General features: G+C 40.6%; 1 protein-coding gene and 1 long non-coding RNA gene across 2 annotated transcripts; both read left to right on the forward strand.

Moving 5' to 3' along the window:
• The first annotated feature begins 26,435 nt into the window (after positions 1 to 26,435).
• LOC138739181 (uncharacterized) lies at positions 26,436 to 30,270 on the forward strand. Its single transcript, XM_069890738.1, has 2 exons — positions 26,436 to 26,514; positions 26,639 to 30,270. Exon 2 carries the CDS (start codon positions 26,977 to 26,979, stop codon positions 29,725 to 29,727), a length of 2,751 nt encoding a protein of 916 aa, XP_069746839.1. The 5' UTR covers positions 26,436 to 26,514; positions 26,639 to 26,976; the 3' UTR covers positions 29,728 to 30,270.
• A 14,372-nt stretch (positions 30,271 to 44,642) lies between these two features.
• On the forward strand, positions 44,643 to 80,110 carry LOC138739951 (uncharacterized). The gene is made up of 3 exons (XR_011342602.1): positions 44,643 to 45,041; positions 71,631 to 71,708; positions 79,624 to 80,110. It is a non-coding gene; the product is annotated as an uncharacterized lncRNA (long non-coding RNA).
• Positions 80,111 to 144,179: the final 64,069 nt, after the last annotated feature.

A 144,179-nucleotide genomic window follows, 5' to 3' on the forward strand; every position in this document is an offset into this window, starting at 1 on the left:
AGTACTTCCTCTGTTATATTTAGCAGCTGTCTCTGCAGATTCTTCAACATCTCTGATTGCTTTCATCTCATTGACATCTCTGTTCACTGGAAACATCTTTTGCAACCAATTGAAAAGAAAAAAAAAGGTTGCAGATGCTGGAACTCTGGAATACAAACAAGAAGCCAGTATTTCCATCATTTTCTGTTTTTGTTTCATATTTGTCCTGTTGTTCACTCAGAAGCCTGGCACTTTTCCTGTTCTGTTTTTACCTGCACAAGATAAAGAGGCAACAGCAAAATATCAGCCTCTCATGAGTGCTCCATCATCTTCAAAGGCATGGGTGATCTTTACACTGGCATCCCTTTCATGTGTTCATCCCATACCCAGTAACACTTTAAAGTAAAAAAAAATCTATTAATCTCCATCTTGGATGTAGAACTATAGAACACCACAGCATGGAAGCAGACCCTTCAGCCAATCTATTATTATTCTATTATTCCTTTGACCGTCCCTTTGACTGGCACCCCGATCATATACACTCCATACTCGAACCATTTGTGTACCTATCTAAATTTTTCTCAAACGTGAAAATTGAGACGGCATTTACTAATTCAGTGGGTAGCGTGTTCCATGCTCATGCTACTCTCTGCGAGAACTATTACCCTCTAATATTCCCTTTAAACATTTCACCTTTCACTCTGAACCCACGTACTCAGTGATTGAATCGCCTCTTGTGTAGAAAATTCCAAAGATTCATTGCACTTTGGAATTTCTTCTCCACTCATGAAATTTCAGGGGTCTAAAGCTCAATTTGCTTTATCACTGGTAATAGATCAACCCACTACCCTATGAATTCATTTGATGAAACTTGCATTTCATCTCTTGCAGATCTATCCTTATTTAAGTAGAGAGACATTCCAGATAAGATGTCAGAACTCTCTATAATTGGAGCAAGATATATTTACTCTTTTTCTCAACATTCTTTCAATTAAGGCTAACATATATATTGCCTTCACAATTGCAGCACAATCTGCATATCAACATCTGGTGGTTTATATACAAGGACACTGAGATCCTTCCAAACACTAACATCTATCAATCATTCAACATTTAAAAATGATTTCCATTTTTTTATAATTTTCTCCACTAAATTGAATGATATCTCATATTTCCATATTATCTCCCATCTGAGAATGTCCATTGCCATTCAGTTTTCCTATTTAAACCACCCATCCCCAACTCCTGAAGCCTCCACTCAATCCACATTGGCATTCACATTTGTATTGTTTGTGTCTTATATGTATCTTACCTATACATTTCATAAAGATCATGAGTACTCAAGCTCCAGTACTAATCCTATTAGTGCAGCTAATCCAGGATACATCTAATCCAGTGGTTTCCCTTTATTTATTTTGCGAGTTATAACTTCAGAATTCAATGCAGATGTGCCTGATTTTGTTTAATCAATGTTGCCTCTGTCTAACCCTGTTATCTCTTTCAAATGCTGTAACCATTTCCTAATGAATAGATGCTAGAAATTTCCCAACAGCAGAGGTCAGGCTGACTAATCTTTAATTCTGTTATGTATCTCTCTCTCTCTCCTTTCTTTTAAAAAAAATGAAGCTATATTTCTCACTTAATATTTGTTGGAATTTAGGAAGGTCGCAACTAATACGACTCTTCTCTGCATTGTCAGCACCTTCAAAACCTTGGGATGCCATTGCTTATTGTCTTTTACTCCTATTTATTTCTTAATCCATTTATTTCTGGAAGAATTTCTGTAACTACTTCCATGAGGAACACCAGAAAATATGCATTTTGTATATTCAAAAGGAACATTCCAAAGACTCTTAAATAGGCTCATGGATGTAAGAAAAATAGAGGGTTATAGCTATGAGGCAAGGAAGGATTGATCAGATTTCAAATTTATTGTCTGAGTACGCACATGACATCACATAGAACCCTGAGATTCTTTTTTTTTCAGGTGGGTGAGGCAGAATTACCATTTATTTGTAGTGGGAAAAAAATGCTGTATGCAATATATACATGCAAACAAATTTAGAAATGTAAACAAACTGAATGTGCAATGGAGAGAGGAAAAAAACAACAATAAAGTGCAAAAGTAAATGTCCTTAAATGAGTTCCTGATTGAATTTATTGTTGAGGTGTCTGATGATGGAGGGGTAGCAGCTGTTGTCTAAATTTTTGCAGGCCTTTCTGCTAAGGGGTCCTAGCATCCCCATACTCAACCGTGATGCAGCCAGTCAAAACATATTCGACCACACATCTGTAGAAATTAGCCAAGGTTTCCAATGTCATACAAAACCTCTACAAACGCCAAGGCTGTGGAATAGGTTTACATAGGTTGTCACATGCTGGTGGTAAAGGGGGCAGAAAAGAACTGGATGGTGATTAACTAAAGTCAAACCATCAACTAGTTCATCCTATTGGATGCCTACCCCCACCCTAATTGATCATGAGATCACAAATTACAGGGTCTTCGACCATAGATCTCAAGTCAGCATACAATCAAATCCCTCACTGCCGAAAGGACCAGCCCTTCACAGCATTTGTGGCTAACAATTAACTATACTAATTCTTATGGGTACAGTTCGGCCTCACGAACGGGGTGTCGGTGTTCCAAAGAGAAATAGAGCACATGGTGAATAACAATGGGTTAAAAGCCATTTACCCATACTTGGATAATGTCACCATATGTGTCTACAACCAGAGAAAAAAAGATGACAACCTGCAGAAGTTCCTGGCCACTGTAAAAGCCCTCAAACTATCATACAACCAGAAGAAGTGTGTGTTCAGCACAGAGTGGATGGCGATGCTGGGGTACATGGTGGAGTATGATGTGATTGCCCCCAACCATGAGTGCATGTGCCTCCTCCTGGAATTACCTCTACCACAGAACCCCAAGGCTTTAGAAAAAGTGCCAGGGCTCTTTTTGTATTATGCACAATGGGTCCCCAACTATGCCGACAAGCCCCAACCCCTGGTGAAAACCACAACCCTTTCCCCAATCCGCGGGGACCCGTAAGGCTTTCGAGTGCATCAGGGACAAGATCGTCAAGGTAGGAATGCACGCCATTGACGAGTCAGTCCCGTTCCAAGTAGAGAGTGATGCTTCTGGCTTGGCCCTGGCCGCCACACTGAACCAATCAGGAAGGCCAGTGGCATTTTATAGGTACTCTGTAGGGCCCTGAATGCAGACCCTCTGCTGTGGAGAAGGAGTCAAAGACCATAGTGGAGGCAGTGCACCACTGGAGGCACTACTTGGCTGGCAGGACATTCACTCTGCTGTTGGACCAGAAACCCATCACCTTTATGTTTAATAACAAACAGTGGGGGGGAATTAAGAATGACAAGATCATGCAGTGGAGAATTAAGCTGTCCACCTACAATTACAAGATCTTTTACCAGCCAGGCAAGCTCAACAAACCCCCTGAAGCACTGTCCAGGGGAACATGCACCAGAGTGCAAGTAGATCGCCTACATGCCCTCCACAATAGTCTCTGCAGTCCTGGGGTCACAAGACTCTACCACTTTGTGATGGCCCATAAACTTCCCTACAGTGGAGGAGCTCAGAGAGCTGACATGCAATTGCCCAGTCTGTGCAGAATGCAAGCCACAGTTTTGCGGGCCAGAAAGAGCCCACCTCATCAAGGCCACTTGCCCCTTCGAATGTCTTAGCATAGACTTCAAGGGGTCCCTCTCATCCACAAATAAGAACAGCTATTTCCTGAACATAGTGGACGAATACTCACGTTTCCCATTCATCATTCCCTGCCTAGATATGACCACAGCCACGGTCATTAAAGCATTCCGCACCATATTCACTCTGTTTGGGTACCCTGCACGTGTGCATAGCGACTGGGGTTCAGAGTTCATGAATGAGGAGCTACGCGGTTACTTCCTCTCCAGGGGCATAGCGATGAGTTGAACCACCAGCTACAACCTCCGAGGGAATGGCCAGATAGAGAGGGAAAACGGCATGATTTGGAGGGCAGTCCTGTTGGCCCTAAAGGCAAAAGGGATGACTGTGTCTCAGTGGCAAGAGGTACTCCTGGAAGCGCTGCATGCCACCAGGTCCCTACTCTGTACTATGAATGCAACACCCCATGAAAGGTTGTTCTCCTTTCCTAGGAGTTTGGCATCAGGAACCATGCTGCTGGACTGGCTGACAGCCCCTGGGCCGGTGCTCCTCTGGAAGCACATTAGGACACACAAGGCAGACCCACTGGTGGAGGAAGTGCACCTCCTGCATGCGAACATCCAGTATACGCTTGTAAGGAACCCAGACAAACGGGAAAACACAATGTCCATCCGGGACCTGGCACAAGCAGGAATCCCAGCACAGGAGGTGCACCCAATAATCTTGGGCAGCGACCAGTGGCCCCAAGGACCACCCAGGTTGTGGACTTAGAAATACCACCCCCAGCACGGTTCCCTGAATGTTTCCCTCCACTGGAGGTGTCCCCTCCTTGGTTACTAACTAACTGCCCCACTCCCATGAACCTGAGAGACACCAACACAGTTCAGCCCTCCATCAGCCAGCCCAGTGATTGAGCCCTAATAAGACCCCTAATAAAGGCCGAGAGCCCTAGTCTCCTTCTTCATACCTGCCCTTGGACTTGAGCCAGCAGCATGCTGAGGCATGCTTGGATCTTTAGATCAATAAAGCCTTTGGCCCTTACTTTGTGTCTGTGAGTGGCCATTGATCACTCTACAGGCCTTACCAGTACCTTGTACAGTTGCAGCATGACCTCCCTGCTCTTAAATTCCATCCCTCTAGCAATGAAGGCTAAAATTCCATTTGCTTTCCTGATAGCCTGCTGCACCTGCAAACTAATCTTTTGTGCTTCATGCACAGGCACTCCCAAGTCCTTCTGCATGGCAGCATGCTGCAATTGCTTGCCATTCTGATCTTCCATTTTTCCTTCCAAAGTGGATAACTTCACATTTGCTAAGATTGTTCTCCATCTCTCAGACCCTTGCCCACTCACTAAACCTATCTATATCTCTCTGCAGACTCTCTGTATACTCTACACAATTTGCTTTTCCTCTCAATTTAGTGTCATCAGCAAAGTTAGATACACTACATTCTGTTCCCTTTTCTGTATGTATATTATGTATATCATGTTAAATGCCCAGCACCGACCCATGTGGCCCACTATTCACCACTGAATGCCAACAAGAAAAACACCCCTATACCCTATCTCTCTGCTTTTATTTATTAACAAATCCTCTTTCCTTGCTATTACATCAACACCAACTCTATGCATCCTTTAGGGTGGCATTGTTAGTGTAGCCATTAGCCCAACAATGTTACAGCACCAGCGATAGGGTCAAGGATTTGAATCCTACTATGTCTATATGAAGTTTGCTCGTTCTCCCTGTATCTACTTGGGTTTTCCCTGGGAACTCCAGTTTGCTCCCACCATTCAGATTGCACCAGGGGTTGCAGGTTAATTGGGCAGCAAGGCCCTGTGGGCCGAAAGGGCCTGTTGCCATGCTGTATATCTAAATTTAAATTTTAAAAATAATTTTAATTCAAAAATTTTAAATTTATTTTCTGTACGAGTCTTTTTTGAGTCACCTTATATACCCTTTATCTACCATGCTCATTATCTTCTCAAAGAACTCTAGTAAATTTGTCAAACAGGACCTGACTTTGATGAATCCATGTTGCGTCTGCCTGATGGATCCATTTAACTCCTGATGCTTTGCTATTTCTTCTTTAATGATTGCTTCAAGCATGTTCCCAATGACAGATGTATTATTACCTGCCCTTTGCCTACATCCTTTTTTAAAACATTCGCTGTCTTCCAGTCTACCAGGACCTGCCCAGAGTCCAGAGAATTTTGTTAAATTATTGCCAAAGCCTCAACTATAACTTTTGCCATTTCTTTCAGTACCAGGAACAACACTTCATTTCCATCTGGACACCCTCCAACTGGATAACATTAAAATTTACATCTACGGCTTTTGCTAACCTGCTCTCCATTCTCCCTCCCTTCCATACCCTTTTGTCTTCGCTCCCCCAGCTCTCCACCCGTCTCCATTCACAGAGCCATTCCTCCTCCCCCTGCTTGTTGGTGTGCTAACACTGGCTTCATTTGGGCCTCCATTTGTTGCACTATTTAAATACTGCTCTAACACCACAGAAGGACTGCTGCTTGTTTTGTCCAAGGATAACTGTGAATACCATATGTAGTTAAGTTTTTGGAGCAATTTTTCAGGTCAAATTTGAGACAAATGAATTTTATACAGGTCATACTGTTGACCATGGCAAGTGCCTGTATATATGTAATTGTGTGTGTGTGTGTGTGTGTGTGTGTGTGTTGTGTGTGTGTGTGTGTGTGTGTGTGTGTGTGTGTGTGTGTGTGTGTGTGTGTGTGTGTGTGTGTACATACATATATACATGTATATATACATACACATATACATGCAGACACATAAATATAAAGCTTCAAACACTATAAATTTGTTCCCCCCTCCACTGCAATGGATGAAACAAAAACATCAGAAATATTATATAAAAAAAAGAAAAAACTAGCAAATAAACAGCTGAGCCACTTATCCTGAGGGTTACATATATTTTGTAGCTTTTGGTTCCTACCGTGAATCAAAGCACAAAAGTAAGACTATATCTCATATGGCAGAGTAAATACATCTAATCACATCAAAAACATTTACATCAAATGAAAATAAGACATAAAAGGTCACCATGTATCTTCAAATTTCACAAATGAATTAAATGCATGATATCTAACTTTTTTGAAACTTAAACAGAACATAATATGAGTGAACTATTGAAATACTGTTGAAGGTCTAGAATCTTTCCATTTGAATAGGATGGCTCGTCTAGCCAACAATGTAGAAAAGGCCACAATCCATTGAACTGGTATAGAAAAATGCCCTACATCTGGGTCAATAACCCCCCAAAAAAGTAGGATTGAGTCATAGATCCACCTGGAGTATAGTTGAAAAGATATTAATCTTTCCAATAGATTTCTAAGGATGAACAAGCCAATTATGTATATATCATGGTAGTATATCATATTTACATTGGTCACAAAGAGGGTTAATATTAGAAAAAATACTAGCCAATTTCTCTTTGGGCAAGTGAACACAGTGCACCACTTTGAATTGAATAAATGAATGTCGAGCACATATTGAAGATGTATTTACCAGTTTAAAAATCTTATCCCATAGATCCTCAGATAAGGGTCATGCATGGTCCAGTTCCCAAGTTTTTAAAATCTTATCATGAAGTACTGGATATAATTGCAATAATCTATGACATATAATTCCAATTAATCCTTTCTAAGAGGGATTCAATTAAAAATATTATTCCATAAATATGGAATCTAAGAAGTTGCTAATCTGTAAATTTCTAACAAATGAGTATTTGGTAAGTCATATTTACTTGCAAGCTGTTCAAAATACAGTAAAAAAAAACCTTCCTTAAATAAATGTTCAAAATAAACAATACCTTTGATTTTCCATATAGAGAAAGATCGATCAATTATCAATGGTCAAAAAAAATAGCTCTAGATAATACAAAGTTTTTTTTAATTTAAAAAAATCCTAAATTGTAACCAAATTTGCATTTTATGTTTAAGTATTGGATTAGACATATTCCTATTAATCTTGGAAAAAAAATGGAAGAGACGTACCCAATAAAAAGGCCACTAAATTCTGCTGTATAGATCTCAAATCTAAAACTGTCCATAATGGATGATCCAATTTATCAGAATAAAAAATACAAAAGTTAAATACCAAATATTAGCATCCCAGTAATAAAATCTAAAATTATTCAAGGCCATACCTCCATCTTTTTTTCAATTCTAGGCTTTTTGTTCTTCCAAATAAAGGAAGAAAATTCGAGTCAATATTATTTTTTAAAAAATTCATGATGAAACTGGAATTGCTTGAAATAAATATAAAAACAGGTAATATAATTGCATGAACACAACCTATTAAAAATATGATAAAGGAGACCATCTAGAAAAAGACAATCTCACATAGCTGAATAGGGGAAGAAAACTGAGTTTATATAAATCTTTAAATATTTAAAATTTGTTAACCCTTAACTATGTGAAATTATCCCGAACAATCTTTAATGAAACTTGAATGTTTAACAGCATATTTAACTAAAAGCTGGTTTTCCCTTTCACCTCACGTAACATTTATACTGTTTATTGTTTTTATATAGTTGGTAGGAGGGTACCGAAACCCTAACGTCGAAGTACTCGAGATGGCAGAGGTCGACAGCATCGAGTCCACGCTGCTGAAGATCCAGCTGCGCTGGATGGGTCACGTCTCCAGAATGGAGGACCATCGCCTTCCCAAGATCGTGTTATATGGCGAGCTCTCCACTGGCCACCGTGACAGAGGTGCATCAAAGAAAAGGTACAAGGACTGCCTAAAGAAATCTCTTGGTGCCTGCCACATTGACCACCGCCAGTGGGCTGATAACGCCTCAAACCGTGCATCTTGGCGCCTCACAGTTTGGCGGGCAGCAACCTCCTTTGAAGAAGACCGCAGAGCCCACCTCACTGACAAAAGGCAAAGGAGGAAAAACCCAACACCCAACCCCAACCAACCAATTTTCCCCTGCAGCCGCTGCAACCGTGTCTGCCTGTCCCGCATCGGACTTGTCAGCCACAAACGAGCCTGCAGCTGACGTGGACTTTTACCCCCTCCATAAATCTTCGTCCGCGAAGCCAAGCCAAAGAAAGACAGAAGAAACCAAAACTTGACTGCTTAACAAGGAAGGGGGACCATAAACAGCGTGTAGAGTTATGAAAGGGGCCATGGCCAAAAAGGGTTGAAGATGGCTGATCTAAAGCAAAAAGCAAACTGCTGGTGGAAAAGCCAATCAGGCAGCACCGATGGAGGGAAATGGACAGTTGATGTTTAAACTGTCTATCCTCCCTCTCCATCTGTCCAGGGTCAAAGATTTGACCTAAAACATTGAGTGTCCACTCCAATCCAATCCAATGTCTGACACATTGAGTTTCTTGACTGTGTTTTACGCACACACATACAGATATAGAAATATATATATGTAAGACTCAGATCAAATAACCTGCTGAATTTGAGCAGATGATTAAGCAGAGGAACAGGGAAAATGAAGTACAAGGCTTCCTTTAGTGATGGTCAGGCCATGCTGGAAAATCACTTAATCTGAACCAGATGAGACACTTTTCCAACATCAACAATAATTGCTCCTGCAATTAACTCCAGTGAGCCGACATTGTTTTTTTTTGCTGCCGTCATCCAATTAGTGCATTAACAATGTTCATCATGAAATTCATAACAAACTTTTGTGGTAGACATAAAAAATTCTGGCAGGGTATCCTTGTTAAAATCAAGCTTTCAAAAAGAAAAGTCTTTGCTTTGACTGTGAGTAAATATTACCCACATGGCTGAAGTTAATGAAAAATTTTATCTTTCATGCCAACTAGTTTGAGTTGTGATAAATGACTAAAAAAAAAATAAAAGATTAAGAGATAATTAATTTGGGGATTTGCATTTATAAACTGTGACAAGTAAATTATTTAAAACTCCAGAATCAGAATATTTTGTCATGTACATGTCAGAAAGTTCATTGTTTGGCAGCAGCATTACAGTTCAAATATTGCATTAAATTACATTTGAATAATAAATAAAAATAGTATAAAGTAAGGTAGTGTCTGTGGTTCATTTTCCATTCAGAAATCTGATGACGGGGGCAGAAAAACAATCCTTCTGGCTGTTCAGATTCCTGCACCTAATCACAGCAGTGTGAAGAAGGAATGGCCTAGGTGGTTGGAGTCCTTGAGGATACAGGCTGCTTTCTAAAGTCCCCCTCTTGTAGATGCCCTCAGTGGACTGAAGACTGATCCCCATGATATTGCAGGCCGAGTTAATATCTCTGGAGTTTTTACCTGTCTTGTGCATTGTCACCTCCATACCACACGATGACACAACCAGAGAGTATGCTCTCTATGAAACAGCTGTAGACATTTTTGAGAGTTTTTAGTGACATACCAAATCTCCTCAAACTCCTCATGAAGTACCGCCACTGACAAGCCTTCTTTGTGATTGCATTGACATAGAGACACCAGGACAGATCCTCAGATATCAACACCCAGGAATTTTAAATTCTTGACCCCCTCCACTGCTGACCCCTTGATAAGGATAGGTTTGTGTTCCCCTGATTTCCTCTTGAAGTCCACAGTCAGCTACTCATCTATCTGATCTATCTCACTCTTGTCTGCTTCTTCGTTACCTCTGTGATTTTGCTGACAACATTGGTGTCATCAGCAAACATGTCGATGAAATTTGAATTGTGCCTGGCCACACATTCATAAACGTACAGTGAGTAGGGCAGTGTGCGAAGTTCACACCCTTGTAGTCACCTGTGTTCATAGTCATTGAGGAGGAGATGTTGCTTCCAATTCATCCTGATTGAACTATTCAACTGACTGAAACTTTTGTTGGAATATAACTTCCTGAGAAAACTTTAAAGGAAATATAAGAACAAAGTTCAGGGTTTTAAGCTTCCTTTATGGATATAGGATTTTCTATATGGATGGACAACAGAAGCCACTGTCTCATCTAAATGGATCTTGTCTATACCAGGTAAACATCCAAGCTCCTAAACTACATCATGAGTGTTTTGTGCTCATGTTCAGTGATTGAAGCTGCTATGAAAACTCTTTTCTCCAGGTTGACTTCTGCACATGCACTCGGACCTAATACTGACTGCACTCGTTTTTCTACGATCAGCAGCTGTGACTTTAGATGCCACTCTTTGTGTTTGAAGATCACCATACACCCCCCCTTTTACTGGAATGTTCTCTCCAGTGTAGCCTGTCACTTTTAATTTCACAGGATAAATCTTGCTCTTTGCGGTGAGGGTCTTGTAATTGTTCATAGATAACAGATTCACCTGGGATCCAGTGTTGACCTTAAATGGAATTACTGTTTCATTCTTAGACTGTTGCCAGCAACAGTCTTTAGTAAATCCACAAAAATTTCCTCCATTTCTTCGACCACTCTAAACTTTTCTCTTGGTATCCCCTGCTTTGCATCACTTTTCAAAATGATTCTTCATCCCATGTTTATAGCAGGACTTTCCATAGGCAGTACACATCTTTGGAATATTTCTACATCCGCATTTCCTGCATTTACTGTTTGAGCTTATTACTTTGGCTTGTTGTTGCTTTGGGAAACTCCTGGTGCTTTGCTTATCTGTTTTCATTACATGCACTGCTGTGTCTATCCTGCGCAGCTCCTTAACTGTTGTATCTATCTTTTGCAACTCCTTCTTATGCTCGTGTGGTCTCTACTGCTCTACACAAATTTGAAACCTTTTCCAGAGTCACACAACAGTCTTTATTCAAGTTCACTATTTAGGATTCTGCAAACTATTCTGTCTTTAATGAGTGAGTTTTTCAAATCTCCAAATTCATACGACTTTCTCCGTGTGTGAAGCTTGGCTAGTATTGGTTAAAGCTCATACCTTGTTTCTGGTCACAGGACAAACAAAAATGAATCTCTCAAGCATGGTATTTTTACTTGGAATAAAATTTTGTCATCAGAGTGTCCAATGTGAGAGCTGTCTCATCAATTTAAAAACTGTTATAGATGTCCAAGGCATCTTCACCCATCACTTTACATTTTCCATCAGTCTCTCCCATTCCACCAGCTTTTAAATAAATGTTGAATTGCTGTTTGATGCATTTCCAATTATCAGCTAGATTGCCAGTAAACTGCATCAGTGTGGGAGGACTTAACTTATTCATGCTTACAAACTATTGTCTTCTCTTACTCACTCAGGCACGTCTGACACCATGTTATGCTTGTTCTTTCAAGAAGAATGACATTACGTGGGTTTAATACTTAACCAACTTTATTTTCTTTGAGCTGCTTCAACCAACCTCCAATGACAACAGCCACAACGCCCACCATCTATCACTTCCAGTTTCCTTCCAACCATTCATGTTGCATGCTGGGAAATGTAGTTCTTATTTACACACATAATAACACATCTGCTAAGAAACATGACAGCTAATTAGTGTAAAGCAATCCCTCACATACATAAGATAATCATGACCATGTAATCAGTTTGCGAAATGTTATTAAGAGGGATAAAATTGTTGCATTTCAGTAGTGGTGATGGTTTTTATGTTCATCAGGAAGAACAGGTGAAGATCTGTTTTAACTTTTTATCCACAAGGTGGCATGTCCAAGAAGTGTCAGACAAGATTATAATGTTCAAGATGACAGAGTGGCTTGATCCTATGATTCATGAGCAAGTTTGCCTCAGGTAATATTTTTATATATGTGTTCTTTAAACCCTATGGCAATGGATTCAGTGCTGAGAGGTAACAGCCTCCCCCCAAAAAAGTTTCCACTGGTGACAAAGAGCCAAGGATGCGCAGATATACTGTATCCACCTCTAAATTTTGCATTAGAGTGAATATTGTGTATTAAATCCTGGGGAAAGATTAAAAGCCCGAGTTAGGGACAACCATGCAATTCATATTGAAAAGCACAAATCATGTAAACAAGGTGAGGTGTTTGGAGAGGGTGAAAGTCTGCAAATGCTGTGATTGTAGTTAAAACTCCACCAGCGTTGTCTCCGCTCCATCCTCAACATCCATTGGAGCGCTTTCATCCCTAACGTCGAAGTACTCGAGATGGCAGAGGTCGACAGCATCGAGTCCACGCTGCTGAAGATCCAGCTGCGCTGGGTGGGTCACGTCTCCAGAATGGAGGACCATCGCCTTCCCAAGATCGTGTTATATGGCGAGCTCTCCACTGGCCACCGTGACAGAGGTGCACCAAAGAAAAGGGTCAAGGACTGCCTAAAGAAATCTCTTGGTGCCTGCCACATTGACCACCGCCAGTGGGCTGATATCGCCTCAAACCGTGCATCTTGGCGCCTCACAGTTTGGCGGGCAGCAACCTCCTTTGAAGAAGACCGCAGAGCCCACCTCACTGACAAAAGGCAAAGGAGGAAAAACCCAACACCCAACCCCAACCAACCAATTTTCCCCTGCAGCCGCTGCAACCGTGTCTGCCTGTCCCGCATCGGACTTGTCAGCCACAAACGAGCCTGCAGCTGACGTGGACTTTTACCCCCTCCATAAATCTTCGTCCGCGAAGCCAAGCCAAAGAAAGAGAAAAGAAGAGTTAAAACGCACCAGAATGCTGTGTGGAGATGTCAGCTGTCAGAGAGATGAATGCGAACGAGAGGAGAAGGAAATAAAGAGACAATAAGGTGTAGTGTTTGTGGAACCGTGACATAAACAAAGAGATCAGAGTGTTTAAAGCAGTGGTACTGCAGGTATTCATGATGTGAGAGAAGCTATATTGAGAAGGATGATAAATTTGTCACCTTAATTCATTGATTCCTTAAGTTTTCTGCACTTATATCCTAGGAGTAAACTTCCAGCAATGAATTTGAAATATTTTTTTTCTCCCCATAGCAGAGAAGTTTCTGAAGGCTTCCTATTGCATGGGAAAAAGTTGTCACTTCGATTGTGAATTTTATCAATAAGTATCTCCAAATTTGTACCTAAAGGCTTGTTGCACCTTTTCCAATGATTTTTATCTTCGAAAATAGTTTCCTCCCCTAAATGGGCAGAATACATTTCTTTGTTCCAGTTTCCTCAGTAGCATCAGTTATACCAATTTTTCATATTACTTCCAAACATGTTTATAACCATAAGTAATGGTTCTTAATGGCTGCATGCCTGACTCATGATAATAAGCTGGCAGTACCACCCATTGTGGGAGTGCTTTTGGTTATGATTGAATTTCTTGACATATGGTTCACAAATGCAATTAGTTTAGCAGTCTAAATTTATTTCTGAATTAATATGATGCAAATCTTAAAGACCCAAAGCACACAATCCAACAGAACAATCAAATTTTACTGATACCAATCACAAAATTGCCCTGGGGGTACGATGTGAGTAACAAATATGCACAGCAGGACTTTTTCTTGCAAGATGGATTAATACAGATTGAACAGTTAGCACTCCATGTGTAACCGACTTGTACATTCTGTCCAAACATTACTTACCAAAACATTGCTGTTTGTTCCAAGTAGGAAAGTAAAACATAAAAGATTCTTCAATAAAATATAAATTATTGTTTGTGGAAGTATAAAATCCAATAAAAGACCATTGGGTAACGTGCTGTTGCCATGTATTGATAAATTGACCTTCAGACATATATTAATGAAGTGAACTGTAATCAAATTTTGACTAATTATAAGCACTCTTTATTTTGTCAAGTGTCTGTGGGATTATTATGCTTTGGATCACTGATCTAAGTAACATTTGATTCAAGATTCTGATTATGAAGATTTTTGTTTATCTCAGCTTTTCAAAGATAAAAGCATGAGGTGAATATTCATGAAATTGCCTAAAAAGTAAAGGCATTCATTTCAAGAATTAATTTCTCTGATTGATTTTCAGTACCTCCAATGCCGTACTTTTAACCATCTTTGGACTTCAGTTCTGGCCTTTTGTGCCAGCACATTCTTCATTGCTTCATCAAACCACAGTGCACAGCTTTGTAGGTCAATTTGTTGCAATAAGCTCCCCCTAACGTGCAGGTGAGTGATTAAATCTGGGGAAGGTGGAGTGAGTTGATGAAAGAATAAACAAATAAACCAAATGGTGAGTAGTGAGGATATGGTGGCCTGAAGGACCTGTTTAAATATGGAATAATTTATGTTTTTTTTTAGATAGAATTTGTATGATTTTACCAGTCTGAGGAATGTCAAAGGTCTCAGCATTGGTTGTTCGCACATGAATGACCATAACTCAAAATTTCCATTTCCTTACAGGCACTTAGACTGCAGTAATTAAAGAGGTGGAACTTGCTATTCATTAGCCCATTGTTCATGGAATGCCTGCAGTTAAGTTTAGACTGCAGACATTCAAGGAAATTTACTAGGGATCGAGGAAGTAAAATATTGGAATGGGAATGACTCCTTATTCCCATTCTGATCTTTTCACATAGACTGCATTCTTGGGAAATTTGGAATAATTTCCTGGAATGCAGAGGCTGAGTAAAGCCACATTGTGGGTCCATGGGCTGGTACTGTGCTGTAATGTTCTAAGTTTTATGTTCTAAACAGCATTGAAACAGGCTATTTAGCGTAACATCCACACTGACCTGTGGGCATTGATCTGTACTGACCTCAATGTTCAACACTTGGTCCATAGAACTCTCTGCCTGAGATTCAAACATTCATCATGGAACATAGAATGCAGAACAATACAGCACAGAAACAGTCCTTTGACGCACAACGTCTGCAGCAAGTATCATACCAACTTAAATGACAATGCTTGCACTGGATACACATCCCACCACCTCCTGCATATTGATATGTCTGCAATAAGCATTCCTATCATATCTGCTTCCACCACTACCCTGTTAGTCCTTACCAGGAACAACACTCTATGCATAAATTAAAATTATTCCACACATAAAATTTCTGCCCTCAGCTTTCCTTTTTCTTTGGCTTGGCTTCGCGGACAAAGATTTATGGAGGGGGTAAATGTCCACGTCAGCTGCAGGCTCGTTTGTGGCTGACAAGTCCGATGCGGGACAGGCAGACACGGTTGCAGGGGAAAATTGGTTGGTTGGGGTTGGGTGTTGGGTTTTTCCTCCTTTGTCTTTTGTCAGTGAGGTGGGCTCTGCGGTCTTCTTCAAAGGAGGTTGCTGCCCGCCGAACTGTGAGGCGCCAAGATGCACGCATCTTTAATGCATTGATAACTCACCCATCCTGGGTCAGCACTTTAGCAACATGAATCGCAGCACCTCAAGGGCTTGTTCCTTCATATGGATGCCTTCATATGACAGTACATAGAAGGTAAACTTTGCAAATTATGTTGCAACTTTACAAAATATTGTTCAGATTTAAACCTTAAAATGCTTTGCATCTCCACAAGCTTTCCTATGGACATTTATTTGTTGTATTCATCATCCAAGGCTTCCAGGGAAGTTTTAATCTGTTCACATTCCAAATAGCAAGTTGATCAAATGTCTTTCCTTTGACGTTTTGCTGACCGCAGCTCAATATTACTTGGTGTTTCTTCTCGTTAACATATCTCTTCACTTTGAAGTCTTTCTTAAAGAAAAAGCAGCTCTTCAAACTTGTTTTCTTCTCTCAGAATCCCAGCATCTGTGATGGTGCCTCAGTATGACAAGGACATTTCTATACAATGCTCCTCTTCCTCCACTTTTACCTCTGCCTCTTCCGTCCCATTTTCCTCATCCCATTCCTTGCTCTTGTGTGTTTTTTGTTGGTCTTGAGTGGGAATGGGAGCAGATGTAAGATTGCTGCATCAAGGATGCCTTCACTGAATCTGCAGTATTGAAGACGCAATCAGATATCATGGTAATGTTATATGATCCTGACTCTTTTGTGAAAATGGCCAGCATATGGTCACTCAGTGTCTCTGAGGGGACGCTCTTTTGCTTCTCTTTCTCTAACTGTAGGGGGTGCCAGGCAATGCTAATGGTGAAGCTTTGTCTTTCTTAAGGCAGATTAAAGGCAATTTTGTGAAATTTTGCAATTCTGTTTTATTTCAATGTGGTGAACTGCTGAACTGGTTTATTTCCGATTACCTGATTCTGCCCCATCCTGTGACTGTACCTGTGGCCCCTCCCTCTTTTAACCTTGCGTAAAGCCTCTAACACCTTGTCCCTTCCTCGGAAAACCTGGGTCACAGCACAGGATGAAGTCTTTGTCCATTGTGAATAAAAGCTTGTAGATCAGCGACCCAGTCTCGGCCTCTCGAGTAACTTCCTGCACATTATACATGACAATAAATAGTATTTGATCGGATCGTAGGTATTTTTGATATCATTGCATAACATAAATCTCACTCGGGGAAAAATGATGACAGCATTTAAGGAATTTGTATGCATGAGGATTTCTGCCTCTACTGCACATTCTAAAGTGTCTGTCTCATTTCCCAGCCAAGTCAGTCTCTGAACCAAAAATATAATTACTCCTATTTTGTGAGCATTCAGCCAATTCCTAAAAAGTTTTGCTGAAAGGCAAAGAGAAGGCAATTTTTCAAATTTCTCTGAAGGTGTGATTCTCTTATTTGAACTATTTGCTCTTGTCTCTGAATATGGGAGAATGGAGGAGAGGAGGTGGACCTGTCACTGTGGGTTGGGCACAGAAGGCTCTTGTCTGGGTATGGCCATTGAAGTCAATACATTTAGTGGCAGTTCAAGCTTGCTCGACTACATGAAAATATGGTATGTGACATTGGTCCACACTGGAGTTCTTACTATTCCTTGTAATTTCTTCCAGTTTCCCTTGACTTAGGTTTAAGGAGTACTCCTGCTTCCTTTGCCATAAAGCACCATCCTCCTATTATGGATCATGTTCAACAGTTTAATAAACAAAGGACAAAGAGGGTTTCCTTCACATTGCTGACTCTTTGTCCATTGTTCAGCCAACCTAGTCACGCACAATGCTGGTGTGATTTGTGGCAAGAAGCTGGAGCCCTGACCTGCTTATGGGTACTGTTCTAACACAATTCAAACGGTGCTGCAGTGCTTCTCTTTTGTGAGAAGTCATGCGTACTGTTAAATGTAGATTGTGATCTAAAAATCTGCAATATCTTTAATAAAAGCATGAATTGCCATAAATAGTGGCCTCCATAGATCCTTCTATTTCTATTAACCTCCATACATCTTCCTGAAAACTCTTACTGCCCACAATTTGTGATTGAAGAAGGAATGCCACACAGACAGTAGCTTATCCAGTGCGAATGATGAACTGGAACAAAGAAGTCTAAGATTTGCTCTTCATTGGTGAGGCAGAATGTGACTTGATTTCCTTCCTCAGTTACTGTAAAAACATTATGAAAACCTCAATTGTTCAAGTACGGCTTTTGCACCAAGCTAGTGTCTGTGATCTGTGATGATATTCAAGGTGAATGTGTGGCTAAATGATTGCTATTCAATATGACACTCTGTCTGAGATGATAGACATAAATTGTGTTTGGGAATAGAACTGCTGGTCTCCTGTATTGTGAGAACATACTTTTGGAGGTGTTCAACAGAACAGTATCAAGCATTCAACTGGAATGATGCCCATTGGTTAAATAACAGAGAAAGTTAATGATTTGAATTTCTCAATACTCCTAGAGTTGGAACTTAGTACAAAAGGAAATGAGTGGTGATGAGACTGAATTGCTTATGGGAATTTTTAACTGATCAGATTGGTTGAATTATTATGGAACGAGAGGAAATTAAATGACATTTGTAATATGCAAAGTTAAATACCCTGCTTTTTTAAGGACAAAAAAGCAATGGTGAATACGAGTGAATAAGTTAATAGAGAAACTACAACATAGAAACAGACAGTTTAACACAATCTATTTTAATGAAGTCAGAAATTTTAAGAGCACTTAACACATTGAACAGCAGCTATGGAGAAGCAATGTGAACATTTCAGATCCATATAATACTTTATCAGCTCTGAGAATGGTCAACGAAAGATTATTGAATGAATTGTTCATTCTATTATATTTCTCTTTTCACAGATGCTCCCTGTCTGGCTGCTTATTTCCTGGATTTTCTGGGGGCGTTTTCAACTTCAGATTTGTAGCATTTGCAGGTTTTTATTTGCTCCTAGAATACGATTTTGATGCTTCTTTTCCAGGCAAAAAAAATCCAATCTCATGTTACCAATTCTTTTTGTACATGTAGCTGTCCTCACCTTTAATCATCAAATCAAAACCTCCCTAAAGCTTGGACAGAATGTTTCTCCAACTTGCTGTTTAAAAGCCTTTACCTTGTGCAGTATATCTTTGAATTTTCAATTTAGATTCAAGAAAGGCCTAATCAAATAACCACCAGAAGCAAATGTAATGATCTCAATGCACAATTAACTCATCCCCATTGATTTAAAAGAAGCAGCATGTTTTCTGCTTATAGTGTGTGTTTACTTGTATATTCAACATTTATTGTTCTGTTCATTTGCTACAGACATCAACAGGGGATATGACATTGTGAATTCTGAACATTACTTAAAGTTAACTTGCACCTCTTAAAGATGAGGCAACTGGATTAGGTCCTGCCAATTTTTGTGTGTGAATATAATTGGAAATATTAGAAAATGCCACAAGGTGAAAGAGCACAGATCCTAGCTTTATAGATTCTGAATTGAAGATTTTGGTGAATGAAGTGGAAAACAGATAACATATGCATTATGAAAGCTCAGAAGGCTGAAGGAACGTACATAGATCAAGGAGCAATCCCTCAGGAAGATCAAATATCTCTAATGTGTGATTAGTGGATTCTTCTTCAAATGCCATACACTACCATTGCTTCAGAGATCTTGCAATTCACAACAAGCTCAGAAGCAAACTCTTATCAGGACAAATTTCTGCTCTACCACTCTTGTATATTTAATACCACTATGAGACTCATAACTACATCTCACAGCTTGCATGTACTGCTGGTTATTCAATCATGACTGCTGTATTACATGAAAAAAATTACACAAATACTCTGATATCTTTCCCTCTCTTATATGGCAGGACAGATCACAACAAGAGCTGTAGAGACTAACTGTGTGAGAGCATGCAAATTTGTGCTCGTATGCCACAGATAAGAGTAGCAAGTCCTAAGCTCATTGACAATGAAACGTGTCATCGTTAAAAATGAACCTTCATATGTTCCAATTTTTTCTGAGAAATGTTCTGGACAATGGTAATGTCAGGGCATGGGATGATGGCATCAATAATAATAATAAGGAAATAGACATTCTGGTTGGAGGAGGGGAGGGGACCCTTGAATTTAATGCTGAGGTGCTCAAAGGGACACATTGCCTTGATGAGTTATGCCTAGTTTGGCTGGTAGAACTGTGGTTTGCATTCGGCACAGACATGGCAGTTTCTAGTCATTGTCTGAATCTCCTCGGCAGAATAAGGTAGATTCTAAGATTTGACAAAATTGAAAAACCTGGTAACTCCGGGATGACAGAGGTTATTGTGAAGATTGTGCATTTGAAGACTAGCACAGGTTCCATGGGGTAGGGCATCAGAGGGCTCATTAAGTTTATCAGGTCTGTAGATGATATCATAGTTGAAAGTAGACAGTTGATTCTCCACCTGAGGATTTTATCATTTCTCGATAAAGGAGTGGCACATCTCAAGGCCTTGGAGGGTACATGAGAAAAAGGTGACAGACCTGCCCACCTGGTCACCAGGGCAAAGCCTTTTGGGCTTCTTTTGTCAGAGGAAACATTGTGGCTTTGACCAGTGGCTGAATCTTGTCCGCATAGTTGGGGACCCATTGAACATAGTAAGAGAAGAGCCCAAAGCATCTCTTCATGGCTTTTAGGGTATGTGGGAGGTGCAGCTCCATCAACAGATGCATGCAGTCAGATTCGGGGCCAATGAGGTATTCTCATCAACACAGCCAAGGATGGTCTGTCGTGGTGTCTATAAGACACATTTGTCCTTGTTATAAGTCAGGTTCATGCATTTCGCTGCTCAAAGGAACTTGATGGGATTAGCATCATGGACCTGCAGATTGTGGGTGCAAATGGTAACATTATCGAGGAAGGGAAAAGTGGCCTGTAGATTGTAGCAGTCCACCTTGTGGTCCATTTCCGATTTGAAAACAGAGACCCTATTTGTGATGTCGAAAGGGACCTGAAGGAAGTGATAGAGACAGCCATCTGCCTCAAATGCCATACATTGGGGGTCCTCTGGGCAGATCAGGAGTTGGTGGTAGGCTGACTTCAGGTCAATTGTGTAAAACACTCGATATTGTGTAATCTGGTTGACCATATCGGATTAGCGGGAAAGGGGTATGCCGGTTGATAGTTTGGCTGTAGTCAATGACCATCCTATTCTTTTCCCCATTCTTGACCTTAACAACCTGGGCTTTCCAAGAACTATTACTGGCCTCGATAATGCCCTCACTCCATAACCGCTGGACTTCCAACTTGATAAACGATCTATCAACAGCACTTCTACGCTTGGTGGCTACCGGCTTGCAATTGGGAGTGAGGTTGGCAAATAGTGGGAGCAGTTGACCTAACCCTAATGAGAGGCCAAATGTCGCCTGTGGGGGGCCATCTGAGGTATGTTCATCACAGACGGTAAAGGGACAAAAAGGCCTGTCAAATTGCAATGTGACCTTCTGCAGTTGACACTGGAAGTCCATCCCCCAGTAACAAGGGGGAACAGAGCCAAGGCATGATGAGAAATCTGAAGTGTTCATACACTACACCTCCAACAGTCAAGGTCACTACACAGGACCCATGGATGGCTACAGAGTATAACTCGGATGCAAAAGGTATCCTGTGTTTGGCAGGCCGTACTTTAAGGGACAGACTTTTAGCAGTATTGGGATGGATAAAATTTTCTGTACTCCCACTATCGAATAAACATTTGATAATGTGTCCGTTTACCTGGACATCCATCGAGGACCTGGTGAATTTGTGCAATGCCTCCTGATTCAGTGTGATGGATGCCAGCATGGATTCAGTGTCCCAAGTGTATTGGGTACCCCTGCTTCTGAAATGGCTCCCCTCAGCCCCTCATGACATTGCATGCCAGGGAAGATGGTGTTTGGTGCTCAGTCCAAAATGGAGTCTCCCATGATTCGCAGATGGTGTCACTGGAGTGCAGTAAAGATAGTGCCAATTGTAATGGTCAGGGAAGTGAAAAGCTGCACGTGGTTCTACAGCATCTTGCAGATTATTTAAATTGCCAAACTTTGGCATAATGCCCCATTTTCCAGCACCAGGAGGATTGTGCATCCTTGGCAGGGTATTATTTCCACAGATGCATGCCCTGCCTGCAAAAGTAACAACTGCAGAGATTGCCCACAACAATTGCCAAGGTCAAGTCATTAGAGTAGTATATGGGATCAGTCACTCATGGGGTGGGATGATGCCCGTCCCAGGATGGCAACACCCATGGTGACCAAGCAGCTGAGTAGTCATTGTAGTTCTGGAGGGCCACCTCCAGTATCTCAGTAAGCTCAACTGCTCTCATCAAATTGAGTAAATTTTGCTCCAGTAATCGCTGGCATACATACCCAGAGCAGAGGCCAGCAATGTAGTAGCCTCTAATGAGATCCTCACTACTCTGGGCTGTGGACATGGGCTTACAGTTGCAGGATCTTCCCAGGATATGAAGGGCCTGCAAGAACTCAGCACTAGTTCTCATCACACCATTTTTTTTTCTGGTGGCCAGGAGATGAATGGCATAAACCTCATTAACCTTCTGGTGATACTGAGCCTTGAGGTTCTCCATTGCTGACTGATATGAGTTGGTATCACTGATCATGGGGAAATCCCACAAGAGGAGTAGTCTCAGCTGATTTGTATCTGTGGTGATGGCATCTGTGGCTGCCGCCAAGAAGTTTCCGAAGCAAAATGGTGTTTGGGGCGACTGGCGACCAGGTTTTTCTGGTTTTCGATACTGTTCCATACTCCTTTGAAAGCTTTACCTATTAAAATTGATGTATCATCAATAATTCACGAAAGGGTGATTGGAGAATCAATCAGGATTTTAGTAGCTAAAGATTGGAACACTATCAAACAACCATCCACCTCCTTGACTGATTGGAGTAAAAGTAAAAGGATGCTATGTGCAAGGGGCTATGGGTAGGATCGCTCTCGGGAGGCGTATCCAGTTAGTAGCAGCCAATCACAATATAACAGTGGTTTATCAGGATTTCATTCTGACATCTGGCATTTTTGGGACTGACCCCATGTGTACTTCAGAGGATGGGTTATGAGTCTCATGTGCATCTGCAGAGGATGTAGATAAATGTATTGAAAGGGGCAGGCTACAGAGGTTGCCTGAAGTGACACAATTAAATGTTTGATGCAGAACATGGAGAGTTTGTGACCAATCTTAGTTCAGGCATTTGTGTGGAGGTTAAAGCCCATCTTCCTCAGCATGGAAAAGGAGGCCAACTTGTAAAAAAAAAACCATGTAGACCAAACTGCATTACTTTGCATAATGAATATTTAGTTTCATTGAAGCACAAGCCATTTTTTGGCAGACCTTGAGTGGAAAATTGTTCCAATTGCAGCATTGGGAACTAAAGTTCATCATAGCATCCAACAAAGTACTAGGATTGATGAGATACAGAACTATGGGAATAACAGTGTCTCCATGGAGCATCAGTCTGCTGCCTTTGTTCAGCATCACATTATACATAATCCATCCTTGTCACTCTGCCAGACTCCTTCCTATCAGCTCACCAGCCAGCTGAGATCTGCCAGCCTTGTTGAGATCTGAATCTAGGTATTTACCTGTTCATCTGCTGCCTTCCTCAGTGAAAGCCTTCAGCCTTCTTCCATCTTTCCTCCAGCTATTAAAGTTGGACTGGGTTTAGTGGGGTGGGGAGCTGCACAAGATACTGGGGCAGGGTAAGACATACAGAAAGGTATGTACCCAAGAAGTATGTACATTGGTTACTAGTTTAATGTTGTTTCAGTATGGCAGGATTTCATCTATAAATATGACTTTATATATTTATAATTTATTTATAGCAACACCAAAAATATGGGGCAGTCATGCCAGGGTATGTATGATACCTCGTGAATGGTAGATTATGGTTCCAGGTACTGTTGTCTCACTTAAATTAACTCTTCACTTTCGGATTTGCAGAATGGGGCTACATACTGCTTTACTTCTTCCATTCCTTTCTCTCTTTTACTCCCAATCCTCCTGATCATAAGAGTTTTTTCCATAGTTTGTTTCCATCCTCTCTGGCCTATTCCTTTGTGAATTTTAATCATACATATCAAAGTATCTCAGTCCATTTTGCGTGAAAGAAAACAGTTGCAACGTTTCAACTCTTGTTTTACATGTTTTTTTTAAACCAGGTTGTTGCAATCATACCAAACTATTCTCCTCAAGTGGTATCAATAGCAACACACAGTATTTCACTGTTATAAAGATTTTGTATGATAACATTTCTATTCTTTTCAATTCCTGTGATGAAAACAAGTATTTCATTCATATCATTATGAACTCCACCTGTGAGGTACTGTTTTGTTTTGTATAGATAATAACCCCCACCCCCCACCCCAGAATTAAATTCAGCCTACACTTTTACTGTCATTCTAACCTGTCATATCAATATTTTACTGTAGCTTTCTTTTCGCCGCCAGAAGTGTTATAATGTTGCCGGATTATATTCAGAACTTTATTAAGCAACTTTACCTTGTATGTAAAAGAAACCTTACCTTTATGCAAGCTAGATTTTCCAATGTTCTAACAATGGCTTCACAGATTCTGTGCCAATGGTTACAATTTTACAAGGTACAAATTTAAAAATTGCTGTCCCTCTTGTTCTGCCTGAAATGCATATTGAACATTATGACTACTTCCAAACACTGAGAAAGATTCATTCTTCTTGGGAGAAACTTCATTCCTTCCTAAACATTTCTAATAGTTTGCATTAACATTCTAAGTTTATACCTTAATGTTAACTGAATGGTTTCTTTTTTTTTATTTTAAAATATTCTTGCACCATATCAATAACCACGTTCACAAATGATCATCACTAATGTATACATAGTGACATTTAATTTTTTCCCCCTTTCCCCCTTTCAACCCTACCCTCCTCCCCACTCCTCTTCAAAAACCAATAAATAATAAAACACATAAAACAAAGAAATAACAAAAAGCAAAGAAGTCGTATTGTCCACTTTCACATATTTAAATCTTATTGTGCTCATAATCATGTCATTTTAAGAGATGGAGGTCTGTGGTTGGCATTCTCTAACATATTTTATGTATGGTTCCCAAATTTGTTCGAATAATATATATTTGTCTTTCAGATTGTATGGTTTTTTTTTCAAATGGAATATACTTGTTCATTTCTGTATACTACTGCTTTATTTTAAGGGTTACTTCCATTTTCCAAGTTGTCATAATAGATTATTTTGCTACTGCTAATGCTATCATAATAAATCTTATTTGGGCTCTGTCTAATTTTTGTCCTAATTTTTTGACTCTTATATTATTTAAATATAACAGATTTTTTTCTGGATCTTTTGGTATATTCTATTTTGTGATTTGTTTAATATTAGGTTTAGATCTTCCCAGAAAGTTTTCACTTCTGAACATGTCCAAATTGCATGTAATGTTGTTCCATTATCTTGTTTACAGCTAAAGCATCGATCCGATGCTGTTGGGTACCACTCTTTACATTTCTGAGGAGTAACATATTATCTATGTAGCCAGGTGTATTGTTTCATACATAATCTAGTATTTATCATGTTCCTCATTGTTCCTATACATATCTCCTCCCGTGTTTTGTTCTTTATCTCTATGTTTAAATCTTTTTCCCAACTTTGTTTCGGTTTATACTTTGTTTCATCCTCTTCCTTATATTTTAATTTGATGTACATGTAGGTAATAATTTTTTTAACTATAATTTTGTCTGTGATTAAATATTCACAGCTGCTACTTTCTGTCAAGCTATTATCTAGTTTATCTTTTAAATAAGTTTTCAACTGTTAATATGCAAATATTGTACCTTGTGTTATTCCATATTTATCTTTTAATTGCTCAAATGTTAATAAATTATTTTGCAAAAAGCAATCTTCTATTTTCTTGATTCCTTTTCTATCCCATTCCTTGAAAAATAAATTATCTATTGTCATGGGGATTAATGGGTTTTGTGTCAATAACATTTTTGTTATTTGATCATTTATCTTTTTTTTTCTTCCAGGTGTATTCTTTTCCATAATTTAAGTATGTGATGTAGTACTGATGAATTGTTGTATTGCACCAATTATTCATCCCATTTATATTTTCTCCCAATTTGTCTAATTCTATCTTAGTCAAGTCTGGTTTATATCCTCTCTGATAAAAATCTGATAAATAAAAGAGAAAGAATATAAAATCAGCCTATTTGCAGATGCATCATGGTATATCTAACAGAGCCAGATAGATCAATAAAAAAAAACTATATCAAAACTGAAAGAGTATAGAAAAGTGAAGTGATGTCAATGAACATAGTTGGTTATTGTAAGGTAAAACATCATGAGATGGGAATGTGTAGGGAGTTACCCTGTACAGGGCAGTAACAAGAAGGGGAGGTGTCCTTGTACTCCTGTTAGGTAAAACATCATGAGATGGGACCGGAGAAGGAGTCACCCAGTACTAAGGAGTAACAGAATGCATCCTTGTACTTACAAGATAAGAGAGACATTGATGGATTGAGAGGCAGGAAGCTAGCAGGGAAAGGATAGCAACAGTTTTAGTCATTGGACAAGTAATGATATGATGATGTTCTAAGCATGTATCCAAGGGTATAAAAAATCACCATTTTGCTGATAACGGCAGAATGCATTCTCCGACTAACTTGGTTGGTCGCAAGTGTTACAATCCGGTAATAAAGAACAAAGAACCCTGATTTCGACTCAGCCTGGTGTTTGTCTCACTCATTCATGAACAAAGCAGACCTAACAATTTGGTGACCCCGACGTGATGGGTGAGTGAACACTGGACGACGGTTTCTGTTTTTTCTGACAATCATCTCAGCCGGCTGATAAAAAGGTCCAGAGAAGCCTGTTTTAACAAAATTCTCTTTTTTTTTAAATCTTTATGATTGTCAGTAAGAACTGGAGATCGGACAAATTAGACGACCACAATTGCAGGTCGCATGCCAGGATTGTAACACGTAAGTGATTACAGACAAGATAAAAGTCCTTAAGGTGTTTGAATGACATTTATTAAGTGCTTCGCAAGAAACTACTAGAGTTTAAAAGTCTTTATTGTGTCGTTGCAAAGTCCAATAGAGTGAGAAGGTGGTCTATAAACAATTGAGGACCTGAGTTTTCTGCCCTAAACTGGTTATTAAGAGGAGAAATCTCCCACGTGAAGGTTGGGCTTTGAAAGAAAACAAAGGTTCAGGCTTATTGGCCTCAATTGTATCTGAGAGACTGACTTATAAATGTCCGGTAGGTATGATAATGTCTGTACACTTGAGAAGTTAAGAATTTATTTCCCCAATTCGCCGTGGTGGAATACCACAGCAGACACTAGAGACCTTGAGACAACAAAAAAAGTACTCAGGGACGCCTGCCTGGTGAACAAGAACGACGACAGAAGGCTGCGACAGCTGTGTCCGGATCAGGTAGGAGATATTAATGAAAAAGTTGACAAACTCCTAAGAGACACCCGGTTTATTCGAAACACTTTTGATAAGTTAAATGAGGGTATTCCCAACATCACCAAGGAGATAAAGTTACGTAAATTCATAGATTGGTACAGGGAAACAGGACAAAAGTATAGCCCAAATATTTGGTTTTCTAGTTGTAATTTAACTTTCAGACCCCTTTGGGAAAACAGAGAGTGGAAAACGAGCAATCAGAGTATACAGGACAGTCTGAAGTCAATTGGAGGACAAGACTTAGAGACTGTTCTTTTTAAAGATATTAGTCATCCAGCTTGCAAGGAGACATTTTTAAAAGCAATTTTCGTTGACATAGATCCCCTAAACGGACAAGAACCTAAATTAAAACAGGCATTAGAAAGCGGTCCCGCAGCTATGGCTGTACAGTTGCCTGCTAAGACTTTTGACCAAGTTATTAAGGAAATTAATCAGGAATTAGAGGAGCGAAATACCAGTAATGCGGCATTGGAAAAACAAAAAATGCTCCGAAAATGTGTAGACCGCTGGAGGAAGAGGGGTTGGTTACCCGGGGGCACTGAGATGTTCCTGACAGGTGAGGGAAACAAAATTTTAAAACGTAGAGTCTTAGACAAGCTGGAAGAAACAAAACGGGACACAGAAAACAAAATCTTTAATCGCGAGTCAGCAAAAAAGAGGGTGAGAGACAAGGAGATGCAGTACCGTGATGTCCTAGCTATATTCGAAGAATTTGGTCTCCCTGATAACCCACCTATTATGGCCCCTGTAGAAATAGCTTGTAGACCCCCGCCCTATGCATATGTGGAGTCACAAGGTGCCCCTAGCACCCCAGATGGGATCCTGGAGTCACGTCCCTTATATCCAGATATTGAGACACTGGGGTGTGACAAGAACCTCGGGAATAGGGACACATCAGACGAGGTACAGGCCCCTTTAATAAAAATAGAAGGGGGAGTAATAGATGTAGAGACCCCTCTGGAGTCTAAGAAAATAGAGAAGGAGTTAGAGATACAGAAATGGAACATGAAAAAGGTTCAGGATAACATTAAAAACTTAAACAGAGATATTAATGTGCTGGGGCAGATCAGTGAGGATCAAAAAGAATTAATGGTAGGTGTATTTAAGGAAGTGGAAAAGATAACTACAACACTGTCAGGAGAAATTAAAGCTGAAGGAATGGTAATAGGAGTAAAGGACGAAAAGTGTAGTACAGATGAGGAAACGAGATACGATCCACCATGGGAGGAAAGTAAAAGGAAAAGACTTGGGAGGGAGAAAAATAGACATGCCTACCTGGACATAATTAGAACAAAAGAGAAAGATGTGAAACAACTAAACTATGGCCGAAAAGATTATCTTAGAGATGAACGTGACCAATATACCTTTGACCCTGAGACATTGGAAACTGATAGGGACAGTGACAGTGACAAAGAAGAGTCAGAACAAGGTGGGATAAATAAATGCATGCCAAGAGTAAAGAAGGAGCAGAAATCCCCAAAATTGAGATATCAATGCCCATTACTGATCACGGGACGGGGAACTCAAAAATATGTACCCTGGTCACGAATGGACTTAGAGAGTTTAATGAAAAAACTACCTCCGTTGAGTAATGGGGCTAGTCCATGGATTTCTTGTTTTGAGCGAGAAACCTGCCAAGAACAATTAGCACTCGCAGATGTCAGAACTATCATGATAAAATTAAAGGCAGAAGGGGCCCTGAAGCAAATAGAGAAAATTGTAAGAAGCAGTAAATTGGGGGATGAAATAGAATTTAACCCACTTCGGAATAAATTTTGGGAAGCACTTAGAGAAACATTTCCTACACCCTATAGTTTGGATGCCTTGGTAACCCTTCAACTAAAGGAAGGAGAGACTGCACACGAGTATTTCACTCGAGCATGGGACTTATGGGAAACAGGGACTGGAGAAAGACCCGACCACAGCCCCTTAGGAAGGGCTCACTTTCGTAATGGGATAATAAACGGACTACCTGCTACGGTTCAAGCAAAATTAAGGGACATTGTGGGATTAGAGACAATGTCAGATGATTTGTGGAAAAGACACCTGACACATGCAATCAAACGACATCGTCAATCAGAGCATGCTAAGTCAGAAAGTGCGTCCCAGAAGGAGGTGGACAAAACAACCGATAAATTGGTGAGAGCCATAGAACATATAGGGGTTAAATTAGCGGCCCAACAGATAGTCCCACAGGTCATGGGGCCAGTGATAAATCCGGGACCCCAAGTAAGAAATGGTTGGGAAAGACAGCTAGGTACAGTGTATAGAGGGGAACATGCAGTATGCTGGTACTGCCAAAATCCTGGACACTACCAGCGGAACTGTCCGGAGGCTGGGAGAGCAAGGGGAAAAAGATTACCCTCTATTAGAGGCTATCGGGGAAGAGGAGGAAACTTAAGAGGACAAGCAAGGGGTAGGGGTGGACACATTGATGGGCCCCAGAGAATCGGGGGGTGGCAGAGTGATCAACAAGTCCAGGCACCTCAGTGTAATGACTATATTGAGGAAGGTGCTGAATTTGATTATTGACGGTGCCCAGGAGAATCAAAAATCACGCCTCCCTGGGAGCCACCAAAAATTTGGGGGACGGTAAATGGAGAAAAAATTGAATTTATGGTTGACACAGGGGCAGCAGTTTCGACAGTGATTAAAAAACCCCCAGGGAGCACATTTTCGGGCAAAACATTATCTACAATAGGATTCTCCGGGATAAGGGAAACACAGCCCTATACAGATAACATCGACATGACATTTGGACGACAAAGGGTTAAGACGCCTGTCCTGGTTGTGCCAAGTTGCCCCATTAATTTATTAGCAAGGGACATTCTTACCAAACTAGGAATAACCATACAATGTTCTGAGAAGGGCCTTCGGTTAACATACCCAGGGGATACAATAAGAAGGGAAGGACAGTTTTTAGTAATGACCCCATCTAACGCTTCAGAAGACTCTGTGGAGGTTAGTATTTTCTGGAGTCGGCTACTGTATGATGAACCAGGCCCAGGGCTGATTAAACAGTTTTTTGAGTGGAGGGCCAGTATTCCTCGGTATGGGGATTACCTTTATCCACTAGATCCTATGCATGTTACATTAAACTACACCATCCACCCGGACCAGGAATATGAGGAGAGGTGGGACTCTCTAAAAGAAGGGAAGACAGAAACGATACATTGTCCATTTATCTTTGTAGGTAAGGAGGGAATAGCTGCTATGGTTGTCATGACAGAAGAACAAATGGAGTGGTTCTGCTTAGGAGTAGAAAGTGTGCCTCATGTGACCTTGGGTATTGCCAAAGATCATCACGCTCGACAGCTGGGTCCAATGGTAAAGGAAGCGATAGGGTGTGAATACAGGCAGACAGAAATCCCGGGATATTCCACCTCGGAGGGAGGAAAATTTGTCAGACTGAATATTGAAGCATGGGACCAGGTTGTGAATGAGAAAGTAGAAAGAGACCGAGCCATAGAAGGAGAAAATATTGATCACAGAGACTCAGACAAATATCTTTCTAATCTGAGTCCACATATATGGACAACGGGGCCCTATGATGTGGGAGTAATAAAAGGAGAGGTATTTCTAGAATTGGCCAACCCCGGGCAGAAACCAATATGGAGAAAACAATACCGCTTGTCGCCCAGTCAGGAGGAGGGTATTAAAGGAACGATAGAAGGGTTAATGGAGTCAGGGGTTTTAAGGGCGGCACCTGACAGTATGTGGAACACGCCCATCATGCCTGTTCCCAAACAGGGTAGAAAAGACTGGAGGATGGTACACGACCTCCGGGAGATTAACTTGGCTACCAAGACCATCGGGAGACCAGTCCCAGACCCATATGTAGCACTTAGGGCTCTGAGTCCGGAGCACGAATACTATACTGTCATTGATCTGGCAAACGCATTCTTCTGCTTGAATTTAGCTGAGGAATGGCAAGACTGGTTAACTTTCACTTACCAAGCACATCGGTACACATACACTAGATTACCTCAGGGTTATAAGGACAGTCCAGGACTGTTCAATCAGGCCCTTAGCGAAATCCTAATGAAATTAAAGCTCTCGGAAGATGTTACACTGATTCAGTATGTAGACGACCTACTATTAGCAGGGAAAACGCCACATGGGTGCCTGACAGGGCAGCCAAACAGGTTACTGGTTATCATGAACATATACAGGGGATGATTTTGAGGTCCCATAACAAAAAAAGTGAATCTGAAACTAAGGAGACTTGTAGCAGATTGAATGACTACACAGATGAGAAGGGAGAGGGACCCCCACCGAATATTGAGCACCTAATAGAAATACAGGAAAAAGCTAGCCCTAGTGAGAAAGATGAATGGATGAAACGCGGTGCCACTCGACAGGAGATCAGCTATGAAAATCAGACAGTACATGTTTGGCGCTCCCCTATAGGTACGATAGTTGCCCCTCGTCAATTACTCCCACTATTATTTGAAGAAGCACATGGGCCGACTCACATTAGCGCCACCAAAACTTATAATACGCTTAAACAACATTGGTGGAATCCCCACTTACGCGAGCACATTGACAACTTTAGAGCTGAATGTACTATCTGCAACGGGCATAACCAAAGGATCACCTTACCCCACCCGCTTTTACGATTTCCAGTACCGACAGCCCCGTGGAAAGAGATCTATATTGACTATACAGATATGGGTACTGACCTTAGGACAAAGGAGGGTTACCGATATCTTTTAGTGGCAGTAGATAGGTTCTCACGATGGGTGGAGGCTATTCCAACAAAGAAAGAAGATGCGGATAGTGTAATAGGCTGGCTAACGCGAGAGTTAATACCCCGCTATGGAGTCCCCAGCAGGATATGCTCTGATAATGGGTCTCATTTTAAGAATGAGCTGATCCGACAGGTTGAAGAATACCTAGGGATCAAACATCGTTTTGGTAGTGTCTATAGGCCTGAGAGCCAGGGGTTAGTAGAAAGGGCAAACAGAACGATAAAATCTAAATTAGGGAAAGTTTTAGGGGGGACCAGGTTGAATTGGGTTGAGGCATTGCCATTAGTACTGATGTCTATGCGACAAGAGAAGGCCAAAGATACCTTCCTGTCACCGCATGAGATTCTAACGGGTCGACCCATGCCCGGTCCAAAGACTGATCCAGCATGGGTTAAGTTGTGGGAAGAAAGGGAAGTGGAACTGGATCATTATATGCAGATGCTGGGTAATATGGTTGCTTTAGTTTCACAACAGGTGGCGAATGCTAGTAAGGAGAACCCGGACACCGAAGGAGTTCCAGTAAAGGAGGGAGACCTGGTGTATATCCGTAAACCAGGTAAAGTACATTGGACTGAATTTAGGTGGTCTGGACCATACACTGTTACCGCCGTAACAGATAGGTCGGTAAGAATTGACAAACCAGGGGATCATAATTGGCATCATTTTGCCTACTGTTCCAAGGCAAAACAGCACGTAGCCAGCCTTGATAGAATTGATGAGACTCATGCAGACGATACCGGGGGCCCTATGGGCAGTACTACTAATGGGATGCCGGATAAGTCAGCAGAATAGCTCGGATTCTTGCGGGGCCAAAGTTATTCTAAAGGTAGACAAAGACAGGGATAACACCTTCCAGTTCGATCTATGCAGTATAATAGCGTGCGGTAAGAATGAGGCGTCCTGGAGAGGATATGATATTTACATGTGTGCCTTTAAAATAGGATATCCTAAATGGGGTCTACATGTCTGTCCGTCTTGGGGTGAGGTTTGGTGGTGGACAGGACCCGACACTAGATGGATAAGAAAACCCCTTAACAAAGGGTCCAGCAAACCTTATTATAATTTTTTCACTAAAATCTCCCTGATACGTGGTGCTGTGACCTATTCAATGAAGGGAGAGAATCCCCTAATTTTGACAGTAAAGGCGGGGCTGCGCAACCCGTGGAATATGAAGGGATGGAGCTCTAAGACATGCGAGGGGGGCACAGGGAGAGAACATGGTGTCGGAGACCTCTTCTATCTAATGATTGGAGTGTCCATTAGTGGAAAAGATCCTTGGGGAGTGGTGAGGTTCGACTTACAAACATACACAAAGGACATAATTAAACCCACTTCGAAAGAGGGGGAAGTGAGAAAATTCGACAGTACGAAGATGACCAGGGGAGAGAAGATAGCAATTGAGACAGGTATTGATGAGTCAAACTCCTGGATAGATCAGATGGGTAAATATGCGGAACAAGCAGGCTATGGGAACTGCTGGGTCTGTGCCCGAGGAAGACCATTATTACGGATGAGCAGATCAATTTTTGAGGAGACAGATGCTATGGACTGCGCCTTGAACCTAATGTCAGAATCCAACCCACTGAATAGGTGTCTGATATGGGAACAGACGTTTCCCATAGCTCCGGCTAATGTAGCTCCCCCTGTCTTTAGATCCACAGGCATAACTAATGTTACTTGTTTTGCCAACAACAACACAGCAGCGCACGTTTTCCATGTGGGTTGGTTGCCCAGCGACTCGTGCAGGACTCATGTTGATCTCTCACATAGCAGTAGTGCAACCCGCTTGACCCAGGCTAGGGCGGATATTTGGTGGTTTTGTGGAGGAAGAGTGCTGTACAACTGGCTCCCCGCTAACTGGGATGGTCGGTGTGCTCTAGTAACCCTTAATGCGCCAGTGCTGATTGTCAAAAGGCAGGAGGGAGACGAGGGTTCCCTAGAATTGCGCCACACAGAGAGTTGGCTGTGGAGAAAAAGGAGGAGTGTTGGACTCTTGGGGCCGGGAGGAAGGAACGCTGATGGGGTATGGATTGATGCCATTGGCCAAGCCCGGAATATTCCGGACAAATTTAAATTAGCCGATGAGATTGCAGCTGGGTTTGAAAGTTTTCCTGTTTTTAGTGCAATTTTTCCCATCACTGTAAATAAGAATGTTAATAGGATCAACCTTATTCACTATAATGTCCAGCGCCTTGCAAATTTGACCAGGGACGTTGTTGAGGCAATACATCAACAACTGTCAGAAACTTCCCTTATGACACTTCAGAATAGGATAGCGATTGATATGGTCCTGGCAGAGAAAGGTGGAGTGTGTGCTATGTTTGGAGATCTATGCTGCACTTCTATCTCTAATAACACAGGGCCAGATGGATCACTCACTAAGGGGTTAACGAAACTTAGGGCATTGGCGAAAGAATTAAAAGCCCAGTCTGGAGTCTCCAATCCTGTTTTATCCTGGTTACAGGGAGTGTTTGGGAGATGGAGCACATTGTTAGGACAACTTTTGCTGGGTTTGTTCATTTCTGTATCAATTTTTATCACTTGTGGCTGTTGTTGTATTCCATGCATTCGAACGCTGGTCACGAGGACCATAGAGAAAGCCTTTGCTGACCGTGATGAACTGCCTCCGAAATATCAAGCTGTGCAGGCTGTGGAGCAAGACTATCTCACATTACAGGAAGCGGAGAAAGTTGCTGAGATCGTACTGGAGTCTGAAGGGGAATGTGATGGGAAGGAGGGATTGTGAATTAGATTGTTACACATATAATTTTAACCTTGCTTGTAACCCAAATATTATAACATTGATTGTAACACAAACATTATTAATCAGATTGTAGAACAAGTATTATGAATTAGATTGTAGACCATATGTTAACTTGGGAATTTACTAATGTACGGGGGTTAGCTAGTTTTTTGCTTGGGGGCAAATGGGATGAAACTTGTAAACGGGCAATGGGATCGGGGTGACGGATGGGGGGTGTACGCAAAGGAGGGTTGGGGGAGCCCTCGCCCACCAGCCGAACTACCCTGTGAACAGAACCCGTATAGAGCTTGGCAATAATAGGCGAAATAATGTAACGCGGTGGTAGCATAGTCAGGGCGAGATTGTCCTCTAAAGAGGACAAAGGAGGGATTGTAAGGTAAAACATCATGAGATGGGAATGTGTAGGGAGTTACCCTGTACAGGGCAGTAACAAGAAGGGGAGGTGTCCTTGTACTCCTGTTAGGTAAAACATCATGAGATGGGACCGGAGAAGGAGTCACCCAGTACTAAGGAGTAACAGAATGCATCCTTGTACTTACAAGATAAGAGAGACATTGATGGATTGAGAGGCAGGAAGCTAGCAGGGAAAGGATAGCAACAGTTTTAGTCATTGGACAAGTAATGATATGATGATGTTCTAAGCATGTATCCAAGGGTATAAAAAATCACCATTTTGCTGATAACGGCAGAATGCATTCTCCGACTAACTTGGTTGGTCGCAAGTGTTACAATCCGGTAATAAAGAACAAAGAACCCTGATTTCGACTCAGCCTGGTGTTTGTCTCACTCATTCATGAACAAAGCAGACCTAACATTATTCAGAATTTAAAAAATAAACCTCTTTTAAATGGTCATCATATGTGATACGTTACCTTGGTATCAGAATAGATAATATCCTAAAACATTTATAAAATTTAAACTATGAAGCATTAATAAAAAATACAGGAAGATTTAGAGAATTGGAAAGAGCTACCATTTACTTTAATAGGGAAAGTAAACTGTATTAAGATGAATATGTTCCCATGAGAGCAATATCTATTCAAAACATTACCAATTCCTCTGACAGAATTTTTTTTTTACAAAACTGAAGAAAATAGTAAGGACATTTTTATGGAAGGGTAACAAATCAAGAATAGCGCTAGAAAAAAATAACATGGAAATTCAAACAAGAGGGGCTGCAGCTACCAAACTTCAAAAATTACTACAGGGCATCTGAATGGTTTCTTGAATGTACCTTATCAAAGTCTTTCCTAATGGATGTACTGTAGTAAATGTAAACTCTATCCAATTTATGATTCCATCTTATCCATCTGTCTTTTGTGATGCTCCATCTTTTGGGAAATCTTTAATTATTTTTATCAATCGAATATTTAATTATTTTAGTTTTTATTCTTCTGAACATTGCTATTAAAACAACAATTTTAGATCACAATGTGACAGAACCTTAAAAGTGACAGTATACTGGGAAGTGCAGTAGATATAAATGTGTGGCAAGTGATAATCATGAGACAGAAAAAAAATGTTAAAATAAATATCTTTTTCCAACATAAATTCCCCATTCAGATGAGAAAAGAGAAAATGTCTGAGCCAACCGTGAAAAAGAGGGACGGAAATAAAAATTGTTCATGCCAAAAGGCAGCTTTGAAAACACTGAAATCAAAACCATAGTGAGCTTTTTTTTTCTCCTTATAACTTCATGTGTTTCCTCCATATACACTGATTTCCTCCCACGTCTTAATATCATGCAGGTTAGTAGGTGAATTTGTCACTATAAATTGCCCCTAGTGTGAAAGTGTATGAATAGCCTGAGGGGAATTTGAGGGTGATGTGTTGGAAATTAACTTGAATCAGTGAAGGACTGGTATAAATGGGAACTTGGTGATTGACATAAGCTCAGTTAGCCTAAGAGTGTGTTTCTGAGCAGGGTGACTCAGTGACTGTGCACTAGAACACCTCTACAGAGAATGGAGGGAAACACAGAAGTTTTCGAGCTCAGGCCCAAAACGCTGGCAGTATATCTTTTATTTTATGGACGCTGAAAGACTGGCTGAGTTCCCCCAAAATTTCAGTGTGTGTTTCTCTACACAGATTGGATTCAGCCAAACGGATCCAGAGAGAAAGAGGAAGCAGAATATGGTGGACTGCTGAACTGTATTGTATTCCTGATTTCCTGGCTCCATCCCATTCTGTGAGAGTACCTGCGAATGATCCCTCTTTTGACCTTGAATAAAGCTTCCAACTCTCTGACTCTTCGCCAGAAAGCACAGGTCATGTCACAGGATGAGCTCCTTGTCCATTGTGAATAAAAGCCTGTCGATCAGTGTCTCAGTCTCAGTGTCTCAAGTTATTTACTGTCTTCTTCTTTCTTTCTTCTTTGGCTTGGCTTCACGGACGAAGATTTATGGAGGGGTATGTCCACGTCTGCTGCAGGCTCGCTGGTGACTGACAAGTCTGACGCGGGACAGGCAGGCACGATTGCAGCAGTTGCAAGGGACAATTGGTTGGTTAGGGTTGGGTGTTGGATTTTTCCTCATTTGTCTTTTGTTAGTGAGGTGGGCTCTGCGGTCTTCTTCAAAGGAGGTTGCTGCCCGCCAAACTGTGAGGCCCCAAGATGCACGGTTTGAGGCGATATCAGCCCACTGGCAGTGGTCAATGTGGCAGGCACCAAGAGATTTCTTTAAACAGTCCTTGTAACTCTTCTTTGTCTCGGTGGCCAGTGGAGGGCTCGGGAAGGCGATGGTCCTCCATGCTAGAGACGTGACCCACCCAGCGCAGTTGGGTCTTCAGCAGCGTGGATTCAATGCTTGCAGACTCTGGCAGCTCGAGTACTTCGATGTTGGTGATGAAGTCACTCCAATGAATGTTGAGGATGGAGCGGAGACAGCGCTGATGGAAGCGTTCTAGGAGCCGTAGGTGATGCCGGTAGAGGACCTATGATTCGGAGCCGAACAGGAGCGTGGGTATGACAACGGCTCTGTACACACTGATTTTTGTGTGTTTCTTCAGGTGGTTGTTTTTCCAGACTCTTTTCTGTAGTCTTCCAAAGGCACTATTTGCCTTGGCGAGTCTGTTGTCTATCTCGTTGTCGATCCTTGCATCAGATGAAATGGTGCAGATGGTTACTGTACGTCACAAATATAGGCTGATGTGGGCACATTCAAAATTCAAAACTAAAGATGAGATAACAAACACAAGCATCATAATATGGCATCATTTATTTTACAAGATGTAAAGTAGGAAAGAAACTTAACCTTGTAACTCTATTGATCATCCAAGCTGAGAGCATTATGTGTAATTGTGGTACAAATAGCATATAGTGTACTGGACTATAAAATCAAAGGTATAGGACACAAATCTCAGTAAGTGATCCTGAGTTTGTACAAAGCATACCCAATCCCTACCTGCAGTACTTTGGTAATTGTCATCACTCAATTAAGGCAAAGACTTGCCAGGAACTGGAGAAATGCAGTTCAAGGCCATTAAAATGATAAATTAGACCAGGTATTTGATTTTTATGGCAGAGGTTGCAGAAGAGAGGAGTTTTTCATCAAACTAACGACACAGAAGTGATCTTGTTGAAACTCTTCAGTTTCTAAGGAATGAAGACAACATGAATACAAAAAAAAAATGAGTAAAGTCCTGCAATGCGAAAAATGAATCAAATCAATTGCCTTTATTCAGAAAGCAATTGCTCAACACTTAATTTTGCTGTCTAGTCTCTACTTTAAGTATCCTCTTCTCAAATTTGAATGCCTCACCAATGCTCTTCCATTCACTACTTGCTTCTAGCCCACTTTGAAAATACATTTTACCTCTGACTCTATTCTCCAGGGAAAATGTTGGCATGGAGATTTATTTTAATGCAAGGCCTATACGGACATGCATGACTCCTTGAGCCTCATGTACACCAGATAATCAAAGGTTGTACACCTTGCAAAAGTATAGCCGAACCATATGATGCTGAGTTAGGTTGGATTCTCATATGTAATACAATTCTTTTTCAGTGGATATGCACAGTCTATAAAAATAGAGATCAGTCTTAGAAGGAGGGATGTGTACTTTTGTCATATTGATTTCAGAGATAGAAGCAACAATACTCAAAACAGCAACCTAATTATCCCCCACCCCCATTTCAATCCAAGATTCGAGATTCAATTTATTTTTATGTAATAAGGACAATGCAATATTACACAAAATTTGTTTTTTTGCCATCTGAAGAAATTCCCTGAAGCACCTTTAACAGTCAGAGAAAGAGAAGCAAGGTAAATTCCCTCCGAGTTATCAAGTGTCTGTGGATTCGCCTCCAGTGTTCCCGCACCCTCTGCAGCCACACAGAGCCCAGTCCAAACCATCAATAGCACAAGCTTCAGATCTGCACCTCCAACATGATCAGGATCACTTCAGTGCCCTTAGCACCCTCTCGCATCCTGGTTCTGATACCAGCTAACGCTTCAGCCATTTTTTACCCAGTCTCCAGCTGTCCGCTGCTTAGTGTGAATCCCTCAACTGCAGTTACCAGCACCCCACAGGCTGCATGGGTTGCTTGGCTTGACTTGCCAACAGCCTGTGTGTTCTCCAGCTTCAAAGCCCCTCACTGGTCCACCGCCATGGTGACCATGCTGTGGGTTATCTCCTCTGCTTCTGCTTCTCAAATTGGGGGGTGGTATCCTCATTTTCTGGTGTCTTGAGCCAGTCCTCTGCTTTCCCAGAGTCTGTTACTCCTCATGGCTGTTGCCAATTAGAGGCACCACCATGTTGGACACAGACCCCACGGTTGCAGTATTTTTAAATCAAAGCACCGTCGGCTCCATTTACAAGCTGTTTAAAGCCTGCATGGAGCTGATGGCAGTCGAACTGGGTGAATGGACTTGTGGGAGTGCTGTGACTCTGCTCTCTCCAGGTCCACACCAGTGGCAGCTCTGCCTTTACAGCAGCTCTGGCAATGCCACCATTTTTCCAATTATCAAATGGCAATGCCATTTATCAAAAGATCCAGACCAATATTTATATTAAAGAATGTCCATATAGCCAGTTCGACATTGTTGTTTGATCTCATTTTAATTTCTTTTTAATTCAGGGCTGTGCTTGTGTGGAGAGATTGGATAAGCTGGGTTTGTTCTCCTGGAATGCAGAGGTCAAAGGGTAACCTTGCTGATATTGTAAAATTCTGAGGTACCAAAATAGAATAGATAGTCTCTTTCTTCTAGGGTATGGAGGTATCTCAATCATGTACTTACATGAGTCAATTGTAGAGCCAGATGCCGCTAGTGACATCTCTGGGGTGATGCATGAGAAAAGTAATGTGCATGCATGGGTCAGAGCAAGGTGCAAGAAGAAGGGTGTGTGTGTATAAACTGTGATGGACCGCGAGCATGTGCAGGGTCACAGGTGGAGGAAATTAGGGGTGTCGCACCACCCGTGTGGAGGGGAAGGGCAATGAAAAGGGCAGGGGGGCTTTAATGAGTGGTGTTTTATGGTAAGATGAAGATTTGTAACTGGAAAGAAGAATAAAGAAGATCGACACCACTTTCATACCGAAGAACAAGTAGTGTGTTCTTTTAATTCAGTGTATATTGTATAGCGTAGTTCCTACATGGGGTCTAGAACTTCAGAGCACAAATTTAAGGTGAGAAATTTAAGATATCTAAGGGATATATTTTTCATACTGAGGGTGATGGTTAGTTGGAATAAGCTACCAGGGGAGGTGATAGAGAGATACAATTACATTTCTAAGCATTTGGAAAGAAAACGTCAAGAGGGATAAAGGCGTAATGTTGGCATGGATGAACAGAATGGTTGGCTTGGACAAGGTGAGGAAAGGAGGCTGGGGTTCAAAATTGTTGTTTCTGCATGTACAATATTCGATGATTCAATATAAAGGAAAGCATACACCATCTTATACTCTGCCCAAAGAGAACCCGTTTCTCCCAAAACGTTTTGTAAACATTGTTAAAATAATGTAGCAGGATGAAAATGTGGGTTGATAATCGAAAGAGGAGGATTTTCATTTGGATGGTAGATCATAAGGTGCTCAATATCACACTTAAAGGTAAATGAGATTTATACGAAGAAAGCTTCACCTGAACTTTTTTGTGTCCTGACTTAGTGTACTAAACTCGTTTAAACACTGATAATTCAGTTATAATTTCCTGCATATAATGAGTTCTACTGTGCCCCAAATGGACTTTGATATTTTGAGATGAACTAAGAGTTTGGCAGTACTTCAATATTATGCTGTGTTCATGCTAATCAATGAACTACAACTAGATCTTTATAATCCGAATTGATTTATAAAGGAATGACCCAGAAGTCAAATGAAATATTTCCAGAGGACTTGATTTGCTTTCTTTGCACTGGCAACTTGATTGAGTAGGTCCTGGATTAATTTTATATCAGCATCTTCACACCCATCAGTGAAAAGTGGTTTTGATTTAAACAATCCAGTTTAATTCAATGTTACAGAGGGTTAAGGGAAATGTAATCCAACACCCGGCACTTTTCACTTCACTTATATGAACAGTTCAATTGCTAACCACTAACAAAACCATTGTGACAAAATAATTAAAATGTACTTTTAATATAAAGTCTGGTATACAGCATCACAACTGAGATACCTCCCTCTCTCTGATACATTTGGCATGGCAATAGCCACAGATTTAATGTTTCCATTCAACAAACAACAGATAAAATCAGTGAAATTATCCCACATCCAAACATTAGTCCCAAATATTTACAATGGAATGGAAAATCAAGTTGTCAGTTTATTGTCATCTGATTGTACAAGTACAACATGGCCCACCACGCACAAAGCCACGTTGATTATCCCTAATCAGGCCATGGCTATCTAAATAATTGTATATCTGATCTATGAGAACACCTTCCAATAATTTATCTACTACTGATGTCAGGCTCACTGGCCTATAATTTCCAGGGTTACTTTTAGAGCCTTCTTTTAAGCAACCGAACAAAGTGAGCTACCCTCCAATCCTTTGGCACCACACTGGTGACTAAGAATAATTGAAATATTTCTGCCAGAGCTCCTGCAATTTCTACACTAGCCTCCATCAAGGTCCAAGGGAATATCTTGTCAGGTCTTGGAGATTTATCCACCCTTATTTGCTTTAAAACAGCAATCACTTCCTCCTCTTTCATTTGTATAGGTTCCATGACCTCACTGCTTGTTTTCCTTACTTCCCATTATTCTATGCCCTTTTCCTGAGTGAACACTGATGAAAAAAAAAGCATTTAAGACCACTCAAAACTCTAATGGCTCCAAGCAAAGCTGACCACTTCTGACCTTCAAGGGGACCAATTTTGTCCCTTTCTGTCCTTTTGTTCTTATTATACTTGAAGAAACCCTAAGGATTTTCCTTCACATTGTTTGCTAAAGTAACCCCGTCTTCTGTTTTAGTCTTCCTGATATATTTCATGCAGTTTTTCGTGAATTTTATATACTCCTCAAGTACATTATTTATTGCATGTTACCTCTCTCTTCTTCTGAACCATATTCCCAATATCCCTCAAAAAACAAAGTTCCCTATGCCTGGTAACCATGCCTTTGAACCTGACAGGAACATTTAAACTCTGTGCTCTCAAAATTTCACATTTGAAGGTCTTCCACTTGATCCTTGCCCAAAAACAACTTATCCCATTCCATGCATTCTACATTCTTCCTCATTTCCTCAAAATGGGCCTTTCTCCAATTTAGAATTTCAAGCCGAGACCTAGACCTTCCTTTTCCTTAATTATCTTGAAATTAATGGCATTATGATCACTTGTCCCAAAATGTTACCCTACACATACTTCTGTCACCTGTTCTATCTCATTCTCGAATAGGAGATCCAGTATTTCACTCTCTCTAATTGGTGCCTCTATCTATTGATTTAGAAAACTTTCCTGAACACATCTGACAAACTCCAAGTCATCCAGCCCTTTTACAGTATGGGAATCTCAGTCAATGTGTGGAAAGTTAAAATTACATACTATCACAACATTCTGCTTATATCTGTCTGCCATCTCCCTAAGATTTGCTCCTCCAATCCTCCCTGGATATTGGGCAGACTATAATACAACCATTCCTCAGTTCCACCCATATAGCCTCAGTAGACGAGCCCTCTGGTCTGTCCTCCCAGAGTACAGCTGTGATATTTTCCCTGATGAGTAGTCAAATATGTGTGGAGCCTATTGCAAAGGGGAAGATCTTAAATAGTTTTTATTTTGCATCAGTATTTACTCAGTAAATTGGCATAGTTTACTATGCTTTATTTATATTACTATAAATTGGCAAAGGAAGGAAGGGGAAAAAAAACAGATAGAGATTAAGGAGGAAGAGGTGTTTGCTGTCTTACAGTGAATAAAGATAGATAAATCACCTGGTCCAGATGATATTCCCTTGGACCTTGAGGGACACTAGTGTAGAAATTTCAGGAGGCCTGTCTGATAGATTCAAAATGGGTGAGGTGCCAGAAGATTGGAAGGTAGTTCATGTTATCCCATTGTTTAATAAGTGCTCCAAAATAAATCAGGTAATTATAGGCCAGTGAGCCTGACATCAATAGTGGGTAAATTATTGGAAGACATTTTCAGAGACAGGATATATAGGCATTTGAACAGTCATGGGCTGATTAAGAATAGTCAGCATGGGTTTGTGCATGGTAGGTTATGTTTAACAAACCTTGTAGAGTTTTTCGAGGAGGTTACTAAGAAGATAGATGAAGGAAAAGCTGTGAATGTTGTCTACATGGACGTTAGTAAAACCTTTGACAAGGTCCTATATGGGAGATTGTTCAAAAGGTTATGACATGAGATATTCAAGGAGAGGTGGTAAACTGGATTTGAAATTGATTGTTAGGGAGAAAACAGAGGCTGGTAGTGAATTGTTGCTTCTCAGATTGAAGGCCTATGAATAGTGGTTTTCCTCAGGGATCTGTTGTTTATTGTATATATCAATGATCTGGATGATAATGTGGTGAATTGGATCAGCAAGTTTGGTAATGACACAAAGATAGGTGTTTGGGGTAGCAAGGAATATTTTCAAAGCTTGCAGAGGGATCTCCCAGCGAGGAGAATAGGCCAAAAAAATAGCACATAGAGTTTAATGCAGACTAGTGTGAGGTAATGCATTTTCGAAGGGCAAACCAAGGTAGGAGATATACAGTAAATGATAGGGTGCTGAGGAATGCAGAGGAGCTGAGAGATCTGGGAATACAAATACAGTAAAACCTCATTAGATCACAGTAGTTGGGGTTCAAGATTTCATACCATGTTACAGCCAGTTGTGGAACAGATGAATATATGTCAGAGTTCCCATGGATAATCAAACCCAAATATTACCAGTTTTCGAAGGATCCGCTATCTATAACTAACAATTTCAATGAAAGAAAGCAAGCACATTATTTTAATATTGACATCCTGAATTTTAATCAACGTATTTGGAAAGTTTGTGGTTCATAGACACCTGCGCTATAAACTATTCTGCAGATTAACGAATCATGTTCTAATGAGGTTTCAGTGCACATTATTCCCTGAAGATAGCACCGCATATGGACATGGTTGTAAAGAAAGTTTTTGGTAGCTTTGCCTTTATAAATCAAAGAATTTAATATAGGAGTTGGGATGTAATGTTGAAGTTTGGCGAGGCCAAATTTGGAATATTGTGTGCAGTTCTAGGCTCCTAACTACAGGAAGGATATCCATAAGATTGAAAGAGTGCAGGGAAGATTTGCTATGATGTTGCAGGGACTTGATGAGATGAATTGCAGGGTAAGATTAATGAGGGTGTAGCACCTCACCAGAGGCTTAATCGAACTGGCTTGGGAAATTCCAAGTGACATCATGATGTCACAATGTAATGACGTCATTTGGAATGTGTGGCATTTTAAAAAAACTGTGTGTGACCGTTTAAGTAAATGACTTTTACTGAATTTGACTACATCTAATCATTTCCTCATTCTTAATTTCGTACTGCAACACAGTTGCTATATTGTGATCCCAATTGGCCCAAACAGATTCAGGACCCAACATGGAAAATGTAGTGATTTTGCTCAAATTGCCTATCTTTTGGACAACTCAGCCTGAAGTTTGGTTTGGGCAGGCTGAGGCACAGTTCCACATTCGCAAGGTTGAAGTAGATGCCACTAAGTACTATCATGTGGTAAGCATCCTCCACCAGGACCCAGCCAGTTGAGTAGTGGATTTCCTTCAGGACCCACCAGCTCTTGACAAGTATGAAGCCAAAAGAGCCCTCCTTCTCTCGATTTACAGTATTTCATGGTCCAAGTGAGCTTCATGGTTCCAGGGTTAACTGTAAACACTGCCAAGCACAAATGCAGGTAATCCTCTATCAAGTTCTTGGGACATTAGATCAGTAGCCGGGGTGTTGTTCCATTGCCTAATCAATAGCCTGGTGGACCATACCCTTTGGAGTTAATAAATGACACGTGGCACTGGGAGATGGCCATAGGCCTCACTTGTTCCTTGGCAATTGTTCTTAGAGAAGACATCCACCTCATGTTGGCTGATGAGGACATTGATAACCCTTGAACAGTGGTCGCCCATGCAGACATTCTGTGGTGCACAAAGCAGCAAGGTGCAAGGCCCACAGAAATTAGTGCTACATCACACCCAAAGACCCAGGCTCCATGAGTACCAGCGACGAGAGTGCACGTTCACCTGGACAAGCATGACTCCGTGACAACCACCTGATATATTTATCATCAACGTTGGGGTTCTGGAGCTTGCTGCTGCCAATACCTTTGCACTTTTACGGGAAACACCATGGCCAGTCTTTCCTAACGGCTGGCCACCATAACAGTATACTCTATGTCTGGGATGAGCACAAATTTCTAGTTGATACGGGTGCAGAGTTTACTATCCTTTCCCCCTTTGGGCTGTGACACCTGTACCAGGAGCCTGGGTCCGTCACTCAGTGCAGTGAATAACAGTTTGATTTGAATGTACTATATCCCTGAAATTCGGCGACAATAAGTTCACAGGGAAGTTCATTCTTGCTGCTGTGTCCCAGCCGTGCTGGGTGCCAACTTCCTCAGAGCCCACTCACTGAGGGTGAATTTAAAAGGGTGCCGGACTTTCCACCTTGGAAAAGTCAAACTACTTACCCTGCACCTAGACGACATGAAGTACTCGAACAACAAATTCGCCAAACTTCTTGCATTGTTTCCAGACATTGTCACTCCCTAGTTCTCCACTGCCACACCCAAACAGTATCACACGACACATCCTTACCTAAGGACCTCCTCTACACACCCAAGCCTGATGCCTGACAAGTTGTGGCTTGCAAAACAAGAGTTCTATGGTGGAACTTGGAATCATATGCATGTCTGATAGCCCATGGGCTTCCCTACTATATATGTTGCCCAAAGGTACGAGAGGCTGGAGACCTTGCAGGGATTACAGGCATCTTAATGACGTTACCATTGCAGACCACTTCCTTGTGCCCCATATACAGGATTTTACAGCTTATTTTCATTGGGCCAGGATATTATTTTTAAAATTGACTTGGTGCGTGGGTACCTCTGAATACCTGTAAGCCTGGAGGATGTGCCCAAGACTGCCATCAAAACAGCATTCAGCCTCCAAAATTTTGAGAATGCCTTTTGGACTGAAAAATGCTGCACAAACATTGCAATGACTGATGGATGCAATGGGCCATGGCATGGACTTCCTCTTCATATACTTGGACAGCCACTCCCACAAAGCAAACCTGCAGCATCTATGTTAACTCATCCATGGCCTGCAGGAGTTTGGGTTAACTGTAAACACTCCCAAGCACAAATGCAGGTAATCCTCTATCAAGTTCTTGGGACATTAGATCAGTAGCCGGGGTGTTGTTCCATTGCCTAGCAAGGTGGAAGCCATCCACAAATTGGTGAGGCCCATTATGATCAAAGGACTCCAGGAATTTGTGGGGATGGTCTATTTCTATTGTCACTTTCTACCCTCTGCAGCTCATATCATGAAATCCCTCTTTAACCTCATGTACAGCAATGCCAAGGAACTCAAATGGACAAAAGAGATGACGGTAGCATTCCAGTAGACTAAAAAAGCTATAGTGAAGGAAATGGATGCATCAACCGCCTTGACTATAGACGTCCATCACAGCAGTAGGAGGGGTCTTGGAACAGTACACCAATGGATAATGGAAGCCTCTAGCATTTTTTACTAGGCACTTCTGCCCTCTGGAAATTAAATACAGCACATTTGATAGGGACCTGCTGGCACTGTACTTAGCGGTCAGACACTTCCACTATTTTTTGGAAGGCAGGGACTTCATGTTTTTTACTGACCATAAACTGCTAATATTCAGCTTCACAAAGGCATCAGATCCTTGACTAGCCTGTCAGAAATTCCACCTATCTTACATATTTGAGTTTTCAACTGGGATTAAGCATATCTCCAGTAAGAGTAATGTGGTGGCTGTTGGCTTGTCCCACTCCTCTGTTCAAGTAGTATGTGCCCTCCCTCTGGGTATAGACTACATGTCATTTACCAAACCTCAGCACCAGGACAACAAACTTCCAGCTTATAGAACTGCTGTCTCGAGTCTGCAACTCAAGGATGTAGCCTTTGGGCCACTTTTCCACTGGTCAACTTTACCCTATTGCCCCTGTTGCATGGAGATGTTGCATTTTTGATGCCATTTACAGTCTGTCCCACCCTCCATTCGAGCGAGAGTTGGCCTGATATCCAACAAGTTTGTATGGCATAGATTCAAAAATCAGGTTGCATACTGGGCAAGGACTTGCACGGACTGCCTATCTGAAAAAGTGCAAAGGCACAAGAAGGCACCGCTTCAGCCTTTCCAGCCACCACAGTGCATAGTTGACCATGTGCATGACAGCATTGTTGTCCCACTTCCGGTATTACAAGCGTCTAGGTACTTATTAACGGTCATTAACAGATTCACTAGGTGGCTGGAGATGGTTCTTGTGATGGATTCATCAATTGATTTATGTGCCAGAGCTTTTATTTCTGTCTGGGTATCTTGGTTCAGCCTACCCTCACACGTCACCTCTGACAGAGGCCTACAGTTAATCTCTGCAGTCTGGGACGTTTTGTTGCGACAGCATGGAATGCAGCTTCACCACACAATAGCTTACCACCCGCAGTCAGATGGCTTGGTTCCATAAGCACATGAAGGCTGCCCTGATGGCCCACATCCATGGAACTGATTGGGCAGATGAGCTGCCATGGATCCTCCTGGAAATAAAAACTGCATCCCAAGGAGGATCTTAACTCCTCATCAGCCAAGCTAGTTTACAGACCACTGTTCATTGTACCTGGGGAGTTCATGCCCGCAGCACATGGACGGGAGGTGCCACTGACTCAAGTCTTAAGCAGACTGTGGGAGCAACTTGGAAAATTGGTCCAAGTTCCCACGTTAAGGCATGGAACAATGACACCCTTCATCCCAAATGAACTCCTGGACTGTGAGTTTGTGTTTGTGCAAAGAGGTGCACATGAGCTACCCTTACAGAGGCCGTATGAGGGCCACTTCAGACTGCTATGAAACAATTGTACAACTTGTGTATTGGACATTGTGGAGGTATCTCGAGATATGTACGCTTGATAACTAAAGCCCACTCATCTTGACTTTGATCGGCCCTTGCCACAACCTCTGATGTGAAGGCACGGACAACCATCCAAAAACGGTGGACAGTAATAACACCAAGGGTTTATCCTCACATCGCCAGTTCTGCGGGGGTGGGGGGGGGGCTTGTAGCAGCTCACCAGAGGCTTAATAGAACCAGCTCGATTCTGAGTGACACCATGACATTACAATAAGATGACATTGTTTGGAATGCTTGGGGTTTAAAAGCTGTGTGTGACTGAGAAAATTACTTTTACTGGACTCGACTAAGTCTGATCATTTTCTCGTTCTTCATTTTGCACTGCATCACAGGCTACAAGGGGATATTTGATAGAGATTTACAAGATCTAGAGAGGTCGAGACAGGGTGGATGCGAGTAGGCTTTTTTTTCACAGTTTGGGGGAGATAAATATTAAAGATCATAGTTTTAAGCTGCTCGGGGAAAAGTTTGGGGGAACATTAGGGTGGGAGTGTAGAACTGAGCTGCAATCTGATGTGGTAAAAATATTGAGGAGGAGGAATTCCTTGAATGTTTACGGGATGGTTATCTAGACCAATATGTCGAGGAACCAACTCGGGAGCAGGCCATTTTAGATTGGGTATTATGCAATGATAAGGGGCTAATCTACAATCTTGTTGTACGAGGCACTTTGGGTAGGAGCGATCACAATATGATCGAATTCTCACTCGACATGGAGAGCGATGAAATTAAAACTGAGACTAAGGTCCTGAATTTAAATAAAGGGAATTATGATGATATGAGACGGGAGTTAAGTAAGATTGATTGGGTGGTGTTTATGGGGGAGTTGACTGTGGATAGACAATGGAAAGCATTCACAGATCTAATGGAGAAATTGCAAAAATCGTTTATACTGGTTTGGCATAAAAATAAACCAAAAAAGGTGACTCAACCGTGGATAACAAGGGAAATTAGAGACAGCATTAGGACCAAAGAGAGAGCATATCAATTGGCCAGAAAAAGTACCAAAACCGAAGACTGGGAGCAGTTCAAGATGCACCAAAGGAGGACAAAGGGATTAATCAAGAGAGCAAAAATAAATTACGAAAGTAAGCTTGCGGCAAATATAAAATCCGACTGCAAAAGCTTTTATAAATATGTCAAGAGGAAAAGATTGGTGAAATCCAGAGTAGGTCCTTTGCAGTCGGAATCAGGGGAATATATAATGGGGAATAAGGAAATGGCAGAGCAATTAAATTCTTACTTTAGTTCTGTTTTTACAAGAGAGGATACAAATAACCTCCCAAGGATGTTGGGAAACATAGAGACTAATGCAAAGGAGGAACTGAAAGAAATCAGTATCTCTAAGGACATGGTCTTGGGGAAATTGATGGGATTGAAGGCAGATAAATCCCAATGGCCTGATAATCTACATCCTAGGGTACTTAAGGAAGTGGCCATTCAGATAGCAGATGCTTTAAGAATTATTTTCCAGAACTTGACAGACTCAGGATCAGTACCCATGGACTGGAGGGTAGATAATGTTACCCCACTATTTAAAAAGGTGGGTAGAGAAAAAGTGGGGAATTATAGGCCGGTGAGCCTTACATCAGTAGTGGGCAAAATGATGGAATCCATTATTAAGGATGTAATAGCGGAGCATATGACTAGCAGAGAAGGGATCAGACAGAGTCAAGATGGATTTACAAAAGGTAAATTGTGCTTGACAAATCTATTGGAATTCTTTGAGATGGTGACAGGTAAAATAGATGGGGAGAGCCAGTGGATGTGGTATACCTGGACTTCCAAAAGGCCTTCGATAAGGTCCCGCATAAATGACTGGCTTATAAAGTCAAGGCTCATGGGATTGGGGGAAAAGTATTGATGTGGATTGAGAACTGGCTGGCAGGTAGAAGACAGAGAGTTGGGATAAATGACTCGTTTTCTGAGTGGCAGGCGGTGACCATTGGGGTGCCACAGGAATCTGTACTGGGACCCCAGCTGTTCACAATTTACATTAATGATTTGGATGAGGGGATTGGATGTAATATCTCCAAATTTGAAGATGACACTAAGCTAGGAGGGATTGTGTGCATGGAAGAGGGGGTCAGGAAGCTCCAGCGTGATTTGGATAAATTGAGAGACTGGGCAGATACATGGCAAATGCTCTACAATGTGGATAAATGTGAGGTTATCCACTTTTGTAATACACACCGGAGGGCAGATTACTATTTGAATGGCAATAGATTAAGTGATGGGGAAGTGCAGGGAGACTTAGGGGTACTTGTACACCAGTCTCTGAAGGCGAGCATGCAGGTACAGCAGGCGGTTAAAAAGGCAAATGGTATGTTGGCCTTTATATCAGAAGGGTTTGAGTATAGGAACAAAGATACCTTACTGCAGCTGTACAGGGCCTTGGTGAGACCTCACCTGCAGTATTGTGTGCAGTTTTGGTCACCTTATCTAAAGAAGGATGTTCTTGCAATGGAGGGAGTGCAGAGGCGATTCACCAGGCTGATACCTGGAATGGCAGGAATGACTTATGAGGAAAGATTGCGCAAATTGGGATTGTACTCGCTGGAGTTTAGAAGATTGAGAGGGGATCTCGTAGAGACCTATAAAATTCTGGCAGGACTGGACAGAATGGATGCAGATGGGATGTTTCCAATGATGGGAAAATCCAGAACCCGGGGCCATGGTTTGAGGATAATAGGCAAACCATTTAGGACCGAGATGAGGAGGAATTTCTTGACCCAGAGGGTGGTGAATCTGTGGAATTCATTGCCACAGAGGGCAGTAGAGTCAGGTTCATTAAAAATATTTAAGAGGGAATTAGATATATTTCTTCAGTATAAGGGTATTAAAGGTTACGGAGAGAAGGCGGGGACGGGGTATTGAACTTTAAGATCAGCCCTGATCTCGTTGAATGGCAGAGCAGGGTTGAAGGGTCAAATGACCTACTCCTGCTCCTATCTTCTATGTTTCTATGATCGTGTGTTTCAAGAATATATTGGATAGATACATGGATGGGGGAGGCCTAGTGGGGTTATGGAATGGGAGCAGGTCAGTGCAATTAGGGAGAAGACGTTTGGCACAGACTAGAGGGGGAAAAAAATTGCCTTTTTTCTGTTCTGTAGCATTCTATGGTTCTCTGTTTCTATGGGATCTACCTGAGGCAGCTTGTTATCAACAGTTTTGCTATCAACATTGTTCACTGGTTAGGATTTGGTCATATTAGAGTCAAACACTTTTGATGTAATATTGAAGGAGACCTCACAGGTGCTGCAAAGACATATTTCTACATAAATATATATTTTTTTTGTAAAACTCAAAATGATTGGACTGATACTGCAACAATAACAAGGTCTTTTTTCTGACAAAATGTCTCACACCTGAAACATTCATTAATTTTCTCTTACTACAGGGGCTACTGAGCCTTTCCCAGCATTTTATTTTAAATTTTCGATATGATGACTGCAAGATGAAAATCCCACATCCATGCTTTACATGTCACTTGACACCATATGAGTCCATGTTCTTTTATATTAACAAGGAAGATATAAAAGAGGTGGCATGGTTACCATAGGAGTTAGTGCAATACTATTACAGCACCAGTATTTGAATCCAGCGCTGTCTGTAAGAAGTACGTACATTCTCCCTGTAACTGTACGGGTTTCCTTTGGGTGCTCTGCTTTCCTTTCACCTTTCAAAGATGTATGCGGTTATTCACAAATAATTATATTTAGGCGGCGCAAGCTCATGAGCTGGAAAGGCCTGTTGCTGTGCTGTATCTCTAAATTAAAAAAAAAACACAAAATTAATTGAAAAACTTGATTTTCCTTTATGTTTGATACCTTGTTCAGAAGGAAGCATGTAGGCCACGAAAGAATGGAATATAATTTGATTTCTAAGCAGTAGTTGTACTTACAAAACCAAGAGACTCTGAAATATTGGTTGGTTAATCAGGTTGAACGGAGGAAATTTATTCCTGTGCAGCAGCACAAATATGGTGATAATTACCCAGCAGATATTTTACATCTTTCAATGTTTATTTTGCTTCTTGACACGAATACAGCTCCTTTTGTTTGATTTATCTAATTTTCAACTGGCATCTTCAGCCGCTAGCCTCTCACCAGAATTTAGTAGGCAGTCCCCAGGTTAAAAATGAGTTCTGTACCTAGGTCTGTCTTTAATTCGAATTTGCATGCAAACCAGAACAGGTACATACGGTCCTTATTTGGCATCAATTAGTTAAATGTTTATCTAAGTGTATAGTATATATAGTGTATATTTTCCAATAACACTAAAACATTTTAAGCATTAATAATACAATATATAATAATACAGGAAATACTGTATAGTACTCTTTGGCTTGGCTTCGCGGACGAAAATTTATGGAGGGGGTAAATGTCCACGTCAGCTGCAGGCTCATTTGTGGCTGACAAGTCCGATGCGGGACAGGCAGACACGGTTGCAGCGGTTGCAGGGGAAAATTGTGAATACTGTACTGTACTGTACGCAATAATAAAAATAACTACATAGTGTCATAAGATCACGAGTAAAATTTAACTCTCACAGGAGAAGATGATAGAAATATGGCTGCAGTACATTTCAGGTACTTTCAATGGCAACACCCCTGACCGCAAGGCCCTCTCACATCTTTGCTCCTTCTAATCCGCGCTTGGCTCCTTCACTCACTCCTTGCTTATTCCCTTTCCTCCTCAGTAGCACAATTGGACTTTAAGGCTGAACTGCCATTTTACGGGGCTGAGTGGCAGACCCACGCCCAACCATGGTGGTTCTGGAGGTGTCGCGATGGCACACACTGCTTCTTTGCCTCCCTCACTCAGTCCTTCCCCTCTGCTGGGCCAATGGAAAACAAGCTCTGCTCAAATTGGAAGCAGAGATTACTTTCCTTCCAACCACCTTGTCGGTTCATACAGGTTGCTCATAAATCAGACGTTTTCAACCCGGGGTCTGACTGTATCATTCTTAATATTGCTTCACTACATCATGAGTATATGCTGGTACTTTACTCTTTAGGCAGAAGGTGGCAGGATCTACATTAAACATACTGTCTCCAATTGGTGCTTGTTGGCATTTCTCCTTATATCCTCCATTTGATCAAGAGTGCTAGAAATAAAAGCAGGGCTTTACCATTAAGCTCATCAAACCATACCACCATTCTATATGATTATGACTGATCATTTAGCTTTACTGTCACTTTCCTATGCTAATCCATATAATTTCATTCATTTACCATCCAAGCATCTTTGAGTCTTTTTTTTAAAAATATATTTTACAGTTGAGCTACTACAATGGATAGTAATCCATTGGGGTAAAATATTCCAAAGATTCAGTATCCTCTGGGTGAAGAAGTTCTTTTTCATCTCAAGCTCAAATGGCCAATTCATTTTTTTAATTGAGATCATACTCACTGGTTCTAGATATCCAGACATCAGGAACATCATCCTTGTCAAGCCCTATAAGACATTTATATTTAAGTTTGCACAGTATAATTAGCATAGTGGTTAGTGCAACACCTTTACAATGCCAGAGATTGGGAGGAGATCGAAACCCATGCTGGCTCTAAGGAGTTTGTACATTCTCCCTGTGTTTGCATGTGTTTTCCCCGGGAACTCTGGTTTCCTCCCATCATTCAAAACACACCGGAGATTGTAGGTTAATTGGGTATAAATTAGGTAGCACAGACTGGTGGGCCAAAATGGACTGCTACTGTGCTGTATGTCTAAATTAAAAAATAAAAATAAAAATAAAAGAACTAATAATGACAATATCTAACAAGAGAAAATACAGCTATCATCCCTAACATTCAATGACATTATCTTCCCTGAATAGCCGTAATCAATATCTTGGAAGTTATCACTGACCAGAAACTGAAATGGAATTGTCAAATTTCAAAAAATTGCTTAAAAAGCATGTGAGAGATTAGGAATCCCACGGCGAGCAGCTCACTTTTAACTCTCCGAAGCCTGGGTGACATCTTCAAGGCTCAAATCAGGAGTGTGATGAAATATTCCACCAATCATAGAGGTCACATCTCTAGCACAGAGGCTGGATTCTCTAGGTCAGAAGGGAAGGGTGGGGGAGAGCTATGGGGACTCATTGGTTTGGACAGGAGATAGGAGGTTTGGTGAATTAGATTGAAGCTCCAGGATGGTATGTTGCCTCCCAGGTGCCAAGGTTATGGATGTCTCTGATCGAGTTCACAACATTCTGGAGCGGGAGGGTAAGCAGTTGGATGTGGTGGTCCATGTGGGGATCAATGACATAAATAGGCACAAGGATGAGATCCTGAAGAGGGAATATAGGGAGTTAGGAAAGAAATTAAAAAGAAAGACCTCAAGCATGGTAATCTCAGGATTGCTGCCTGTGCCACATGCCAGAGAGGGCAGGAACAAGAAGTTGTGGCAGATGAACGCATGGCTGAAGAGTTAGGCAGGGGTTCAGATTTGTTGATCATTGAAATCTCTTCTGGGGAAGGTCTCACCTGTACAAAAAGGTCAGGCTGAACCTGAACTGGAAAGGGACAAATATCCTGTTGGGCAGGTTTGCTAGAGCAATTGGGGAGGGATTAAACTAGTTTGGCCGGGGGATGGGAATCAGAATGTGAGTGCAGGAACTAGGGTAGCAGGACAAAAGCATGATGCCATGAGCTCAGTTGGTGAGGAAGTACAAGCAGGGTAAAAAAAACAAAGATAGCCAGTTAGGGGAGAAGTCATGTGATGGAGTAGTGGCTGGTCGGGTTGAACCAGCCCTCTCCAGAAAAAAAGAAAAAAGTTTGGAAAAGACAGAGCTCAACGAATATAAAACTCAAGAAATAGAAGATGAAGTTACAGAGAAGAACAAGAAGATGGCACCCAAGAAAGAAAAAGTAAGAACAATGGGAAAAAAATAAGAAAAATCACCGGAGAAGAAAAAAGAAGGCCTTACCTGCACGAAGGAGCAGGGAGCTGCGGTGGTGAAGAGCACCCGATCTCTGTGGTTTGGTTCGCGACCTCCCAACCGGTGTATTCCAAAAATGGCTCTCGGAGCCAAACAAAAGTGTGCAATCAAAGGAAAAAGTGAACACTGGTGGGAGGGGGGCTCAGCCAAGGAGCTCACAGTTACAACACGACCAGCTGAGGGACACCCGGCATCAGGGCGCTCAGCTGGAGGATAAAAACAACGCGAGCAAAGGAGCGAGGAGTCGGATGAGGGAGAACGATAGCAGGGTGACCGACAACAAGAAGATTAACAGCAGGAGGCCCGACAGACAGACAGCCCGTGAAAGGAAGACCAACAGCAAGAGGCACAGCAAGAGGAGGCCTGACAAAGACATAGAAGTAATTCATCAGGAAAAACAGAACAGACACAGATACAGAAGAAGAGGAAGAAGAAGACCACAATCTTCACAGGGAAATAGAGGTAAAACAGATGGACAAAATATAGATAAAGCCTTTTTGAAGAACAAATAAGATCATTAAAAGAATGGTTATTATTAGAATTTAGTGCAATTAAAAGAAAAATGAAAAGAGCAGAAGATAAAATGCAAAGTTTAGAACTGGTCATGACAGAAATAGGGAAAAGAGTAGAAAATCTGGAGGAGCGGGAAACTGCTGTAGAAATGGAAGTAAATGATTTAAGAGAAAAATTGGAAGAAAGTGACAAAAAAATTAAAGAGACACAAGAGTTGTTATCTCGGAAAATTTATATTTTGGAAAACTATAGTAGGCAAAACAACATAAAATAGTGGGCATGAAGGAGGGTGAAGAAGGCGCAGACATGAAGGAATTTATAAAAGGATAAATCCCGAGGGTTTTGGGAATGACAAAATTACATGAAGAAATGGAAATAGAAAGGGCACACAGAGCACTAGTACTAAAACCGCAGACACATCAAAAACCAAGATCCATCTTAGTAAAATTAAGATATACGACAAGAGAAAATATGCTAGAGTGGGAAAGGAATAAAGTTAGAGAAGATAATAAGCAATTGAAATATAAGGGACAAAAAATATTTTTTTACCCAGACATGTTTTCAACTCTTAAAGAAAAGGAAGGAATTTAATACAACAAAAACAATTTTATGGAAAAGCGGTTATAAATTCATGTTAAGACATCCAGCCGTACTTAAAATATTTATACCTGGGGAGAAAAACAGACTGTTCTCAGATCCAGAGAAAGTACAAGAATTTGTAGAATGTTTGCAGGACAGAAGAAGAGACGAAGTGATGTAACAAGAAAGAAGACTGGTGATAAAGTATATATAATGATGTAAAAATAATGTATATGTAAAGAACTAAAGATGGAAAAGAGAAGGGAAGGAAGGAAGAAGGGGGAAGAAAAGAGAGCTTTGTTATATGTATAAATAAAAGTGTTTTGGGGGGGCTGGGGAGGGGGAGAGAATAACCGTCACTGCAAAATCAGTTGACGCTTGTGTGATAGTACAGGTCTATCACCAATGTACATAGTGTTTATAGTTACTGTATCTAGACTCTGCTTACAGCGATTGGCTGAGAGCTAAGCCACTCCTATTGTCTGGGCCTTAAAGGGTTGTGTCCCTAGCCAGGTCGGATCATTCCGGACTGGTCGGCCACCTGTGAAGAGCTCTGGTCTTTTGCTAATAAAAGCCTTGGTTTGGATCAACAAGTCTTTGGTTCTTTCGACGAGCTCTACAATTTTATTAGCAAAATAATTTTTTTTGAAAGGGATGGAGCGTTTAACTCGGCCAGAAAAACTTGATATCGACCCACAGTCAGCTACAGCCTTCAAAGCCTTTAACTTCTGGCTGCTGAACTTTGAAAACTTCCTGAGATTCATTCAGGTAGAGGAGGATAACCAGCGTCTAACAGCATTGCTGTCTATGGTGTCCTTGAGAGTCTACGAGAACATCCAGGATGAGACCACTTACACCGCAGCCATAAAGGTACTGAAAGGACTGTATGATCAACCGGTGAACAGAGTTCATGCCCGGCTCGTGCTTGCGTCGAGGAAGCAACAGCCCGGTGAGTCCAGCAGGGCATATTTACAAGTATTAAAGGCATTGGGCAAGGACTGTAACTGTGTGGAGAAAACTGCTGCCGAGATCACAAATGATCTTGTCCGGGATGCCTATGTGGCCGGGCTCCGATCGAATGAAGTGAGGCTGCGCTTGCTCGAACAAGGGGTAGAAAAACTAGAGGACGTGGCCCGGATTGCAATCACAATGGAGGATGCAGCCTTAAAGTCCACCGAGCTCTCTAGGGACTGGACCCCACATTCTGATGTGAGTAGAGTGCCCTTCTACCCTACCCCTGACGGCCTGTTGGCTGCTGCTACCCTGCCCCGTGCGAACCCGAAATGTTATTTCTGCGGGAGGGACAAGCACAGCAGATCCCAGTGTCCAGCAAGAAAAGCCAGGTGCCAGAAGTGCCTTAAAAAGGGCCACTTTGCTGCAGTCTGTAGGTCTAAAATGGCCGCCAGCAAACACAGTGCCTCGTGTGAAGCCCAATCGCCGCTTTCCTATTCAAACTCTTCTTCCCCAGAGCTCTCGTCCAATGAGAGTGAGGACTCCCCTGCACGGCAACGCCTGACGTCACGGAGACGCCAAACCCGGAAGGGGCAACCCACCGTCGCAACCATGGTGATGGCCCGCCTCTCGCCCCCGTGCGGAACACTTGACACTACCGCCGCTGCTGCTGCCGCCGCCACCACCACAGCCACCCCCGGGGCCGACGCTACCGCCGCTGCTGCCGCCGCCACAGCCACCCCCGAGGCCGACGCTACCGCCGCTGCTGCCGCCGCCACAGACACCCCCGGGGCCGACGCTACCGCCGCTGCTACCGCCGCCACAGCCACCCCCGGGGACGCTGCTGCCGCCGCCACAGCCACCCCCGGGGCCGACGCTTCCGCCGCTGCTGCCGCCGCCACATCCACCCCTGCGGCCAACCAGGTGCTCACCTTAGCGTCCATAGCTGATGACCGCCAGGGCCCGACCGCCGCGACCAACGACCTACCCACCGCCAATCGCGAGTAACTCCAAACCCCAATACTTACTATTCACCCGCCAACGCCGCCACAACAGCACTTCCGGGAGGTCCTCCAACCTGCTCCTCGAGCGTTGACTACGTCATCCCGTTGCGTGACGTCATCCCGTTGCGTGATGTCATCGCGCAAAGCTCCCCTGTCAACTGCTTCAATAACACTGAACCAGCAATGCTCTCATCCCCTCACTAAAGCAATGGAACTGATTAAAGTGCATGGACACTACACCAATTGCTTATTTGACTCTGGGTCAACTGACAGTTTTATCCAGCCAGATCTGGCCCTCCGTTGGGGACTTGACATTATTCCCACTACCCAGAGGATTTCATTAGCGATGAGGTCGCACTCGACTGGGATAAAGGGGTATTGCATCGCCACGCTGGAAGTACAGGGTGTGACGGTCACCCACTTCAAATTATTCGTCCTTCCCCAATCATTGTAGAGCTCGTCGAAAGAACCAAAGACTTGTTGATCCAAACCAAGGCTTTTATTAGCAAAAGACCGGAGCTCTTCACAGGTGGCCGACCAGTCCGGAATGATCCGACCTGGCTAGGGACACAACCCTTTAAGGCCCAGACAATAGGAGTGGCTTAGCTCTCAGCCAATCGCTGTAAGCAGAGTCTAGATACAGTAACTATATACACTATGTACATTGGTGATAGACCTGTACTATCACATTCACCCCTTCTTGGAGAATTGACCCTGGAAAAAAAACAAAAACGAGGGAGAGAATGAAAGGAAGGGGTAGGTCAAGGACTGTAGCGGTCAGGGGGTCTGACCATCCGGCGTGACCGCCGTGGTGCCGGGATTGGGGTCACTGGAGTGGTGTTGCCAGCGGGCTCGTCGGGAGCGATTGCTCCGTCGCTCAATTCCCCAATCGTTTTGTCGGCAGGGTGGCCTGGGTCATTGGGATGCTGTTGGTCCTTCTGTTGCGGCACGGGGCCTGGAGAAGGAGTTGGGGGGTTTGCTGGGTCTACCGCGTCCTGAGCTAGGTCCTGCACCGAAACAGTGTCCTCCCGCCCGTCTGGGAACTCCACGTATGCGTAATGTGGGTTCGCGTGGAGTAGAGTCACTCGGTCGACCAAGGGGTCGTTCTTTGAGTGCCGGACGTGGCGTCGCAAACGGACGGGGCCAGGGACGGTGAGCCATGCCGGTACAGTGGTTCCCGATTCGGATTTCCTCGGGAAAAGGAACATCCTTTCGTGGGGGGTGGCATTTGTTGCAGTACATAGGATGGAGCGGATGGAGTGTAAAGCACTAGTGAGAACCTCCTGCCAGTGAGAGGTGGGGAGACCTTTAGACCGGAGAGCCAGTGTAACCGCTCTCCATATGGTGGCATTCTCCCTCTCGACCTGGCCATTACCGCGTGGGTTATAGCTCGTGGTCCTCCTTGAAGCAATACCACACTCCAGAAGGTACTGTTGCAGCTCTGCACTCATGAATGAGGACCCCCTATCACTGTGGATGGAATTGGGGTACCCGAAGATGGTGAAAATACTGTGAAGGGCCTGTATCACTGAGGTGGCAGTGGTGTCTGGGCAGGCTACAGTGAATGGGAAGCGGGAGTACTCGTAAGGATGTAGGTATTACGGTTGGTCGACGGTAGGGGCCCCTTAAAGTCTACACTAAGACGCTCGAAGGGGCGGGTGGCTTTGATAACGTGGGAGTTATCCGGACGGAAGAAGTGGGGCTTGCATTCAGCGCACACCGAGCAGGCTCGGGTCATGGAGCGGATCTCCTCGACTGTGTAGGGTAAGTTGCGCGCCTTGACAAAGTGAGCAAACCTAGTGACCCCTGGATGACAGAGCGCCTCATGGAGTTTCCGTAGTCTGTCCATCTGTATGCTGGCGCACGTCCCCCTGGAGAGCGCGTCAGGCGGGTCGTTGAGCTTACCAGGCCGGTACAGGTTGTCATAGTTAAAGGTGGAGAGTTCGATTCTCCATCTGGCGATTTTGTCGTTTTTTTATCTTACCACGCTGGGTGTTGCTGAACATGAAGGAGACCGCGCGTTGATCAGTCAACAGTGTAAAGCGCCTCCCAGCGAGGTAATGTCTCCAACGACGCACCGCTTCAACTATGGCCTGGGCCTCCTTCTCGATCGAGGAGTGTCTACTCTCCGGACCCTGGAGGGTTCTGGAGAAGAAGGCTACAGGCCGACCGGCCTGGTTCAAGGTGGCTGCCAGGGCGAAGTCGGATGCATCGCTCTCGACTTGAAACGGGACAGACTCATCGATCGCGTGCAGCGTCGCAGCAGCGATGTTGCAAACCAAATGGAAAGGGAAGTTGTGGTTGCCTGGCAAGGGATAAGAGGCAACTGAGAGAGGAGGGGTGCATTTGGGGTTAAGGTGTTATTGGGTGTGGGAATTGTTGGAGTATTTTATGTTTTAAATGTGTTGTCATACATTGAGTTTAAAAAGGGAAAACTAAAAGATAAAAATGGGAAAAAAGGGGGATAGAGGTGGCCAGGAGGAGAAAAAGAGTTCTGAACAAGATATAAGATGGCCACATTGAACTATATAACTATAAGCATTAATGGAATACATAACCAAATTAAAAGGAAGAGGCTACTAAATTTACTGAAAAAAGAAAAAAAAAATAGATTATAGCATTTTTGCAGGAAATGCATCTAACTGAAGTGGAACATAACAAATTGAAGAGAAACTGGGTAGGACAGTATCATATAATTCAAAAGCTAGAGGTGTAGCCATATTAGTTAATAAAAATGTACCAATCAAGATAGAAGAGGAAATAACAGATCCAGCAGGGAGGTATGTAATGTTAAAGTGTCAGATATACTCAGAATTTTGGAATTTGCTCAATTTATATATACACCTAACAAGGAGGATCAAAAGTTTATGCAGGATATTTTTTTGAAGATTGCAGACACACAAGGAAATATATTGATAGGAGGGGATTTTAACCTTAATTTGCATCCATTGTTGGGTAAAACTGGACAAAAGACAAGCAAAAAGAATAAAATAGCCAAATTTATGGTTAAATCAATGAAGGAAATGAAACTTATGGATATATGGAGGATGCAGTACCCAAAAGAGAAGGAACATTCATATTATTTAAGTAGGCATAAAACATACTCAAGGACTGATTTTTTTTTTGTTGTCGGCCCATATTCAAAGGAGAGTTAGGAAAACTAAGTATAAAGCTAAACTACTTTCAGATCATTCACCCCTGATATTAGCAATAGAACTGGAGGACATCCCACAAAGAACATAGAGATGGAGGTTAAACTCCATGCTACTTAACCATATAACCATATAACCATATAACCATATAACCACTTACAGCACAGAACAGGCCAGTTCGGCCCTACTAGTCCATGCCATATCAAATCCCCACCTTCCTAGTCCCACTGACCAGTACCCCGTCCATACCCCTCTAGTCCCCTCCTATCCATGTAACGATCCAGTCTTTCCTTAAATGTAACCAATGATCCCGCCTCGACCACGTCTGCCGGAAGCTCATTCCACATCCCCACCACCCTTTGCGTAAAGAAATTTCCCCTAATGTTCCCCTTATAATTTTCCCCCTTCAACCTTAAACCATGTCCTCTAGTTTGAATCTCCCCCTTTCTTAATTAAAAAAGCCTATCCACATTGACTCTGTCTGTCTCTTTTAAAATCTTAAACACCTCTATCAAGTCCCCTCTCAATCTTCTATGCTCCAGAGAAAAAAGCGCCAGTCTACACAATCTTTCCCTGTAACTCAGACCCTGAAATCCTGTCAACATTCTCGTGAACCTTCTCTGCACTCTCTCTATTTTGTTTATATCTTTTCTATAATTTGGTGACCAAAACTGTACACAGTACTCCAAATTTGGCCTCACCAATGCCTTGTACAATTTCATCATAACCTCCCTACTCTTGAATTCAATACTCCGATTTATGAAGGCCAACATTCCAAATGCATTCTTCACCACACCATCTACCTGAGTATCAGCCTTGAGGGTACTATTTACCATAACTCCTAAATCCCTTTGTTGCTCTGCACTCCTCAATTGTCTACCATTCAATGACCTATATATGACCTATTTAAATTTGCCTTTCCAAAATGTAGCACCTCACATTTATCTGTATTAAATTCCATCAGCCATTTCTCAGCCCACACCTCCAGCCTTCCTAAATCACCTTTTAATCTACGGTAATCTACCTCACTGTCCACAACACCATCAATCTTTGTGTCATCCGCAAACTTGCTTATCCAATTCTCCACCCCTACATCCAGATCGTTAATATATATAACAAATAATAGTGGACCCAGAACCGAACCCTGAGGAACTCCACTAGTCACCGCCCTCCAATTGGACAAACAATTTTCTACCACTACTCTCTGTCACCTCCCATCCAACCACTGCTGAATCCATTTCACTACCTCTTTATTTATACCTAATGCCTCCACCTTTTTTCCTAACCTCATGTGGGGAACTTAGTCAAAAGCTTTACTAAAGTCCAAATAGACAACATCCACAGCTTTCCCTTCATCAACCTTTTTTGTAACCCCCTCGAAGAACTTAATCAGGTTTGTCAAGCATGATCTTCCCCTGACAAAACCATGCTGATTACTCCCTATCAATCCTGTACCTCAAAAAATTTGTAAATAGCATCCCTCAGAACACTTTCCATCAACTTGCCCACCACAGATGTCAGACTTACAGGCCTATAATTCCCAGGTTTGCATTTGGACCCTTTCTTAAACAGAGGAACCACATGCGCCACCCTCCAATCCTTTCGCACCACCCCCGTGGCCAGTGACATCCTAAATATCTCTGTAAATGGCCCCATTAACTGTCCACTAGCCTCCCTGAGTGTCCTAGGGAATATTTTGTCCGGTCTGGGAAATTTATCCACCTTTATCTTTTTTAACACAGCCATCACTACCACCTCGGTTATCCTTATATGCTTCATGACCTCCCCACTATTTTTCTTTACTTCAACTGGTTCAACATTTTTTTCCCTAGTGAATACCAAGGCAAAAAAAATCATTCAAAATTTCCCCCATTTCCTTAGACTTCTCACTCAGCCTACCCTCGCTATCTACAAGGTGTCCAATTTTATCTCTCACTAATCTTTTACTTTTAATGTATTTATTGAAACCTTTTGGATTTATTTTTATTCTGTCAGCCAAAGCCTCTTCATGCTTTTTTTTTGGCCTTTCAAATTTCTTTCTACACTCCTTGTAGTCCTCCTTCAACTTCTCAGCTCCCTGCTCTTTATACCTCTTGTACACCTCCCTTTTCTCCTAACCAAATTTCCAATATTCCTTGAAAACCAAGCCTCCCTATGACTGTGGCTTTTGCCTTAGATGTAGAAAAAGCCTTTGAGAGGGTATAGTGGAACTACTTATTTAACGTATTACAGAAGTTCAATCTGCCAGAAAAATATATTATTGGATTAAAGCATTATATAATGGACCATTGGCAAAGGTAACAGTAAATGGATATGTATCAAACCAATTCAAATTAAGTAGATCAACTAGGCAGGGATGTCCATTATCCCCCTCATTGTTCGCCTTAACAATAGAACCATTGGCAGAGCTGATAAGAATAGAAAACAAAAAGGGATAAAAATGAAGGAGAAGGAGTATAAAATCAGTTTATTTGCAGATGACATCCTAGTATACCTAACAGAACCAGATATATCAATAAAAGAATTATATAAGAAATTGAAAGAATATGGAGAAATATCAGGGTATAAGGTCAACGCAAATAAAAGTGAAGTGATGCCAATGAGTAACGTGGATTATACAGAACTTAAAAAAGAATCACCATTTAAATGGCAAGGACAAGCAATCTGATACCTAGGGATCAGGTTAGACAATAACTTAAGCCACTTGTACAAACTAAATTATCGGCCACTAATAAAGAAATTGCAGAAAGACTTAGAACATTGGAAAGAACTACCACTGATGTTGAAAGGGAGGGTGAACAGCTTTAAAATGAATGTGTTCCCAAGGATAAAATACTTAATTGAAACGTTACCAATTCCCTTAAGAGAAATTCTTTGATGAACTAAAGAGAATAATAAGGAAATTCTTGTGGAAAGGGGGGGAAACCAAGGGTAGAGTTAGATAAATTATCTGAGAGGTATAACCAAGGTGGTTTGCAGTTACCAAACTTCAGAAATTATTATAGAGCTGCACAATTAAGGTATTTATCAGACTTTTAACTGACGAGAGAAAAATCAGACTGGACTAAGATAGAACTAGATAAAATAGGGGAGAAGGTACCGGAACATATACTTTATAAGTGGGATTAAAAGCTGGTGCAATATAAAAGATCACCAGTATTGCATCATTTACTTAATATATGGAAGAAAATCCACGTAGAAAGGAAAAAAAAATGAATTACCAAATACTAAAATTGTTATTGACGCAAAATCCACTAATCCCTTTTACAATAGATTACCTTTCCTTTAGAGAATGGGAGAGAAAAGGAATCAAAAGAATAGAAAATTGTCTTTTGGGAAATAATTTATTAACATTTGAACATTTGAGTGACAAATATGGAATAACTCGCGTACAATGTTTGCATACCATCAACTGAAATCTTATTTAAAGGATAAATTGGGAAACAGATTGAGATTACCAGAAGGAAGCAGCTTTGAATATGTGATTACAGACACAATGATAATTAAAAGATTTATAACACTTTGACTTAACTTTGGCTTGGCTTCGCGGACGAAGATTTATGGAGGGGGTAAAAAGTCCACGTCAGCTGCAGGCTCGTTTGTGGCTGACCAGTCCGATGCGGGACAGGCAGACACGATTGCAGCGGTTGCAAGGGAAAATTGGTTGGTTGGGGTTGGGTGTTGGGTTTTTCCTCCTTTGCCTTTTGTCAGTGAGGTGGGCTCTGCGGTCTTCTTCAAAGGAGGCTGCTGCCCGCCAAACTGTGAGGCACCAAGATGCACGGTTTGAGGCGTTATCAGCCCACTGGCGGTGGTCAATGTGGCAGGCACCAAGAGATTTCTTTAGGCAGTCCTTGTACCTTTTCTTTGGTGCACCTCTGTCACGGTGGCCAGTGGAGAGCTCGCCATATAATACGATCTTGGGAAGGCGATGGTCCTCCATTCTGGAGACGTGACCCATCCAGCGCAGCTGGATCTTCAGCAGCGTGGACTCGATGCTGTCGACCTCTGCCATCTCGAGTACCTCGACGTTAGGGGTGTGAGCGCTCCAATGGATGTTGAGGATGGAGCGGAGACAACGCTGGTGGAAGCGTTCTAGGAGCCGTAGGTGGTGCCGGTAGAGGACCCATGATTCGGAGCCGAACAGGAGTGTGGGTATGACAACGGCTCTGTATACGCTTATCTTTGTGAGGTTTTTCAGTTGGTTGTTTTTCCAGACTCTTTTGTGTAGTCTTCCAAAGGCGCTATTTGCCTTGGCGAGTCTGTTGTCTATCTCATTGTCGATCCTTGCATCTGATGAAATGGTGCAGCCGAGATAGGTAAACTGGTTGACCGTTTTGGTACATTAAGCTGCAATTGAAGGAAAATGATGAAATAAGCTATAAACCTAAACAAAAGTGTGAAAAAGATTTAAACAAAGATAAAGAATGAAGCATGGGAAAAGTTAAGTTCTGGAACTATGAAGAATGCAATAAACACAAGGTTACGCATGATACAGTATAATTGGTTACACAGGTTATATATCACTCCTTAAAAATTAAAAGAATGAGATTCAACATTATCAGATAGGTGTTTTCACTGTAACAAGGAAATGGGAACAACAATACATGCAATTTGGGCAAGTACAAAAGTGAATACATTTTGGGAAGAACTAAATCAGGTATTAAATAAAATCACAAAAAAACAACATACCAAAATATCCAGAGATCTTTCTTTTAAGTAACATAAGAAGTAAAGAATTAGGCCTCAAATTGGATAAAGCACAAAAAAAAGATTCATTTTGATAGCCTTAGCGGTAGCAAAAAAATGTATAATGTTAACTTGGAGAGGCTGAGAATACAGCAATGGTACATGGAAATGAATAAATGTATTCTATTGGAAAAAAATAACATATAATTTAAAAAATAAAGTCACATTGTTTGAACAATTTGGGAACCATACATGGACCTTAAGAGAGAGAGCTTGCCTCGGACCTCCATCCCCTAAAATGATAAGAAGACAAAGCAATTTGATTTAGTGTATAAAAGTAGATGACACATTTTCTTTTGTTTTTCCTTTGTATGAAGATATTGTTTTATGGTTTTATTGTATTGGATATGTTGAATATTTATTGTTTTGAAGAGAGGTGGTGAGGGGGAGGGAGGGAAGGGGGGGGGGGGAGAAGAGAGAAAATGCCACTGTGTATATTTAATGAGAAACGTTTGTACATATTTTGGTTAATATGGTTCACAGTGTAAAAAATAAGAAAAAAAAAATTAAAAAGATAGCCAGTTAGAGGGTTTGAAATATGTCCATTTTAATGTTAGGAATATTGTGAATAAAGAGGATGAAAGTAGAGCATGAATCAATATGTGGAAGTATGATATTGTGGCCATTACTGAAACCTGGCTGGAGGAAGGGCAGGAGTGGCTGATGCAGGTAGTGAGGTTCAGGTGTTTTAAGAGGAATAAGATGGGAGATAGAAAGGGGGGAAATAGCATTACTTGTCAGCGATAGTATCACACCTATAGAAAGGGAGGACAATGCAGAGGGAGTGACAACTGTGTCAGTGTGGGTGAAAGTCAGAAATGGGAAGGGATCTATCACTGTGCTGGGAGTAGTCTATAGGGTGCAAATAGCCCTCAGGACACCAAGGAGCAGATAAGTACGCAGATTTTGGAATGGTGTGGCAAATGCAGGGTTATAGTTATGGGTGATTTCAACTTTCCTAAAATTGACTGGAACCTTATCACTGCAAAAGGGATAGATGGGGCTGAATTTGTCAGGTGTGTTCAGGAAGGATTCCTGATACAGTATAAGAGGAGAGGCCACACTGGATCTGCTTCTGGGTAATGAACCTGGTCAGGTGGCAGACCTCCTCCTCTGGGGGAGCATTTTGGTAGAGTGACCACAACTCCCTTAGCTTCAACATAGTTATGGAAAAGGATAAAAGCAGAAAAAAATAAGTAAGTGTTTAACTGGTGGGGGGGAGGGGGGGTGCTAATTAGAAGGAGATGAGGCAGGAACAAGTGAGAGTAAATTGGAAACATATTTTTAAGGGTGAAAGCACAGAAGTAATGTGGAGAAAGTTTAGGGACCACTTGTGTAGGGTTCAGGAAAGGTTTGTCCCAATGGGACAAGGAAAATATAATAGGAAAAAGGAACCATGATTGACTAAGCAGGTGAAGCATTTTGTCAAGAGGAAGATGAAAGCATATATTACATATAGGAAGCAGGAAACATAAAGGGCTCGTGAGAAATATATGGTAGCCAGGAAGGAGCTTAAGAAAGGACTTAGGAAAATATGAATGGGGGGGGGGGGAATGAGAAGGCCTTGGCATGTAGAATTATGGAGAACCCCAAGGTGTTCTATGCATATGTGAAGAACAGAGGATGACAAGAATGAAAGTGGGGCCATTCAAGGATAAGGGAGGAAACATGTGCCTGGAGACGGAGGATGTTCGAGAGGTCCTAAATGAATACTTTACTTCAGTATTCAGAAGATAAAAGGACCTTGATCAGGACGAGGTCAAAATAAAACAGGCCTGTCTGCTGGACAATGTGGAGATTGAGAAATAGGAAGTATTTGATCTTCTTAAAAACATGAAGATTGATGTTCCTGGGGCTAGATATGACATACCCTAGGTTGCTGTGGGAAGTGAGAGAAGAGATAATTCAGGCAGTAGCTATGTTCTTTGAATCCTTTTTGGCCGCAGGGGAGGTGCCAGAGGATTGGAGAATGGCAAATGTAGTCCCCTTGTTTAAAAATAGGTAATAGGGCAAATCCTGGGAATTATAGACTGGTGAGTCCTACGTCAGTGGTGTGCAAATGAATGGAGAGGATTCTTAAGGATAGATTCTATGAGCATTTGGAAAATTACAGTCTACTCAAGGATAGTCAGCATGCCTTTATGAAGGGAAAGTTGTGCCTCTGGTCCTACTGAGTAGCTAGCAACAGAAATTGATGAGGGTAGGGTGATAGGTGTGGTCTCCGTGGATTTTAGCAAGGCATTTGACAAGGTCCCCCATGAGACTCATCCAGGAAGTCATGAGGCACAGGATCACTGGACCTTAGCTGTGTGAATTCTTTTTAAAATGGCTTGCAGTAAGAAAGCAGAGAGTAGTAGTGGAAGGAAAGTATTCTGCCTGGAGGTTTGCGACTAGTGGAGTGCCGCAAGGATCTGTTCCGGGAACCCTGCTCTTTGTGATTCTGGATGAAGAGGTGGAAGGATGGGTCAGTAAGTTTGCAGATGACATGAAGGTTGGAGGTGTTGTGGACAGAGCAGAAGGTTGCCAAAGACAGGACGCAGAGTTGGGCAGAAAAATGGCAGATGGATTTCAATCTGGATAAATGTGAGGTAATGCATTTGGGATGGACAAACCAGAAGTCTGAGTACAGAGTGAATAGTCAGTTAGTTAAGAGTGTGGATGAGCAGAGGAACCTTGAGGTTCAAATCCAAGCATCCCTCAAGGTTGCCACACATGATAGGATAGTTAAGAAAGCCTATGGGCTGCTGTGATTCATTAATAAGGGGATTGATTTCAGGAGTAGAAATGCAATGTTGCTACTCTACAAATCTCTGATGAGACCAAACTTAGAGTATAGTGTTCAGTTCTGGTCACCTCCTTTAAGGAAGGATTTGGAGGTTATAGTGATGGTCCAGAAGAGATTTACCAGGAAGTTGCCTGGATTAGAAAACAAGTCTCATGTGGCAAGGTTAGTAGAAATGGGACTTTTCTCTTTGGAGGATAGAAGAATGAGAGGAGTCTTGATAGAGGTCTACAAGATTATGAGAGGGTGGACAGCCAACATCTATTTCCCAGGGCAGGAAAAGCAAACACCCAAGGACTAATGTACAGGGAAGTTTAAGGGAGACATCAGGGATGCTTTTTTTTAAAAATATATATAAACACAGAACATTGTTGGTGCCTGGAATGCATTGTCAGTGATGGTGGTGGAGGCTGGAATATTTGGGGAATTTAAATGACTCTTAGACAGGAAAATAAATGAAAGAAAAATAGCAGGCTACAGGGTAGAGTGGATTTAGTACATTTTTTTTCAAGAATATATGAGTCGGCACAACATCAATGTCTGAATGCCTGTACTGTGCAGTAGTGTTCTATGTTCTACCTAACAAGATCAATGCAGCTTCAACAACAGTCAAGAAGCTCCACACCATACATGACATAGCAGCCTGCTTGATAGGCACCCCATTCACAAGCAGACACTCACTCCATCACTGATGCACCACAGTAGCACTTTGTACTATACAGTAAGGATTCCCAGCAGTAACTCAATGAGACTCCTCAGACAAAACCTTTCACCCCTCATGGCTTCTACTAGCTAGAAGGACAATGGGAGCAAAAGCAGGGGAACATCACCCTCCGAGTCACATAGCATTCTGACCTGGAAATATATCAATGTTCCTTCAATACAGCTGGGTCAAAATTCTGGAACTTCAATATCATTGTGAGTATACTTATGCATCAATGACTGCAATTGTTCAATCAAGTGCACATCATCACCTTTCAAGGGCAGTTTGAAATGGGCAATTAAATTCCTTGAATGAAATGAAACAAGCATATGCATCAAGGAAGTCAGTAGGACCAGTGACTTCATTGCCTACAGGCTAACATCGGGAATCTGAAAGGTTAACAATTTTGTTCTCTTCTGAATCTAACGCATCACTTTCATGAGCACATCATTGCAATTGGTAGATGTACCACTTCATAGTTCCTCTAAACTAGGGTCAATGCAGACCTCTGATGTGTATATATGGAATTTACACATTCACCCTGGGTCCACCATGTACTTAGTTTTCTTCCAATATTCCAAATACTTTGATGGGTAGGTTAATTGTCCTCTGTAGATTGCCTCTTGTGTGTAGGTGGGTACAGAAGAAGGAATGGATGGAATTGTGGAGTGAATAAAATGGGATCAGTCTAGGATTAGCGTAAATGGGTGCTTGACTGATGGTGTGGATTCGGTGAGGCAAAGGACCTGTTAGTGTCCTGCCCGATACTGTGACTGGCAGACTCGTGTCTATTTTCCATGAAGTACTGACAATTCATTTTCTTCTAAAATTAAGTCATTGTAATTTGTAGGTAATAATGTGTGAATAGAGAATGCAAAAGGTATATATCCTTAGCCCAAAGAAACTTGTAATGATTTTCAGAAGAGGAGACAATTGTCAAATGAAATCCATCTGAAACAATAAATGTGATTAGTTGTTGAATCTTTGTTATTCTGACAAAGTAGTGTGTGTGTGTGTGTGTGTGTGTGTGTGTGTGTGTGTGTGTGTGTGTGTGTGTGTGTGTGTGTGTGCGTGTGTGTGTGTGTGCGTGCGTGCGTGCGTGCGTGTGTGTGTGTGTGTGTGTGTGTGTGTGTGTGTGTGTGTGTGTATGTGTGTACACTGAATCTTAACCTAGTCAGCTGCTACCTATTAGAATAGCCATGGTAATTCTTGTTTATACCATTCTCTTCAATTTAATCTGAGAGAAGTGACACCAGGAAATAACAAATGAAGAGATAATCACAAGATCAAAAAAAAAGAGTAGACAAGCACTTCTTCTGATGCCCTTTCCAAACATTTGTACAATTTATTGAAAAGACAAATCACTTCCTGCAAGTCATGGCTTCAATGAAGTTATTCCTGCATGGTTTTATCCAATTCTTAAAGTACTGATTCCTGTACAATGGCGGAGAACCATTATATTATGGTCAACAGCAAATTAAGTCTCAAAACAATTCAAGTGCATTTATTTCCTCCATCATTTAATGTACATCATTAATGGTTAGTTTGGCAATCTCTCCAGCAAAAATTTTCTTTAGATTGTAAAACTTAGCATATTGCTCCATCCAGCAAATACAGTGAGGTTGACTGGTGTAAATTTCATTCAGTCCCAGACATTGCATTTCTTTAGACCATTGTTAATCAACATTACACCTGACTAAGTTAAGTTCAGGAAAATGGAGACTGATCTATTTTGCTTTCAGTTCCATATGATATGCTTAGTCAGTGCTGTTTTCTTAAGAAGAATTGTCATTTAAAAAAAAATAGTGCCTTATTTTGTCCTGGTTGGCCTTCATTTATCTAATGTATGTGGTCAAATTCTCTTACAGTTGAGAACATATTTGCTTTCCTCTTTTAAATCCTGAACTATTTCTTAATTTTTCTTCACATTCATGAAAGATTTCTCTTTTCTATTAGCCTACTGTGAAAAAGATGAGAGCAGAAGGAATGCCAGTAAAACAGCAGGGGAAAGAAGGAAGAATAAAATCAAAGAGGGTAAATCAATATATTTACACTTCACTGAAAATTTTTAACTATATTCACTCCAAAGCAGGAATAGAACTGCTTGAAAAAAATTGCAAATTGAATGTGCTTGAGCAGGTTTGACTATGTGCAGCTATAAACACTATCTTTGTTTTTAAAAAAGTAACCTACCCCAAAGGCATATATGCAAATATAGGTATGCCCTCTAGGTGCAATTCATTTTTGGCATGTATGAGATATGACAATGTTCTTCATGACAATATTTCATGGAACATAGAACACAGAATGTAGAAAATAGAACATAAAACACTTCAGCACAGCACAAGCCTTTTGACCATCAATGTTGTGTTGACCCATCTATTCCCTAAAAACAATACTAAAGTCTTCCTACCCTGCAACCCTTTATTTTACTTCCATCCATGTGCCAGTCTAAGAGTCTCTTAAATATCCCCAATGTTTCAGCCTCCACAACCATCCCTGGCAAAGCATTCCAGGCACTCACAACTCACTGTGTAAAAAAACCTATCCCTGATGTCTCCCCTAAACTTCCCTCCCTTCACTTTGTAAACACGTCCTCTGGTGTTTACTATTCCTGAGCTGGGGGGAAAAGGGCATTGGCTGCCCACCTTAACTATGCCTCTTATAATTTTGTAGACCTCTATTAAGTCTCTTATCCTTCTACACTCCTTAGAGGAAAGTCCTAGCTTTGCTAACTTTGCCTCATAAGACTTATTTTACAATCCAGGCAACTTCTTGGTAAACCTAATCTGCACTCTCTCCATAGCTTACATCTCACTCCTATAATGAGGTGACCAGAAATGAACACAATCCTCTAAGTGTGGTCTCATCAGAGATTTGTAGAGTTGCAACATGACCTCTTGACTTTTAAACTCAATCTCCTATTATTGAAGCTCAACATCCCATTGCCCTTCTTAACTTTTCTTTCAACCTTGTGTACAAATAAGAGTCCTTAAATGAGTCTCTGATTGAGTTTGTCATTGAGGAGTCTGAAGATGGAGGGGTAGCAGCTGTTCCTGAATCTGATGGTGCAAGTCTTGTGGTACCTATACCTCTTTCCTGATGTATGGATTTGGAACCCGGGGTCCTTCTGCTCATCCACACTGTTAAGTATTTGACCATTCACCCTGTACTCAGTCTTCAGGTTTGTTCTTCCATCATGCATAATTTTATACTTATCTGGATTGAACTGCATCTGCCATTTTTTCCACCCAATTCTGTATCATGTCTATATCCTTTTATAACTTTCGACAACCTTCTGCATCATCCACAACTCTTCCAACCTCTGTACCATCTGCAAACTTATTGGCCTATCCTTCTGCCTCTTCATCTAGGTCATTTATAAAATCACAAAGAGCAGAGTTCCCAGAACAAAGACTTTCTGCCACCAGAGCCAATATATTTTTTTCTCATGCAATAGAAATGCTTCCATCTATTTTACATGAAGTATCAAACAGGGGAGTGATTTCCAGAGAAAATTGTTTGTGCAAAGAAGACCGAGATATAAGGGGACCTTTTCCTTTCCAATCAATTTTTCCCAGCCTAATTATGCAGAGCCATAAGCCACTCCTCAGCAGATGAAGGAATACAATTGTCAAGCATTCAATTTTCCGGGATCTGCCTATTACATGGTCGATTGCAGAATAATTCAATGCCTTTCCACCACTAAACCAATTGAAAACAATACAGCCAAAGCTAGAGAATTGTGTTTAATGGTATCCACACTTCTTCTATGAATCATACAGATATCCCAGTCCTCCAAGAATTCCTCATGTATATGCTGCCCCTCAACAATGAAAATCCCTCTGGAGTGCTATGTGTATATTTTATACTCTCAACTCTACTTCGCCAACACTTTTGAACTCTCCATTAAACTATCAGTCTGCTTGCTTGATCTGCAGCACTGGATGAGCATGAACTTCTTCCTGTAGTGAGAAGAATTCACTCAGAACACAGCCTTTACCTTCAGAAGAAATTTATTACAAGCTAACATCTACAGTGGAGTTATTTGGCTGAGAACAAATACTCACAGCCCTGGGTTTATCTTGTTTTTATATATTGTCTTATCTATGGTTTTCCCTTAATTCTAAGTAAGAATATTTTGTGAATACATGTACTACATATTTAGTTATTCAGTGAAAGCTACATGTGATGGTTTTGCATCTTGTGTGTTGTAAAGGTCATGTATAATTCTTTTTCTTTCTTAAATGAGCAATTGTAAGGAAGATTTCAGATTTATTGACAGAGTACAATCAAGATATCACATACAACCCTGAGATTCCTTTTTCTTCCTGTTGGGATGGCAGAATTACCACTAATTGGTAGTGTTAAAAAATAAACTGTAAACAAATAAAAGCACTATAAACAGATAACAAATGTAAATAAACTGACTGTGCAATACAAAGAGAACAAAATAAAATCAAAAAAAGTGTACAAATAAGAGTCCTTAAATGAGTCTCTGACTGAGTTTGTCATTGAGGAGTCTGAAGATGGAGGGGTAGCAGCTGTTCCTGAATCTGATGGTGCAAGTCTTGTGGTACCTATACCTCTTTCCTGATGACAGCAGTGAAAATAGAGCATGTGCTCAGTGGTGTGGGTCTTTAATGATTGCTGCTGCTCTCTGACAGCAGTGTTCCCTGTAGATGTACTCAATAGTAGGGATGGTTTTGCCTATGATGTCTTGTTACTTTTTAGAGGACTTTATGCTCAAGGATATTGGTGTTCCCATATCAGACCATGATGTAGTTGGTCAACACACTTTCCACCACACCTCTATAAAAATTTACCAGAGTTTCGGGAGTCATGTCAAACCTCCACAAACTCCTGAAGAAGTAGAGGTGGTGATGAGCTTTCTTTATTATGCCATTGGTGTATTGGGTCCAGGGAAGATTCTCTGAGATAGAGACTCCCAAGAACCTAAATGCTCATCCTCTCCACCTCTGATTCTTCCAATGATCACTGGATTGTATTCCTCAGCCTTTCCTTTGCTGAAGTAAAAAAATCAGCTTCTTTGTTTTGGTGACATTGAGTGTAAGGTTATTGTTGGAGCTCCATCCAGCCAAGTTTGCAATCTCAATCCTCTATGCTGACTCATCTCCTTCTTTTATACAACCCACTTCAGTGGTATCATTGCCAAATTTGTGGATGATGTTATTGTTATACCAAGCTACACAGTTGTAGGTGTAAAGTAAGTAGAGCAGGTGGCTAAGAATAAAGCCCTGTTGTGCTCTGGTACTGATGGAGATTGTAGAGGAGAAGTTCTTAGCAAGTGGTCTCGAGGTGAGGAAACCCATGATCCAATTATACAGTGGAGTGTTAAATCCAAAGTCTTGGAGTTTGCTGATCAATTTTGAGCAGATGATGGTGCTAAAAGCCAAACTGTAATCGATAAAGTGCATCCTGTTGTATGCATCTTTGCTGCCAGGTGTTCCAGGGCTTTGGGCTTTTTGTAGAGCCAGTGAGATGGCATCCGCCATAGACCTGTTACTACAATTGGTGACTGGAATGGATCTATGTCACTGCTCAGATAGGAGCTGATACACTTCATCACCAGAGTTTCAAAACACTTTATCACTATTAATGCAAGTGTTATTGGTCTATATTCATTAAGGCAGGTTACTACACTCTTGTGTACTGGTATGATTGACACCTGTTTGAAACAGGTGGGTGTCTTGCACTGCTGGAATGGGATGTTGAAGATATCCGTGAATAGCTTGGTTTGTTTATCTGCACAGATCTTTAATACTCGGCCAGGTATTCCATCCAGACTGGATGCTTTCCTCGGATTCACTTTCCTGAAGGTAATATGCACATCATCCTCAGATATGGACAGGATAAGATCATCAGGGGACAGGGGACATCAGTTCCTGTCTTGGAGGTCATGGGATGGTTGTTATACATAGGTTCTTTCAGAGTTCACTGAGGTATCTGCAGTCATTTTTAATCCATTCTATCCAATTTTACCTGATCCCACAGCTAGAAAGTAGTCATTGCTTTTTTCACTTGCAAACAATGCATTGTATTTTATCCCAATCACAACATTCATTCTCTACTTGCTGAAACTATCCATCTCCTTGGCCTGAAGCAGATTTCTCGCAACTATGGCGGCACGTTTTATCAAACACTGAATGTGGCATATCCAGGTCATGTGCCACCCTAGGGCTGACACTGACATTGCCCCCATTAAAAAAAAACACACAAAAAGCTGCACAAAAAACCGCCACACACCAACCATGCAACTGCTGCCCAATTTATCTCTGCAAATTACACACACGTTTTGTTAATATATTAGAAGTTTGTGTTTCTTACACGCCATTCCATTCCCGGCTGGAAGGTGCGGTGTGCGGCTTCTATGCCTATGGCCTCCTGACAGTGACTTTGGGTCAGTGTTGATCAATGTCAACTCACTCGAAATGACTCAGATCACACCCCAGTCCTGTTCCCCATTCCATTGCTTGCTCTGAGTGCTCTTACTACTTACTGAATTGGGTGATGACGAAGAGCAGGTAGAAGAAGCCGCAGACCTCGGCTTAAACTCATCCGGGAGCCGAATCTGCACGACACTATTAACTATTATTAAACATAGAACTATTTAATCATACACTACAGCACAGAAAGCTCATGATAGAACCATTAAACCATATAACACTGCAAAACAACACAATACAGTAATTTTAAAAAAAAGTATATGCATACATATAGACACCAATTTGGGTACCTGGAACAACAATCAAGGAAAATAAATACTATACCTACCACACCCACACATACACCCACACACACACACCTCCCTACACACACCCCCACACACACCCCCAAACACCCCCCCACACATGTCCCCCACACATGCCCCCCCCCCACACACACACACACACACACACACACACACACACACACACACACACACACACACACACACACACACACACACATACACACACACACCTAATAGCTACTAGGTACTAGGAACTTACTAGGCCAAACTAGGGTTATTAATTAAACACTCTCAATCCTTTAAAAGTGGAGTATAGTGCATATCTTAGCCAACAGACAGCAACTTACCATTACCAACTATTTTTATGAGGTTGTTCTAGGCCTGGAGTGATCCAAGTGAAGCAGGTTGTCCCAATGGCAAAGAGGCAATTCATCTCAAGTACAGCATGGACCCAAGAGACTGAGTCACAACAATGGCAAAGAGGACCATTGGAGTACATATGACACCATTTATAGTGCTGGGGGGTCCAGCCCAGTGCCATCAAGCTCAAGCCATTTACAAGGCCAATGGACCTTATGGCTCAAGGCCAGGTACAAAGGTATTTAAATTGGCCAATGCAAGATGTGCAGTTAATGGGTGTGGGAAGGGTGAAACCTTGATTGGCAGTGTTGCTGGGTTGTGCTGTAACTGTCACAACCCTTCACTAGTCTCTCAGTCTTCTTCTTCTCCTCTCTTTGGCTTGGCTTCGCGGACGAAGATTTATGGAGGGGTAATGTCCATGTCAGCTGCAGGCTCGTTTGTGGCTGACAAGTCCTATGCGGGACAGGCAGACACGGTTGCAGCGGATGCAAGGGAAAATTGGTTGGTTGGGGTTGGGTGTTGGGTTTTTCCTCCTTTGTCTTTTGACAGTGAGGTGGGCTCTGCAGTCTTCTTCAAAGGAGGTTGCTGCCCACCGAACTGTGAGGCACCAAGATGCATGGTTTGAGGTGATATCAGCCCACTGGCAGTGGTCAATGTGGCAGGCACGAAGAGCTTTCTTTAGGGAGTCCTTGTACCTCTTCTTTGGTGCACCTCTGTCTCGGTGGCCAGTGGAGAGCTCGCCATATAACACGATCTTGGGAAGGCGATGGTCCTCCATTCTGGAGACATGACCTACCCAGTGCAGTTTGATCTTCAGCAGCGTGGATTCGATGCTGTCGGCCTCTGCCATCTCGAGTACTTCGATGTTGGAGATGAAGTCGCTCCCTCACTACATTACATACATACATACATACAATACGGAGTGGTCAAATGGTAATTCAGTCAAATAAATCTTCAGATCATATTACCCTTTTCAGTCACACACCATGCCATCACCAACATGCTTTTAATTCAAGAGTCACAAAGATCATACTCACTCACTCTGCAGAGTCTGCACTGGCAGAGGAAGAGCAGTTTCAGCAGAGCAGCTGCGAGCTATGGGTGCTGCTTGTGACTTGCCTGCTGTGTTGCTGCCTTCAGCTGGAATTGCCTTACTACCCCAAAGGGCTGCAGCCAACAGTCAGCGGCCCTGATAAGCGGCCTGATGAAATGCTGGCCTGGTGCCTGGAGCTGCGCTACATGGCAGTCAAGAGTAAATGGGATTGTGCTAGCCCAACTTGGATTTTGGGAAGGAAAGGAGAGGAAAGTGGTGTCCCTGATATTTGCCTCCCTGTTCTCTGCCCCACCTACCATACCCTAGATATGTCTATGAACATTGATTCACTAAGCAACCAATTCCACTTGAACAATATTACGTACTCTCCTCCTGCCTCAGCTTATCTGCTGGTGAAACTCTCTTCCATACAATTATCCATTACCTTCACTCTTGACTAATGTAACACAAAGTTCGCTGGCTTTCCTCGATTTACTTTCCAGCAAAGTGGCCACGCAAAGGTTTGCATCAAGTCCTATTCAACCATCGCTCTATCGGTTGCCAGCCTTCGTTGGCTTTCGATGAGTAATCATTAATTTTAAAATCCTCATTCTTGTTTTCAACAGTAATTTTCTACGACTTTATTATCTGCTGAGTACCCACGTTCTCTTTATCTTGGCCACTTGATCGTGCCCAAATTTAATCACTCTCGCGTGGGCAATTTGAGCTTCATCTATTCATATGTTTCGATTTCCATTCCTAAACCTCTCTAACGGTTTACCTTTTTTGAGTTTAAAAAGCTCTTTCAAAACCTTATTTGTTAACCTAATTTTGAGCATCTAGCTTTGTTAGCTATTTGTGAATTTGCATAATATCTGTTTGATAATACTATGAAATGTGTTCAGATGTTATGGTTTGTTAAAGCTATATGCATGATTTTTTTTGCTATGTTATCTATTGCACTGAATCAATTGTATTACCTTCTATTGTTACACTGAATAGCTTCATACATTATTTTAAGGTAGAAATATCTGATGGATTACCAATCAAAAGTTAATTGAAATTTAAAAAAAAACAGGAAATGCTGAGAATGCTCAATGGATCAGAGACCTTCTGTGGAGAGAAAATATAATTAATATTTCAGGTCAATTAATTTTTGGTTCTCAGTGAACCAAGCACTTATGTTGCTCAATTTACTGTTTTAATTTCAAATTGCCTGAAAGTATTTTCTTTGTTTTGTTTTTCAAAGAGTAAACAGATTATTCCAGCCTCTTGTGCAGTGTGGAGGAAGCTATTCAATATTGGATTTTATTAATTCAAATGGGTGCAATAATCTACTCATTTCTGTTCCCACACACTGAATATCCAATGGAGAAACACAATAATTGTTAAGTGCATTGAGAACCATTTCTGACCCCAAAAACTCAAGAGCTGCTGACTAGCAAATTTATTCAAAAATCCAAGTTTCTGAAAGTTCACCACAAAGAATTGCATTATGATTAGAAAACACACATTAACCTACATATCTCTGAAGTCTAGTCCAACATCTTCTGAAGAACCCAATTCAGCAGGAAAAGAGAAAAGGCAGGAGATAAATTCAACATAAGGTAGAAGCTGACAAGCTTTAAGAAGACCGATAGACAATAATTACATTTCAGCATAATAAATATTTGCTTGAGTATACATTACATGTAAGGTCATTTTATTTATAGATAGGTAATTTCATGTTGAAATTTAAATTGTAATGTATGGTTACCAGATGGTGTAATGGAAGATTTCAACTGTGTTTTTTACTTCTGCAGCTGCAAGACTGAGAACCTGCTTGTTATTTAGAATCAGCAGACACAATCTAATTTACACCATGAGGCCCAGGATGCAGTTTGGAATCAGAAGACAATGATCTAATTTACACTATGGGGCCCAGGGATGCATATGAATCAGTAGACATTATCCAACTTCCACCATGAGGCCCAGAGATGCAGTTTTCTTTTGTTGGTCGCAGACTTGTCAGGAGACCATGAAGATAATTAAATCATTTATTCAAAATGATTAGATCTGAAGTAAACAATTTTTGGGTAATATAAGCCATGGTCCCACTGCTGAAGTTTGAGACTCTCCAAGAGGTGGCAACATCTCTCCGCAAGAAGAAGAACTTCAAGAGTCCAGCTAACGTCCCGGTCGAGAGAGGTAGAGAAGTTGCTACCGGCGCCCCAACAACCCACGACAAGTGTGCAGTCGTTGCCTCGCTTCGGCAGTTGGGACCAGTCCAGGCGTTGATAAGTATAATTGGGAAGGGCTTGCATATTGTAATGTGAATTCAGCTTTAGATTTAGTAATAAAGCCTTGTATAAACTGAACTGCTCTCGGTGTGTGTGTCTATTTTCTTTTGGTAGGTCATACACTGTGACCAATCTAAAACGAACAAAATGAGAGGTATAAGTTTACCGAAGACAGATGGAACAGAGTTTTGCAAAGCCAATTACTTCCTATAAATTGGGATAATTTTTGGTACATTATGTGTGTTCTGAACACAATTAGGAAATGCTTTTGAATCTTCTGTACATGACAAAATTCTTAAAGTATCTTCACAAATGAATTCCATATCTACAACTTGCAGCCACCAGATCAATCTTGAACCAGTGCTGCTGTACCTTAATGTCACAGCACTGTGCTCTCTCTGCATCTCGGCTAACAAAGTTAAATAGGTTATAGTTAGAAATCCCTGATGTATTTTCAGAAGGCAGCCTGGACATCACTGACTACAGAGCTACCCAGAAATGGATACAATAAAACTAGGACTTACTTTGTATGATGCAATGTCCTGGGTGACTATCAAAGTGGCACACTCTGAACATGAATAATATTTACTTATTCTTGAAATGAGTACTTACAATACATTGATATTATAACAGTTCCACTCATGTCTCCTCATACCCTGCTTCATTTCACCAAGTGCACATCCATTTTTTTGTTTAATTACACACTTCACAACTTCACCCGAAAGCTTAAGTTAAACAGATTACTTCTGAAGGCTTTATTTTACTTATTAGTAATGCTCATTAAAAAAAGATTAAACTTCATTCACAAGCCAAAATATTGATATTCTTTCATAATTGACATCTCTCATAACATCTTGATGACATTCTCCATTCTGGAATTGCAACAAAACATTCTACTGATATCTGGTTTCATCCTCATGGTGTTTTTACTGCTTTTACAGAGCTTAAATACCCTTCTGTATTATTGATACTGGAAATGTAGATGATCTAAATATTGTCCATAGTTCACTGGTTATTGATTCCATTGCTCTAGAAATGAACCTTATTGATTTGCTTGCATCTTTATTACAATTCTGAACATTCTTTAACAGTATTTCAATGATGAGAATTGCTCTGCGATCTACCAAAGCATGAAAGCACAGATGAAACAGAAGTCTTTTTTCCTTATTATTTCCAGCTCAGTTTGATTTCTTCTATTTCTGGGAAATGAACAGACTACTGGCACAGTAGTGGCCCAGACAAATCAAAATCTCACAGCATGTTGCACTAAGACCTCAGGATCATGCATTTAATATATTGACCCAGTAGTGTTCTGACATCCATTACACCATCTCTAAGTTCGGACCTTGAATCTTCTGCTCATAAATGTTGACGACAACATGAGTAAATTCATCAAAAAGATTTATTTGCGCCAACACAAATAAAACTGTGGGGGGTGACAAAGAACAGGTGGAGGCTTGGTTCTGAATTTGAATAGTGGCTGATGAACTTTTCCTTGCTCTCTATGATCTGTGGGAAACAGCAAGCTTCACAAATTTATAGCAACCCACTGTGAGACACAGGACTGTGGAACTATCTATGATAAATAAGCCAAGCACAATCTACTGCAGGAACTCAGTCAAGGAGCGATAGTGGGAGGAAAAGAAAGGTTGACATTTTGGGTTAGAGTCCTTCAGCAAGATCCTTGATGAAGGGTTCCGGCCTGAAATGTCACTCTTCTTTTTTTCTTCCCACTGATGCTGCTCGATCTGCTGAGCTCCTCCAGCAGATCGTGTTTAGTTTCAGATTCCAGTATTCGCAGTCGGCTGTCCGCTAATGACCACTACTGTTATAGAGGTGTTGCATTCCCAGCCTCAGTCTATTCTGTGAGATACGTGCCACATGCTTGGAGAGTTACATGGTAATAATAACAAGTGAGAGTTATTGGTTAGGGAGCCATTCAGACCTATGACTCATTGCCAGTTCTTAGATCATACCTCTCAGTCCCACTGATTTCCATCCAACTTAATCTCTCTCACATTCCTATCAACTTCAAGCTGAATTTTCCAACCACCTACTTGCACTAGGAGCAAGTTACAGAAGCTATTTTTTTAAATCAACCCACACACCTTCAGTATGTAGGATGAAGTTAGATCCTGAAAGGGACAACTTACACAGTCACAAACTTTATGCAGAATCCATTGACTGAACCTGGGTCACTGGAGCTTTGTGACAGTAACATTGCCTGTTAAAGTTCAAAGTCTTATTGACAGAATGCATACATGATATCACAACCTTAAGATTCTTTTTATTTCCCTGCGGGCCATGCAGAATTTCTACTTGTCGGTGTTAAACATATTCAAGAAAAAGATATCGAAGAGAGAAATGTAAAGAAAGAAAGAAATGTAAAAAAAGCTGACAGAAAAAAAAATTAATACAGAAATAATAAATATTCAGTCATAAATAATGTGGAAAGTAAGAGTCCTTAAATGAATCTCTGACTGAGTTTGTTGTTGAAGAGACTCATGGTGAAGGGAAAGTGACTCTCCCTGAACCTGGTGGTGTGAGTCTTGTGGCACCTATACCTTTTTTTTCTGATGGCAGTTGCAAGGACAGAGCATGCCTGGGTGGTTTGGATCCTTGATGATTGTTGCTGCCCTCTGACGTCAGTGTTCCATGTAGATATTTCAATGGTGGGGTGAATTTTGCATAGGATGCACTGGGTGCCTCTGTTTTGTTTTGTAGGGTATTCAGCTCAGAGGAATTGGTGCCCTCAAACAAGACCATGATGCAGCTGGCCAGTGCACTTTCCACTACACATCTATAGAAGTTTGCCAAGGTTTCTAATGTCATAGCAAACATCTGCAAACTTCTGATGAAGTAAAGACGCTGATGTGCTTTCTTCATGATGTGTCATTAGTAGGTGGGTTCAGGAAAGGTCCTCCAAAATAGTGACATCCAGGAATTTAATTTTTCTCACCCTCTCCACCTCTGATCTCCCAATGATCACTGGATCACGCACTTCTGTTTTTTTTTCCCTTCCTAAAGTTTACAATAAGCTTCTTGGGAGAGGTGGTTGTTTGTACAACTTTCAGCTAAGTTTTAAATTTCCCACCTGCATGCTGGCTCAGTCCCCGTTTTATACAGCCCACTACTTTGGCATCATCAGCAGATTTGTAGATGGTGTTGTTGTCGTACCGAGCCACGCAGTCATTGGTATAAAGTGAGTAGAGGGGGGCTGAGTAAACAGCCCTGTGGTTCTCCAGTGCTGATGGAGATTATGGAGGAGAAATTCTTATCAATCAGCACTAAATAAAGCCTGGAGGTGAGGAATTCCAGGATTCAATTCAAACACCAGATCAGTTTTAAGGAGATGATGGTGTTGAATGCAAAACTGTAAGACGATAAATAGCCTTCTGATGTATGCATCTTGATGTCCAGGTGTCCCAGGTTTTGTGAAGAGCTAGTAAATATCTTCAACAGTAGCATCTCAAAACATTTCATCTGTGTGGATATGAGTGTCACTGGTTGATATTCATTTAGACAGTTTACCACACTCTTTTTGGGCATTCGTACGATTGAGGCCTATTTGAAACAGTTGGATACCACATCCTATCAGAATGAGATGTTGAAGGTACAAATGAAAACATTGGCCAGTTGGTCAGCACAGGTTGTCAGTACTTGGCAAAATTGCTGTACTGAAAATGTAGCATGTATTACGCCACCTTCATCTCAATCAAAGGACGGGTGTATCAGGATAAGGAGCGACAAGAAGTTTCAGTGTGATTAAACATAGGTACCTCGGAATCACTGGCAATGAAGTGCACACAGCTGGAAAGTTAAGAGACAGCAAAGACCTCAAGGGCAGAAAGCATGTGTCTTTCTTCCCAAAGGAAGCATTTAGAGTTAATACTTTATGAAGAAAACCCAAATAAATAGTAAGTTCAACAAATTGTCAGTTGGGGGCTGTGACATGAGGGCATAGGTTGGAGATGTGAAAAAGTGCCTCTCCTGACAGAATTAATTAAAACACGAATGGAAAAACTTAAAAAAAAATTAGTGACATTAAAACTTTCCTTAAACCTTTCCTACGATGGTGTTGAAGAAATCTAGAGCACAAGCTGTGAAAAAAAGACTGCTAAAGAGATCAATATGATTGAAGAAACAGGGCCTAGCTTGGTGACAAATCCTGCGGATTTGCTTCCTTTCTCTCATCAGATAACTCGACAGACAATGGCTAAAATCCATGTCTCCCCGGAGAATTGGTGAAGATAGCGCTGGAGTGAGGACGAGAGTTCCTGAATCGACATCACAGAAGCAACTGTGCTACTGAAACAGATGTTTTGTATCAAACTACGGAGCCTGTAGAGGCCTTGTCAACTCACATCGCTAGTCCAACCAGAAGCAGAACCATCAGAAGTATTAGAGGAAGAGGAATTGATAGATCAAGGCCCCAAATTCAATGTTATTCAAGAAGGTAAATTTGAAACCTCTCAAATTACTTCACTTTCAGTGGATCCCTCAAGCCAATTTAATTCTATTTTGCCACAAATTCCATCAATGCATAACCAAATTAATCAAGAATTTATATTTGTTAAGACTCAACTTAATTCACAGTTTGAATATTAAAATGAAATGACTACCATTAAGACTGACATGGCAAAATATGATAAAGCAATGGATAAAATTAAAGTTCAAAAAATTAAAGAAAATTTTTAAAACTGTCATCTCGATGAAGAGCAATGTAAAGATGCAGTCAATAAAACATATTCAGAATTTTGGACCCTTATGAATATTTATGCTCCTAATGTAGATGATGAAAAATTTATTCAGATTCCTTTCTTAATCTTGCACAAGCATATGAGAATATGATAGTTCATGATGATTTTAATTGTTATTTAGATCCATTATTAGATAAATGAAAAAATCAAGATAAAAACCAAAACTGCAAAAAGAATATTAACATTGTTAAAAGATTTGAATTTAGTTGACATTTGGAGAAGATTGAATCTGAGAAAAATTGAGTTACTAATTTTATTCTTTTATATTCGATTCTTACTCTAGAATAGATTTTTTTTTTAAATTTTGGCTCAATTACAAGGACAAGTAATACATGTAGGATATTAGGCTAGGATTTTGTCAGATCATTCACCTTTATTGATTTCATGTTTGGGATCTGAGAGAGTAACCTAGTTTATAGATTGTGATTTGATCCTTCATTGTTAAGAAATGTTGAATTTTGTAATTACATGAGAAATCAAATTGAGGAATATTTGGATATCAATACTGATTCAGTCGATTATAAATTTATTTTATGGGATGCTTTAAAAGCTTTTTTGAGAGGCAAAATAATGTTTTTCCAGTAAAATTAAGAAAGATTATTTAAAGAAGTAGATAAAATGGAGAACAAAATAGAGAATTTAGAGAAAGATTTGCAGAAAGGTTCATCTGAAAAGAAAAAAAAAGAGACTTACTAAATAATAAAATGTATTATAAGTCGATACAGACATAGAAAAGGGAAGTTAATTCAGAGAACTAAACAGAAATATTATGAATTGGGGGAGGGGATCATAAGGTGTTTGCTTGGATATTGAAAACAGAACAGGCTTCTAGAACTATATCAAAAGAAATTCAAAAATTACTTATAAAGCTCAAGATATAGTTTTAGAGATTTTTAAGATAATTTATAGGCAGTTCAATCTAATAATGATGAAATAAAGATTAAAATGTATAATCTGAAGATCATCTTTGTTCTTTAAATTGCAAAGATCATAAAGATTTAGATTCCCCATTTAGAGTTTAAAAAGTTATTAATGCACTTAGCTCTATGCAAAATGGCAAGTCTCCCAGTGAAGATGGTTTTCCATCTGAATTTTACAAAAAAATTAAAGATTTGTTAATGCCTCCACTAATGGAGGTTTATAAACAGGCAATGGAAGTCCATTTTTTACTGGAGCCTTTTTTCCTAATGTAATTATAACAGTAATACCTAAGAAATATAGAGATTTGTTAAAGACTGAGTCTTAAAGACCAATTTCATTATTAAAAGTTGACAATAAAATTGTAGCCAAAATCTTAGTAAATAGATTGGCTAAATATTTAACAAATTTAATTCATTTAGATCCATCTGGATTTGTTAAAAAATGGTATTCTGCAAATAATATGGCTGTTAATTTATTTAATTCATGCTTCCTAGAAGAAATCTGATTTAGCCATAGTTTTATCATTTAATGCTGAAAAGTATTTGATAGATTAGTGTGGATTTTTAAAATTTATTATAAAGCTGCACAGTTGAAATATATTAGTGGAATGTTTGATTTGGATAAATTTTTAACTTGGGCTAACATAGAATTAACTAAAGAAGATAAAAAATCTATATTATAATTTATTTATAACTGGAATACCAAATTATTAATTAGCTATAATGAACTACCTATATGAAATATTTAATCAAATTATGGAATAAAATAGATTATGAGATAGGTGGGAAAGGTAAGATCTCACATTAAGCACCAATTATATCAAATAAATATTATACTTTTACTATTAATAATCTAGTTTTAAATATATGGAATCAAATTGGGATGAGAACAATAGAAGATTCTTTTGAAGCTGGTTATTCTACTTCTGGTCAATGAATGAAATTAAAATAAAATGATCCCAATAATATCTTTGTTTTTTATGATCAAGTTAAAGATTTTTTATTTGATAAATTAAGTCAAAGTTTAAGATTACCTGGACAATATGAGTCAGAAATTTTATTTACTAAAGGAGGTATTATAAATTTATTTCAGAAATGTATAAATAACTTCAAAAGAAAATGTCCAAATTAGATATTCATAAAATAAGACTAAAGTGGGAAAATGATTTAGGTAGAACAATAGATCAAGATGATTGGAGAATGTTATTTAAAGATAAGATGACTAAAATGATTAATGTAAGATATAGATTAGTGCAATATATTTTTTCTTACATCAATTATATTTAACATCTCAAAAATTAAAAAGATTTAATTTAATTTCTTCAGAATTATGTTTTAAATGTCATAAAGAAATATGTTCTTTTTTCACTCGACTTGGCAGTGTATTAAGGTTAAGTCATTTTGAATACAAATTGATGTATTTTTAGAGAAAGTGTTAAAGGTTGAATTTTCCATTAGACCCAATATTATTTTTATTAGGGAATTTTAAAATGTTTAGTTTAAAATTAAGGTTAACTATGTATCAAATTGAATTTTTACAACTGGCTTTAGCCATTTGAAGGAAATGTGTAGCTATTATTTGGAAGTCTGATATAAATTTGGGAATGTAGAAATGGCATATTGAAATGAGATATTGTAATCCTCTTGAAAAAAAATCAACATAATTTACATGATAAATATAAATCCTTTTTGAAAATATAGAGCCCATATTAACAATAATTTGGTTTGAATATTTAACCTCTCAATAGTTTGTCCTAATGGTGGTACTCCTTTTCATGGCAGTCAATTGGAACTTATATATTCATTGATAATCTCCTTTCTTCTTTCTTTCTTAGGGGTATTTTGGAGGGAGGTGGGTGGTAGGGTGGGGGGAGGATGGTAGGAAGGGAAGGAAGGATTAGTATATATAACCACATGTATTGTTCTATATGTATAATTCATTAATGATTTAATGTATTGAGGTTTTAAAATTTCAAATGAAATATTTTAAAAATGGTTAGTTTTGTGGTTTATATGCAACTGCAATGTGGAGAATCCTACCCCACCATGACAGCTAAATAATTTGGCTGGTTGAGAATACTTCATGAATCTGTGTTCCTTGGTTGTAAACAACATGCAATAAATAATCTGGAAATTATGACACTTGACTCATTTGATATTTCCACAATTATCCTCACAACCATCAAATAATATGGCATTGTCAGCAGTGATTTGAAGGCTTGCATCCTATCAGGATGGAATACATTGTGATGTATTTTCTCATTATCCATGAAAAATCTTCTAAATGCTCATTACATTTCTTACTAGGAAATTATAATGTTGTCAACTTCTAATATAAAATGCATTAAATAATTTTGAAAGATATTTACCTATAAATTGCATCAATCCTAAATAGAAGAGTAAAATCTGTATTGCTGGTTTCACCCAGACCCTTTGCTTTTAGTGCAGTTTGGATTTGAACCCCAATCTTTGGCCTTTGTCTGTGTGATTGCACATTTTGTGTCTAGTTCCTTAAGCCATAATAGTGAGAACCTCTAGAGTCTAGAAAATTTACACATCTAGTGTCTATGATACTTATTAAAGTCAGGGGCTCATAGTTTAAACACTGAATCACCAATTAAGCGGCTAGAAATATACCTGTGTATTGTTTCTATTGAAGTTATTTTAGAGAGACTATTCAGTTGAGGAAGCATCTCTCCAATTTCTCTGATTCAGACTCTAACATCTTGTGGAAGATGTTACAACCTCTCCACATAAAATCTAGAAAAACAAGCACAGTGCGATGAGGAGGTTTCTTCAGTCAAATGGTTGTAATCTATGCCATAGATGGCTGTGGAAGCCAAGTCATTAGGTGTATTTAAAGCAGAAGTTCTTGATTAGCAAGGGTGCCAAAAATTATGGAAGAAGGCAATAGAATGGGATTGGAAGGAAAAATATATCAGCCATGATTTGAATAACAGACCAGTCTTGATGAAGGGAATGGCAAATTCTGTTCCTGAGATTTCTGGTCTTCTGGTCTACGTATTAACATTATTACAGAGACAACCTTGACCATTGCCACAGACAAAAGATTCCATTCAACACAATGCTGCAAGGTTATGCTTTAACAGGCTGGTCATGTCTCCTCCTCACTGACTATCAACACAGGTGCACCCCAAGGATGCGTGCTTAGCCCATTGCTCTATACCCATGAGTGTGTGGCCAGGCACAATTCCAATGCTATCTACAAGTTTTCTGATGTCACATTTCTTAGCAGAATCACAAATGGCAATGATGAAGAAAAGGAGGGAGATAGATCAGCTTTTTGAGTGGTGTCACACCAACAACCTGTGCTTAATGCTATCAAAAACAAAGAGGTGATTATGGACTTCACCACTCAGTCCTTATCAAGGGCTTACTAATGGAGAGGGTCAAAGAACTACAAATTCCTGGGATTCAACATTTCCAAGGATCTCTCTTGGAGCCTCCATGTTGATGCAATCACAAAGAAGGTTTGCAAGCAGCTATACTTTGTGAGGTGTTTGAGGTGATTTGGTATGTCACTGAAGACTCTTGAAAATATCTACAGGTGTACTGAAAAGAATACACTGGCTGGTTACATCACTGTCTGGTATGGAGGTGCCAACACTCAGGACAAGAATAAACTTGAGCGGGTTGTTGTCTCAGCCTCCAACATCACAGGCACAAGACTTCTCTCCATTGAGAATATTGATGTGAGGTAATGGCTTAAAAAAACAGCATCTGTCCTCAAAGACCTGCCTCCACTCAGGCCATGCCCTCTTCACTCTTCTACCAACGGGAAAAAGGTATAGGAGCCTAAAGATGAGCACTCAGCGGCACAAGGACAGCTTCTTCCCCACTGCCATCAGATTCCTTTACATTCGTGCCCTATTATTTTTGTTTTTATATTATTGTTTAAGAAGGTTATAATATATGTTTGCTCTATTATGCTGTCACAAAACTGAATTTTGTGATTTGTTCATGACAATAAATTCTGAATCTGGTTTTGATTCTGATTAAATTACACGAGAATATTGTGATTTAGTGGAGACATATTTTTAAAGACATGAACATGAGTGAGATTGGCGGTTATATGGAGTGTATATCTCAATCTTTTAAAAAAATATCTCAATCTAGTGTGTAAATTTAAATCACAAATCTTTTCTGTTAAGAATCCTAAATTAATTTAAATCCATTAATCTGAATGATTCTTCTGAAGATTCTATAAACTCTTTGGGCGCATACCTGATCATGAAGCTATTTAAACAGTGCTATTCATTGCACTGAACCATCAAGACTGACCAGCTGTTAAAAAAGAGAATTATTTCCAACATAAAAATGTAGCCATTGATTCTGCTGAGCATTTCCCCTGCTTCAATGGTGGTTGAAAATGTATTGTCCATCAATAAGAGGAGATCAACTTTTGTTATCATAAAAAAACTGGCTGTTCAAATTTCAGATTTCAAATTTATTTTCAGACTACATGCATGACATCACATATCAACCTGAGATTCTTTTTTTTTTCTGCAGATGAGGCAGAATTACCACTTATTAGTAGTGGAAAAAAACCCTCTACACAGTGCATGCATGTAAACAAATAAAGAATTGTAAGAATGAATGAAAGGGCAATCCAGTGCTCCAATTGTAGGATGTTGGAAGTCAGGAACAGCATATTTGTTCCTGATGACTACACCAGCAAAAGGTGTATCCAGCTGCAGCTCTGGACAAACCGTGTTAGGGAATTGGAGCTGGATTTGAACTTTGAGTCTTAAGGGAGGCAGAAGTAGTGATAGGTGGGAGTTTCATGGAGGCAATGACCCCTAAATGTCAGGGGATGGTGACTGTCAGGAGAGGGAAGGGGGATAGGCACACAGTGGCTGTTCCCCTCAACAAGTATGCTGTTTTCAATACTTTTGGGGGAACCAATTTGCCAAGGACAATTTGAGGTGGTTATGTCACAGCGGCTGGCCACCTAGCTCCGATGGGAAGGGAGGAGTTGAAGAGAGTGATGGTGATTGGGGACTTGTTGTTTAGGCGAATAGATAGGCGGTTCTGTGAATAAGATCAAGTCTCCCAGGTGCTAGTGTCAGGGATGTCTCTAATTGAGTTCAAAGCTTTCTGCAGGGGGAGAGGGAGCAGTCATATGTTGTGGTCCTTGTAGGAACCAATGACATAGATAGGAGAAGGGATGAGATCCTGAAGAGGGACTATAGGGAATTAGGAAATAAGTTAAAAAGCAGGACCTCAAAGGTAGTAATCTCAGGATTTCTGCCTGTGCCAAGTGCCAGAGAGAGTAGGAACAGGAAGCAGTAGCAGATGAATGTGTAGCTGAAGGTTTGGTGCCACGGGCTGGGGTTCATATTTTCGGATCATTGGGATCCCTTCTGGGGAAGGTCTAACGTGTACAAAAAGAACAGAAGGGGACCAATATACTGGTGGGTAGGTTTTCTGAGCTGTTGGGAGGGTTTAAACTAATTTGGCAGGGAAGTGGGAATTGGAATTTGAGTGCCGAGATTAGGGTGAAAGGACAAAAGTATGATGCTATGAGCTCTAAGTTGGTGAGGAAGGACAAGCAGGGGACAAAACATAAAATAGCTAGTTAGAGGGTTTAAAATATGTCCATTTTAATACTAGGAATATTAGGAATAAAGGGGATGAAAATAGAGCATGAATCAGTATGTGGAACCATGATGTTGTGGCTGTAACTGAAACCTGGCTGGAGGAAGGAGAGGAGTGGCTGATGCAGGTAGTGAGGTTTAGGTGTTTTTAAAAAGAATAGGATGGGAGGTAAAAAAAAGTTGGGGAAGTAGCATTAATGGTCAAGGATAGTATCACAGCTATAGAAAGGGAGTACGCTGCAGAGGGAATGTCCATTGAATCGGTGTGGGAGGAAGTCAGAAATAGGAAGGGAGATATCACTGCACTGGGAGTAATCTATAGGCCCCAAATAGCCTTTAGGGCATCAAGGAGCAGATAAGAAGGTAGATTTTGGAATTTTGTGGGAAATACAGGTTTGTAGTTATGGCTAATTTAAACTTCCCTAAAATTGACTGTACTTACTGCCTGCAGGAGGGATAGATGGGGCTAAATTTGTAAGGTGTATACAAGAAGGATTCATGACAGTATATTGACTGGCTGACTAGAAGAGAGGCCACACTGGATCTAGTTCTGGAGAATGAACCTGGTCAGGTGGTGGACCTCTCAGTGCGGGAGGATTTTGGTTGAGAGTGATCATAATTCCCTTAGTTTCATCATAGCTATGGAAAGGATAAAAAAACACTCAAATTGGAAAAGTGCTGAACTGGGGAAGGGATAATTATTAAGGGATGAGGCAGGAACTAGAGAGAATAAACTGGAAACAGATGTTTAAGAGTCAAAGCATAGAAATAATGTGGAAGAAGTTTAGGAAAGACATGTAGGATTCAAGATAGGTTTGTTCCACTGGGACAAGGAAAAGATGGTCGGAAAAGGGAACCATGGCTGATGAAACAGGTGAGGAAACTAGACAAAAGGAAGAAGGAAGCATACATTAGATATAACCATAACCATATTTTGCTTTTCTAGTCTGCACTGATCCAAGTACCCTCCTCTAATCCCACTTACCAGCACTCTGCCCATATCCCTCCATCCCCCTCCTATCCATATACTCTTTCTTAAATGACAAAATTGACCCTGCCTCCACCACCTTTCCCGGAAGCCCATTCCACACAGTAACCACTCACTGAGTAAAGAAGTTCCCCCTCATGTTATTCCTAAACCTTTGCCCTTCAACTCTCAACACATGACCTCTTGTATCCATCGCTCCTACTCTCAATGGGAAAAGCCTTTCCACATCAACTCTATCTATCCCTCTCATTATCTTAAACACTGCTATCAAATCCCCTCTCAGCCTTCTATGTTCCAAGGAATAAAGACCTAATTTGCTCAATTTTTCCTTGTATTCCAGATGCTGACCCGCAGGCAACATTTTTGTACATCTTAGACAATAGACAATAGGAGCTGGAGTAGGCCCTTCGGCCTGTCGAGCCAGCACCGCCATTTTACAGATCTTCTCTGCACTCTCTCCATCTTGTTAATATTCTTCGTATAAATTGGTGACTAGAACTGCACACAGTACTCTAAATTTGGCCTCACCAATGTCTTGTACAGTTTCATCATTACTTCCCAACTCCTATATTCTATGCACTGATTTATATAGGCAAGCATACTAAAGGCTTTCTTCACCACTCTATCCACATGCACTCCTACCTTCAGGGAACAATGCACCATTATTCCTAGATCTTTCTGCTCCACTGCATTTTTCAATGTCCTCCCATTTACCACATATGCCTTGCTTTGATTATTCTTTCCAAAATGAAGCACCTCACACTTATCAGCATTAAACTCCATCTGCCATCTTTCTGCCCACTCCTCTAAGCAGTTTAAATCCCTCTGCAATCTTTGAATACCCTCTTCATCATCCACAATTCCCCCTATTTTAGTATAATCTGCATATTTACTAATCCAATTTACCGCCCCATCCTCCAGATCATTAATATATGTGACAAACAGCAATGGTCCCAATACCGATCCCTGAGGTACCCTTGCTTGTCATCGGCTTCCATCCTGACAAACAGTTGTCTACTACTACTCTCTGGCACCTTCCTTCTAGCCATTGTTGAATCCATTTGACTATCTCCAAATTAATACCCAAGGACTTAGCCTTCCTAACTAACCTCCCATGCGGAACCTTATCGAAGGCCTTACTGAAGTCCATATAGACAACATCCACCGCTCTACCCTCATCAACATTCCTAGTCATTTCTTCAAAAAATTCAACAAGATTGGTCAAACACAACTTTCCACGCACAAATCCGTGTTGAGTGTACCTGATCAGACCCTGTCCCTCCATATACTTATAAGAACATTTTCCATCAATTTACCTACCACAGACATCAAACTTACAGGCCGATAATTGCTAGGCGTGCTCCTCGAACCCTTTTTAAACAAATGAACCACTTGCGCTACACTCCAATCCTCCGGCACTATACCCGTCTCTAATGACATTTGAAAAATCACTGCCAGAGCCTCTGCTATTTCCTCACTAACTTCCCTCAAGGTCCTGGGGAAAATCCTGTCAGGACCTGGAGACTTATCTACCTTTATATGTTTCAAAAGCTCCAGTACTACCTCTTTCTTAATCACTATACTCTCCATATATACCCTCTTTGCTTCCTTTACCTTGTACAGTTCAATATCCCTCTCCTCAGTAAATACTGAGGAAAATATATTGTTCAAGACCTCCCCCATCTCTTTTGGCTCCACACACATTTGTCCTTTCTGATTCTCTATTGGACCAATTTTATCTCTCACTTTCCTTTTGCTATTTACATATTTGTAGAAACACTTTGGATTTATTTTCACCCTGCTTGCTATAGCCACCTCATACCTTCCTTTAGCTTTTCTAATCTATTTATTAAGATTCTTTATACATTCAATATAGTACCCAAACATCTTTTTTTCCCCTGTTTCTTATATTTATTGTAGTAGTCCCTCTTTTTTTGAACCAAGTTTCCAATATCTCTTGAGAACCATGGCTCTCTCAAACTTTTGACCTGACCTTTCAACCTAACAGGTATATAAAGATTGTGTACTCTTAAAATCTCTCCTTTAAAAGACCCTCCATTTCTTTATTACATCCTTCCAGAAAACAAATTGTCCCAATTCACCCCTTCTAAATCCTTTTGCATCTCCTCAAACCTACATTTTCCCTACTGAAAAACCTCAACTCTGTGCCCAGACCTATCCTTTTCCATAATTACCTTGAAGCTAATGGACCTGAAGTGCTCCCTCTGTCACCTGACCCATCTCATTCCCCAACAGTAAATCCAACACAGCTCCATCTCGGGTTGGTACCTCCACGCATTGATGTAAAAAGCTATCCAGCACACATTTTACAAACTCCAACCCATCCAGCCCTTTCATGGAATGGGTTTCCCAAACAATATTCGGAAAATTAAAATCCCCACAATCACTACCCTGTGCTTATTACAAATATCTGCTATCTCCCTACTAATTTGTTCCTCTAATTCACATTCCCCCTTTGGTGATCTATAATACACCCCTATAATTGTAACTTCTCTTTTCCCATTCCTCATTTCCACCCAAATAACCTCCCTGGATGAACTTTCTATTCTATCGCACCTAAGCACCGCTGTAATATTTTCTCTAACAAGTAGTGCAACCCCACCTCCTCTTGTTCCCCCCTCCCCAGTTCTATCACACCTAAAGCAACTAAATCCAGGAATATATAGCTGCCAGTCACATCCCTCCTGTAACCATGTTTCACTAATTGTTACCACATCATACTTCCAAGTGTCAATCAATATCTTCAGCTCATCCACCTTCCTTACAATGCTCCTAGCATTAAAATATATGCATTTTAGAGATTTCCCACATTTTACTTCCTGTAGGCCCCTATCTTTACCAACAGCTCTTTTATGATCTTTTGCAATCGACCTCTGTCCATCTTCGTATTGAGCATCCCCCTTTTCTATCACCTGCCTTTCCCCCCTCAAACACTGTCTACAAGCTTTCTCTGATTGCATTCTAACTTTCTCCTTGCTTTTTTCCTTCATTTGGTTTCCTCCCCCCAGCCATTCTGGTTTAAAGTCTCCTGAGTAACACTAGCAAACGTCCCCGCCAGAATCCTGGTCCCCCTGGGGTTCAAATGCAACCTGTCCTTTTTGTACAGGTCACTCCTACCCCAAAAATTGTCCCAGTGATCCACAAGCTTGAATCCCTGCCCTTTGCTCCACCCTTTCAGCCACGCGTTCATCCTCCATCTCATTCTATTCCTGCTCTCACTGTCGCATGGCACAGAGAGTAATCTCGAGATTACTCCCTTTCCGGTCCTTCTTTTTAACTCTCTACCTAACTCACTTTTTAAGACCTCTTCGCTATTCCTCCCTATGTCGTTGGTACCTACATGTACCATGACTTCTGTCTCATCTCCCTCCCCTTTTAGGATGTCCTAGACTCAAGCTGCAACATCCCGGACCTTTGCACCAGGGAAGCAAACCACCATCCGGAAGCAGGAAACAGGAAGGGCTCATGAGAAGTATATGGTTGCCAGGAAGGAGCTTAATATGACTTGGGAGAGCTTAAAGAAGGCATTAGAAGGCCTTGGCATGTAGAATTAAGGAAAAATCCAAGGCGTTCTATACGTATGTGGGGAACAGAAGGTGGACGAGAATAACGGTGAGGCAGCTAAAGGATAAAGGAGGCAACATGTGTCTGTAGGCAGAGGAGGTCCTAAATGAATACTTTGAGTCAGTATTCACAAGAGAAATGGACATTGACCATGGTGAGGTTAAGATTGAACAGGCCTGTGTGCTGGACAATGTGAAGATTAAGGAAATGGAAGTGTTGGATCTTCTTAAAAATATCAAGATTGACGAGTCCCCGGGTTCAGATGCCATATACCCCAGACTGATGTGGGAAGTGAGAAGAGATAGCTGGGCAGTTGCGATTATCTTTGAATCCTCTTTGGCCACAGAGATGGTACTGGAGGATTGAAGGAATTATAGACTGATGAGTCTTACATCAGTGGTGTGAAAACTTAAAGAGAGGATTCTTAAGCATAGGATCTATGAGCATTTGGAGAAATATAGTCATCTCAAGGATAGCCAGCATGGCTTTGTGAAGGGAAGGTCATGCCTCACATGCTTAATAGTGTTTTTTGAGGAGGTAATAAAGGGATTTTAGCAAGGCATTTGGCAAGGACCCCACGAGAGACTCATGCAGAAAGTTATGAGGCATGGGATTAGTGGAAACTTGACTGTGTTTTTTCTAAAAAATGGGTTTGTAGGAAGAAATCAAAGAGTAGTAATGGAAGGAAAGTAGTCAGTGACTATTGGAATGCAGCAAGGATTCACTCAGGGATCCTTACTCTATGAGATGTCTATAATTGATGTCTATAATTGACCTGGATGAAGAGGCAGAAGGATGTGTCAGTAAGTTTGCAGATAACACAAAGTTTGGAGTAGTTGTAGATGGAACTGAATGTTGTCAAAGATTAAAAAAAGATATAGACAGGATGCAGAGTTGGCAGAAAAGTGGCAGATGGATTTCAATCTGGATAAATGTAAGGTGATGTATTTTGGAAGGACAAACCAGAAGGCAGAGTACAGGGGTAATGGTTGGTTACTTAAGAATGTGAATGAACAGAAGGACCTTGAGATTCAAATCTATACATCCCTCAAGTTTGCTGCATAGGTTGATAGGATAGTTAAGAAGGCCTATGAGATGTGGAATTCATTAATAGAGGGATTGAATTCAGGAGTAGAGAGGTCATGTTGCAACTCTACAAATCTCTGGTAAGGCCACGCTTAGAGTATTGTGTTCAATTCTGGTCACCTCATCATAAGAAGGATGTGAAAGCTATGGAGAGGATTCATAGAATATTTAACAGGATGTTGCCTGGATTGGAAAACAAGCCTTATGAGGCAAGGTTAGCAGAGAAGGAATTTTTTTACTTTGCTTCATAGAAGGATGTGAGTAGTCTTGATAGAGGTCTACAAGATTATGAGGGACATAAACAGTGTGGACAGCCAGCTCCTGTTTCACTGAGCAGGATCAGCAAACACCAGAGGACCTATGTACAAAGTTAAGGGAGAGAGGTTTAGAGGAAACACCAGGGGTAAGTTTTTTTTTAAACACAGAGGGTTGTGCATGCCTGTAAAGCCCTCTGGAGACTGAAATGGTGACTGAAATATTGGGGACATTTAAGAGACTCTTATGCCCCTTTCAAACTTGCATCCTACTAAATTGGCTATTCAGTGTCCCAAGATAGAAATGGGAGTTTGGCTTTTCACACTTGACCACTCCTAACTGGGACAATGAATGCTTTAACACTTGCAAGGAGCCATCCTTGTTCTATCTTCTACTGGTGACGTCATGACACATCGAGTGATGGTGAACCTGCCCTAATCCTGATCAATGTATTATGATCTTATATTTGATCAAAATGAATCATGTATAATTCTAATATAATTAAGCTTTATGTACAGCGCAGTATGAGCTCTTCAGTCCCTGTTGTTGTTGTGGTAAACTATATAAACCTTTATAAGGGACCATGTGAAAGTGCGAGCAATTTAAATGGGGTTGGAATGTTGGTAGCGCTATCATGTACAATTTATAAACTGTGGGTAAAAGCGATAGTGGTCTTGCCCTCCCAGAATTCCACGCTGAATGCCTGGCTGCATGGATGAGTTTCTCTGCTGCACAGCATTCTGTGAAGTCAGGTCCACTATTGCTTTTTCCCCACTGTCTTTATAAATTGTGCGCTATAGCATTATCAATTTTCCCATGCTGATTAAAAATTGTCCACTGTTGCTACTTATTGCTATCTATTTCCTCTCTTCTCTCTCACCCTCACAGAACTTTATTGAAAAAAAAACACAAAATGCTGGAGAAACTAGCTGTGTGTGTGGTGAATCTATGTTGAGCTATCAGACTCTCACTGTGCCTAGCCCTGCTTCACTGACATTGGACGTGTATTATCTCTACCACTTAAGACACTCCCTTGGGTATAACTGTGTATGCACCCATTGTCTTTCATTATTGTGCCACTAGTTTCTGCTAACAAAAGCCATGATTACTGCGTGACTACGCTGCCTTTGTCTACTTCATTAATTGGCACTTAAATGTGGCAAAGATAAAAATACATAACCGACACTTTGGACTTCAGCCTTTCATTGAGGTATGAGAAAATGTCAGAAGGCGTCCAAACAAAAGGGTGGAGGGAAGGGGGTGATAGCTGGAGAAGGGAGGGATAGGACAGCAGCAATCAGTGGGAGGGGGAATGGGTGGTAGAGTGGAGGGAGAAGGGAGTGAGGAGAAGTGGAATTTCAACCGTTTCAATTCTGTCACACTCCAATGCTCACATGTCTGTCCAAAGCCTTATGTACTATGTCACTGTGACCACCTGCAGATTGGAGGAACAACACCTTATTTTCTGTCAGTTAACCCAAGATGGCATTAACATTGACTTCTTTGGTTTCTGATAACCTGCTGGCCTTTTTTTCCCCTCACCCTTCCCAGTTTTTCCAGTTCAACTCCCTCCCTTCCCCTTCCACTCACCCAACCATTCCCCCTCCCACTGATCATTGCTGTCCTATCCCTCCCTCCTCCAGCTATCACCCCCTTCCCCCCCGCCCTATTGTTTGGATGCCTGCTGACATTCTCTCATATCTCAATGAAAGGCTGAAACCCAAATTGCTGGTGATGTATTTGTATCTTTGCCACATAAAGGACACAGTTTCACTAGGTAAGTTTCTCCAACATTTTCTTTTTTTTTCAATAAAATTATGTGAGATTCACCAAATTGGTTCATGGGATTTTGGGGTGTAAATTGAGGCCAGTTTATGCAGTCTGGAAGAACAAGAGGTGATTCCACTAAAAGGTATAAGACCTTTACGAGGCTTAGATGAATTGAATAGATATGATTTCCTCTGACTTTAGTCCAGAATCAAGTGTAACCATCTCCCAAAAAATATATCAGCCGTTTACGATTGACATGAAAATAGCTATTTTCACACAGAATGTTTGGAATTTTCTGTCATGGAGGCCTATGGAGATTCAGTCATGAAGTAGTATATTCAAGAAAGAGTTACAGTGCTTCAATAAATATGAAGCAAGAACAGAGTTAAGTGATTAGAACAGGAAAGTGATGCTGAATTAATTATTTTATTGAATGGCAGAGTCTGCACAAGGAGCTGAAGGGTCTCCTCTTGTTTTCTTCTATTCTTATGTTTATTGTAAGTTTCATTGCAGAGAAAGGTTATGGCCGTCAAGCAACCGTAGCTGAGATTGACACCTGCAAAGGTTTCAAGCTGAAGTAGCAAGGGTGTCACAGTTGGTGTTACAGCACCAGCAATTGTGTGGCGGGGGGGGGGGGGGGGGGTGGTTTGAATTCCGCACTATCTTTAAGGAGTTTATACATTCTCCTTGTGTCTGCCTGGGTTTTCCCGGGGGGCTCTGGTTTCCTCTCACCTTTTGAAACGTACCAGGGATGTAGGTTAATTAGATGTAAATTGGGCAGCACAGACTCGTGGCCCAAAATGGCCTGCTACTGTGCTGTATGTCTAAATTTAAAATTTAAAGTTAAAAATTGTGATCTCTCAGCCATTGGTCCTTGACAAATAAAAATTACTGAGTTTCAATCAAGAAACAAAACCAAGTCTCAAGGCCACGGATACACGTGCAAGTTGTGGACATCATTATTTCCATTTTAGTACCATCGGAAGCTTAATTGATCTTCAAATTAGCATTCTAATTATATTTAATTATAACCAGCATCCTTTCACAGTGCTGCAGCTGTGACTTGCTTGTGATTTCAGTGACAGTTTTGTTCTTCTTGTGGCTTAATTTCGCGAAAGAATGTCACATTGAACAGCAATTTTCCTTCAATAAATCAGATACTGATGAAGATTCTTGATCAGATGCATCAATATTCACCTTTGTGTCAACTCACTTTCACCAGCATTATAATGAAACAAACTTTATCCACGTTCACTAGAATTAAATACTGAAAGTATTGAGATAGAAAGAGGTCGTAAAATTGTGAAATGAGGGTGAAATAAAATGAACAAATTTGTCAAACACAATTTCTCTTTCATAAAACTATGCTATTTTTTGCCCCATCCTATCATTATATTTTAATAACTATTTCCTTAAATAATAATGGAGACTAACTAATAGAGCTGCTTTATTACAGCTCCAGAAACCCAGGTTCAATGTTGTCCATTTGTACTGCCTGTTGGAAGTTTTCACATTCTCTGCATGACTGCATGAATTCCCTCTACGGTGCTCTCGGTATTTCCCACATCCTGAAGGTGTGCTGGTTGTCAGGTTGTTTGGCTACTCTAAATGTATGTCAGTGATACAATAATTCTGGGTGGGGTGGGGGGTGGGGTTAATGAAAAGGTGTGAGAGAATAGGTTACAGAGAGACAAGTATTTGATGGACGTTGTGAAAGCTGGAACAAACTCAATGTGTTGACTAGGTGTTTTTTTTGTCAAAATGTATTCTTGATTATCTCTCAGATTATGATGTCTGGATATCTGAAGTTCATCATCATATGACTGTATATGCAACCAGATAAAACAACAATTTTTTGGATGCACACACAGATGCACACAATACATAGCACATAAAACACACATATTCAGAAAGATATAATTTAAGATTAATTAAAGTGACCTTCTCGCCTGTTTTGATGATTTTCTGTATTGAATTCTGGTGTGATGCTTTGAAGCTACCAAACCAGACAATGATACAGCCAGACTGGATACTCTCAATTGTGCCCTTGTAAAATGTTATTAGGGTGAAGGCTAGTAGCCTTGGCCGCCTCAACCCCCTTCAAAGAGGAGGCACTACTGCAGCTTCCTGACTAATGAGGAGGTGCTGAGGGTTTAAGATAGGTCAACTGTGATGTTCACACCAAGGAACTTTGTGCTCTACACATTGGAGCCTTTATCCTCCTGAAGTCCACAATTACCTCCATTATCTTTTTCCCGATTTCTTTCTTGTATTCCTCAAATTGAATTAAATTATTATTTTCACATATAATGACATACAATGAATAATTGTGTGTGTGTGTGTGTGTGTGTGTGTGTGTGTGTGTGTGTGTGTGTGTGTGTGTGTGTGTGTGTGTGTGTGTGTGTGTGTGTGCGCGCGCGCATGCGTGCACACCATTGAGTCACATCAGACCATAAATAAATCTTTGGCTTGGCTTCGCGGACGAAGATTTATGGAGGGGGGTAAATGTCCACGTCAGCTGCAGGCTCGTTGGTGGCTGACAAGTCCGATGCGGGACAGGCAGACACGGTTGCAGCGGTTGCAGGGGAAAATTGGTTGGTTGGGGTTGGGTGTTGGGTTTTTCCTCCTTTGCCTTTTGTCAGTGAGGTGGGCTCTGCGGTCTTCTTCAAAGGAGGTTGCTGCCCGCCGAACTGTGAGGCACCAAGATGCACGGTTTGAGGCGATATCAGCCCACTGGTGGTGGTCAATGTGGCAGGCACCAAGAGATTTCTTTAGGCAGTCCTTGTACCTTTTCTTTGGTGCATCTCTGTCATGGTGGCCAGTGGAGAGCTCGCCATATAACACAATCTTGTGAAGGCAATGGTCCTCCATTCTGGAGACGTGACCCACCCAGCGCAGCTGGATCATCAGCAGTGTGGAGTCGATGCTGTCAACCTCTGCCATCTCGAGTACTTCGACGTTAGGGATGAAAGCGCTCCAATGAATGTTGACGATGGAGCAGAGACAACGCTGGTGAAAGCGTTCTAGGAGCTGTAGGTGATGCCGGTAGAGGACCCATGATTCGGAGCCGAACAGGAGTGTGGGTATGACAACGGCTCTGTATACGCTTATCTTTGTGAGGTTTTTCAGTTGGTTGTTTTTCCAGACTCTTTTGTGTAGTCTTCCAAAGGCGCTATTTGCCTTGGCGAGTCTGTTGTCTATCTCGTTGTCGATCCTTGCATCTGATGAAATGGTGCAGCCGAGATAGGTAAACTGGTTGACCGTTTTGAGTTTTGTGTGCCCGATGGAGATGTGGGGGGCCTGGTAGTCATGGTGAGGAGCTGGCTGATGGAGGACCTCAGTTTTCTTCAGGCTGACTTCCAGGCCAAACATTTTGGCAGTTTCCGCAAAACAGGACGTCAAGCGCTGAAGAGCTGGCTCTGAATGGGCAACTAAAGCGGCATCGTCTGCAAAGAGTAGTTCACGGACAAGTTTCACTTGTGTCTTGGTGTGAGCTTGCAGGCGCCTCAGATTGAAGAGACTGCCATCCGTGCGGTACCGGATGTAAACAGCGTCTTCATTGTTGAGGTCTTTCATGGCTTGGTTCAGCATCATGCTGAAGAAGATTGAAAAGAGGGTTGGTGCGAGAACACAGCCTTGCTTCACGCCATTGTTAATGGAGAAGGGTTCAGAGAGCTCATTGCTGTATCTGACCCGACCTTGTTGGTTTTCGTGCAGTTGGATAACCATGTTGAGGAACTTTGGGGGACATCCGATGCGCTCTAGTATTTGCCAAAGCCCTTTCCTGCTCATGGTGTCGAAGGCTTTGGTGAGGTCAACAAAGGTGATGTAGAGTCCTTTGTTTTGTTCTCTGCACTTTTCTTGGAGCTGTCTGAGGGCAAAGACCATGTCAGTAGTTCCTCTGTTTGCGCGAAAGCCACACTGTGATTCTGGGAGAATATTCTCGGCGACACTAGGTATTATTCTATTTAGGAGAATCCATTGCAGGCAAAATCCATAAATAAATACAAGTAGTACAAATATACAAAGTGTGGAATGTCATGTTACGGAGAAAATAAGTGCAAGAGCTGCATTGAAATAGTTTTGTGAGATCAAGAGATCACCCTTGATGTCTAAGATATCTGATCAAGAGTCTGATAACAATGAGAACTAGCTATCCTTGAATCTAGTGGTACCTGTGTTCAAACTCTTGCATCTTCTGCCTGACAGGAGATGGTTGAAGCAAGTATGACCTGGAAGGTATGGATCACTTATTACATTGACTGCTTCTGTGAGGCAGCAGAAACTGTAGGTGGAATCAATGGAGCATTTTTTATATTTGATACTTCCACTTTCAGAAATATTTCTTGTTATTCTTAAGGATAATTAGTGTGATGATGTAATGGGGTGCATAATATAGTGGCTGCTTGCTATTGGCTATGACTGTAGGGATACAGGTACACAATCCTTTATCCAGACATCTAAAATCCGGAAAGTTCCAAAATCCAACAAGTGGGGAGAGAGACCAGCAGCGCGAGTCGGGCGGGTGAGACACTGGCAGCGCAAGTCGGGCAGGCGAGGGGGGAGATAGGCAGCATGAGTCGGGCGGGTGGTGGGGGGGGGGATATGGCAGCACCACTGGAAGGGGGTGGGGTGGATGTGGCAGCATAATTCGTGTGGGCTTAAATTTAGCTTTCCGAAATTCAGAACACACTTTCCCCCAAGGGTTCCGGATGAAGGATTGTGTACCTGTACTCCACCCTACTGGTATAACAGATGGAGATGATTGGCCACCTGGAGGAATTTTTGTAAGTTCAGATCATGATCATTTAAGTCCTTGCCACATATAGTGACATTGTCGAGATAAGGATAGGTAGTTTGCAAGTTATGAGCATCTACTAGCTCATCCATCTCTCTTTGGAAAATGGATACACCGTTAGTAAGTCCAAAAGGAACTCTTTTAAATTGGAAAAGTTTGCCATCTGCCTCAAAAGTGGTTAACTGCCTTTCATCTTTGTGAATAGGCACCTGATGATAAGCTGATTTCAGATCAATTGTGGAAAACATGTTAGGCCCAGCAAAGCTAACCTGCTTGTAGAGCGTGTTCAACTGCTTCATGCTAATCCACAGTATGCTCATATTATTTTTCCTTTTGGAAGAAAGGAAACTGTTTCCCTTCGGGATCTAGCCTCACCTGGTCTACAGCCTGCTAGTCCTTCCACTAACCTGATTCCTTCTCTTCCTTCCTCGTCATGAGAAAAAAAACCCTAGAGGAACAATATCCTCTTCATGGGAATGTTTTCTCGCACTCTTCACTCCCTTCCTCAACTGGCAACAGAAGTCCTTTAGTTAGAGATAAGACTCCTCCAACTATGTCCTTACGAAGATCAACAGGATTCTCAAAGCCTCCTCAGTTGCTCTGTTATGAACATTTCCAATCTTAGCCATAATTACAGTGAGTAGAGTCACACTGTATTATCTCAGGCTTGTAGTCTGTTGTTTTTCCCCTTTGTGCTATGTGTTTTTATTAATTCTGTTTGTAACCCTTGATCTTCTGTGATTTTATTTTTACTATTGCATTTTCATTTATGTTATTTTATTAAAATTGGTCAATCTTTGTGGGGGAGGGGTGAATGTGATGATGTAATGGTGGGTCGTATTATACTGACTGCTTGCTATTGGCTATGGCTGTAGAATTACTGCACCCTACTGGTATAAGAGATGGAGATGCTTTCTCACTGGCCAGTTTAGTGGTGGTTATAGTCTGTTAATAAAAGCCCCGTATTAGTATAACACGTGTCTTGTCCATGTCTATGGCATATGAATTAGTGAGTAGAATTTGTTTAAAATTGGATATCATATAAGCATTTGCAATAAAACTGTCAATCCACTCCCAAAGAGTAACACTGTGTTACTCTCAAGATACGTAAAATCAATTAGCCATTATAAAATGTGAATTAGATTGAAAAATGGGTCCAAATGAAATGGCAATTAGTGCAAGAATGGGTCCAAATGAAATGACAATTTTGTGAGATTTTTCCAAAGCGTATGATTTAATATTTTCAATACCTTTTGAGTATAAGAAACGTTAATCAGGTTTGATAGCTGGTGAAGTGTAGTGTGGCTTAGCTGGATGTTTTCAGCTGAGTTGAGACCAGGGCTTATCTCCATCTCTCCCCAAAATCCCATATGGCTATGAAAGGTCTTGACATGAAGGAAGGATTTGGCAATGTTTCAAAAGTGTACACTCTCTGTTGACCCCAAATACTCAAATGAGGTCATGAAAGTACTCGTCCATTACAAGCACAAATTAGCATTTGGAAAATATGGTACCTCAAATATAAAAGAGCTTGACATGATCCTGTATCCTGATGCACTTATTCTATTTCCCTCTCTTTCCTATCCCTCTGTCTCCTATCGTCTAGGTCTCCACTCACTTTGTTCTCCTTTCAGAAAGCTATCCCTATGCCTATCACTTGTCAGCCTTTTTCTATTGTGCCCTCCAAACCATATAGGAACATAGGAACATAGGAAGTAGGAACAGGAGTAGGCCAAAAATGGCCCATCGAGCCTGCTCTGCCATTCAATAAGATCATGTTTGATCTAATTTATGACCTAACTCCACCTACCTGCCTTCTCCCCATATCCCTTAATTCCTCTATCATGTAAAAACTTATCTAACCGAATTTTAAATACGTTTAATGAAGCAGCCTCAACCACTTCCCTGGATAGAGAATTCCAAACATTCACTACTCTCTGGGAAAAACTATTTTTCCTCATCTCTGTCCTAAATCAACTCCCCCGAATCTTGAGACTGTGTCCTCTCATTTTAGTTTCCCTGGCCAGCTCAAAACACCTTCGTACATCTATCCTATCCATACCCTTCATAATCCTATATGTTTCTATAAGATCTCCTCTCATTGTTCTGAACTCGAGTGAATACAATCCTAGACGATTTAATCTTTCATCATAAGTCAACCCCTTCATCCCAGGGATTAACCTAGAAAACCTCCTCTGGACTGTCTCCAAAGCCAGTATATCCTTCCTCAAATATGGAGACCAGAACTGGACACAGTACTCCAGGTGCGGTCTCACCAGTAGCTTATACAGTTGCAACATTACCTCCCTACTCCTGAATTCAATTCCTCTAGCAATGAAGGCCAACAATCCATTTGCCTTCTTAATAACCTGCTGCACCTGCAACCTAACTTTTTGCGATTCATGCACAAGAACTCCCAAGTCCCTCTGCACAACAGCATGCTGTAGTTTTTCACCATTTATATAATATTCAACTCTTTTATTTTTCTTGCCAAAGTGGATAACCTCACACTTACTAACATTGTACTCCATCTGCCAGACCTTTGCCCACTCATGTGTTCAAGATTGTTTTCTGAATCAATTAGTAGAAGAACCGACTCGGGACAGTGTAATACTGGATCTCCTGTTAGGGAACGAGCTAGGTCAGGAATCAGACATTAATGTTGGACATCCAATTGGGTCTAGTGATCATAATTCTGTTAGTTTTAAGGTAGTTTTAGGGAAGAGCAAGGAGAGGCCTAAAGTTGAGGTTCTGGATTGGAGAAGAGAAAATTTTGAAGGAATAAGAAGGGATTTGGGGAGTATTGAGTGGAACAGGATATTTTCAGGTGAGGGTGTAAATGAAAAATGGAGGATATTCAAAAAAGAAATTTTGAGGGTACAGAGTCATTATGTCCCAGTGAGGATCAAAGGAAAGGCTGGAAGTCATAGGGAGGCTTGGTTTTCGAGGAATATTGGAAATTTAGTTAGGAGAAAAAGGGCGTGTACAAGAGGTATAAAGAACAGGGAGCTGACAATTTGAAGGAGGACTACAAGGAGTGTAGAAGGAATCTTAAGAAATAAATTAGAAAGGCCAAAAGAAGGCACGAAGAGGATTTGGCAGACAGAGTAAAAATAAATCCAAAGGGTTTCTATAAGTACATTAAAAGTAAAAGATTAGTGAGGGATAAAATTGGACCCCTTGCAGATAGTGAGGGTAGGCTGAGTGAGAAGTTAGAGGAAATGGGGGAAATTTTGAATGATTTCTTTGCCTCGGTATTCTCTAGGTAAAAAAATATTGAACCAGTTTGAGGTAAAGAAAAATAGTGGGGAGGTAATGAAGCATATAAGGATTACCGAGGATGTAGTGATGGCTGTGTTGAAAAAGATAAAGTTGGATAAATCTCCGGGACCGGACAAAATATTCCCAAGGACATTCAGGGAGGGTAGTAGACAGATAGTGGGGCCATTAACAGAGATATTTAGAATGTCACTGGCCACGGGGGTAGTGCCAAAGGATTGGAGGGTGGCGCATGTGGTTCCACTGTTTAAGAAAGGGTCTAAATGTAAACCTGGGAATTATAGGCCCGTGAGTCTGACATCTGTGGTGGGCAAGTTGATGGAAAGTGTCTGAGGGATGGTATTTACAAATATTTGGAGGTACAGGGATTGATAGGGAGTAATCAGCATGGTTTTGTCAGGGGTAGATCATGCTTGACAAACCTGATTGAGTTTTTCGAGGGGGTTACAAAAAAGGTTGATGAAGGGAAAGCTGTGGATGTTGTCTATTTAGACTTTAGTAAAGCTTTTGACAAAGTTCCCCACAGGAGGTTAGGAAAAAAGGTGGAGGCATTAGGTATAAATGAGGAGGTAGTGAAATGGATTCAGCAATGGTTGGATGGGAGGTGTCAGAGAGTAGTGTTAGAAAATTGTTTGTCCAATTGGAGGCCGGTGACTAGTGGAGTTCCTCAGGGATCGGTCCTGAGTCCACTATTGTTTGTTATATATATTAACGATCTGGAAGTAGAGGTGGAAAATTGGATAAGCAAGTTTGCGGATGACACAAAGATTGATGGTGCTGTGGACAGTGAGGAAGATTACCGTAGATTAAAAGGTGATTTAGGAAGGCTGGAGGTGTGGGCTGAGAAATGGCTTATGGAATTTAATACAGATAAGTGTGAGGTGTTACATTTTGGAAAGGCAAATCTAAATAGGTCATATGCATTAAATGGTAGGCTATTGAGATGTGCAGAGCAACAAAGGGATTTAGGAGTTGTGGTAAATAGTACCCTCAAGGCTGATACTCAGGTAGATGGTGTTGAGAAGAAGGCATTTGGAATGTGGGCCTTCATAAATCGGAGTATTGAATTCAAGAGTAGGGAGGTTATGATGAAATTGTACAAGGCATTGGTGAAGCCAAATTTGAAGTAATGTGTACATTTTTGGTCACCAAATTATAAGAAAGATATAAACAAAATAGAGAGAGTGCAGAGAAGGTTCACGAGAATGTTGACAGGACTTCAAGGTTTGAGTTACAGGGAAAGGTTGTGCAGTGCAGACTGGGGCTTTTTTCTCTGGAGCGTAGAAGATTGAGAGGGGACTTGATAGAGGTGTTTAAGATTTTAAAAGGGACAGACAGATTAAACGTGGATAGGCTTTTTCAATTAAGAGTGGGGGAGATTCAAACTAGAGGGCATGGTTTAAGATTGAAGGGGAACATGAGGGGAAAAATATAAGGGGAACATGAGGGGAAATTTCTTTACGCAAAGGGTGGTGGGGATGTGGAATGAGCTTCCTACAGACGTGGTCGAGGCGGGATCATTGGTTACATTTAAGGAAAGACTGGAAAGTTACATGGATCGGAGAGGACTGGAGGGGTATGAACCAGGTGCTGGTCAGTGGGACTAGGAGGGTGGGGATTTGTTACGGCATGGACTAGTAGGGTCGAACTGGCCTGTTCTGTGCTGTAAGTGGTTATATGGTTATATGGTTATATGGTCATCCAGCTTAACTATATCCCTCTGCAGACTCTCCACATCCTCATTACAATTTGCTCTTCCACTCAATTTGGTGTCATCCGCAAACTTGGCTACACCACATTTTGTCCCCTCCTCCAGGTCATCAATGTAAATGATGAACAGTTGTGGGCCTATTTCCGACCCCTGCGGCACCCCACTTAACACTCTCTGCCAAGCTGAAAAACTCTCACTTATCTCGACTCTCTGCCTCCTGTCAGACAACCAATTTTCAATCCATGCCAATATACTTCCCCGGACTCCGGGGATAAGTCTCTTGAGCAGCACCTTATCAAACACTTTCTGGAAATCCAAATATACAACATCAACCTGTTCCCTCTATCCATTGCAGCCATTGTATCCTCAAAGAATCCTAACAAGTTTGTCAAACAAGATCTTCCCTTTCTAAAACCATGCTGCGTCTGCCTGATTGAACCCTTACGTTCCAAAAGTTTCACTATTTCATCTTTAATGACGGCTTCAAGCATTTTTCGAACTACAGATGTCAAGCTAATTGGCTGATAATTTCCATTCTTCTGCCTACATCCCTTCTTAAAAAGTGGCATGACATTTGCTGTCTTCCAATCTGCCGGGACCTGCCCAGAATCCAAGGAATTTTGGTATATGACCACCAATGCATCAACTATAACTTCTGCCATTTCCTTCAGAACCCTTGGATGCATATCATCAGGACCAGGTGATTTGTCTGGTTTTAGTCCCATTAGTTTCTCCATCATTGCTTCCTTTGTAATAACTATTTTATCAAGGCCTTCCCCAACATTCTCATCATTAACTCCGCACTTGGGCATGCTGGACGTGTCTTCCACCGTGAAGACTGACACAAAATATTTGTTCAATATCTCGGCCATTTCCTCATTTTTTGCTACCAGTTTTCCTTTCTCATCCTCCAAGGGTCCTATGTTAACTCTGGCCACCCTCTTCTGTTTTATATATTTATACATTTTTTTTGCTTTCTGTTTTTATATTTTGTGCCAATTTACTTTCATAATCCTTTTTCCCATTTCTTATTACCCACTTTGTAACCTCTTGTTGTCTCTTAAAGTTATCCCAATCTTCCAGTTTCCCACTGCTCTTTGCAGCTTTGTACACCTGCACCTTCAATTTTATACTCTCCTTTATTTCCTTTGTTAACCACAGTTGATTTTACCCTCCCTTGCTGCCCTTCTCCCTGACCGGAATATATATTTTTTTAGCATTACAAAATATTTCTTTGAAAATCTTCCACAGTCCTTCAACTGTTTCATCAAATATCCATCAATGATATCTTGCCTGTGGCCCCGTATTCCTCCCACTACCCCTCCCCATCACCATTTTATTCAGACATCTGCCTGCATTGATCAAGAACTCAGGCCCAAAACACTGGCTACTTATCTTTAACTCTGCTACATAAAGAATGTTATGACTTGTTCAGTTTCTCCAGCATTTTTTGCAAACTATTTGTCTCATGTCACAAGAATTCAGAAAGTTGGCTGAGAGTATGGGTTTGTTATCAATACATCATCCCCATACTACCCCAAAGGTCATGGGTTCATTAAAAGACAAGTGCAAACTGTGAAATACACACTAGTTAAGTGTCACAATACAAAAGAAGACCCATACCTCGCTCTTCTATCAATATGAGCAACACCTTTAAGGGCTGACATGAAGTCCATGCAGAACTTCTAAATGGAAGGAGATATAAAACAATTCTGCCAAGCAAAATACACCCTCCAGAAGACCCGGAGGAAACCAGAAGAAGACTGACTGAAACACAAGGAGAAGGACACTAGCATTATAACTAACATACACAAACATTGCCAGAACTCTTCAGAAGGCAACATGTGCATATTCAAGAACCGATGTTGGAAACATGGACCCAGCAAAGGTCATCAGAGAAGTTGAGACACCAAGATCATACCCTGTTGAGACAGGCTCTGGTAATCAGCTGAGGAGGTACAGAATTAACATCCGGCCAAAACAAGATGTCATGAAGCAGAAAGCTTTAATACCAGCAAAGCCTGCAACACCAATATCAAGTGAGGTATCAAGTGAAGAGACCACAACCACTAATACTGAAACATCAACCCAGCAGATGTCAGGTGTAGCAATAAGCTACATCACCTATGCGTGTACCAGCAAAACAGTACCCAACTGTCACAGCCAAATCCACAAGATGGTAAAGGAACATACTGCCACCAGTGCAATATTGATAAGAGCTATTTAAAAATAGTTGAGTAAATAAACTAGTGTACAAGTTCAGTTACTTAAGTTGAATTGGAAAGAAAATGATAAAGAACATTTTTTTTCTTTATCTTGAGAGGGAGGGATGTTATATAATTAGGATAATGTAAACTATTTTGTAACTGCATAAGAATACACACTTTTCACTGTAGTAACTGTAGTGCGCCACTCTGGGACGTAGGTATATGTGAGTGTGTCAACAGTTTTATTGGGATGGTGGAAGGCATCAGTAAGTAAAGTCTCTTTTGTTATTTGAATATTGCATCTCTAAGTTATTTAAGAAGCCTCCAAAGTAGTAAAGTTAAAGATACATAACCAACATTTCAGGGCTGAGCCATTCCTCAAGAAATGAGCTAAAGACAGTCTTCACACTCACTTTCTTCCCATAACCTTCATCCTCAGACCCTCTCATGTCACCTCCAAGTCCTCTCTGACCTCCCCTACCTGCCACCTCCCACCTCTGACTTTCCCAACCCTCTCATCCCCCCTTCATTTCCCCCCCTTCTTCATTCAGAGATCTATTCTCCCCACTATTGATTCTCAATTTTATTTTAACTTGTGCTCTCCCACCTTAATCCAGCTATGACCTATTGTCTGTGAGTTTGTGCAGCTCTCCCTACTTCCCCCACCCCAGTCATTCTTTAGCACATACCTTGATGATGGGTTCAGACCCAAAACATTGGTTCGGTATTGTTGTGAGTCCAGAGGACCCAAAAACCTAGGAGCAATAAAAAGTCACCATGACAAATGGATACTTAAACAAAAGTTGCTTTTAATTTTCTTTAAAAAAAAGATCAAACTTCAACTTATTACATTTAACTTAACCTAACAACCCCCTTCAAATCCTAAGCGCAGGTGAATGTAATATATGTCTAAGTTCAGAAAAGGTCTTTGCTTTAATAGTCCAATCATTCACTTCTCACGTCTCCAAGTCACCAGTATCAGGCAATTCTCATACTGTGCACAGAATTTAATATTTATGAATTTTCACCAGACTCTGGTGCTTAAAGGTAAATGTTTACCACTCAGGAAGGTCTGTGTTGGTCAGAGGGAGGTATTTGTTGTTTGTGGGACACACACAAACTGATTCCCTCCCATCAGTCCCTTCAGTGTCTTGCCAAAAAAACTTGCCACATCATGGGTTATCCAAATAATAACCTTTTTTTTTAGGTGACCACAGAGTTCCTCTTATTTCCTTTATTTCAGGAGAAACACTCTAGCCAGCCATTTCCTCTTGTAAGGACCACAAGGGTTTTCAACAGGCTGAACTCACAACTCACGAACCATCTTTAAAATGGGGTTTTCTACAAGCCTGCCAGCTTGCCATGTTGCAGCCTCCAGAAGTTACAGCAGAACTTAGTTCTCTCTCCCTCTTTGAAATAAACCCTCTTTGTACTTTCCTCTCTCTCTGCTTGTAAAAACCAAACAACCACTTTGAAGGCACAAAACCCAATCTTTGAAAGATCTTGAGCCCTTGAGCCTGCACTTTGATTTGCACCTGGTCTTGAAATTCTTTCCCCAAAGCAGTTCAATTTTCTTCGCAAAAATCACGGGTGCCCAAATGTCGAGCTTCAGCAAAGCTCTTGAATTTTAAATGAGATGTGAAGTGTATCTGATTGTGAAGTGACCTACACTAAACCCTCCAGCAATCTATCTCTTTTAAAGATATATTTATATATAATATAATATAAATCTTAACAGTATCTTTATTTTTGCTGCACACTTGCTGATTTTCTTCAGCATTTTTGTGTACGCTCATTATGTAAGTTGATTTTTTTTTTGTTTTTCTGGTAAACTGGTAACTTTTCTTAAAACTCTCTTAAGCAGTTGCAGTTTGTTCCCAATTGAATTGATTTTTAATTTTTTTTTTAAATGTATTTATACAACACCCACAGAACTTCTGCAGAAAAATATCTTTGATGAGTCATTAAACCACAGTAAAGTTAATTTATTTGGAAATGTTCTCATTTTTATTTTGCCGAAAGATGTAGGAGAACACACATTTACAAGCATGAAATGAGTGTCCACTGGATTTCTGGCAATGTTATAGTAAAGTTACCATGTTCTATCAATGTTACAGCACTTAGTGTAGCAGCTAGTGCAATGCTATTACAGTGCCAGGGACTAGGGTTCGAATCCCACACTGTCTGAAAGGATTTTCCCCTGAGACTCCGGTTTCCTCCCAGCCTTCAAAATGTTCCGAGGGTTTGTGGTCATTTCGGTGTCATGGGCTCATGGGTCTAAAGAGCCTGTATCCATGTTGTGTGTCTAAAAAAATATCAGGATCAGCTCTAAAACATTTCCCAGCCAGAATCTTACAGATGTAAAAGATTTCCTAAAAACATTTATGAGTGAAGAGGATTTATTTCTCATATGCCATGGGTTACGGTGTCCTTGAAATTAATATAAACAATTCCTGGAACTCTCAATTCTGCTCTGAGTGATTTGAACATTTAATTTGTCTTCCAGAAGTGTTATATATTTCATGGTATTTGCCATGAGGATAACTGGCCTAATGTGAGTTCATTCTTAATACACAAATAGTTTGTTTGATGGATTTAGATGGCTAATGCTCTTTGCATGGACATGCTGATTAAAAAAAAAAGCTTTTCCAATTGCCTATGTTATCATATTTTGTTTTTGTATTCAATTGACTTCACAATTTTCTTTATGGTAGTAAGTGGACAACCACTGAGTTGTATACTTAGCAGCTCCCAAAATAAATAGAGAGATTGAGACACCCTCAAAAGCCTCTGTTTCACAGCACCAGATACACAAGTTCAATCCTGAACTCAGGTATTGTTTATGTGACTGTAAAGGTTTCCTCCTGGTGCCCTAACTCCACATGCCACAGATGTGCAACTTGGCAGCATACTTGACCATCGATAATTGCTCTTATTAACTGGCAGTAGCTGGGAGGAATTGATGATAATGTGTCAGAATGAAAAAGCAAAATCTATTCAAGATTGATAGGGTGGCACAATTGGTGTAGAGGTTACCACAACGCCATTATAGTGCCAGCGATTGGGACTGGGTTTTGAATTCCATGCTGTCTGTAAGGAGTGTTTACATTCTCCACATGTCTACATGCATTTTCCCTGGGGGCTCCTGTTGCCTTCCACCATTCAAAGAGTACTGGGGGTCGAAGGTAAATGGGGTTTAAATTGGGTGTCATGGAGTCGTGGGCCGAAATGGCATGTAATTGTGCTTATATCTATTTTTTTTAATTAAAATAGATATGATGTTCAGTGGGGCAAAAGGCCTCTATCTTTACTTCCCTCCATCGCTCTAAATTGCAGGATTATAAGGAGATAGGAAGGAAGGAAATAGGACATGCGATTTCACTGCTGCCATGGTCTTGATTGACCGATTCTGCTTCATGATAAGTGACACTCCAAACTTGCAGCTTTTGATCTCATTGCTAAAATTGGCATCTTGCCGCTTGAGGCATGTTGAAAGCTAGTACAGATGCAGAAACAAAATCTCCTCTTGCTGGCTGTAAAATAAGATAGTTTCAATTTATCTCTGCCAGGGCAAAAGGCCTACAGTAAGTAACTATCTCTAATTCACGATCCAATGGCAAGTTCACTCAAATATGCTGTGGGATGCTGCAGCAGGAAAACATTGAATGGGTTAATTTGCAACTGCTGTGTGTTGCCAAACTGAGAGAGTCCAAATTTAATAGCAGTGGAAATAATAATTTCACTAGCATTTTTGAAAGTTCAAAATTAAACTAGGATCACTTAATGGAAAGTAATCACACTTATATTTCAGGTAGTCCTCTCTGAAGTACAGTTTGAAAAATGCACGAGACAAAGGGAAATGCAGAATGTAAGAGTAAGATATTCAACATATCTCTGATCATCACTCTGGTATCCAACAGTTATCACTTTCTATTCATTGGCCTCTAATGTTGATACAAATATAAATATTGGAAGTGTTGGAAACATTCAGCAGGTCAGGTGGAGAGAGAAACAGAATTTATATTTCATGCTGATAATCTTTCATCAGAAGTAAATCAGAATCATTGTCTTGAAATATAAACTCTGCATATCCATTCCCCTCGCCACGGATGCTACTTGACCTGATAAATATCTCCTATATGCTATGGTTTTATTACTAATTCTCAGCATCAGTGCTTTTCTTGATTTTCATTATGTATTCTTTGACCTCACTAATCCAAATTACTAATTTCATCTAAATTGCCAGGAAAATAGACATTTTACTGCATAAAGATCTTGCAAAATGCTTAAAGCAGTAAATGTAGAAATCATAATCTGATCATTCCTTTCCTTACTTATAGAGTGGAACTGATCTGGATATTAGAGGGGATATTACTTTTTGAAGCTCTGTTGTCAATTATTTTTTAACCTTCATACATTTTATTTTAAGCTTCATCAATTATTTTTTTTTATTGTCTCCTGTGGAAGAGGAAAGAGTAAATTTAATAAATACTGCTGAAAAGTAACTTTACACATTCTGCATTGGAAATATTTTAATTCTAGCCTGCCATTGAGCTTTATACAGTATTTACACGTGCACTATATATTGGCTGGTTGAAAGGCTGGTTTTTTCCTATTGTTTTTGCTTAACATTGAGCATAATTTTGAAGTATATTGAGGGTTTGCCTTAGATTTTAATCAAATATTGACTCCAATTATTCAAGCACTTCAGTGGTCAATTTTCTCATAATATTTCAGCTGTGAAAGGTTTGTAATTGTATTGCAGTTCATGAAATCCACAGAATTAGTTCAAGTAATGTGCCACAATCAATGTACTTATTTCTTATAGTATTTTATTATGATATAATCCAGTTAGATTTGCAGATGTAGTTATATACGTGAAAATAAGCAGCATGATATTATTTCAAGTTGTTTGAGGAGTTAGATTTTAAAATCTTTTAACAAATACAGCCAGTGTGCAAATCAGTCACTGATCATTCTTGAATTTTGGTGCTGATTCTTCATTTTTTTAAATCTACAGTCTCCAATCCCATTCGTACGCCCTTTGACCATGATTTACAACAATATTACCACAATTACCTTCCACATTGCAAATGAGTCTAAAATGTAGTGGTTAGTGCAATACTCTTAGTTTGTACACTTTCCTTCTGACCTGCGTGTGTTTTCTCCAAATGCTACTTTTTCCTAACACCCACTAAAATGAATGAGGCAGGTAAGTTAATTGAGTGTAATTGGGTGGCAGAGGTTTCATGGGAGTGGATGGACCTTCTATTGTGCTGTACTATTAAAAAAATGATTTGCAAGGATGTCTACATCTCCAGCATGATGGTAGATGCAGCTCCCTGTAGAATTGAGAACTTCCTAATAGATACTGTCATTTCCATCAGCTTGGAGTCTAAGTAACAAGGTCTATGGAAGTGTTATAGCAAGAAAATTAGTAGTAAGGATCTCAATGACCCTGAAAAGATATCTCTTCTTTGTCAGTACTTCATACATAGCTTGATACATCCACACCAACAAGAGCTCCAGAAATCCACAGTTTGAGGTGCTCTCAAAACAGTATCTATGGAAAGTACATTGGACTCACTGCCAGAAAGCACAGGGACTGGTTTGATAAGAAAGGCCCAGATTGCCCGGAGCAAAGTGTCCTTAGATTAGAAAATCTGTCGCATCTCAGCTGGAAAAGAAAACAGATAGACAGGGATTTGAAATCTTAGGTCCAAAAAATGTTCAGTTTCAGAGAAGATGGTAGATTGAAAAAACACAGATTTCACAAATGTCCATTAGTTATGTTATATGTATTTCTTAGAATAGTTCAAAACATCTACATTCCAAACATGCCAGAGAACACTCTGCTGTACTAAAATAGAGGTGAACTTACCAAGGATAGTAACCTTTGAGTTTTTTTTTAATCATTATTGAGACTGTCTTTCACTTCTTCCCTGACCCAGATTGATAAGAAATTAAAAAGCTCATCTAGTAGTTGAAAATCATTAAGGTCTTGGAAATAGGTGACATCCTTGCTTGGCAAAGAGGAGATAGTGGGGAGAAATTCTCAGACAATCTTGATGTGGTTCTTGCAGAGATATCTCTATGCTTTCTCCCATGAGAAATGTAATCATGAGACCTCCTGAACCACCTCGTCTCAATAGAAAAAAACTGTTCACTGACTAACAATGCAGATTCCATCCATCAAAAGTACAAGAGACATGATCTTCATGGTGTGACATTTCCAAGAAATATGCAGACAGCTAAATCAATAATTTCTCATGACTTTTTATCAATCCCACAAAACACTCCATCCCTGTTAATAGGAAGGGACTGTGGAGAAAGCTTTTTTTTTCAAACTTACCTGTCCTCATAAAATGGATTTTATTCAATATATGCCACAAAATGACATACAAGATGTCATAGAAATGAATGGTTTCCCTACACAGCCAATCCCATTGCAGATGTTGGTCCAGCAAGATTTTGTCCTTTCACTAATCTTCTGCTCAATATTCCTTGCAATAATACTCTGCCTCAGCATCAACATCTCTAAATTGGAGCACTAGCCATCTATATAATGAACCTTAATTAATTCCATTCCAAATCCAAGGTCACTCTATCCTTGGCCATTGAGCTTCACTACGCATACTCAGTGGAAAATCTTAACATTTTTAACTGTTCACTGAAGTACAAGAAAAAAAAAAGATCTTACACTAAACTAATGTGAGGCTTAGGTCTTCTCCCAACCTATCTTAATGCAAAACCCTTGGAACCATGCATCATTTTTAATTTATTAGAGTTCATCTCTCCTTGGAAGAATTTCTGTTAATGATGATTATGAGGGGTGCAAATAGAGTAAATGCAAGCAGGGTTTTTTTCACTGAGGTTGTATGAAACAGAATCAGATGGCATGGGTCAAAGGTAAAAGGCAATATGTTTAAGGGGAACAAAAGGGGAAACTTCTTCATTTGCATGGCAGTGAGAGTGTGGGAAAAACTGCAAGCAGTAGTAGTGGATGGGAATTTCAGTTCAGCCAATTCCAATACATGGGCTATATTGTCCAGCCTGACAATAAACTTCCAAAACAGGAATTTCATCATAGTAAAATATTTGCAGGAGGACAGAAATATTTTATGGATGTTCACAAAGCATTGTAGAAAAACTGGGATGGTCACAGTCTTTTCACCTCCTGGGAATCTTGTCGGTCTAAATGGAGAAGGTGGCATGGTTAGCATAATCCTGTAACAGTGCCAGCAATTGGGACTGAGATTCAAATCTGCACTGTCTGTAAGGAGCTTGCATGGTCTCCCCATGTCTGCATGGGTTTTCCATGGGGGCTCCGGTTTCCTCCCACCATTTTAAACATAACAGGGGGTAGTAGATAAATCGGGTGTAATTGGACAGCATGGGCTCTTGGGCTGAAAGGGCCTGTTTCTGAGCTGTATGTATGTCTAATAATGTCTAAGATCATCCAGGATAGCATCAAGGACTTGGGTTTCTTCAATGGGAACAGTGGAAATGTGACAAAAATGGCAGCAGGAATGCATAACATTCCACAAAACACCTCTGGGCTTGCACCTCCTACCATACATGCCAGAATCTGAATGTTCCTATATTCAACTCATCAGCCACCTCAGAAATGGAGTGAAACAGGTCATTGCCAGCCCAAAAGGGACTACCTAGATATGCAAGAGTACACAGATGTTGACATGCTATGGGCCTGGAGGACATTTCAGAAGCATAGTGCAATGTGTGTCACATTGAACATTGGTAATCATCCTTCTGGATGTTAATCTACCAATGTGAATCATCAGATATCAGATAAGACCCATTTTGGAATTCATCAGTTGAAGGAGGCATATTCCCACCAAACTCTATTCCACCTTTTACATTCAGTATCAGTTTTTGAGGTAAAGCACATGTTTTGGTGACTGAGTGAAAAACCAGTCGACAGATTGGAGCATGTTAGCAAACAGATTCTTCTCCATTTCGTCATATTCTTTAAGAAATACAGGAGCACCACAGGGCTGTGCTCTTGGCCCCCTGCTCTACTTACTTTACACCTATGACTGTGTGGCTTGGTACACATCCACTGACAATACCACAGTAGTGGGTTGTATAAAGAAATGTGATGAGTCAACGTACAGGATGGAGATGAAAAACTTGGCTGAATGGTGCATCAACAATCTTGTATTCAATGTCATTAAAACTTAGGAGCTGATTGTTGACATCAGCAAAGGAAATCCAGAGGTATGCAATCCAGTGATCATTGGGGATCAGAGGTGGAGAAGGTGAGCAAATTTAGGTTCTTGGGAGTCACTTATATATCATTGATTAAATTGATCTGTACTACCCCTTTAACTGTGGTAGTTGCTAATAATAACAAATCATCCTCATTTAGGTTATTTAGCGGAACTAGTCAGGATGTCCCCTTAGCCCTTTGATATTTGATCTAGCTTTAGAACCTCTGGCAATAGCCCTTAGAAACTCTTATTAGGTTCAAGGGATTGTAAGAGACGTAGTAACACCAAAGGTATATTTGTATGCAGATGACTTATTAGTTTATATTTCAAATCCCGAAAGATCTATCCCAGCCTTGTTATCTGTGTTTTCTCAATTTAACTCTTTCTCTGAAAATAAATTAAACCTTCATGAAAGTGAACTTTTTTCCCCCATTTAATATGCAGGTCCTATCTACACTCAAGTTCCATTTAAGATTGTTAGAGATAATTTTACATACTTGGAGGTTAAAATTACTTTAAGATTTAAAGATTTATATAAACTCATTTTTTTTTCCTTGATTCGAGTATGTGAGTTTGTCTTTTTCTAGATGGTCTCCCTTATCATTATCTTTAATAGGTTGCATTGATTCAATGGAAATGATAATATTACCTACGTTTTTATATTTATTTTGAGCAAATCCAGTTTTCAAACCAAAATCTGATTTTTTAAATAATATTAACTCAAATGTTTCTTCCTTTATTTGGAAAAACAAAACCCTAGAATTAATAAATTTCATAAACAAAAACTGTAAAAAAAAAAGCTGGAGGTATTGTCTTTCCCAATTTTAGATTTTATTACTGGGAGGCTATTTAACTTTTTGTATTTTTATATTCTGATAAATTGGATCATCCATTGTGGACAGTCTTAGAACTGAGATCTATACAGCAGTATTCAGTGGTCTCTTTATTGGGTGTCTTTTCCATTTAGTTTTTCCAACTTCAAAATAGGAATTTATCTAATCCAAGACTGAAGCATACATTGCAAATCTGGGTCCAATTTATGATTTTTTTTTTAATTTAAAGAACTTCATCTTATCTAGTGCTGAGTCTCATAATTATTTTTTTCAACCTTCAATAATTGATCAATTTTTCTCTATATGGAAAATCAAAAGTATTGTTTCTTTTGCAAATTTATTTAAGGAAGGTATTTTTAACGTTTTTTGAACAGCTTGCAGGTAAATATGACTTACGAAATGCTCATTTTGTTTAGATATTTACCAATTAGAAATTTCTTAGATACCATATTACTGGATTTTCCATTTGTATGAGCACCAGATTTAGTTGATAATATTATTAAATTAAATCCCTCTCAGAAAGGGTTAATTGGAATTATATATCAGAACCTGAATAAAAATCAGAAGTTATTGCCATAACAAGTCATGAAATCTGGAGTTTCGCATCAGCATCACAGGACAAACGTTCATATTATAACCATCTTATAACACTACTATAAAAATCTGAAAATATAAGTGCACGATAAGTAAGGCAGTGTCTATGGTTTATTAATTATTCAGGAATCTGATAGCAGTGGGAAAGAAGTTGTTCTTGTGCTGTTTAGTGATCATCGTCTTTAGGCTCCTGTATTTTTTTCTGATGGTGGCAGAGTGAAGAAGGCATGCCCTAGGTGGTGGGGGTCTTTGAGGAGAGAAGCTGCTTTACTTAAGACACCACCTCATGTAGATGTCCTCGATGGAGTGAAATCTGGTGCCTATGATGTCACAGGCCAAGTTAACAACCCTCTGGAGTTTATTCTTGTCCTGAGAGTTGGCACCTCCATACCAGGCATTGATGCAACCAGCCAGAATGCACCTGTAAATGTTAACAAGAGTCTTCATTGACATATCGAATCTTCTCAGACACCTCACAAAGTATAGCCACTGGCAAGCCTTCTTTGTGATTGCATCAACGTGGAGGCTCCAGGACAGATCCAGGAATTTGAATTTCTTTATGCCACTACTGAGCCCCCAATTAGGACTGGGTTATGTTCCCCTGATTTCCTCCTGAAGTCCACAATCAACTCCTTGGTTTTGCTGACATTGAACATAAGGTTGTTGTCATTACACTATTCAATAAGCTGATCTATCTCCCTCCTGTAAGCTTCTTCATTGCTATTTGTGTTTCTGCCAACAACTGGTGTGTCATCAGAAAATTTGCAGATGGCATTGGAATTATGTCTGACCACATGGTCATGGGTGTATAATGAGTAGGACAGTGGGTTAAGCACGCATCCTTGGGGTTCGCCTGTGTTGATAACCATGAGGAGGAGACATTGTTTCCAATTCATACGGACTGTGGTCTTCTAATGAGAAAGTCAAGGATCCAGTTGCAGAGTGAGGTACAGAGGCCTAGAGTTTGTAGCTTCTTGACCAGCACTAAGGGAATAATGGTATTGAAGGCTGAGCTGTAATTGACGAAGAGTGCCGTATGCATGAATTGTTGTTTTCAAGGTGATCTAGAGTTGAGTGTTGAGCCAGTGACATTGAATCTGCTGTGGAGCAATTGTGATGATAGGCAAATTGCAGATCTTTATTTAGGTGTGTGTTACTTCTGACTATGACCAGCCTCTCAAAGCATTTCATAGATTATTATAATTATGTCCAGTACTTCATGATAATATTAAAAAGGCTTGGGTACTAAAATTTGCAAGACCCTTATCTGAGGATCTATGTGACAAGAATTTTAAACTACCTCTTCTATATGTGCCCAACAATCATTAATCCAATTCAAAGTGGTACACCGTGTTCACATGTTCAAAGATAAATCGGCTCTTATTTTTTCGTATATTAACTCTCTTTAAGACAGATGCAAATCTGAAATTGCTACATTGACACATATGTTTGGTCTTGTTCATACTTAAAAATCTATTGGAAAGAATTTTTTTAAATATCTTTTCAAATGCACTCCAGGTGGATCTATGACCAAATCCAAAAGCTGTTCTTTTCAGGGTTATTGACCTCTGTAGGGAGTTTTTCTATACCTGTGTAATGGGTTGTGGCTTTCTCTACATTGTTGGCTAGAAGAGCCATCCTATTCAAGTGGAAAGATGCTAAACCTCCAATAGTGTTTCAATGGTTCTCTCATATTATGTCCTGTTTAAGTTTAGAAAAAAAAATAGTTATCATTTATTTGAATCAATGGTGAAATTTGAAGTTATAAGGTGACTTTTTATGTTTTATTTTCATTTGATGTAAATGTTCTTAACATGATTAGATGTATTCCCCCTTCCAGGTGAGATATAGTCTTAATTTTGTTTTTTTTTTGATTCACAGTAGGAACCAAAAATTACAAACTATATGTAACCTCGTGATAAGCTGTTCAGCTCTTTCCTTTTTGTTAGTTGTTGGGTTTTGTTTTATTAGAGTATGTTAGGCTTTTTTTTATACAAAACTTTTGAATGCTCTTTCATTTTCACCCATTAAATTGGAGGGAGGATGGAGAATCAAGTTAATACTGTTCGATGTTTTATATATTTATGTATATAACACACATATACACACATATGTAATACTGTATTTTCAGTTTTGTTCCCTATTTTGTCATTGCAGAAAATAATATTGCTAGAGTGACTCAAAGGTTTGTAAACTTAGTTATTTTAGCCAGGAATGTCCACAGCCAGTGAGCCAGGGTGGCAAGTCACTATACCTTATTGCAGAACTATGTTCATGTGTAGAGATTTGTTTTAATAGGACTTTTTTTTCTTCAGATTGCTGGATGGAAAATTGAGGGGAACATGCACTTTAAGGGCTGCTGACAGACTCATATTCTGCAATGATTACTTTGAAGCCAAATATCCCTATTAAAAATATTTTTCAATTTTTATTAATTTAAAAATGTAGAAGAAACGATGAGATTTGCTGAGATTTCTATTAAAATTAAATTAAATTAATTTGGGATCATTCAACCACAGAAAACTAAATGGCTGCTAAGAAATAAAAAATGTTTTAATTGGAAGCTGTTTTGATTTAAAAAAAAACATTGAAGAGCCCAGGAACTGAATTTGTAAGAGCAACTCACCAGAAAACCATCAAATGTCCTTCGATATTGTAATAATTATTCCAATTCTCATGCAATATCTAGAGATTAACATTTTTAATATAAAATTGTAATGAGACACAATAAAATAAGATTTAAATGTAATATTCATTTTTATCATTGCAAAATGATAATTAAAAAAAAATAGATAATATAATATCAGATAATGAATTTGAGCCAGATTGTATGATTACTGCAGCAAGGATTTTCTCTGCAACAGAAATGGATTCTTTTCAACTATTGGATGATTTTTTTCTTTCGTGGGCAGCACGATCAATGTACTGGTTAGTGCAATTTTATTACAATGTCAGTGATCTGCATTCAATTCCAGTGTTATCTGTAAGGAATTTGGACGTTATTCGGATGATCTGCATGGGTTTCCTCCAAATCTTCCGGTTTCCTTCCACCCTCCAAAAATATATGGGGTTTGTAAGTTAATCGGCAATTGTGGCTCATGGGCCAGAGGGTGTGTTCCTGTGCTGTGACTCCAAATTGAAAAAACAATCTCTTTCTGCACTTATATATTACAAAGATAAGTTTTCTGATATATTTATACCATCAGCAATGTTTCATAGCAGTGTGGAAATTAAGGTCATTAACATGCTCTTGGCTAAATAAATATTAATAGTTTGACTAAAAAAAATGGCTAGGAGAAATTAATCAAGAAATAGAATGGTTCATCCCAAGTTCATTAAAGATAAATATGAACAGGTGGGTCAAGGCCAAAGTAGGCCAAGTGGTTTGACAACAGGGCAAGATTTAGGACAGACTTGTTAGGCCATTTCATGCCAGGCCTCCACCTGAAGGCCAGCTACAAGTGCAGAGAGAAAACATAAAACTTATTTTTCATGAAGCAGCCCTGAAAGGCTGCTCCTGCCCTGCAATCACGTTGAGCGGAACCTCATAGCGCCTTCTGGAGCCAATGGATGCGGGGCGACTGCTGCCACCCATTGTAAATGTGTGGCAGAGCAGTTCCAGCTGTGTGGGGGTTTATAGATAGGAAATACGGCCATTGATGTGCCAGGTTTTGAGCCACAGAGAGCAGCCCCAAAGGCCGAAGCAGCCTGCTGAAGTGCCAGAGCAGCCAATGGGGTTGTCACAGTCTGCATCAGCCACCCTATGACTGCCTCTGCCCCAACAGCCCCCACCCACCAACCCTGACCTGACAGACCCTCCTGACCACTTCTAACGTGACAGCCCCCACTGCCTACATGGCCCATGCCGAGAACCCCTGCCATGATGCCCCCTGCTGGCCACCCCTGGCCTGATGGCACCTGCTGCCCTGATGGCCCCACCGATCGTCCCTGACCTGTTGGCCCCCTGATGCTCTGATGGCCCCCTGATGCTCTGATGGCCCCCTGATGCTCTGATGGCCCCCGCTGGCCGCCCCTTTCCTGATGTCTCCTGCCGGCTGCCTCTGACCTGATGGCCTCCACCATATGCCCCTGACTTGTCGGCCCTCGCCAGCCGCCCCTGCCTTGAGGGGTTAATTGAGGGAGAGGGATGAGTGGAGAGATGGTTTGTGGGCTGACGGAATCATCAGCCCATCCCTAACCAGCTACTTGCGTGGCTGTACATTCATGTGAGGCAGCAGAATACAGCGCTCCACCAATGATCCTTCCATTGAGGGGATTGCAGTCGGCATCTTGGAGGCGGCTATGGCGCATTCAAGAGTCTCCCGACGTAAGAGCGGAGAATCTCTGCCTTTACAGTCAGGGTTTTTCTTTGTAAACTCCACTATGGTCTGATTATGAAATTGCAGCTTGGGAAGTCAAACAGGAGCAACGTGATCTTTTTACATAATAATGCTCTTCATTATGTTAACAAAACTGTCAGTCCTTTTAGGTTGATGTCACCTCAAAAACAGTAGGGAATTCTAATGGAAATATTAAGTGTTCTTTTAATCAGTTGCATGATTAGAAGTCCTCAAACTCAAAATAGCACATTATAATATAACAAAGTTGTAAAAGAAGGGAACATTTGCTCAGGATTCAGGGTAGTAGATTTAGGACAGAGATAAGGAGGAACTGCTTTTCCTCGAGGGTGGTGAATCTGTGGAATTTGCTGCTCATTGAAGGAGACCTCAGTAAATATATTTAAGACAAGTTTGGATAGATTTCCATATAAGAGAGGGAATTAAGGGAAATGGGGAAAAGGTTAGGTGGGTGGAGATGAGCCTATCATCAGATCAACTATGATTACATTGAATGGCGAAGCAGGCTCAACGAGGCCAGATGGCCTACTCCTGCTCCTATTTCTTATGTTCTTAACTATTACCATTATTACGGACAAGGCATATCAAAGATAATCTTCTAATGCAGACAATGTACATAAATGTCAATATGAATAGGATAGGCCAAAGTTTTGATCTCCACAACTCTAGGACTCTATAAGTGTAATTTTTGCAACTTGTTAACATGAAAATGACCCATTTATCCTGGGTATATTTTCAGATTTAATCCAAATGCTGCAAACTCTTTTATATGGCTTTGTATCAAAGGCATCCAAGTATGCTTCTCATTACATCCCCAAAGATCTCACAGGCTTGTAAAATATAATTAATATCATTCCGCCCAGTGTTTCATTTTCCTTTCTTGATTATGGGCAGTTTTAAGTTCCTTCCTCCATTTTGCATTAGCTTTTCTAATATAGCAATGTCTTTGGTGTCTTGTTAGGCAGAGAGATACAAACTTATTTTGAGAGTCTGCGACTTTCCCCATTATTAATTTTCCAATGTCAGGATCTAAGGGACGACGTCCACATTAGCTAATGTCTATCTTTTTTTTTTGCCAGACATTTTAATCTTTTTTTGCTAATGGTCATTCCAGAGCAGTGATAATCTAATTAAATGAATTCAGATTTGACCAGCAACATTCACAGATTATGAATCCTTCATAATTCATATTTTCTCAAGTTTCCATTCTTTACCTAATTTCTCCATTTTTATATTGTTTTAGTCATCCTTAGCTGAGTTTCAAAGTTGTTTTCAATTTTCTGGCCTACCACTTAACCAGGCAACATTTTATGCCATGTATTTGAATTTGAACACATCTCATCTTCTTTTTCAGATTTCAGATTTATTTTCAGTACATGCACATCACATACAATCCTGAGATTCCTTTTCCCTGTGGGCAAAGCAGGATTGCCACTTCTTAGTAGTGCAAAAACAACTGTGCACAATGTACACATGTAAACAAATAAAGAAATGTAAGCAAAGTGACTGTGCAATGCAGAAAGGAAAGAAATAAATGAAGGGCAAAAATAAGAGTCCTTAAATGAACCCCTGATTGAGTTTGTCACTCTGATGGTGGAGGCATAGCAGCTGTTCTTGATCCTGGTAGTGCGGGTCTTTCCTGATGGCCGCAGTGAGAACTGTGCTTGTTTTGGGTGGTGTGGGTCCTTGATGATTGCTGTGGTTCTCTGATGGCAGCATTCTCTGTAGATGTTTTCGATGGTTGGGAGGGTTTTGCCTGTGATGTCCTGGGCTGTGTCCACTACCTTCTTCAGTGCTTTAGACTCAGGAGGATTGGTATCCCCATACCAGACCATGATGCAGCTGGTCAGCACACTTTCCACCACAAATCTGTGGAAATTTGCCCGAGTTTCTAATGCCATATCAAACCTCTGCAACTCTTAAGGAAGTAGAAATGCATTCACCAATCAGGTAATATTTATTGCAGCCTTTTTCTTCCGAAAGAATATGCAGTATATTCATTGAGAATCATTATATATTATCTTACCTTTTTGTCATTTTTTTACTAAATTCTTTCCTTTTAATCTGCTTTCCTGGGGTAATTTAACCAAATCTATTTATGATTTCTTTTATTTTAAAGAGATAGTATGAACTTTAACTTTCAAACTATATGTGACATTTTACCATATTATGACACCCCCTGCTGCAGAGGATCATGACATGTGAGATCATTATACTTGCATAATTAACATGGACAAATATAAAATAATCTTTCCATGTTTGTTTACGGGATGTATTATTCTCAGTCACTGGTCTGAATGTGCTCTAGAGTTCATCCTGAAGCCACCTTTGCCAATCTCATTTTCCAATTTATATACAGATTATGGTGACTCCTGATAATTGCCAACCCCTTTACAAGTGTGCATTATACAGAATCTTGATGTATCCTCTGCCTTACAATTGGAAGTTTTCTGAAACCAAGTGCTGACTCCCATTAATAACTTATTTCCCTTGCTAATTTAGCACTCTATCTAAACTGATTCATTGTCAAAGATCCTGATGAAGTTTTTTTGACCTGAAGTAATCAGTCTCTTTTTCTTTACTTAGATACTCCTCCTGATTTTCAGGATCTGTGTTCCTTTTTAGAATTTCATCCTATATGTTGAACTTCCTGCCCTTTTCATTAACATCAAACAGTACAGGGTTCAGATTGTACCTCAGAAACTATTACTTTTTTAATGCTGCTTTTCATTGTTAACCTCACTTTCTCGCAGAATTTCCTTCTTTATTCCATTACATTGCTGACAACTCAGTGCATCGAGACAACTGGGTACTTACCTTTCCTCCCCAATTTCACCTCTAAACCTATAGGTATATCCTTAATCCTAGCACTGAATGGACAACACAACGTTCAGAACTTCTGGTCAAGGCTACAGAAAAGAGTTACCTCTCACCACACTCTTTCTTATCACTATACAATTCCTTTTCACAGATTTAAATTGAGTGGCCTCCTCTACCAGTGGTCAGTTTGGTCATCATAACTGCTATTTTCTACATGGGCTTCTAGAATCTCTACCTTCTCAGCCATGAGCAAGGCCAAATATCCTTTGGATCCCCATAATATCTGCACTTATGGTCATATCCTCCTGTCATTAACAACTGACCAAATGTACAATATGTAAGATGGGGTTACTCATTACCCTCTAATTTTCTCAGAAAAATGTTTCATGTTCTGATTTCTTCTCTTCTCTCACCTGCCATGCATGACCATATTGACATCTGTATTTATTTCCTCCATAATTGTTTGGCTTTTCTCACTAATGCCTTAATCCTGAATAGATTTCCAATGATCTATCAAGTATATCATGTTTCAAGCATGACATCTGTCTCCATGGACTCAACTCTACAGGTTGCACACTGGAATTCATAAGCTTGTAATACAGGGCCTTATTAACTCTCTCTTTCCCCAACACATCACTGAGTTCAAAGATGCAATTCCACCTATGGTCTCTTACATCGTGTTCCTCAAGATGGACTTGTTATTGCAGTTGGGAACATGATGGATGATGGTGAAAGACTTGCTGAGTTCCTCCAACATTTTGGTGTGGTTTTACTTCAATCACAGTGTCTGCAGACTTTCATGTTTCTCTCATCATGTTGGTTCACACCAGTTCCTACTAGTAACGGTATAATACATTTCCCAGCCTAACATATCTGTCCTAAGTTAATGTAAATAAAAAATTATATTTTCAATAGGCTATTAATCATTTTTAGTTATAATTTATTGTCATTGACAACTAGTTTTCAGGTTCAATTTTTTTTTACAGAAAAACCTCTGGTTTTATGAGGATTGGAAGATGTTGGATAAGTGAATTTTCTGGTTGCTTGAGATTGCATGTTGTATGATTGGCAAACAACCAGCAAGGCATGCCAATTTTAAACTTCTGTATTTTTTTACCTATTTAATTTCTGGGGTTTTTTTGCTGGTTACTTGAGGCTACTGTTTGCTTGATTTACGGATAATTGGAATTTTACTGTATACAGATTTAGTCCCTATGTTTGCAATTTAGAGCAGAGTGCTTTAAGATGGAAAGAAAAATTAAGGACACATCAACCCACTCTGCCATCTGATGAGTTTATATTCTAATCTTTTCATCCTTGATTTTTAAATAAATCTTCAGTTGTTGTCTTTATTTATGGAATAATTATTTTAAAAAATACTGTTTTTCCCATTTCATCTAATCCCAACTTTGAGATCATCTTGGCAAAAAAATGTGGTTGGATGTGAAGCACATTCTGTGCTCATTCATTACCCTTTAATTTTCTCAGCAAAATGTTCCATGTTCTGATTTCATCTCCTCTCTCACCTGCCATGCATGACAATATTGACATCTGTATTTATTTCCTCCATAATTGTCTGGCTTTTATCACTAATGCCTTAATCCTGAATAGATTTCCAATGATCTATCAAGCATATCATGTTTCAAGCATGACAGCTGTCTCCATGGACTCAAATCTACAGGCTGCACACTGGAATTCATTAGCTATGAAACGAGACTGACTTCAATATCTTCAAAATTGAAAACAATGTTGTTCAATTATTAATGATATTACCCAGAAGCACTGAACATGCATGTACATAACACTTTTTTTTTTCACTTTCCTGCCCTGCTTTCAATTTTGTTTTTGACTTTTCAAATCTAACATTAATCTTTTTATTTGAGGTTTAATCCTCCTGTCTCTTCTTTATCCCACATTGGGAGATTTCCCTTTAAAGCAGTGGTTTGCAAAGTGCCCCCCTAAACTCACATACCACCTTAAGTAATCCCTATGCCATAAATGCTCTGTGATTGGGAAGGACTTGCTTAAGGTGGTCTGTGAGCGGGAAGGGAAGGTTGAGAATCATTACTCTAGACCCAGTTCTAACGGAAATCTTTTGCTTGAGAAAACTTGTCATTGGCTCACTTCCTTTGGAGTTATGAAACCAAGCACATAATGAGTCAATTAGGTACGATTAACACAGTTGTTTTCAAAGTTACCAATCACAGAGCACTTATGGCATAGGAATTGCTTAAGGTGGAATATGAGTTTTGAGGGCAGTTTGAAAATCATTGCTTTAAATCATTGTTATTGTTATACTCTGAAGCCATCTTCAAACATCTGGTTTATTTCTCCATAGCTTTTAATGTCCCATTATTAATTTTGCTTTGTCTTTTAACCCATCCAATTATCATGCTTAGCTTTAATTTTAATATTCCTCTTCTTGAAAAATATTCCTGAACATTTGTGAATGTCCACAATATGTCAGCTATTTAGGTGCCGGAGAGTTCATCTGGATCTCATAAACATGTCCAAGAAAAGGAAAAGCACTGACTATCATGGGTAGAAAAGTAAAAAAAAATGGCATGAACAAAATTGTCTGCAATTCTCTTTGCCTTTGTTAACATCAATTCATTGACTTGCATTACTAATCTCTAACATTTCTTATCACGCCAAAAGTGGTATGTCACATGATTTAAGATGGACCCAGAGGGTTGTTTTTTCTTTGTCTGTGTGATCTGTACAAAGAGTAATTGCTTCTACTACTGCACTTTCATTTACTGTATATTGCAAAACTGCAGACGGTGGATGACAGATTCCCTGCAATACTCTGTCTATTAATACAGTTGTGAACAACCACAATGTCAGCTGGCAACTATCTTGCAATGTCTGTTCATCAATCCACTCTCACTTTTTCAAACTGTTAAGTAATTGTGTACTTAATCTCCTGCTAGATGAAAACAAATGTGGCATCTGAGGATTGTTAATTTGCTGTATGGACAACCACGTATACAGTTCATTTAAAGATATATTCAAAGTATTCAGTCGGTTTCTATCAATGACCTTTCCATCATTCTAACACTGTGATAATAACAATTTGAATGGAGTTCTGATAATTGGCTTCACTTATGACATTATTTGGATTGATTGAAAATTACTAAAGGTTATCAGTAGTTGCAGAACCCACACAGAAGTCAAGTCAAATTATCTTTATTTATCGTTCATACCATGCTCGCACGGTAAAGACGAGATAGCGTTTCTCCAGCATATTTACATAAATATAAGTTAGAATAGAAGTTAAACACATTTAAATATTAAAATATTGAGGCATATACTGTGAAAGTCCACAGTACACCATCCCTATATGTTCTGGGAATTCAGGAGCCTGATAGTTTAGGGAAAGAAAATCTGTTGCCAATCTGGATGTAAGGGCCCGAGTGCTACGGTACCACTTACCAGATGGCAGAAGGGAGAAAAGTTTATGTGAGGGGCATGTGGAGTCCTTCACAATGTTTATTGCCTTTCGACTGAATCGAGTGTTGTAGATGTCATTCATGGTAGGAAGAGAGCTCCAATGGTCTTTTCCGCTGACTTCACTGTCCTCTGAAGGGGCTTGAAGTCTGAGGTGGAACAACTTAAAAACCAGGTGGTGATGCAGTTGTACAGGATGCTCTCAATAATTCTCTGTAGAATGTAGTGAGGACAGAGGGTGGGAGAATGACTTCCCTCAGCCTTCAAAGGAAGTAGAGGAACTGCTGGGCTTTCTTGGCTATGGAATTGGTGTTAAGGGACCAGGGGAGATTCTCCGCCAAGTGCACTCCAAGGAACCTGATACTCTCAGTGATCTCCATAGTCGAGTCTTCAGTGGTCAGCAGAGTGTGGTTTCCCCCCAGGCCCTCCTGGTCGACAACCATCTCTTTTGTTTTACTAACGTTCAGATACAGGTTGATGGCTCTGCACCAGTCTGTTATTAATAAGGCCCACCATGGTCATGTCATCAGCGAACTTGATGATGTGGTTCAAGCTGTGTTTAGCTGCAGAGTTGTAGATCAGCAGAGTGAACTGAAATGGACTAAGCACACAGCCCTGTGGTGACCCCATACTCAGTGTGGTGGTCTTGGAGATGCGGCTACTGATCCGGACTGCTTGAGGCCTTCTTGACAGGAAGTTGAGAATCCAATTGCAGAGGGAGGTGTTTAGTTCCAGGAGGCCCAACTTCCCTATCAGGAACTGAGGTATGATTGTGTTGAATGCTGAACTGAAGTCAATAAACAGCATTCAAACATACGAGTCCCTACTTTCCAGGTGGGTGAGAGTTAGATGGAGGGTGGTGGTGATGGCATTGTCCATAGAACAAATGAATCTGTATGCAAACTACAGGGGGGTCCAGTGATGGGGGCAGCAGGAGCTTGACGAGCTTTTTGAAGCACTACATGACGATGGGTGTGAGTGCAACAGGGCGGTAGCCATTGAGACAACTTCTTCAGCAGAGAGACAATGGGGGCAGCTTTGAACCACGTTGGGACCAAGGCACTTCTCAGAGATGTTAAAGATGTTGGTGAGAACATCTGCTAGCTGAGCCGCACCTCGTCTGAGCACTCTGCTGGGAATATTATCCAGTCTGGCAGCTTTCCATGGGTTGACCTCACCTAACTCTCCTTCATATCACTCCAAGACACAGAGCATGATCATTTAGAGAAGAGGTTGTCTTCTCCGCCGCCACATCGTTTTCACCTTAAAATGTGCGTAGAAGTTGTTGAGTCTATCTGAGAGGGGGGCATCATGAGCACAGGTAGATGGTGTAGTCTTGTGGCTGATCATGTTTTGGATGCCCTTCCACATACGTCACGTGTCCTTGCTGTCCAGGAAGTGACGATGAACTTGCTGGGTCTGTGCATACTTTTGTTCCCTGAAACAATTACTGAATGATTAGAAAGACAATAAATATCCATTCCTTAAATTCTTCTGAAGAAAATTGTAGTAATATAAATATAAAGACACCAGCATGAATATACCAACATCTGAATCCCACCAATGATCCAGATCAACTAGTTATTGCAACATGTGGGAAAGTGCATCCTGCATATACAGTCACATTAATAACTGGTGAAAGCAGGAAACAGAGAACAAAAATATAAAAGTGGAGCTATTAAACCACATGTAACTTTAAAAAAAATATACATGTGTAGCGGCCCGTGTGTGGAGAGATGAACGCAGACCTGGGAGTGACATTGGCCATCATCCCAGGTGACCTCTGCACAGCGGGAAGATGGGGAAATCTGACGGGAGTGTCGGACAATCCTAGGTCCTGGCTCACATAAGCGTGACATCAGTCTCATTTCCCAAGACTTCGTGTGATTTTTGTTCTTATCCATCCAAAGATGATGGATCGAGCCGATTTTCTAGTTTTGCAGCCACATGTGTGGTTCAAGCAGGATGAGGATCAGGTCCAGCTTCATCACATCAACGCTGACAACATCCGTTACTTCTACATCGTGAGCACCCTCGATTAGGACACAGCGGCAAAGATTGTAGATTTCCTACGGCAGCCTCCGGAGCAAGGGAAATATGTGGCCCTCAAAGAGCAACTTATTTGCATTTTTGGGCTCACCCGGTGTCCATGCGCCCCCTGATTGTTGCATATGGATGGATTGGGGGATAGGGTTCCCATCTGCCCTAATGAGCAAGATGCTTGTGTTTACTGTGGGCAAGAAGCCTTGCCTGCTCTTTAAACAGATCTTTCTGGAGCAGCTGCCTGAGGATATACAGCTCTTGCTCACAGATGAGGACTTGAGCGACCCTCAGTGGGTCACAGCTCAGGCAGACAAGCTCTGGAGGGTGAAGAAGGATGCCCACACCATTGTAGACTACTTCAGCGAGCCCCACAAACAACTCCCAGTGAGATCAAGGCCAGTGGAGAGGCAAGTGAACACCCCAGGACAGCCACCTGTGATGGGATGCGGAGGCCCGTTGATGCCGCCAAACCTGTGGGTTTCCACCCTGGCCAACCATCATTGATGGATGAAGCAGCTGGCCCATGTTATAGCCTCCTCTACATTTGGGTGTTCTTGTTGGGCATGTGTTTCCACAGGCACCGAGATAAGCATCCTACCCACCACTGGCCTCGACACGTGTAATGGCAGGCAGGTCCCAGCACTGAGGGAAGCCAACAGCTACTGGATTCAAACTTTTGGGACCCACACCATCCCCCTTCGTTTCTGAAACAGCCACTTCACATGGATCTTCAACCATGTGGCAGCAGGACAACTGCTTCTGGGGGCTGACTTCCTTCGGGCCCTCTGCCTGCTTGTTGACCTCAAAGGACAGTGCTTGGTTCATGTCAAAACCTTTCAGACTCTGCCTCTAGGGGAAGTCAAGCTACCCCCACCCACCCCACCTGGACTCCATAACACTCTAGGACAATGGATGCCTGCTTCCTGGCGGAGTTCCCTTCGATAGTGGCACCGCAGTTCTCCATGTCCAAGCCAAGGCATGGGTTGAAGCACCACAATTTGACCAAGGGGCTCCCTGCTCAATGCCAGGGTGTTCCAACTGCCTCCCGATAAGCTCAGCCTGGTAATGGAGGAGTTTAAGGAAATAGAGGAGCTTGGGATTATGCAGCATTCTGACAGTCCCCTCTCCACATGGTGCCCAAAACAGCATGGGGGAGGGTGGAGGCCATGTGGCAACTATCACTACCTCAATGAGGTCACCATGCCTGATAGATATCCCATGCTCCATATCCAAGACCTGTGTCAACCTGCACAAGGCACAGGTGTAATCCAAGGTGGACCTCATTCGGGGGTACCACCAAATCCCAGTTCACCCCCAGGATGTCCCCAAGACCGCAATCATAACCCCATTTGGCTTGTTTGAATTTCTCTCTATGCCCTTCAGTCTAAAGAATGTGGCACAAACTTTCCAGCAGCTGATGGATGCAGTGGGCCTGGACCTCCAATTTGTGTTCATCTATTTGGACGCTATCCTCATTTCCAGCCGCAGCTGCAAGGACCACACCGCCCACCTGAGACAACTGTGCACCTGCTTGAGTGAATTCGGGTTGACTATCAACCCGCAAAATGCCAGTTCAGTCTGGACACCATCGATTTCCTGGGGCACATGATTAAGAAGCACGTGGCCACACCCTTCCCATAGAAGGTTGAGACAGTCTGTCACTTTGCTAAGGCATACATGGTGAAAAGGCTGCAGGAATTTGCCAGTATGATAAACTTTTACCACAGGTTCATACCGGCAACAGCAAACATCATGTGCCCCCTCTTTACACTGAGAAAGATATTACTTGGGATGATGAGTCTTCCAAGGTGTTCCAGAACATCCTGAAGACCCCGAAGCGACCCTCGAGGACCTGCGGCGAAAACTGGGGTCTTTGGTCCTGCAACAACCCTCACCGTATGGCCAGCCCTAGCATAGTGTCCTGAATGACCTAATGATTTGCCAGTACGTGTTCGTGAGGAGGGGCACACACAGACCACCATTACAGCAAACCTTCAATGGGCACTGTAAGGTAATTTGGGACAATAGTTCCATCTTCATCCTCGAAATCAGGGGTAAGGAGGAGACTTTTTACCATTGACCACCTGAAACTGACATATCTGGACTCTAATAAGCCAGTTTCCATTCCTCCCCTGTAACACAGGTGCAGGCCATCTAAGGCTATGGACAGTGGCCTGGTCACCGGTATTGGGGGGGTGGTGGTTGTGTGGTGACCCGCGTGCAGATACATTGTCCAGCCCACAAAATGGCTGATGAGCACGGAAACCGCGTGGACCTGGGGTGACCTCTGTATGGTGGGTAGATGGGGAACTCTGACAGGAGTGCTGACCAATCCTAGGCCGGTACTCTGATGATGTGGGGTCCAGACATCAGTGCCAGGGGCCCATATAAATGCGATGGCCAGAGCAATAAATCAATCTTGTTTCCCAAGGCTTTGGTGTGCATAACAGTCTTCTCCACACTCGTGTAGCGCGTAAGCTACACATGGCTCATTAAAGAAACACCTAAAATGTTAGATCTACAAGTTGGAAGGGATTGTAAAATTACCACCTAAACCTTATGAGGATGCTACCCAATTTTTATTCATACAAGACAAAACGGAGAAGAAACCAATGAAAAAAATGAGCATTTATTCAATTTTGTGCATTTATTGTAACCAACAAATTAAAGGCTAAGAAAAATAAGTTAGACACCTGTCATTTGAGCATGGTTTCATAAATTTGACTTAAATTACTGGAATTCCCAAATTTGACTGTACTAAATACAGAATACCACAGAGACCAAAAAAAGATGATAGCTAAATATACATAAGATGTGTTCGTAGAACACAGTGTTAAATGAAGATTACTATCTCAAAGGAATCCCCTATCTGAAGGCTGATTGCCTTCACCCCAGATCAATTATTCTCTGCCCACAGATTCTTTACATTTTTTTCCTCAGAAAGCATTCATTAAAACTCAAGTAACTGAATGAAGAGGGTACCTCACAACAAACTGTATGTTTGATTGTGTCTTTGTGTCTGGGTAAGATTAAGTTTCGGGGATTCATAACATGTATCGCAGCAGATTGATCAGCAGATTTGAACCATTTTTTATTAGGATGAACCTATTGCAATTGTGAACAAGGCAGAGTACGTAATAATTCCCTGTCTATTTTGCATCCCCGCTGCAGTACAATTTCATCCCATCTGTGTTTGCCAAAACATCAGAAAGTTGGATGTGTGGACTGAATGCTTAAGCATTTGTTGTACATTTTTGCATCTTGGACTAATTGTTCAGCTTAACCAGCTGCTGTGTTTTTTTTTAATCTAAGTGGTTTTGATGTGCACTTATCAACTACTGATTCTGTTGAACAGTGTCTTAATTTTGCCAAATCAGCTTCTGGGTGTGCCTTTGTCTGCCAACTCTTGGGCTTCCTCTATTAGCCAACTTATAACGTTTGGAACACATCCCAGACATCTGCTTACAAACCAGCCTGCAGTTCGTTGGAGTATAAGGCTTTTTGGATTCATGTGAATAGCTTCCTGGCAGCTAAATCGTCCAGTTTACATTTTAAGCAGATTCATATTATGCTTTCTTGGATTCTATAATATTATCAGTTCTCATAGAATCCATGAGCAACAAAGAACAGCAGAAAAAGATGTGTAGCAATGCAATGGAACTTACTTCAGCCATGTTTTTTTTTTAAATTTGGTGAAAGCACTGGATAATTATTTATTTTCTCCCTGTCCCATAATCTGTGCTGGCACAGTTATAGCAATGCATCTGCCTTGATATGATTATAACATGCAGATAAGGAAACACATTTAGGTTAATTTAGTGACTCAAGTCACTTCGGGCCAGAACTTGCTGATGGGAGTAAGTCATTTGTGTTTATTTCTCAGCTACCTGATAAGTATGAGCTTAATTTGCATAGATTTTCCAGTGTAGTTTGTTGATAAGTTCCAATAGTATACCAAGCAATCAAGTCTTGCATAGCATTATAACACAATCCCATGGGAAGCTGCATACTCCCATTTGTTTTCTTCCTGAAAGGATGGAGAAATTACAAAATGACAGGAGGAGTAATATTGATAAAAGGTACACTTCAGCATTGGAAAGGAATAATTTGAGCAAGTACTATCAGTCGTTTGTAGCATGGATGGAACTAAGGTTCCAAGACTCAGGTAGAAGAATTTTACTGGGATTGTGACAGCAGTGATGTAACAAAGGACACCTGTCATTATTGTTGCAATGGAATGGACTTCCTGTTAGCTGTGATGTAATGACAATTTACTTCTAGTCACCTGCAACTCAGTAAGCATGGAGGGACATGTACACATGGACATTAGGGAATGGTGGTATCTTTAACAATTTGGCTCATGTGCTGTATTGTGGATGATGCAAAAGTTAGGAGTAGGAACCAAACAGTGGAAAACACACAAAGAATTCACTGAGAGATAATGATAAGTCTACTGAGTGGGGAAAATGTTGGTAATTTAGTATAATGTGAGAAAACAAAGTTGTTTATTTTGGAGAAAAAAATAAAACAATGTTATTTCTTTAAATGGAGAAAGACTGCATAAAGTTCTGCAGAGAGAGTTGTCTAAATTCTTGAACATGAAACATAGAAAACCTATGCAGTAAATAATAGGAATACTGTGGCACATTGTCTTTTGTTTCAAGAGAATTGGAGCTGAAAATAAGGAACTTTGACTACAACTGAACTTGGTACAACTGTGTTAGCATATCTAGAATATGAATATTTTGGTACTACCTTAATTAAAACAAAATTGCTACAATATTATTCAAGGCATTTCAGAAAAGGTTCATGAAAAGTTGCCTGAGTATGTGAGGTTAAACAGTTGGATCTCTATTGATAAGAAATTAGATTCAGAGCGAGTTTGTTTGGTTAAGTTCTGGGAGATTGTTTCTTCTTATCTAAGAATTTAGAACTGAGGACATAGTATCAGAATAAGAGACTAATGATTTTCATGGAGGAATCCAATTTTGTGACTTAAATGACAAAGAATTTTTTTTCCCTCAAAAATGTATACACCTTTGGAATTCCTTGTCCCAATAGTTGTGAAGACTGAAACTTTGACTGTATTCAAAGCAGAAATAAATATTTAATTACTAAGGGAATCAAGACATTGTGGCCGCAGCAACCTTGGTTTGAATCTGCGTCACGGCATTGTGGAAACTCCCTCCCTCCTTTCTCCACCTAAGATTTCCTGTCTCTCCCATCCTACTCTTTTGTTTGGACACTTGCCGGCATTTTCTCATACTTTGATGAAGGGCTCAAGCCCGAAACGTCAGTTATGCATTTTTACCTTTGTTACATAACAGACCTTATTTGACCTGTTGAGCTTCTCCAGTATTTTGTGTTTTTACTTCAACCACAGTGTCTACAGAATTTTGTGATTTACTTATGGTCATAGGGTGGGAAAGTGAATGAGAAAGTTTAACTAATTATAGTTAACTAACTATATGAGAAAATAAACTAATTATTAAGGGTATGTGATGCGAAGGTGCATGATCTCCCAGTTCTCTTTGAGTATTTTCTCTTTGAGCTTTTCCCTTTCCTTATTTCGAGTGCAAAGTGAGACTCAATCATTCACACTTATTCGTACCCTCTTATCTGAAAACTTGAACCCTGCCATCTACAGATTTTCTTTGGCAGCAATCAGTGATTTTTTTTGGTAAGTATTTATTTCCCTTGAGTTACCATTTCAACTCGCGTTTGTATTGCTAAAGAAACATCAGCTCACAAATAGATCTTAAATAATATTTTTTAAAAATCTTTAATAATCATTCCTTAATGTATTTAAAAATGGTGATGGTAAAGATTGATTAATTCAACTGAAAATATATTGATGGTAAATGGTGCATTTTTTATCTCAATGGTAATACTATCTCATAAACCATCCTGGTTTTGAATTATGATGCATACTTTTAAAAACATGTTGAACAATTTTGCAAATATCACAATAAAGTACCTGGCTTGGGAGAACATTTCTCTGAAGATTACGCTCATCATGGAGCAGCACAGTTGGCGTAGTGATTAGTGCCACACTGTTACAGTGCCAGAAATTGGACCAAGGTTCGAATCCCATGCTACCTGTAAGGAGTTTGTATGTTCTCCCCATGTCTGGTTGGGTTTCCTCCAGGGGCTCGGGTTTCCTCCCTCAATTTGAAATGTATGGACGTTATTGATAAATTGGGTGCAATTGGGCAGCATGGGTTAATGGGCTGAAATGGCCTTTTATCATGTTGTATGTCTAAATTTAAAAATTAATATTAAAATTATCCTTCTACCCAATGAACTATTTTCATTTCTAATCTCCTGAAGAGCCAAAGAGCAACAATGTCCAATTAATTTATCTTGTGACCTCAAATGTTTTGTGGATGGCACCAACTTCAAGTGGTAATGCAAAAGATGAGGGGAACCTGATCTCTGTCAAACACATCCTCTGCTTAAAGTTCCACTCTCTGTGGCATATTTCATGCTGATTGTTGAGAAACTGCACAGCTAGCACTTTTGCAGACGTCACCCTGTCTAGAGGCTGAGATTACAAAGTAGTTTAAAATCAAACTTCCCATGGCCTGTGAAAAGTCTTTCCTGACACTTGATTCCTTGCTTTGAAGTACTGGGAGGTTGGGTATCCATTGGCTGTGGTTTATGACTTTGCAAAGGAATGAAGAGAGAAAAAGAAATCATGTTAAAAATATTTTTTTAATTATTTATTGAGAAAGCCAGGCTAAATTAGACAATTAATAATGATCACATTCTAGAATAGGATGAAGATTTATAGTCCCTAAATAGGATTCTTAATTCTATGTTATTTTCTGTTTAAAATTAGAGCCCAAGGTTTTGAGTAAGAAATGTTACCTGATAATTAGTGTTTATGTTCTGTATTACAATTTATATATGTTATGTATATACTATGAATTGAATTGAATTATGTTAATTGGTTAGAAATCACGTATAAAGGTTTTTTTCTATTAAAATCAATAAAAAATATATTTAAAAGAATAAAAATAATATTTTAAAATTGATATTCAACAAATTTCTCATTTTGCCATTGGTGGAAAAATATAATTGACGTGGTACAGACTAAACTACCTCCATGCATTTCACAGTGTACAGTATATATGTAATCAATATAGAGGATGGATTCCAAGCAGTTCTATAATCTTATCTCAGAGCTCGGATGAGTCTGTAAAGCAGTCACTCTGTGAAATATTGATATCACCTCCATCCCTTGCAGATAATGTATACTATAATTGTTCTAGTAATCTATAAATTTCTGTATGTTAGAAATTCAAAATCAATTATGGTTAATATTAAAAAGATAAAACATCGGAGACAATAGAATCAGTACTACAAACAACATTTTCATTGTAAAATAGATCTTTTATAATTGTATCTTAATTTATTTATGTTGGGCTCAATGACAATTTTAATTTGTTATTTCAATCAAGCAAGTGCAGCACAATCAACTATTGAGATATCTAGCAGTTGAACTCAAAGTGAAAAGAACTTCAAATGCCCTACCATCAAATACCCACAACCCAGACACCCTTCAATGCATAATGCCTTTCATTCAGGAGGGAATAAGTCACAGGACCTACTCCTCCTCACTCCAAAACCTATGCCACAGACAGACACTGAAATTACTTGTCGACCTAAGTCAGCGACTTATCTTTCCACTGGAAATTTCATGCACCAACCTGAGACTAGATCTGGTATTTTGGTCCAGCTCTCAACGGACTCTCATAGAAACATAGAAACATAGAAGATAGAAGCAGGAGTAGGTCATTCGACCCTTCGAGCCTGCTCCTCCATTCAACAAGATCATGGCTGATCTTAAAGTTCAGTACCCCGTCCCCGCCTTCACTCCGTAACCTTTAATACCCTTATACTGAAGAAATATATCTAATTCCCTCAAATATATTTAATGAACCTGCCTCTACTGCCCTCTGTGGCAATGAATTCCACAGATTCACCACCCTCTGGGTAAAGAAATTCCTCCTCATCTCGGTCCTAAATGGTTTGCCTATTATCCTCAAACCATGGCCCCGGGTTCTGGATTTTCCCATCATTGGAAACATCCCATCTGCATCCATTCTGTCCAGTCCTGCCAGAATTTTATAGGTCTCTATGAGATCCCCTCTCAATCTTCTAAACTCCAGCGAGTACAATCCCAATTTGCGCAATCTTTCCTCATAAGTCATTCCTGCCATTCCAGGTATCAGCCTGGTGAATCACCTCTGCACTCCCTCCATTGCAAGAACATCCTTCCTTAGATAAGGTGACCAAAACTGCACACAATACTCCAGGTGGGGTCTCACCAAGGCCCTGTACAGCTGCAGTAAGGTATCCTTGTTCCTATACTCAAACCCTCTTGATATGAAGGCCAACATATCATTTGCCTTTTTAACCGCCTGCTGTACCTGCATGCTCACCTTCAGAGACTGGTGTACAAGTACCCCTAGGTCTCTCTGCACTTCCCCATCTCTTAATCTATTGCCATTCAAATAGTAATCTGCCCTCCGGTGTGTATTACCAAAGTGGATAACCTCACATTTATCCACATTGTAGTGCATTTGTCCACATTGTAGTGCATTTGAGTTGACAGTTCATTGGAAGAGTACCATGGATGAAGTGCCAGAATGGAAGACCATTCGTGATATTAATCTTGAAGCAGAAGAGTGAGGCTGGAAAGTTAGGGTGCAGCTGATTGCAGTTGGCTGTAGATGATTTGTTGCTAAATCCATATCCAAGCTTCTGAGGGAAGTAGGAATCTCAAGGCAGGCCATTAGAAGGCACTTAAATCCCTCTCTGGCTAAGCTGAAATAAGCAGCCACTGACTCTGGTTAAAAATGAAGGACTCTATCTGGGATCCAAATGATGACTAGGAGAAATTGATATGGGAGACACACCCAAATGGTGAGGGTGTCTTGTATTTAAAAGGCATGATTCCCAATGAATCCAGGGAATACAAATGAAGATGTGTCTGATACTGGTTAATATTCCCTAGTGGTCATCCTCCATTATTGTAATTGAGGCAACCAACCATACTAGCTCAATGAAAGAGGGTCAATTGAACCAATACTGAAACATCAGGGATTTAAACACTTAGTCCTTATATCAACCAAACAAAAGTATGTAACTTTCCATGCTAATGTTATTTTTAAAAGCCACAATGGTTTTTGGTTTAGAATTTAATTAGTCTCCATGTTCTTCTATGGTGGCGGGTGAAGTAAGAGATGAAAACTTATCAAAGTCAGCAGTTTGCTTATATTAAGAAAAAGCTTTTTTTTAACAAAAATCTCAAATATTACATTGATGTCCCTAGCTATGCAATGTCTAGTTTCAATTTACTTTGAATATAAAACAAGACAGCACAGTAGCAGGGCCTTTGGATCATGATGCCAAATTAAATTCATCTCTTCTATCTGCACATGATTCCTACACCTCTGACCCCTGCATATTCATGTATCCATCTAAAAAAAAACGACTATTATATGTGTTTCCAGCACTTTCACTACACCCACCTCTCTCATTGCCCATCTTCTTTCAACATTTCCCCTTTCACCTTAAATGCATGATGCCCTCTAGCATTTGACATTTTAACTCTGGGAGCAAGTTTCCCCTCAGTCTCCAAGGTTTGAGAGAAAACAACCAAAACTTGACCAAATTCTCCTGACATCTCGTGCCCTCTGATCCATCTCCTGGTAAATCTTTTCTGTACCCTTCCCAAAGCATCTCTATCCTTCTTGTAAGAAGCCAACCAGAATAAAACACAGTACTCCAAGTGCAGTCTAATGTACAATTTCATATCACTTCAGCGTGACTTCCCCTTATTGTTATATTCAGTGTCCCCAGGAATGAAGGCAAGCATTACAAACATCTTTAATCTCTTATCTCCATGCATGATCACATTCAGGAAGAAAAGTTGCTTGCCATTTTTACATTGTTGAGGTCAGCCTGCAGCATAACATTGAGGTTATTACAAGCATTTGCCTGATTCATGTTAGCAATTCTGGTGGATCAAAGGATTACTGTAGTCAGCTAAGCCAAAAATTGGAATGAGAGTAAGGTTATATTACAGGTGGATTTACAAATATTGTGTTTGAGAATCCATTACTCCGAAATTCCTCCAGAACTGGTGGAGCACATACAGGCAATAAGGAAAGTCAGGTGCTTATCCTTAGCTAGAGGATTGCAAAAATAGAAGCTTGTGGACCATTGGGGAAAAGGTTTGGAATGATAATGGGTAGACGGGTTGATGTGAGGGCAAAATATTTGTATATATTTATTTTTAATTTTATCTTTATGTACTTATGTGATTATTATGTGCTGTCTACTCTGTGTGTATATCTATGCACTGTGGTCCAGAGAAAAAAATGTTTCATCTGGTTGAATACATAGAGTCAAATGATTAGAAACTTGAACATTTTGCTGGGAATCATAGAGCTCTGAATTATTCGATGGATATGTTTGGTATTAAATGCTCAGGAGAGCCTGTGTTCAAGAGTGAGTAATATCTCTGGGTCATAGAGCACTACAGCATGGAAACAGCGTTTTTGGTTCAACTAATCTGTGCCAACCAAGTTGCCAATCTGAACAAATTACATTTGGCTGCATTTGACCCATATCCCTCTAAACCTTTCAAGTTTAGACTATTACTCGAAATACCTTGTAATTATTGTAACTGTACCAAGCTCTACAGATGCTTGGCATCTGTTTCCATATATTTATCTCTCAAGGTCCCTTTTTAAGCTTTCC

The sequence above is a fragment of the Narcine bancroftii genome, chromosome 7 (assembly GCF_036971445.1).
Source record: "Narcine bancroftii isolate sNarBan1 chromosome 7, sNarBan1.hap1, whole genome shotgun sequence".
In the NCBI taxonomy this organism is placed as follows: domain Eukaryota; kingdom Metazoa; phylum Chordata; class Chondrichthyes; order Torpediniformes; family Narcinidae; genus Narcine; species Narcine bancroftii.

Bases quoted from the DNA above. Each gene is read 5' to 3' on its own strand.
- LOC138739181 (XM_069890738.1), top strand. From the start codon at position 26,977: ATGTCCGGTAGGTATGATAATGTCTGTACACTTGAGAAGTTAAGAATT.